The sequence below is a fragment of the Dama dama genome, chromosome 14 (assembly GCF_033118175.1).
Source record: "Dama dama isolate Ldn47 chromosome 14, ASM3311817v1, whole genome shotgun sequence".
NCBI lineage: Eukaryota > Metazoa > Chordata > Mammalia > Artiodactyla > Cervidae > Dama > Dama dama.
The window spans coordinates 75561659-75701481 of NC_083694.1; the positions used below are offsets into that span (position 1 = coordinate 75561659).

A 139823-nucleotide genomic window follows, 5' to 3' on the forward strand; every position below is an offset into this window, starting at 1 on the left:
CCGCGGTCAGAGGCTCCCCTGTCTCCGCCGTCGGGGCCCCGGGCGTGAAGCCCCTCCGCGGGAAGAAGAGCCCAGGCGCCTCGAACCGGCGCGCGGCCGGCCGGCGCCCCCTGGCGCCGGGGCGGGAGCTCGGGGCCGGCGGGCCGGTGCGCCCTCTGCGGCGCGGTGGCCCCAGCTGCCCTCACCCGGACTAGCTCGTCCGCGCTGCGGGGCCGCCCGCCGGCAGGGGGCGCTGTGGACGAGCTTTCACAGCCGCCCAGCTCCGGGGCTCGAAGGGCCCGGGTCCTGGCGCGGAGCCCCCTCGCCGAGGGCCAAGCTAGGAGCGCTACGCCGCCCCACCTGCAGGGCTGGCCGGACGGGGCTGGCTTCTTGGTCTTGGCGAGCCCCAGCCCCTGGGGACTCGGAGCTCTGAGGACCTCAGAGCGGGGGGCGAGGGGCCCGCCCGAGGGCACCGCACCCGGCGATGCGGCCTGGGGACGCGGGAGGAGGACCGCAGCACCTTCAGTGAGGCCGGCGCTGCAGCGCGGAGCTGCCGCTGGCCAGAGGCCTGGAGCTCTTGGTCCTGGGACAGCGGGTGCTTGGGCGCCCCCCCCCCCCACCAGAGGAGCTCCGCTTGTGGGAGACGCTCCTGGAACTGGGGGGTGGGGGGGGGGGCGGGACATCGAGCATCTGTGAGACTGTTCAGGAGGGCCCTGGGAAACAGTGTTTCCTGAGTGGGGGTCACACCAAGAACGGAGGCTGCGGAGGACAGCGGATTAAAAGCTGGACCTGGACTTCCTCGCCTGCCCCTCAGACTCCTGAGGGTGCTCGCGGGTCCCTGCTCAGCCTGACCTGAGCCCCAGCCACCTCTTCAGCCTCTCGGACCCCCCTCCCAGTCTCCTGTTCCTGACAACCCCTTCCCGGCTCTCTGAAGATGTGTTGTAGGTGTTAAGCTGTGGCCTGGGTTTTCTGCACCAGCGTGTGTTCTTATCCCGATGGAAAGTCAGTGAGGAGCCCCTAAAGTAGGACGAGGTGTCTGTGAGCAGAGGGAGGGGCCCGTCGCCGCTCACTGGCCAGGCAGCAGGCAGGACTGCTTAGACGTGGGCCTCAGGCCCCTGACACCCTGCTGTGGGCTGCGCCTGGGTCCTGGGGCGGGGAATGAGGCCTGGCCTCCCTCCCAGATGGGGTAGGAATTGGCTCCTACAGGCACCCAACCTGAGCCACTGGCATCTGGCGAGAAAGACACAGCTGCTCTGCGCCCGGCCCCTGCATGGGGGAAGGGGATGCTGCAGCCAGCGCTGGATCCACTGGACGCTGGTGAGTGGACACGCGCCTGCGGCACCTGCAGGACATCCGCATGTCCGCAGCCTGCTCTCTGGCCTGGGAGGCTGGACACGTGTGGAAGCACTGGAAGCCCAGGTGTGGGCTGTGGCTGCTGCTGGCGGCGTCCACCGCTTGCCCTGGGGCTGCCGTGATCTGGGGGTAGAAGCCTGAGCCGCCGGCCCTGTCCTGAGTCGGCACCTCACGTTGCCACCTGACCTCTCTTGCAGCCTCCTCTGACTCTGATGTGTGTCTAGCCCAGCAGGTGGGAGGAATCAGCCTCAATGCTCTGCTTATTCTTAGACGCCTGAGCATGGCTTTCCAGTTGGGAGGGTCTCCCACTTACCTTCTGGCCCCTTCTCCAGTTCAGCCCGACCCCTGCCCAAGGCCCCAAGACCCAGGGTACAGGCCGGCTGGGAGCCAGCAGCACGTGCTGCCCCTTCAGGGGGATTGTCCTGACACTGTCTCCTCCTGGGTGACCTGGGGACCTGGAGCACCCCCAGGCTTAGGTCTTCCTTAAACGGAGGGTGTTCTGTGTTAGTCATCAATTTGAATAACAGCTGTTTTTCTTTCTTTTTTGCTTTTCTTTTTTAAAATTTATTTTTGCCAATACACAGTAGACAACCTATCGGTCTCAGGCGCACAGCACAATGATCTGGTACGTGTGTGTATTGCCAGTAAGTGGGGTTCTGCCGGGCAGAGGCTGTCTCAATCTTTCAGCGTCCTTGCCTCCTTCCAAGGTAAAGCAGAGGCGCCTCCGCCCGCGGGGGGCCAGTGGAGGACTGGCCCCCACGAGTGTTCAGGGCCCTGGATCGGCCCAAAGGAGAGGCAAGCCACGCCACCTCGGGGCTCTGATTGCAGCTGCTGGGAGTGTGTCCCCCCTCCTGGCGACACCAGAGCGCAGTGGAGGCCAGGCCTGTGCCCTCCAGTCCGGCAGCGAGCCTTACCAGGGCTCCACCCGGTGCCTTGCTACCGTATGGGGTCCCAGAGCCAGGATCCCAAACAGTGAGCCCCTGAAATCATTATAAAGTGCCTGTGAGCCTCTTGGGCAAGAAGGCCCATAGCTTTTTATCTTCAAAGGGATCCCCACAGAGAAAGGAACTGTTAGGGGAAGCACAGTGACTGAAACTGCCCACCCTGGTCAGGCACCATAGTAACCATCTGCATGAGTTGTTTTATGACAGGAGGTCCTGGTAAGGAACATGGAACTAATAAGCCTCCACCAACTGGAAGAGTTTGGGAAAGGTCAAAAGGAGACACCACATGTCCGACCACTTCCCAGAATCCTCTCTGTCATCCGTCTTGGCTGAACAAGGCATGCACCACCGGGAAGGACTCTGAGTCAGAATGATTGCCTAAAGACAACCCGGAAACTAATCCCATCACCATAAAACCCGGGACTTTGAGCCGCGTGGCAGAGCAGTTCTGGGTTCCCTTCCCCTCCTGCTCTCCACCCGACGCCCTTTCCCAATAAATCTCTTGCTTTGTCAGCAGATGTGCCTCCTCAGACAATTCATTTCCGAGTGTTAGACAAGAGCCCAGTCCCCTTTCCTGCAACAGAACCACTGTTTGAGGGTCCAGCTGCCTGCGGTCTGAGAGATCAGTATGTTCTCAGCAAAAAGGCCCGACAGGAACTACAGGCTGGACCGGATGCCCTTCCGGCACAGCCCAGGGTCCAGGCGGCTTGAGAGGCTCTCACAGCGAGACAGGAGTGGCCCCAAGGTGGGTGTCTGGGGTGTGGGCCTGGGTCTTCCTGCTCTGATTTCCGGACACACTTCTAGACTCAGTGTGTGTGTGTGTGCCCACCACTGAGCGGCTGTGAGCCCTGCTTGATTGCCCCTGGGAGCGGTTTGCCGAGAGGATGGTGCCCAGCTGCCCCGAGACCCCCATGGTGCCCCCAGAGGAGCTGTCCATCAGGCGGCGGGTCTGGCCCCCAGCCTCCTCTGTCCCTGCAGGTCTGAGGGCAGAGGTCTGCTGGTCCCCGCTCGACAAGGCCCTCAACTTTACTGGTTTGTCTTAGTCTTACGCCCAGCTCCAGCCCAGGCCTGGGTCTTCCTTACCTGCACCCCTTTCCATTTTAGGGAACAGAGTCTCCCTGCTAGAGCTTTGACTTTCTACTTGAGAACCTTTTAACTTCCTGGCCCCTCTAGGACCCTCGGGGTAGAGGGGCAGTTAAGGTCCGAGAGGAAGCGGGGCGGTCACAGAAACCTGCCCAGCACCTCCTCAGGGATCTGGGTCTGTGTCCAGTGGGTCCGTCCAGCCTGCTCTGCTGGGATCTCACTGGGCACTGGCATCTGGCACTCTCTGCTCTCTTCCTGCCTGTGCCTTTTTCCTGCTGCTGCTGCTGCTAAGTCGCTTCAGTTGTGTCCGACTCTGTGCGACCCCATAGACGGCAGCCCACCAGGCTCCACCGTCCCTGGGATTCTCCAGGCAAGAACACTGGAGTGGGTTGCCATTTCCCTCTCCAATGCATGAAAGTGAAAAGTGAAATCGAAGTCGCTCAGTCGTGTCCGAATCTTCGCGACCCCATGGACTGCAGCCTACCAGGCTCCTCCGTCCATGGGATTTTCCAGGCAAGAGTACTGGGGTGGGGTGCCGTTGCCTTCTCCAGCTGCGTGCATGAATTCACACCTGTTAGCAGTTCTATTCGGAGCATCAGGGAGGGACCAGCCGTCACCACACAGGAGCCCAGCAGCCAGAAGGAGCCCGAGCCGAGCCCTCCTGCGCTTTGGTGCCAGACAGTGAGTCAGTCAGCGGTGGACAGAGCGAGCTGCGAGGCTCATCTGCACAAACTCACAGCCGCCACTTCCTCCCCTAGTGGTCCCAGAGTGGAGTAGAGTGAGCCAGGCTCTGTTCCTACCCCCCATCGTTTTTTTGTTTTTTTAAATAACCAGGGAGAATCTGTTAAACCTGTGCTGGGCCACCTCCAAGCCCCACATGGGCCAAGTCCTTTCCCAGGGAAAACCTTGCACAGGTTCCATTTATTTATTCCTGCTAACTCACTTAGCTGTGCCAGGTCGTAGGTGCAGAAAGAATGTTTCGATCTTTGATGTGGCAGGGGGCATCTTTAGTCGCCGCATGTGGGATCTAGTTCCCTCCCAGGGCCCCCTGCGTTGGGAGCTCAGAGTTTCAGCCACTGGACCACCAGGGAAGTCCCCCGGGTTCCCTTCAAACTACAGAGCCCTTGGTGGGGTGAGGACGGAAAGAGAAAGCGTTGCCTTGGGAGTTGTGTCCTGAGCCAGGGACACCTGCAGCCTGCCGCTGCTCTGCCCAGGGCACGACCTGAGCCGTCCCCGGCAGGCGGGGTCTGCGAAGCTGCTGCCGTGGGGCTGGAGCCACAGCAGAGTCTGAACTCATGGGACTTTCCCCCGTACGCCCCTCACCCTTCGTACCTGACCCGCCCTGGAGCCGTGTGGGAAGTCGGCTCCCTGCAGGCCTGGTGATTCGCCTGCCCGTGATCCAGGACAGGAGACAGGGCATTAGTCCTGGTGATGGGATGATGGGAAGGCGAGGGGCCCTGTGCGTGGAGGGCTGTGGCGGGGTGGGAGGCAGTGCCTGGTTCAGGCTCTCTCTGCCCGGAGTGGGCCCTGTGACGCTTTCAACAGTCTTCCTCCTCTGATGTGTCCCCCCATTCTGCCTGGAGAGAAGCTGCGACGGGTCAGCGCTGTGCCCGGGGCTTTCTGCCCACCATGGGACCCTCCCTGTTCCCTTCTCCCCTCCTTAAAGCTCCGTGGAGCTGGGGTGAGAAAGGTGCAGATGCGCGTGGAGGGTACAGGGGCCCCACCCGGCCGAGGGCAGGCTTCTGGGAGCCAGACGCTGGAGGTGGCGGGTGTTGGAGGCAGAGCCGGGGGTCGGCAAAGGTGTGGGCAACACGGGCGCGTTTCTGCTCAGGTGATGCTGAGTCCAGCCGACTACAGCTGAAACTGGAAGAGAGGGAGCTGGAGAAAAGAGTCAAGAGCTGGAAGACCTTGGCTGTGCACTTCTCTTTCAAATACTCCTCCAGCATTTCTGCGCGCCACGGATTATTCTAGACACTACAGGGAACCAGTGGGGAACAAAGGGCTTGAACTTCCTTCTGCATGAAGTGTTCATGTGCCCGCGCTCGGGGAGAGCCTGTCCCCCGAGCAGCGGCTGTCAGCCTGCAGTGACGCCGTGGGGCCTCCTGGGTTGTCGGGCTGGTGGGGACGGGCAGGTTCCGACACGTGGTGGGCAGAGGCCACGGTGCTGCTCGGCACCCTACCAAGCACAGGGTGCCTGTCTGTGGGCAGAGGAGGGCAGTGACCCCCGAGACCTCGAGTCTGGGGGTTACGGTTCAAGGGGAGGTCATAAAGGGCGATCACCCCTGTGTTCCTGATACCTCACCCCCCTCCTTGCAGTGCAGTCAGCTCGTCACCCCCGGGAAACGGAGCTGGTGACTTAACGCCTGCTCAGAAGGGCCTGGTGGGGCCCCCCAAAGAGCAGCGTGCCCCCCCATGCTCTCGCCCCACCACCCTTGGGAAGAAAGTCTGGTGAGCATGGCCCCGGGGAGGGGCTTCTCTCCTCTGTCCCCTCCTGTCTGTGAGCTGAGGGCACGTCTCCCTGGAGGAGGACGCAGGGACCAGGCTACGCGGGCACAGCTGAAGGGGGGCTGAATGAGGTTCTTTCAGGCAAGGTGGGGCAGCGGCGGCCTCTCCCAGGAGGGGCACGCGGGATTCCACGCGGCAGGAGGCGGCTGACCCCAGCCCATTCAGTCATCTCTTCTAGAGAGGAACCCAGCGGGGTCAGGGGTTAAGGCCCTGCAGAGGTGTGAGAGACCGTGTGGATGTCCAGCTGCATTATTCAGGGTTGAGAGCGCAGACTCTGAAGCCGGATTGGCCACATATGGGTCCCAGATTTGCTGCTTCAGCACTGAGTGCCCCGTCGAGTCACTGGGCCTGTTCCCGACTGTAACCTGAGCCGCAGGGCTTCCTCAGTCCGGAGGTTACGACCACTCCTTCCAGGGCAGAGGCTGCAGACTCAATTCCTGGTCGGGGAGCTGGGATCCCACGTGCCCTGCGGTCAAAACCCCAAAAGCATAAAACAGGAGCAATATTGTAACAATTCAATTAAGACTTAAAAATGGTCCACATCAAAAAATTAATTAACAAATTAATTAAAAAACAGATGGAAACAGTGGACCCACAACCAAGGGCTGAGATGAGGATTAAGTGCCCGGACTGGGTCCCGGGCGCGAGGCTGGCCTGTCAGCAGGGCCCCCCAGGGCCTGGTCGGAGCGCCTCCTTGCATCGCCTCCCTGTGCACAATGAGCCTCTGTGCCGACTCTGCGCTTCCCCGAGGCGCTTCCTTTCCCCCAAATCTAGGTCTTTTGAAGACACTTGTTCTAGATGGTTCATGATCCCAACTTCCCCAGCCAAGACCTCTCGCCACTCGTCCCGGTGTCTGGAGCCACGCGACGGTCCGCGAGAGCCCAGGCTTGGCTGCACACCCCACCCCGCCCCCCACACACAAAGCGCCCCTCAGGGCCTCCTGGCCATACCCTCATCCCACCTGAGCCCCCCGCAGCTTGGCGGTCCGTTGGAGGGGGCCCTTCCTCAGCCGCAGACAGGGCTCTGTCCTCGTTCCCAGCCAGGCAGCCGGCAGTGAGGCCCAGACGTTTTACTGCAGTGACGGGTGGGGCTGGCTCTTGGCGGCAGGGCCTCCAACCGGACGAGCAAAGTGTCAGTGACGGGCCCGTGGCCCTTGGCTCCGGCTGAGTGACCCCCGCAGGGTGTGGTGCCAGCAGCCACCCCACGGCTTGGCTCACGGCCCCCTAGGCAGGGTACTCGCCCCTGCCTTCCATAAGGTGGCTGGACACCCCCGCCTCTGCCAAGCCAGTGGTTCCCAGGGCCCCTCTCTCCAGCAGTGGGAGCCTTCATTCATAGAGGACCACTTCCAGAGGGTGAACAGAAGCCAGGGCCTGGAGGCACCCAGGCTTAAGGCCTGGATGTGTTAGGGGTTGAACCCCAGACCCGTGGCCAGGGGCCCCTAAGGCCCCGAGGTTATGGACCTACCAGCCCTGCAGGTCCCCATGCCCTCCTCCAAAGGCTCTGGGCCTGCCTCCAGTCCCACCGTCGCTATCTCAACACACAAGCTGAGAAAGAGCGGGGCTCACTCCTGGAAGCCAAGAAGGGGGTCCCTGCCTCGGACACAGCCTCACAGGAGCCCTGCGTGGGCGCGTGCCCCCTGCTGCCGCAGCGCCTCATGGAACTCGGGTCAGAGGTCCCGGCACCACCCCTGATCTTACAGGCCAGCGTGTGGGTGGAAAGGAGGCGGGCAGGCCCACTCTGAGCTCCAGGGACCCCGATGAGGCCCCCAGTGGGCTGGAAGGTGAACAGATGTATCGCGCTGACCGCCTACTGAAGCGTGTGACAGCCTGACACCTAGGCAGCGAGTCCCCTGCGGTCTCGGCTCTTTGGCGAGGTGAGGAAACTGATTTCCAGCCTGGACAGTCCCTGCTCCTGGGTTGGCGGGAGGGCCGGGAGAGCCGGGAGGTTGGCTGACAGGTTACCCCAAGCATGCCTAGAAGAGCCCAACCCTGAAGCCGAGGTGAGAGGGTAACAGACCGTGGTCTTCTGGGGTCACGAGAGCAGAGAGCAGACAGGACATGTGTGAGGAAGGGGAGAGGGAGGGGCGGCAGGCCAGCCCGGTGTCCAGGCAGGGGGTGGTGGGAACAGGGCATGGGCAGACGGTGCAGCGGGGACTTCAGGCTCAGTGAGGAGGGCCTGCCGTGGGCCCCGCGAGGCCTGGGGGACGAGGGCGCAGGGCACAGCCAGGCAGTTCCCGGGGCAGAAAGCGCAGTCCGGGGCCCTTGTGGCTCGGGGAGCACGTGGCGACGGGCGTGCCAGCCTGGTGGGCGGCAGGCAGAGCCAGCCAGAGTGGAGGTGGTGGGGAAGAGCCCCGGGGCGGTGGTGACACAAGGGAGGGGCTGCAGGCGGGAGTGCCCCGGGGACCTGCCGGTAGCAGGACCCAACGCGAGGGGCTCTTCCGAGTCCCGGGTCCTCACACACATGGACCCCACTCGCTTTCTCAGCGGCCCTGAGTGTCTGCATCCTACAGGAGAGACCACTTGGGACCCAGAGGTCGGACCCCCCAGTTCTCCTGCCCCCAGCGTGGAGGCCGCAGGGAGCCGACTGCCCTGTATCCTCAGGCTCGGGGTGATGACGGGGTGTCCGGGAAGTCCAGCCGGGTCCCAGAGCAGCCGGCCAGCAAGGGGAGGAGATGCCCCCTCTTCGCTGGCGGGAGCGCGGCCGTGGAGGCCTCCCGCCTTCCTGCGCTCCTTCCCCCTCTGACAGGTCTCTCCCCGGGACGGCCATGTGACGGCCCTGGACCCCGGGGACGCTGTCAGGCCAGGAGGCCTTGGGAGCCGCGGGGCCCTTGCTCACACGCTTCCCTCCGCTGCCGGCTGCCGCCCCTGGGCAGCCTCCCCCCAGCCCCTCCCGAGGCTCCCCAGCGCCTCTTGGGGAGTGACAGGGGCTGCCCGTGGCCTGACGTACAGCGGCCGGTCTGAGAGGCTGACCCGGGGCTGGGGGGCCGGCCAGGGTGAGGCGGGGGAAGCAGAGGCCCGCTGCTGGAGCAGTCTGACTGGAGGATGAGCCGGGCTGGGCAAAATCACTTTCAATGAGCAATTCCAGGGGATCCTGCTGTAAGCAGCTTATGGACCATTTTTCCAAGCCCCGTTTTAGGATTGTGAGTTTACGTAGGTAAGGTAACCATCGTCAGAAACAGACAAAAGCTGAAGAATTTTATCTCAGACACGCTGGGCTGAGGTGCCAGTTAAAGCCAGGTGGAGGGCGGCGTCCTCTGCTGGAGGAGGGACGTGGAGGCTCGGGCTGGAGACCCCCGAGGATGATGGACCTGGGCGGTGCCTGAACGTTCCCTCAGGTGTGGCTCTGACCCTGACTGAAAACGGAAGGAGGAGGTGGCAGAGAGCCCTGGAACTGTCCCCCGCTCAGGGCTGGCTGGAGAAACGGCGGCCGGGACAGAGACTGTGGTGAGTAGTCAGAGAGGTATGTGGAAAAGAGATCAGCTTCTGATTTACCGTGGAAAAGAAGGCTGACGGGGAGGCAGAAGGGGCCGGGGCGCCCGGCCCGCGCTGAGACCCCTCGAGTCTTGTTGGTTTTCCTTGACGTCTCCTTGTGCGCATTTCCTCGTTTTGCCTTGCTGGGTCTTCACTGCGGCGTGTGGGGTCCTTTTTCTGTGTTTCAGTAACAGTGTGTGAACTCTGCCGTGGCATGTGGGATCTGGCTCCCTGAGCGGGGACCGAGCCCGGGCCCCCCGCGCTGCGAGTGTGGCGTCTCAGCCACCGGACTGCCAGGGAAGCCCCCGTCTTGTTAGTGCTCACGGGCTTCCCCATCCTGACCCCGCCAGCTACCCCGCTGGGGTGCCTGGGGCGACCTCCCCGAGGCACCCACGGCCGCTTCCTCTGCTGCTCAGAAGCGCTCTGTGACCTGCTGCCGCCAGCGTACTCCAAACCCTCTCCCTGGCTCCTACAGCTTTAAGCAAGGAACTGCTCTGTTGAGACATCATTCACATACCCCCAAATTCACTCTTCTTCAAGTATACAATTCAGTGGTTCCCAGTGTGTTCACAGAGCGCAACCACTGCCACAGCCAGCTTCTCCTCACCTGCAGACACGAGTCCCTCTGGACTTGCTTACTGCGGGCATCTCACACAAGTGGAGCCGTAAGCCCTCTGGCCTTTGTGACTGGTTTCCTTGATGCCGCACAGTGTCTTAAAGGCTCCTGCGTGCGGCAGCCCGTGTCAGTGTTCCAGCCCTTCTCCTGGCTGAGTAGTTATCTCATCATACGATACACCGCGTCACTCACCCGTTCATCAGGGATGGACTTTTGGATTGTCTCCACATTTGGGTTATCACCATGTTGCCATGACCATTCATGTGAAAGCCCTTGTGTGGATGTAGGTTTTTATTTTCTTAAGTACATGCGGACCTAGGAGTGAAACTGCTGGATCATATGGTAACTCTAACATTTTGAGAATTGTTAAAACATTTTCCAAAGCGGCTGCCCCGTTTTACAACTCTGCTAAGCATGCATGTGCTATGGTGTTGGAGAAGACTCTTGAGAGTCCCTTGGGTGCAAGGAGATCAGCCTGTTAGTCCTGAAGGAGATCAGCCCTGAATACTCACTGGGAGGACTGATGCTGAAGCTGGAGCTCCAATACTTTGGCCACCTGATGCACAGAGCTGACTCATGTGAAAAGACCCTGATGCTGGGAAAGATTGAGGGCAGGAGGAGAAGGGGACGACAGAGGATGAGATGGCTGGATGGCATCACCGACTCGATGGACATGAGTTTGGGTGGACTCCAGGAGTTGGTGATGGACAGGGAGGCCCGGCGTGCTGCAGTGCTTGGGGCCGCAAAGAGTCAGACACGATTGAGCGACCGAACACCACCAATAGCACGTGTGAGGCTCCAGTCTCTCCACACCTCACCAACACGTATTTCCTGTTTTTTAAATAGCCATCCTGGTGGGCGTAAAGTGGCGTTTCAATGTGGTTTTGATTTGCATTTCCCTGATGACTAACCATGAGTGCCTTTTCACTTGCTTGCTGGCCATTTGTGTATCTTTTTCAGAGAAATGTCTATTCAAATCCTTTGCCCAATTTTAATTGTGTTATTTGTCTGTTTATTATTGTGTGTGAGCTTTATTTATATATTCTGGATATCGATCTCTCATCAGATATGATTTGCAGATGTTTCTTCCATTCTGTGGGTCATCTTATCACTACCTTGACAGTATCCCGTGAACTATAAAGTTTTTAATTTTGATAGAGTCCAATTTATTTGGGGCTTCCCTGGTAGCTCAGTTGGTAAAGAATTCACCTGCAATGCGGGAGACGTGGGTTCGATCCCTGGGTTGGGAACATCCCCTGGAAAAGGAAATGGCAACCCACTCCAGTGTTCTTGCCTGGGAAATCCCATGGGGAGAGGAGCCTGGCGGGCTACAATCCACGGGGTCCCAAGAGTCAGACACGATTTAATGACTAAACCACCAACCACGACCACCAATTTATTTATCCTTTGGTGAATTGTGCTTTTGGTGTCATATCTAAGAATCTATCGCCTAATCCAAGGTCACAATGATTTACACTTTTTCTTCTGTTTTCTTCTGAGTTCTTTAGTTTTTAGCTCTGGGTCTAGATCTATTCTGGGTTCATCTTTAATGTAATGTGAGGCAGGAGCCACAGCTCGCTCCCCGGCACGCGGACATGCAGCTGTCCCAGCACTGCATCCTTCGTGCCAGCACAGAGGCCACCCTTGCCCCTACTGAACTGCCCACGGCCTTCTGTGAGCTGGCTCTTTCTCAGTCCCGCTGCTGCAGCTTCTGCCTCACTCCTACTCCAGCGCACCCTCCACTTCCAGCCCCATTAAATGAGTGGTTTTCCCCAATGAGCCAAGCTCCTTCTCACTTCTGGCCCACTTCCCTACATGCTATTTCTTTTACTTGAAAATCTTCCTGAACCTTCCTCAACACCTGGCTTTCTTCTCTGAAAATCTGGTAGGTCAGGTTTAGATGTCATGACTTCCAGAAAGCCTTTCCTAAGCTCCGAATGAAGTTGGGGTCCTGTACTTCTTAAACCCAAGAGGAGCTCCTTTGGTCCCTGGAACATAGTAAAGTGAGCCTGCTAAGTCCCTTCAGTCATGTCCAACTCTGTGAGACCCCATGGACTGTAGCCCGCCAGGCTCCTCTCTCCGTGGGATTCTCCAGCCTAGAATACTGGGGCGGGTTGCCACGCCCTTCTCTAGGGGCTGTTCCTGACCCAGGGACTGAACCCGCAACCCGACTCTCATAGTCTCCTGCATTGGCAGGTGAGTTCTTTACCATCAGCGCCACCTGGGAAATATGGAACATAGTAGGGATTCAGTAATTCTGATGAATGGACGAATCCCAGGTGTCAAGAAGGAGACTTAAGTTGTCCTGTGTATTGCTGCAGAGAGTTAAGGAGAATGAGATCTGGAAACCCCTCTAGGTTTGACTATTTTTCTCGTTATGAACAGGGAGGAGTCTCAGCAGCGATGGGATGCAGAAGCTGGTGTGGGGGTGAGACATGAGCACCGAGGAGAAGGTGATGCTTTGGTGGCAAACTGTTCGTTCCGCAGTCGTTTGTGAGGGAAGGAAGGAACTGGGCTGGCGCCACAGAACAGCTTAGAAAGACGGGGTCAGGGGCTTCATTTCACTGCTGTGCATGTGTCTGTGAACTCCAGAGCCTCAGGGAGTTTGACTTCTCATGAGAAACCCTTTCTTAGCTTCTGCTGTGTGAATTCCAGGGCCCAGCCATGATTTCCCCTCCGGTTACCCCTCCCCTCCAGGTGGGAGAACACACACCATCACCCTGTCCTTGTGCTGACCTCAGCACTCCAGGAACAGAAAGGTTCTGGGAGCGACCAGGGCCTTGTCCCAAATTGGGCTAAGCTACATCTGAACCAGGAAAAGAGAGCCTGAAAGAGTCCCTTGTCTGGATAGAAAAAGGAAAGAGCAGGTGGAGCGTCTTGTTGGCACCAGAGTGTCTTCCCTCTCTGCCCCTCATTCCCTGGCACGCCCCGCCCCGCCCCCAGATCACTCAGGCTAGAATGACTGCAAGATTTTAATGTTTCATTGCCTTCCTGGTCTGTCCTCATCCCAAGTGGTCCGCGCCTCTGGCATGCTCCTCCCAGAGGTAAATGTGCCTGACGATGAGCCCGCCTGTCTGGTTGGCGTTCGCCAGCAGCCTCACGCAGCTCACCTGGTACCCCACGGACCTGGGCACGACCTCCTGATCCAGCTGCCCCTCCAGGAGGCGGCCCAGCAGGACGAAGCTGGAGCAGCGCTGCGGCATGCCCTCGGGCCCGTAGCCCAGCTCCACCTGCCCCTTCCCCAGAGCGTACTTGCCATCCACAATGGTGCCCGTCAGCACCTGCACCCTCCTCAGGTCGGCCGGCTGGTTCAGGATGACGGTCAGGTGGTTGCCGGCGCTCACACTGTGGGTCCAGAAGAAAGACTCGTCCAGAGTGTAGGCCTCCCAGGGGAAGTGGACCTCAAACACCTTCATGTCGGTGAAGGCGGCTGCCGGCGGGTTGTCAGGGGCGTACGGGCTCTTCCTGAGTGCGCCCGAGGCCTCCTGCCTGTCGTTCAGGGGGTAGTAGGTGGCCCTGTGGTAGAAGAGGAAGGGCGTGCACAGGATGGGGTCCTTCTGGGCCAGGAGGACGCGGAAGTGGGCGAGCAGCCTGTTGAGGGGCTTCTCCCGGTAGAAGAGGAGCAGGAAGTGAGCCAGCGTCTGCAGGTCGCCGTTGCGGAAGAGCTTGCCCAGGACGCCCAGGTTGGCGAACTCCAGGAAGACCCAGGGCTGAGACCGCAGCGTGTCCACCTTCCACTGTACGTGGCTGATGAAGTTGGGGGCGCAGAAGGCGTTGTCCTCCAGCAGCAGGAAGTACTCCGAGAGCTTCGAGGCAGAGCTCATGAGGAAGGCGTGATCCACGTTCTGCTCGGAGTAGGGCTCCCGGCCGGCGCCCGCGGGCGGGTAGGCGTCTGGAGGGGCGTGGATCAGCAGCAGCTGCCCCGCCAAGATCTGCGGGCTGAAGAGGCTGGAAATGCTCAGGACGGTCTCCCCGAGCCAGGCGGGGTCGGCGCCCGCCAGATGGACCAGCACCGTGAGGCGCTTCTGCTCCACCTTCGAGGTGGCGCGGAACAGCGAGAGCAGCGTGGAGAGGAGGCCGCTGGGCTCCGGCCCGGGCCGGGGCCGCGAGGAGACGCCCACCGTCAGCCACGCTGGGGAGGCAAGTGGCGGCGTCAGGGGCGGGGCGCCGGCTCGCGCACGCCCCCCTCCCCGCTCCCGTTTCCCACCCCCGAGTGGGGTGCAGGCCCTGGCTGTGGGGAGCGCGGCCCCCGCCTGGGCTCTGCGTTTGGACACCGTCACCGGGAGCCTGGTGTGCATGCCAAAGGGCCAGGGCGCTGCTCCCCGCAGCTCCGAGGCTTCCTGGAGCCCGGGTTTTGCTGCCTGTGGTTTAAGTGCTCAGTACACACATTAGCTACTTTTACATTTACTGTCATTCCTTCTGATTTCACCTAGCTCATCTTCACAAAGCTCTCCTTTAACGAAGGTCTCCTGGAAGGAGCTCCTCTCCTGGAAGCCAGGAGCCCGAGCCCTGCTTCAGCTCTGGATCTGCCGGCGTGGCTCCAGAGGTCCCCGCACCCCAGAGTTGCGATCTGGGCGAGTAGGGCTGTGCCGACCGAAGAGCCCCCTCCTCCCAGGTGCTTTCAGACTGTCTTCCAGGAGCAGCCACTTTATCTCCCCCTCCTTGCTCCTCATCCCTGAGACCAGGTGCCCTGACGGGGAAAGGACTCTCTGCCCAGCCCGCGGATGCCCGGCCACCCTGCCCTCTTGTCTCCCTGCCTCTTCTCTCTGAGTCCCCACCTTCTTCTTCTTTCCCTCTATTTTGGCCACACCACATGGCATTCAGGATCTTGGTGCCCTGGGCAGGGACAGAGCCCACGCCCCCTGCAGTGGACTCACAGAGTCCTCACCGCTGGACACCAGGGAGCCCCTCCCCTCCTCCTCTTGACTCTCTTACTCCCAGGGTACCCACTCCCCTCCTTGGAACTCACTCTTCTTTCTCTGCTGGAGTTTTTCCAGGTATTTGGAGGTGAGGTTCTGCCAGTCTTCTAGTGGCCCCAGGTCCTTCCTTCTCCTGTAGCTGTCCTCCTGGGGTACTGGCAGAGGCAACACGTGGTCCTCCTGACATAGAAAGCATGGGCTTTACGGATAGTGGTCTCCCCAGAGCTCCTCCAGGGAAAGAGTGGCTCACTGCCCCCAGAGCGAGCCCAGCACAGTATCAGGACGTCTGACCACTGGCCAGAGTATCCAGGGCTCACGCAGTACTTGCTGTCTTCCTTACCTTAACCAATATGGGGGTGGGGGGCGGGGAATCAGCTTCTCTATGGACTAGTGCATCCCGCCAGGTCCACACCCATCCCTTGGAGCCTCCTGCTCTCCCGTGAGAGGGATGAGCGCCGTCCACACCCCCCACCCACCCCGAACCTGCACAGCGAGGGCAAGACCGCTACTTGGACCTTGACAGCCATCCTGGCCTGGTCGTCTTCAACTCCCCTGGGGACGTCCAGCGTGAACAGGAGCCACAGGACCCCGAGGCCCACTGAGACGATGCAGCAGCGCCCGAGGGGGCAGTGCATGGCGGCTCCTGGGCGAGAGGGCGGCAGGCTGGCAGGGTGCTCCCCCGTCCACGCCTCACCGTCCCCCGCAGGCCCGCCCCTCCCCGCCCTCTGTCCACTGCTCGCTCACTCCCCACGCCTGCCCTCTGTCTGAGCCGGGCCCACCGGCCCCGGGCCCTCTGCCGCCCTCTCTCTGCAGTTCTGTCTGGAGATTCCAATTCTCCGAGTTTTCCCTGCTCCAGTGATCACGGTCTGCTGGGCCTTCATTGGTGAAGCCCGTTTATCTTAGAAAACAGATGGCTACCACCCACTCCTACTTTTTTAAACAAAAGTCAAACTATTTATTAAAATAGCTGAACTTGAAGTGTTGCTAAGTGCTAAGCAATTTGATGCCTTTCCTACTTTTTGTAAAGGACGTCCTTAATTTATTCCAACCCTTAATCTTATTCACAGACCTCGATTAGAACATAATTCTGTTAACTCAGAGTGAAAGAAAAATCCTTTCGGGAGTGATGGGCTGCAGGAATTCAGACTGGCTCAGCCTCCAGAGCACTCGTATGCTGCTTTTTCCCTGTCTGTGTCTTTCCTCCAGAGAGAATGTGCTTTTCTGATTGTTTCTAAATGATCAGAAGAAAGGCTTTAACATACCTTGTCTCCTACGCTTGATCGTTTCTCTGCAGTCAGTACACAAAAGAAAAGAAATCGTCATCAGTAATTATGATGCTCCCAAGGCTACAATATTCTCTAATTTCCCCCATTTTCATGGCTCCCTGCCACTTTAGTATTTTGGTAGAGGTTACCATGCTTTTCTCCCTTAACCATTTAGCTTTTTGATAAGAGTTATAAAAACAGTACTTACATACAGCAGGAAGGCTTAAACTTTTCTTACCTGGTTTTCTTAAGCCAGGACTTTTAGCCTGATGGGTAATTCAGATACAAATCAGTACATGTGATAGAAATAGGCTTCTTTTTCATAGACCATAAATACATGGATACATATATTGAATCAAAGGTTTTACAACGACAGCCGGAGGAATTCACCCTCAAGTGACCAGCGCTGTTCCCGCTGCCCCAGTGCGCAGGTTACCTGTCACTCCCCCTGTTACCTGTTACCTGTCACTCACTGGCCGCCCAGGGGGTCAGGGTGCGTGGGGCACAGCGCTCTTGCAGCCCTGAGCGGGTCAGGCTCCTGGACGAGCAGGAGAGAGAGGAGCTGGGGTACTGGAGGACCTGGCACCCGCAAACTAGGCCCCTCCCCCAGTGCTCCAGCCTGAGTTAGGCTCCCTCTGTGATGCTGCTCTGTGTCCCGGCCAGCTGCTACATCGTCAGGGGGACACCCGGCTGGGGCTCACCCGAGGACTGCGCTCGTCTGAGAGGCCCGGACGGGTCCCTCCTGCCCTGGGCGGCCGGCTCCCTGCTCTTGCCCCGTGAGGACGCTCTTTCCTCCTGCCATCTACCCACGCTTCTTGCCCTACTGGGCCATTCCTGTCACTGTCTAAAGGACGCCGACCGTCATCCGGTGGGTAAAACAGCAACCCCCCCCCCCCCGAAGAAATGTCCCTTCCAAGCCCTGCCCGCTCCCTCCGCGGCCGTGCTGGAAGCTCTGTGGCCCTGGATCAGCCGCTTCTTCTCACACTCCCCCTCCTCTCTCCTCAGCCTCCTCCTGCTCCATACGCTGCCCGGCTCAGCTCTTGCCACTGACTCTTCCCTCCCAGGCTCTGTCCTTGGCTTCTCCTCTTCCCCGCCAGCCCCGTCGTGTGCCCGTCGTGCGCCCCAGGGCTCTGACCCAGTCCCACACTTTACTATGTACACTACTCGTGAACATGTGTGTGCCCATGTGTGTGTATACATACACGTATGCGGTGTGTGTATATATCCATCATTTCATATATACATGTGTACATGCATACTGACAACTCCTAGAGCCAATCTGACCTCCAGCCCCAGCTTCTTTCCTGAGCTCTGAAGGACCTGACGATTCACCGTCTCCATTTGGATAAGAGGTGTCTTCATTTTAATGGAGTCAAAATAGAGGTACAGAGTCTTCCTACTTGCCAAATCTCTTTCTCCCCAAGTTCTCCCCATCTCAGTAAATAGCACCACTATTTTTCCAGCTCCTCATGGAAAAATCCTTGATACCCCTCTCCCCTTAACACTCCATAGTCCATCTACTTAGTGCTGTTACCTTCTCCTCCCCAAAAGCATCTGGAACACGCCCCTCTCTCCGTGTCTGCTGCTACATCACCTCCTGCCTGGACCTGCCACCACCTGACCGGCCCCCACCCCCACCCCCCCCTGTCCTCCTGCAGCCTTCCTTCCCCACGACACAGGGACCTTTTACACTGGAGATCAAACTCTAGACCGCAGCCTCCAGGGTCCTGCCTGACCTGGCCCTCTGCCTGCCTCTTTGACTCCATCTCCTGCCCCCACCCTGCGCCTCCTCCCCCAGCTGTTGGGGAGTGAGCATCCTTTGGACAAACTGTTTCTTTTTTTTTTCAAGCTGTTTCTTCAGTGCTGGCATTTGGTCTTCTTAGAACTTTCCTTCGGAGACTTTCCATGAGCCGACTCCTCCCAAAGTGCAGGTTCTTTATGAGGCCTCAGGTCAGCACAGTTAAAACACCTCTCACCCCCCTCCCGTCCTCCCATTGGCTACCACGTATTCTCTTCTCGCATTTACTTCCACCAGAAGCTATCTTACCTGTGTGCATTGCTGTCTGTCTCCAGTCTCTAGACTGAGGGCCAGGCCTTCGCTTTATTCCATGCTGCTTCCAGAGCACTTTGCACAGTGCTGGCCCAGAGTGCTAGCTCAGCAAATATGTGTTGAGTCACTAGCTACTGGGATTATGTGATATGATGAGTGGTCACCCATCTCTTCAACAAACACATGCTAGGTTCCAGGGACATTGCAGTGCCAGGAGAACCAGGCAGCTCACCGGAGAAGGGCACTACCTGGGTGATGGATAAGAGCTCAGAGTCTGGACTCAGACTCAGACCTGGGCCAGAATCCAGTTCTGCTAAACTTGTTGGCCACGTGACCTTGGCCAAGTGACTCAATCTCTCTGAAGCCCAGTTCCTCATCTAGAAACTAAAAGATAACGATGCTTACTCTCAGTGAAATCTTTATGAGGGTGAAAAGAAGTCATCCACAGAAAAATGTCTGCTTATAGCAAGCACTCAATAAATGTAGGCACTTTCGTGATACGGGACGATGACCGTTCTTCAACCATGGAACCCAGCACTGCCTTCCTCTCCACCACATCTGAAGGGTCTGTCTCCCTTTATTCCTGAGCCCCACCCAGATTTTACTTTCAGACTCTTAAACAGATGCACAGCACTTTGAGAACATTTCCACATCTTGACATCTAATTCCCACTTCTCTAAGCGCTTTAGAGGAGGCAAACAATAGTGAAAAAGGGGGAAAGACGCATTTTTAAACTGAAGTACAGTGGACTTTAAATGAAAATAAACATTGATCCCCAACAGGCTCCTCTGCAGCATGCAGGTGGGGATGACCACCTGGGGTGCAGTGCCTATTGTCACAGTGTGTCCTGGGTGTGGGCGCTGGGCTTTGCTGGAAGTCAGAGCTCTCCTTCCAGCCCAGAAGCATCAGCTCAGTCCCCAGCTGGGAGGAGGGGAGAGGGGTCCAGAGGACACCTTGTCCCTCTAACATCCCTGGCTGGGTGTCTCCGCTGGCGCTCCCTTGGTAACCATTGTTCTTCCTGAAGGTCAGCAAACTGATCACCCCCACCGCCAGCCTCTGCAGGGAGGGGGCTCCACCCAGAACACATTTGGACTGCAGGCTTGTCTGGTTGGCCCACACACTGTTTTTTTGAAATGAGATTGAACATTTTAAAATTAGGAGAGACTGTAAAAACACTTAAGACTTTTGTCTTTTCTTGAAAAATTGCAACTTGCTGTCACCCTGGCCTGAGCAGTGATGGCCCTGGTAAGCTGGAAGTGCATTCTCTTCTTCAGAATTTTTTCTGTCCCCTGTTAGGCATTTGAGTCTTTGGCTTCTGCTTTAGGTCAGGTCTTGGGAGAGTCAGAGACTATGCTAGGTCCTGGCTTTATACTGGGCACCTGTATGGGATGAGATGGGAAAAGATGGGGCAGGAAGTGATCCCTCTAGTTGAAGGGCTCTGGGCAGAGGTAGGAGAGGATGAACAGAGGATGGCAGACAAGTGAGGAATAAACAGTGAAAAGCAAACCAAAGGGTAAACAGTACAAATGGAGGCTGTATGTGAGCTGGACAGCCTGTGGAGGATGGAGAGGAGAGTGGGGGGAGAAGCAGTGGCCAAACCTTGAGGTGAGTGTGAAAAAACTTCATCTACCTCTTCTTGAAAGCTGCCAAACAGGAAAAACTAACCTGCTAGCAGCATGGTTCCAGTCAAAGGTCAGAATCAGTAACGGTTACAAAGCCTACTTCATGAGTCTCAACCGGCACTGTGTAAGGGTGAGTACTGTTGGTGAAACCATCAGAATGTAAGCAAAGGTACTATAGATGACAGTCCAGGGCACGTGAGACCATCCGGGCTTAAAGGGGAGAGAATGGACACGTGTTGGCAGCTGAAGGGCCAGCTGGTGGTCAGATCTGAGATGGGGTTTCCATGTCCTCACTCCTCACCGTGGTGTTTAGGGAAGATCACAGGATCCAGGGTTACCTTTCCAGCCTTAGTTCTGTTACCACCTGTGTGACTTTGGTTAATAAGTTTTTCTGAGTCTCAGTTTCTCCAAGAGATGGCTTTTTATTGTTTATTAATATCACCCATCAATTATACTTCAGCTTCCCTGGTGGCTCATTGGTAAAGAATTCACCTGCCAAGCAGGAGACCCAGGTTTGATCCCTGGGTTGAAACGATCCTCTGGAGAAGAAAATGGCAACCCACTCCAGTATTCGTGCCTGGGAAATCCCGAGGACAGAGAAGCCTGGTGGGCTACGGTCCGTGGGGTTGCAAAAGAGCCTTACACGACTTGGCAGCTAAACAACAACCCATCTACTTCACAGGCCTGGTGTGTCCAATAGACTATGGATCACTCCAGCCACCGGTCGATCTGGTTCCTGGTTCCGCAGTGTCTCCAGGTGCTCCCTGCCAGGGGAGGGGAGAAGGGCTGGCATCAGGATTGTCAGACCCTGTGCTGGACATGTGACAGGATCTGGTTGAGCTCTGGATTTCAAATGAGCGTGGTGGATTCAGGAGGGCTCCGGGAAGCTCTGACGTAAAGTTTTATTCCTGTTGCAAGACTTTCACCCCGGATTCAGAGGATTCCAAACACTCCGACCACCTGAGGGCCCCCAGTCCCTTTCTTAGGGTGACGGCAGCGGCCGTGGGGTGAACAGGGACCTGTGCTTTTCTCTCTGCCTCTTCAGCTTTTCCCAGCAGAGCCCAGAACCTCCAAAGCGGTCCAACCTGAATGGGAGGAAACAGCCTAGGAATGAGGACGCCGCGCCGCCCCGCCCCGCCCCGCCCCACGCCTCGGGATGGGGCGCCCTGGGGAGGGGCCCAGGCAGCCACGTGACTCCAAGTCCTGACCCCAGGCCCCTCCGGGCTGAAGGGGTCCCACGACCGGACAGGAAGAGGGAATGGGCAGGAGAGAAAGGTATTTAGTTATCAGGTGCCTCCCTAGGACCCAGACCCGCCTGTCACGGTGGGAGTGGACCCACAAGGACGGACCCGTGGCGGGGGGTGGGGCGGGACCTGGAGCGCACAAGTCCCACGCAAGAGACTTCCGGCGGCACCGAGGCGGGCAGCGGAGCAGGGGGAATGACCAGGGCTCAGCCCAGTAGGTGGGCTCTGTGGTGCGACATCTTCCTGCCTCCCCTGGGAGCCAGGTTCACCTCCTTGTCAGGTCCAAAACTCCATCCTCGGCCAGACGGAGCCACGGACCACCATAAAGGCCATTTCCCCTCCCCTTCTGCTAGGGGCTGGAGGCCTTGGCTCCCTCCCTCCCAGCGGTTTACAGTCCCCAGGGTGAGAGGGCAGGGACGGAGGTGGAAAAGGACAATCACCGAGTTAAAGGTGCAGGAACAGAGACACGTCGTGAGAGTACACAAAATAAAGTAAAACACGGAGGCCACCGAGGCGGCACCTCAGCCTGAGGTGTCGGGGTCTGTCTGTGGGTTTGCCTCCACGCGGGACATCCGACACCCAACATTCCAGGGCCCCCAAAGGAGTGGGGGATGACGACAGCGAACCACAGGGAGGAGCCGAGCTGGACTGTGAGCAGGTCGGGAAGAGGCCTGTGCATCGGGGAAATCAGGAAAGGAGGGCAGAGAGGAGGCCCACCAGGACTGGGGAGGGACGGGTGGAGTGGAAGGGACGCCGCGCCGAGGGCAGGCGCACCGCGCGCCCCGGAAGCCGGGGGAGGCAGCGGCGGGCAGGAGCGGCCCTCCACGTGCGCTACGTGCCGCGCCGGCCGCCCCAGCCCGGGAGCCGGCCTGCCCGCTCCCGGAGCCCAGCCGGGGGTGGGCGCGGGACCACGTCGTGCCCTGGGTTGCGAGTGTGCAGCGCGGCTTCCGAAAGGAACGCGGTGCGCCCCGACACCGGGCGGCCGGCCCGGGGCGTGGGCTACGGAGCCGGGGCGCGGGCCGGGCAGGGACCGGGCAGGCCGGGGTAGGCCCGCAGGCTGAGCGGGCGGAGGGAGGACAGAGACCCCAAGGCCGTGTGCTCGGCTCCAGGGAGGCACAGATGCCGCGGCCAGAGACTTGAGCCCCGCGGGGCGGGGTGTCGTCCCGGGTGAGGAGGGGTTACTGGAGACGTGGCACCCGGATGGGGCTCGGTTCCGCTCCGGCCGCCGGGGCTGCCCTTCGCCGACCCCGGCCCGGGACACAACGCCGGTCCGCCCCAGCCTCGGCGCCCTCGGCCCCGAGAGCCGGACCTCCGCCCAGGAGCGAGCACGGCCTCCAGGCACCCGGCGGCCCCGGAGCAGACAATGCGGCGCGCGCCCCGCCCCCGAGCGCCGCGCCGGCCGGCCAATCAGCGCCCGCGCCGGCCGGCCAATCAGCGTCCGCGGCCGGGCTCTTTAAAAAAAGAAGGGCCGGCGCGGCACGGCTGTCAGCTGGAGGGATCCCTCCGCGCATGTAAACACGCATCATAAAGGGCCGGGAGCGCCTCCGCGTCCCCGCGGGCCGAGCGGCCCCTCCCAGCTCCTTTCGAGGCCCCGCCGTCGACCCTCCCTCAGCTGCTGGGCGCGTCCGCGGGGAGGTGCAGCGGCTGACCCGTCTGCGGGCCACGGAATCCCGTGGCTCTGGGCTCTACCGGAAGTGGCGGACGCGGGGCAGGGAAGCCGCGGTGCGGGGGCGGCCCGGGGGTAGCTGGAGACGGGCGCGCTGTCCTGCTTCTCGGCCGTAATCCGTACGTGTCTGGAGTTCGCTTCAGAGTTTTGCCTACCTGGCGTGGAGGATGCCAGTGTTCAGTGTGATAATAGTCTTAACGCTGCTCCTGGGAGAGAGCACATGTCAGGAAATCCACCCCAGCAAAACCCTCTAGAAGGCAAAGAGCAAAAGGACTATTCTCCCCAACATTTAATTGTGAAAAATTTTCAAATATTCATCCAAGTTAAAACTTTCTGCAACAGATTCCTCTACACCCCCAGCTAGAGTCTGTGAACACATGAGCACATTCTAACCTGCAATCTCACGTCCTCTCTACACTGACGCCTCAATAGGGTGCCAGCCGCCCTTGGCTTCAGCCTCCGCTGCCCTGGCTTAACAAGATCCTTAAGCCCTAGACATCTAGGAAAGAATCTGCCTCATCCAAGGACCTTTGGGTTTACTTCAGAGCTTTCTGAAGAGGAGGCTTCTCCCCTCCGTGGCCTTTTAGACGACGATCCTCAAGGATAAGAGACTCTTCCTCAGGTGAATCTAACAGCAGGACGAGGACTCTGTTGACACCTACCTACCAAGGAGGCCCTGGCGAACAGTCCTTCGTGGGTTTGGCTCCTTTATAGAGGAAAGAGGTCTTTTTAGGGTTGAAGTTCTACTTTTTGAGTTCCTTCTCTTCCCTTCTCTGGGGCAGGACATTACCCTCCCCACCCCTCCAAATGTGTCAAAAATGTTCTTATCTCTTAAAGTTACTGAACTTCTTTGTGCCTTTATTGTCTGCTCTGCAAAGTGGTGACAGTAGCTGGGACTCTCGCGCGGGAAGAAGCGCAGATGCCAGCAGCTAACATACCACTGTCCACACCCGCCGTCTTGTTGCTCAAGGAGCTCTCTTCCCTGCAACACCTTACCTTCCGGTTAGGTGCTGTCTCCACCACTTGTTGGCCTATATGCAACTTGGGCAAATGGCCTGATCAACTTGAGCCTCTCTGGGTTTATGTTTAAATTGAAACGAGTACCTGCCTCGTAGGGTTGTTGTGTATATTAAAAATTCATCATGAAAGCACGTGCACAAGGCCTAGTACAAAGTGCTAGTTTCTTATCCTCCGGTTGTTTTCTCACCTCTAGGCTGTTGTGACGTTCGAGCTGTCCCCTCTACCTGGAAAAGCCTCCTCCGGCCCCGACACCCCACGCCCCCGGGGGTCTGACCAAATGTCCGCGGACTTCCACCAGGGCGCCTCCCACGAGGCAGGGCAGGGAGGGGCGGGACTGGGGGTCCACCCGTGAGCCCAGCCTCTCCCCCAGACCCGTAACTTCCTGAGGGAGGGAGGGGGCTCTGGCACGCAGTCAACGGTCAGTGGAGGCCGGCTGGGCTGGGCCGTAAGGCCGCGATCCGTTCCCGGGGGCCGCTCCACCCGGCCCGGGGGCGGGCGCTCGGCGCGGGCTGGGTGGGGGTGGGGGTGGGGTGGGACTCCTTTTCCTCGCCGTGGCGGCGGAGGCGCACGGCGTGGCTGTCGCGGCGCGGCGTCGGTCGGTGTCGGAGTCGGAGTCTGAGCAGCCGGATCTGAGGAGGAGGAGGAGGAGGAGGAGGAGGAAGGCCGAGGTGTCGGAGGAGGCAGAGGCCGGCCACCCAGCCGCGTCCGTGGCGCCGCGAGAATGGAGGCCCCCGGCCCGCGCCCCGTGCCGGCCCTAGGCGGCCCCGGCCCGCTGGGGGAGTTCCTGCCGCCGCCCGAGTGCCCGGTCTTCGAGCCCAGCTGGGAGGAGTTCGCCGACCCCTTCGCCTTCATCCACAAGATACGGCCCATAGCCGAGCAGACCGGGATCTGCAAGGTGCGGCCGCCGCCGGTGAGTCTCGAGCGGGGCGCGCGGCCGGCGGGGGGCCGGGAGGCCGGGCCCGGGCGCGGGGCGCGGGGGCGGCGGACGGAGCGCGGCCGGGCCGGGGTTCGGGTCCGGACGGAGAGGTGGGGGCACCGGCACCGGGGTCGCGGCCGTGCGCCGGAGCCGCGGGGGCCGAGGGCGGCCGGGCGGTCGGGCGCGGAGGCCCCCGGGGGCGGGGGCCGCGGGTGCGGGGCGCCGGGGGTGCGGGGTGCGCGCCCCGCGAGTTGTCGCGAGGAGGAAAGTTTTCAATATGGCGGCGGAGCCCCTGGTCCTTTGTGTGGAGGCGGCGGCGGTCCGGGCGGCCTCACCTGGCGCCCCACCCTCGGCCCCCGGCCCCCCGCCCCGCTCCGGACCCCCGGCAGGTCCCCGGGGACGGGGGCGAGGCGGGGTGGGGGCGCCGTGAGGGGGAACCGCGGGCCGGGCCGAGGGGGCGTGAGCGTGGGCCTCCGGGGGCGGCCGCCCCAAGGCTCTCCGCGACCCCCGCCCGGCCGGGCCCCCGGCCCGAGAGCCGTCCGCGGAGGGCGGTGTCAGCCCAGAGGGCCCAGGCCGGCCCGCGTCGCGACCCGGAGCGGAGGCCGCCGCGCAGCCCCCGACCCGGGCGGTCGTGAGGGGAGTGTTCCCGAGACCGTCCCCAACGGCCGCAACGGCCGCGGCCCCTCCCCCCCCGCCCCCAGCCGCCCGCTCCCGGACCCGGGGCTGCGCCCACCTTTGGGGCCCGCGGAGGCCGAGGCGGCCTGACGGCGGTTGGACGCCCCGGGACCGTTGGCCGGAGGTTTAACTGCCTCTGGACAGTTTGAGGAGCCGCTCCGCTCCCGCCCCCTCGGAGGAAGCCCCCCCTCCCTGGGGTCGCTCTTTGTGGTGACGTTGGAGTTGCGGGGTTCGCGCGTAGCCGCTGCGCCCGGAGGGTTGTGTCGGGGGAGACCCCGACGCCCCCGCCCCCCGGGTCGGAACGCGGACTGGATACACTGGAGTTTTTCTTGGACTAGTTAGAAACGGAGATGAAATTCCTATCTCCGAAAATAGCTGGTCCGCTAGTGTGGGGGAGATGTTTGGAAATCGATGCCTCTCTCTCCAGAAGTGGACACGGTTGCTTGCCGTTGCTGAGGGGAAGTGCGCGTCGGTTGGAGCCAGAGGCCTGCAGAAGTTGTGCGGGGATCGGGGCCCAGGGCTTAGTTCTGGAGGAGGAGGGCGGGCGCGGACTGGTACCGTGGAGCTTTGTGCCGTGCGTTAGGGACCCTGGATGTGAAGAGTGCGTTTGCCTCAGTGGGGATCTCTTCTGAAACTAGGCAACTTGAGTAAGTTCTCGGTAGCCCAAATGTGTGCCGTCGCTTCCTGGGAGTGAGTTGTCCTCCATGTTGGTATTGTGGTGCAACTAGGGCTGGGGTAAACCCTTTATCCACTCTCTCATCCCGTGCCTTTTGGAGGGCTCTTTTCCTAAATAGGTAGTGTTGCTCTGCTTAGGTTTGGCTACTCATTTCCTTATCTTGGTCAGAATATTAATTGTAAGTCCTACAAAACGTGTGATCTTTCTGTCTTTCCCCATTCTGAATGTCTGACAGACATGATGATGGCCACCATTTTGTATTGAGATGGTACATACCACAGCCCGAGAAAGGGTGTTAAAGAGGCACAAACACTCCACAAACATAACTAGTGCTGTGTTCTGGAGATCTCCTTTGTGTGGAGGAGGCTTGCTTCCTCCTTTGTTTAAGAAACTCCTGTGCCAATTGGAAAGAGTTTGGGAGTATTTATTGTTGATACAACCACAAAAGAGAAACCTTTCTAGAAGTTGTAGCTCTTGAAGGGTCTTGTTGGAACAAAGGGTTCTTAAGAGATGAGGATGTAAGCAATGGTTGTTTTAGAAACCGTTTTCTGTGAACAAGTGGTTTCATATAGTTGAAGTAAACCAACAACAAACGAAGAGATAGGAAATGTTTTCCATGGTGATAGCTGTATAATGCCTGTGTTTCTAGATGATTATGACCACTAAGTTTTTGGAATACAAGTGACTGTTAAAATGGGGATTGGGTTTATTGGTATTTTACTTTTCAAAGGGGAAGAATTACAAAGTATTTATTTCTTTTTGTCCTTAACCTTTGCATCTTTAATTAATGGTACTTAAGGTAGCTTCAGTTTATAGCTGCTTCTCAGTGATGGTCCTAAACTACCTGGCTATTGAAAACTTGAGGTTCACAGAAGTTTGTTTGAAATATAGTAAGATAAATGTGACAAAAGGTAATAAATCAAAAAGACGTTACTCAAATCCTGAGATACAGTTTAAAGATGGAAGTAAACCTTTTTTCAAATTACATCAAGTGTCTGGCTTCCTGGACTTTCTTCAATTTACAAGTAATCTGACTTTTGGTTTTATTACCCTTATAATGCGAATTTTCATTTCCTCCTTGATGTACTTAGGTTTCTTTTTAAGGAAAAATTGTGTTTTCCATGTCACTTTCTGGTATTTGGAGATGATTAATTTTAGGGGTGTAATTATTAGGCAAAAAATAGTTGGCTGGTCAGTGAATTTCTTAGTCTCCTGAGCTTGATTGGAAGATATTTGATGGCTTCAGTAAGCTACTCTGTTATTCTCAAACATACATCATTTGGCCATAGCTAGGCAGATTCCACAAATTTCTTCTCTGGTGGTATCCAGAAGTTAGAGATTTAAGTCAAACCCCAAATGGCACAGTAGACACATTTTTCAACTTTAACTTATTGTGGTCATTCGTTTGATCCCTTTGACATTATAGCCAGAGTGTAAAACTTTCAAGTGTTTCAATACAGTTAAAACTTTCAAGTGTTTCAATACAGTCGGCGTCTTTGAGCCTGTTGGTTCTGCCCTGAGGAACATGGAGGAACTTAAGTATACCTCTTTGTGTGGGGGAGGTTTGAGTGATAGGAGCTTTTCTACTCTCATTCCTGCCCATCATTCTCCCTAATGTTGGGTTTGCTTGATTTTGCCCTCATCCTCTTTGTTGTTTTCCCAGTTTCTTTGGTGTCCTGAGATTTTTCTCTCTGTTTCTTTGCCACCTTAAACCTTTTAACATTTGGGGGAAAAGCTTATCAATAGAAATATCCTTGAGCAAAGGAAGAATTTACAATTAAAAAAACCCACACAGTTTTGTTTATATATATATGCACACACACTATACAGTTCTTCAGTTCAAACTGCAATTCAGTAGTTTTTAGTATTTTTCATGGAGTTTTTATAACCTTCATCGGTTGTTAGAGCTTGTTCATCACCCCCCCTCCCAGAAGAAAGCCTGAACCAGATTGTAACCATTTTTTAAGACAGATTTAGAACTATACCTCTCTAAAGAAATTTTTTTTTCTCGCTTGATAGGAGGCTGGGTTAAGTATGTCCTACAGTTTTAGTTTGTGAATGTGTCTGCCTTAAAAGCAAACTTCATTTGTTGTAGTCTGTGGATGGGTGTTTAGCTAAATTTGACTTTGCCAGTGGTAAATTGGTCACACCCAGATCCTCAGATATCCATCTAACTCTTAACCAATCAACAAATTAATAGACTCATAGAATGGAATGTGAGTGATATTACAAACATATGAAGGAGCTACAGATTTATGTCCCTACTCCCAGTGGAAAAGTTTCCCTTCCTGTGGTTATAGGATTTGTTTTTAAACATTCAGTCTAAACCTTTTTTAAAGAGCAGAATGAAGAGAGAATTGCCTTTGAAGAGTGTTAATTGTTGCAATTTAAAACTAGAGGATTGAGTTCATTATTGAGAGACAGCTATAAGGAAAATTAGAGAAAATGATCAACTGTCAATTTCATTTTTTGTCTCTAAGGTACTTAATTTTCTTTATTTCTGGTTGATAGATCAGTAGTCAACTCATTTACTTGTTTAGTTTGGGAGACAGTAACAAAGTCCAGGATATTTAGGATACTTTAATGTAGGCATACAGTAATCTGCCAGTGAGAGAGTTTTCTTTTAGAAAGGCAAAAATAGCATTGTGAACTATTCAATTAAAAAAAAAAAAAAAAAGGAATCTGGTTTATGTGCTACAAAATAGGAGCTTTTTGTAGGCTTTTGTAGCCTCTCATTGTTGTTCTAATTGGACCACGTTAAAGTTTGGCTATAGAAAAGGATAGAGGGACAGCTCACGCCCCAAAATGAAAGTGCTAATTAATTAGGTTCCTGGATTTAGGTTCCACGAAGTCTACTTGTATATCTCTTGGCAGAGGCCATCTTTGGGTTTAAAAACCAGTAACCGAGAAAGACCTTGCTTTCCCCATTGTACAGTCCTTGCATTGAGCTGGTGGTCTGATTTTTTTCTTTCCAAGAGAATTATATATTCTTTGGGGATTATGCTGATATACCTGTTTCATGGGCTAGAAGACCATTGCAGCCTCCTTTTTTTTTTTTTTAAATTATGTGGACTACGTGTTGAGAACTAAAGGACTGACTGTACTTTCGTCCAAGTTTGGGCCCCTTGAGGAGGAGTCATTAGAAGCACACAGAAGCATAAGTTCCTTTGGAGTGGATCCTGCCATATCATTGGGCCACTCATTTACTTTAGATTACTTAGCGTTTGAGACACTAGTAACTGGATTTTAAAATCTGAGTTGCAAGAAACTTGTCTAAGACATGAGAATTGTATGCAGCTTAACAAGGACTTCCTGAGTACTTACTAACTGCTGTGTCCTAGTATGGGATTAACAAAGAGAAAAATGAGATAACACCTTTGTACACTTCAGAAAATTCTTCTAAAAATGCTCCTTTTTCTGTTATTAACTATTAGATGAGTTCAGTGATAACTTTGCTTTTTCAACCTCCAAGTTTATGAAGACTAGTAGGGTAAAGCCATCTCTGGGTCACTAGAACACTTAAGTTCCATAATTGTAAGATGGATGAATTTGACTAAATGTGTTCTTGTCTTTAAAAAAAAATTCAAATTTTTAATTATAGATCACTCCACTTAAAGCATCATTGCCGTACACCTTTAGATGTGGCCTAGAGTCATCCCATCCGTTCGTCTGTTTCATTGTTTTTAATCATTTAAGTTGTCTTTCTGGACTTAGGACTAGTTACTTTGCTCTGTCTGCTAGAGCCTTCATTTCCAGAGTATAGATGAAATTTTTTAAGTTATGAAAATAAGCATACACAACATAGTCCCTTTATGTGTTTTCCTGGGTGTAAGAGAGCAGAAGGCAGAGTAGCAGCGTTGGATTGAGAGCAAACTGGTGGCCTCAGGTGGAGAGAACAGCTTGGTTTAGCTCTTACTCTGGGCGAGTGGGACTCGGGCAGTTAGGAATGAGGTTGTTAGGGAGTGAGGGCCACTCTGCCTCATCAGGATGGGGATTGGACTTCCAGTCTCTCCAGCGGCTTGTTGCCTTGTGATGTGTTTATGCCGCGTCTGTGGGAGCTCCTGGTCACAGAGGCAGGGGCGGGAGGTGGCGCCCCGTGTTCCCTCGCCCAGTCTGGGTCCGTCTTCCCATCCGACAGATGTCATCTCAACAGAATGCAGCTGGGAGTTGAGAGTGACTGAGAAGCAGAACCAAGTCCCTTCTGGAAAATGAGTTTGAAGGAGATGAGAGGCAAGGGTCTAATGTGTTGCTGGTCAGGATGTCATTAGGTTTAGTTGCCTGTGAAGATGGTGCTTCCAGCTTCAATGGTGCAGTTACTGTTTCAGCAGAATTGCTGATGAGTGTTTAGGTGGCCTCAAATGTTTAAAAGGAGCCATTTAAAAGTCAGGCCATTGACAACTGCTTTCTATCAGTAACCCCTTAAAGTCTACATGCCCTACCCCCCCCCCCACCCCCAAATCATAACTTCGTTTTTCAGGCGCTAAATTAAACATCCCTAGGCAGAAGACATAATGAATGGCTTTTTCTTTTTTTTAAACTTGTTGATTCCATTTCACTTGGAGATCTGTTATTTTACAACAGATGTAGATTTTAAGAAATACTTTGCAGGGATAAAAATAAACTTTTATCAAGGAGAGTGTATGGGGTTTTTTTTTCTCCTGTTATATAAAAGAAGGAGTCAGTGTTTTTAGATTTTGTAAAAGAGTGAGTAGAACCTTGAATCTAATGCAATCATGACCTTGGACAAAGTCATTTTTCCCCAATGTATGCCTTCTTACCTGCTATAAGAAGATCTGACACTGACCTAGGGACGCTGTCCAGACTAATTAATTGATGATTTGCAAGGAGCTTAAATTCCAAAGCTTACGTTTGCTAACTGCTAAGCAGAGTCTGGGGACAGATTTACAGAGACAAGGGTTATTGCCAAATGCGTATCCCTTATTTCCCTTACAGCAAAGGGATTTTAAAAAGTGAAACTTGAAAAGTCAAAAGCCCAGCATCAAAACTAGAATATACAGAGTGTAATTCTTCTGTTGATTTAGGTGAAACTTTTCTGTACCTGAGTGTTCTTTAAAATTGAAGTTAAAAAAAAAAAAATTTTTTTTCCCCCCAAGTAGAGCTGTTAGAAAGTGTTTCAGAAAATTTGCAGTGCGTGTGTGTTATACAGGGAGGAGTTTGTATTTGGAAAGCTTTGTGTTGGGATGGCTCTGATGCTATGGAAGCCCTGTAGATGGAGAGCGTTTTATTTTATCTAACATAATTTAAATAGTCCCAGTGCTTTCCTGACAGGACGGTTAGTAGAACTGAGTCTTACTAGTGAAGTGGGGAGAAAGGTACAACAGGTGGGAGGGAAGGCTTATTTTGGTCCTCAGGACAGAGCCTGATTATGTTCTATTACTGATAAGTAGCAAACTTTTTAAAAATAAAGCTAATTAGAATTGCTATATAATCATACAAATCTGGATTTCTCACTTTTGTTGTTCAAATATATTATCAATACTGTTTTCTAAATGTCAGTCCACTGGTGTACATACCAACTTTTACAACCTTTGAATGTTGAGTATTTTAATTAAGAGCATGTAGTTAGGCTGAGCTCTGTCTCCCAGCTGTGTTCCTCGTGTGGCCTTAGGCAGACTTTTGTGCATTCTTACATTAGTTCTTGCCACCTCACAGCTTGATCAAATTGTAGTGTTAGAGAACTAAGTTTAAACCTGAATGTGTTTTCAGCACTTGGCTGGGGCTTTTGTCAGGCGTGTGTTCCTGTGAGGCACACAGGTATCTGAATGTGGCCATCTACTCCACTCCTCTAACTCCAGAGACAAAGAACAAATCCTATCAAAACCACATAATTACAAGGTCTTTAAGGCAAGATCCTCCCAATTTTCTGTGTGGTTGTACCAGCTCATCATTTGGTGATATTTAAAACAGATGGGAACGTCTCATCCTTGCCAGGCTTTAACTTGGACAAGGAGAGCAATGATCTCTTAGGATTTGTACTCTGATATCTTTTTATTTGCAGGAAGGGAGGTGAGGGCATGGAGATGAGCAAAGTCTGTAAAGAGAATTTTTGGAGTATAACCCCCTTAAAATTCCAGATATTCCAAGCTTTTTTCTTCTCCCAGAGAGGCTCTCATCCAATACTATGATGCATTTTGAACAAATTGAGAACAGCTACCAGATTTTCCAGTGGAAGGCTGGCTTCAGGGTTTTGTGTATGGTGTGGGTTTGGGGTTTTTAAAAGTTACACTAGAAGGCAGCCCATTCTTCTGAGTTCCTCTCTATAACTACTTTTTTTTTTTTTTAATAACTACTTTATTTTTAGTAACTACTGTTTTTTCTCTAATAACCTTGTGACTTTTCCTGTATTCCATATGTAAAATATATCTTTGACTTATGTATGCAATAGATAATTCAGTTCAGTTCAGTCGTGTCTGACTCTTTGCAGCCCCATGGATTGGCAGCACGCCAGGCTTCCCTGTCCATCACCAACTCCTGGAGCTTACCCAGACTCATGTCCACCGAGTCTGTGATGGCATCCAACCATTTCATCCTCTGTTGTCCCCTTCTCCTGTCTTCAATCTTTCCCAGCATCAGGGTCTTTTCCAGTGAGTCAATTATTTGCATCATGTGGCCAAAGTATTGGAGTTTCAGCTTCAGCATCAGTCCTTCCAATGAATATTCAGGATAATTGCTGATCAAAATTTTTTTTAGGGGAACAGGGTTTAAAATTTGGTTTAGGATCCAGGGTAATTTGTTTTTGAAGGTTGGTATTAGCTAGTTAGGAAGTGAAAACTTGCAGAGAATAGAGATTTTGTGAAAAGATCGTGGAGCAGGAATCCAAATTGACTTCAAATCCAATTTGACTTCTGGTATGTTTTCCATTATCTAGATGTTTTCCTTGAGATGTTTTCCTTGAGCTTCCTGCCTTGAGGGTCATGACTGTTTTCAAGGTTTTATTCCATTAACCTGACTTTAAAATGGGGATAATTCTGGCCTTAGTTTACATAATGAAGCATAAAGAGGGTAAGTAAACTTCTCGAGGTCACCTGACTACTAAGTAGAGAAGCCTAATGTGAGCCCACACAGTATTCTTAACCATTATCTATGTTGCCTATACCCACGTAAAATTAGGGTTACATAGGATGGTGGACAGAAAATTACGAATCTTGTTTTTTTTTTAATTGAAGTGCAGTTGATTTACACTAACAGTTAGTTTTGGGCTTCCCTGGTGGCTTAGACAATAAAGAACCTGCCTACAGTGTGGGAGACCTCGGTTCGATTCCTGGGTCAGGAAGATCCCTTGGAGAAGAGACTGCAGCCCCTTGCAGTGTCCTGCCAGGTAGCTAGTGCTGGCCCCAGGTGCACAGCAGGGTGGCTCAGTCACAGGTGTTCTTTCAGGTAGATAATTTCCTCCTGTAGCCTATTGTAAGATGCTGCATGTTGTGCAGTACATGTGTTTTATGTGTAGTAGTTTGTATCTGTTGATCCCACACTCCTAATGTATCCCTTTCTGGCCCTCCCTTTCCCCCTTGGTAACCATACGTTTTCTATGTCTGTGAATGTGTTTCTGTTTTATACATAGATTCATTTTCATTATCTTTTAGATTCTACATATAAAGAATATCATATGATACTTGTCTTTCTCTGTCTGATTTACTTCACTCAGTATGATAATCTTTAGGTCCATCCATATTGCTGCAAATGGCATCATTTCATTATTTTTTATAGCCGAGTAATATTCTGTTGTATATAGGTACCACATCTTCTTTATCCATTTATCTGTTGTTAGACATCTAAGTTCCTTCCATTTCCTGGCTATTGTAAATAATGCTGCTGTGGGGTGCGTGTATCTTTTTGAAGTTTCTTTTTCTCCAGATATCTACCCAGGAGTGGGATTGCTGGATCCTTGGTAACTCTGTTTTTAGTTTTTAAAGAACCTCTTCCATATTGTTCTCCAAAGTGCATCAGTTTATCAATACATTCCCACCAACAGTATATAAGGGTTCCCTTTTCCAATAGGTTCAGTAAAAAAACATTTCTGTTAACTTAGTTCTTGCTGCTAAGGTAGGACTTTTTTTTTTTTTCTTCCCGTCCCGTGCAACTTGTGGGATCTTAGGTTCCCAACCGGGGATTGAGCCCAGGCCCACGTTGAAAGCACACCACCGGACTGCCAGGGAATTCCGAGAGCAGTTAAAGGAGGGTGTGCTAAGAGAAGTGAAGTGACTTGTCTAAGGTGACACAGCTTTTAAAGGACTGATTGGGGAATTCCAAACTGGCTTTTTACCGCTGAGTTCAGTATTCTTCTAATGCACAGTGACCAGTGACTGCTTTCATGGATCCCAGAAATTAACTGGGCTTTTTGGGAAGGAGAGTGTGATCTTTTTTGGTTCCCTTTGGCTATCCTGACACACTGCAGGAAAATCATAATAGAAAGCTGTACTTAGAAGATACCAAAGTACAGTGCCGTTTTGTTTTGTCTGTTTTTTGTTGTTGTTCAGTCACTTAAGTCATGTCCAACTCTTTGCGACCCCATAGACTACAGCACTCCAGGCCTTCCCTGTCCTTCACTGTCTCCCAGAACTTGCTCAGATTCATGTTCATTGAGTCAGTGATGCTCTCTAACCATATCATCCTCTGCTGCTCTCTTTTCCTTTTGCCTTGAATCTTTCCCAGCATCAGGGTCTTTTCCAATGAGTTGGCTCTTCACATCACTTGGCCAAAGTATTGAGAGTTTCAGCATCAGTCCTTCCAATGAATTTTCAGGACTGATCTCCTTTGCAGTCCAAGGGACTTCCAAGAGTCTGCTCCAACACCACAGTTCAAAAGCATCAATTCTTCGGTGCTCAGCTTTCTTTATAGTCCAACTCTGACATCCATACATGACCACTGGAAAAACCATAGCCTTGATCAGATGGACTTTTGTTGGCAAAGTAATGTCTCTGCTTTTTAATATGCTGTCTAGGTTGGTCATAACTTTCCTTCCAAGGAGCAAGCGTCTTTTAATTTCATGGCTGCAGTCACCGTCTGCAGTGATTTTGGAGCCCAGAAAAATAACGTCAGCCACTGTTTCCACTCTTCCCCCATCTATTTGCCATGAAGTGATGGGACCAGATGATGAGGTTTAGGCAATGTTAATATAAAGGCTTTTCTTACCTGTTGGCTTTGAAGTAATAGGAATTCTCAGCTCTAGTATAGGAAAATAAGAAATCTTTTTTTGTCAGCTCTGATAAGTGAAGAAATGGATTGGGTCCTTGGGGTTGGCTCTAGGTTCCATTTAGTAGGCTTATTGATAATGTCAGTAAGTGCCAGGAATTGTTAAGGTTATACACTGTACAACTTTGACTTAAGGAAACGTGTACTCTACTGGTGAGAAAGATCAGCAACTAAATTATATAGTATGATGTGTGCAAGTAATGGAAATCATATATGGAATGCTTGAAGGTATTAGGGTTGGGCAGATATGGAGGTGGGTAGAGAGTATGGGGAGAGGGGGCTGCCTGGGGTATCTGGGAATACTGGGTTAGGGCAGGGTTAGGGAGGAATAGGAGTATAGAATGAGAGTGAGAATCATGCGAACCCCCAGAAACATCAACGTACAAGGAATGAAGAGGATCTAGATGGAGGTGGCAGGGAATGTGCTGAGAAGCCAAGGAGAGAAAAAAGCTGGTTTGTTGAGTCTATATTTCAGACTTACAGAACTTCCTGGCAGTGATTTTCTCAAGTTTCAACTCTAGACAGAGCTGTAAAATTCTCTATTTAAAATCTGGGAAAGTAGAAATAGAGGAGTTCTATAGTGCGTGTCCCATTGATACCAGGCAGCCCTTCAAATGAGGACCAGTTTTATCAGGCTGGAATTTCCTCATATTTTGGGGTCAGGTGCATCATAATCACATAATAATCAAATTTATTATTATGCCCACACTGCTCGGCCTGCTGGATCTTAGTTTCCTCGCCAGGGGTTGAACCTGGGTCACAGCGGTGGACGCACCTAGTGCTAACCACTGAACCTCCAGGAATTTCCAAATTGATTATTAAATGTGGCAGTACATGTGAAAGAAGTAAGATAGTGCTATCTGTACAACAGTAGCAGAGATACATCATAAGATAAATTTAAGATTTGGGGGCATAAGATCTGTATCTACTATCCTAAATTGAGCTTGCCTGTGTAGTATTACATCCTTTTATCTTTGACACAGAAGATCTAGCCTTGAAGCATGGTCAGAATTCGAGTATATTGAATAGACGGTCTGGTTGTTCTTCTGTAAATATTAGGTGATTGGCAGTGGGGTGAACAGAGCAGCTTCCTAACAATTCCAGTTCAGGTTCAAGCTTAGTCTTTTCCTTTGAATATGGCTGTTAGGGATCATATGTATTTGTTATTAGATTTATAGTTAATATATCTTAATTGCAGCAGGACCGAAAGGTGTTAAATATTTTACTTTAATTAAATGTACAGCTTACTATTTACGTTTCTTTTTTGTACAATTGCAAATGTGTCTTGAGATAGAACATCAAAACAAAGATTTATCCTTTAGTATCTTCTAGGCTCAGGCTGATTTTTTAGTGTCACTGCTGTCCCTTTCCTGACCTTGATTTTTGAATCCCCAAGAGAGCCCAATTTGTCAAGTACTGAAAGTGTAGTGTAGAGCAGGTGTTCACAGATCTAATAAGGCTTTAAAGTTAGGGTGTGGGCTGTTTAACTTTCCCTGCCCTTGTTGCCCAGGTTGGTTTGGGTGTTACCAAGTGCAGGTTGAGGGGGCAGAGTCCAACCTCATTCCTAAAGTCCTTTCCTTGACAGATCATTTTTGTAATCTTTCTGAAGTTTGTAATTTTTTCTTAACTTTAAATCAAAACTATTTATTAAATAATTTCAAAAACTGCAGTATTACTTCTGGATCATAATGTGGCTTGGTGTAGGCATACTGAAGTAATATTTTTACCAGTTACAATTGCTACAAGGGACAAGGATCTGAAATTTCTTGCAGACTCATTTAGTGACCATAAGATGTCTATGAATGACCTGAAATGAATAGTGCTTTCCTATTAAATTTTCATGACTGACCATCATATTGTCAGCCTGTTTAAGGGGAAGATAATTTGTTCTAGAGATTTAGCTTTCTTAGGATCTTTCTTTCAACACCCCTACAAGAGACTTACCCAGACTTGCCGGTGAGTGTCCAGGAGTCTCCAGCAGAGGCATGGATTGGCGTTGGCCAGCTGCAGGGTTGGGGCTCTGAGTTTGGCAGTGCACAGGACCTTTTGAAGGAGGTCACCATTATCTTCATCACCCCCTACCATAGTTTGGTCTCAGGTCAAACAACAGGGAGGGAACACAGCCCTGCCCATCAACAGAAAATTGGATTAAATATTTACTAAGCATGGCCCTGCCCATCAGAACAAGACCCAGTTTTTCCCACAATCGATCTCTCCCATCAGGAAACTTCCATAAGCTTCTTATCCTTAATGACAGAATGAAAAACCACAGTCACAGAAAACTAATCAAACTAATCACATGGACCACAGACTTGTCTAACTCAATGAAACCATGAGGCATGCCCCTAGGACCACCCAAGACAGATGGGTCATGGTAAAGAGTTCTGACAAAACGTGGTCCACTGGAGAAGGGAATGGCAAACCACGTCAGTATTCTTGCCTTGAGAACCCCATGAACAGTATGAAAAGGCAAAAAGATAGGACACTGAAAGATGAACTCCCCAAGTTGGTAGGTGACTAATATGCTGCTGGAGATAAGTGGAGAAATAAATATAGAAAGAATGAAGAGACTGAATCAAAGCAAAAACAACACCCGGTTGTGGATGTGACTGGTTATGAAAGTAAAGTCTGATGCTGTAAAGAGCAATATTGGATCAGAACCTGGAATGTTAGGTCCATGAATCAAGGTAAATTAGAAGTGGTCAAACAGGAGATGGCAAGAGTGAACCGTTGACATTCTAGGAATCAGTGAACTAAAATGGACCGGAATGGGTGAATTTAACTCAGATGATTGTTATATCTACTACTGTGGGCAGGAATCCCATTAAATAAGTGGAGTAACCACCATAGTCAGCAGAAGAGTCCAAAACGTAGTACTTGGGTGCAGTCTCAAAAACAACAAAATGATCTCTGTTCATTTCCAAGGCAAACCACTCAGTGTCACGGTAATCCAAGTCTATGTCCCCAACCAGTTCTATGAAGTACCTACAAGACCTTCTAAAACTAGCACCCGAAGAAGATGTCCTTTTCATCACAGGGGACTGGAATGCAAAAATAGGAAGTCAAGAGATAGCTGGAGGGGTAACAGGCAAGTTTGGCCTTAGAGTACAAAATGAAGCAGGGCAAAGGGTAACGGAGTTTTGTGAAGAGAATGCACTGGTCATAGCAAACAACACAAGAGGTTCCAACAACACAAGAGGTGACTTTACACGTGGTCATCACCAGATAGTCAATATCAAAATCAGATTGATTATATTCATTGCGGCCAAAGATGGAAAAACTCTATAGACAGTCAGCAAAAACAAGACCGGGAGCAGACTGTGGCTCACATCATCAACTCCTTATTGCCAAATTCAGACTTAAATTGAAGAAAGTAGGGAAAACCACTAGACCATTTCAGGTATGATCTAAATCCCTTATGATTATACAGTGGAAGTGACAAATAGATTCAAGGGCTGAGATCTGATAGAATGCCTGAAGTACTATGGACAGAGGTTCATGTCACTGTACAGGAGGCAGGGATCAAGACCATCCCCAAGAAAAAGAACTTCAAAAAGGCAAAATGTTTGTCTGAGGAGGCCTTACGAATAGCTGAGAGAAGAGAAGCTACACCTTTCCAAAGAATAGCAAGTAAAGATACGAAAGCTTTCCTCAGTGATCAATGCAAAGAAATAGAGGAAAACAATAGGATGGGAGAGATTAGAGATCTCTTCAGGAAAATTAGAGATACCAAGGGAACATTTCATGCAAAGATGGGAACAATAAAGGACAGAAATAGTATGGACCTAACAGAAGCTGAAGATATTAAGAAGAGATGACAAGAATACACAGAGTGTGTAGTCACTCAGTCGTGTCCGACTCTTTGCGGCCCTGTGGACTGTAACCCACCAGGCTCCTCTGTCCATGGGATTCTCCAAGCAAGAATACTGGAGTGGGTTGCCATTTTCTTCTCCAAGAATACACAGAAGAACTATACAAAAAAGATCTTCATGACCCAGATAACCATGATGGTGTGATCACTCACCTAGAGCCAGACATTCTGGAATGTGAAGTCAAGTGGGCCTTAGGAAGCATCACTATGAACAAAGCTAGTGGAGGTGATGGAATTCCAGCTGAGGTATTTCAAATCCTAAAACATAATACTGTGAAAGTACTTCACTCCATATGCCAGCAAATTTGGAAAACTCAACTGTGGCCACATTACTGGAAAAGGTTAGCTTTCATTCCAATCCCAAAGAAAGGCAATGTCAAGGAGTGTTCAAACTACTAGCACAATTGCACTCATCTCACACGCTAGCAAAGTAACGCTCAAAATTCTCCAAGCCAGGCTTCAGCAGTACTTGAGCCATGAACTTCGGGATGTTCAAGCTGGATTTAGAAAAGGCACAGGAGCCAGAGATCAAATTGCCAACATCCGCTGGATCATCAAACAAGCAAGAGAGTTCTAGAAAAACATTTACTTCCATTTTATTGACTATGCTAAAGCCTTTGACTGTGGATCACAACAAACTGTGGAAAATTTTTCAAGAGATGGGAATACCAGACCACCATATCTACCTCCTGAGAAATCTGTATGCAGGTCAAGAAGAAACAGTTAGAACCGGACATGGAACAACAGACTGGTCCAAATTGGGAGAGGAGTACGTCATGGCTGTATATTGTCACCCCGCTTATTTAACTTATATGCAGAGTACGTCATGCAAAATACTGGGCTGGATGTATCATAAGCTGTAATGTAGATTGCCGAGAGAAATATCAATAAACTCAGATACACAGGTAACACCACACTTAATGGCAGAAAGTGAAGGACTAAATAAGCTCTTGATGAAAGTGAAAGAGGAGAGTGGAAAAGTTGTCTTAAAACTCAACATTCAAGAAACTAAGATCATGGCATCCAGTCCCATCACTTCATGGCAAATAGATAGGGAAACAATGGAAACAGTGAGAGACTTTATTTTCTTGGGCTCCAAAATCACTGCAGACAGTGACTGCAACCATGAAATTAAAAGACGCTTGCTCCTTGGAAGAAAAGCTATGACGAAAATAAACAGCATATTAAAAAGCAGAGACATTACTTTGCTGACAAAGATCCATCTAGTCAAAGCTATGGTTTTTCCAGTAGTCATGTATGGATGGGAGAGTTGAACTGTAAAGAAAGCTGAGCACCGAAGAATTGATGCTTTTGAACTGTGGTGTTGGAGAAGATTCTTGAGAGTCCCTTGGACTTCAAGTTGATCCAAGCAGTCCATCCTAAAGGAAATCAGTCCTGAATATTCATTGGAAGGACTGATGCTGAAGTTGAAACTTCAATACTTTGGCCACCTGATGTGAGGAACTGACTCTTGGAAAAGACCCTGATGCTGGGAAAGATTGAAGGCAGGAGAAGGGGACAAGAGAGGATGAGATGGTTGGATGGCATCACCAATTCAATGGACATGAGTTTTGAGTAAGCTCATGGAGTTGGTGATGGACAGGGAAGTCTGGCGTGCTGCAGCCCATGGGGTCACAGTCAGACGTTGCAACTGAGTGACTGAACTGAGCTGAGGATCTTTCTTAGTGAATTTTAAAAAGGATGCTTCCATTATAGGCTTTATGAGACTTTTGGGACGTGCCAAAAATCTGTATGAATTGCTCCAGATAACTTGGTAGTTACCTATCAAGGGCGTTTTTGTACTTAGCTTGTTCCTACAGAGGGACCTGGGAGGAAACTGTCTTTGAAAAGCAGTATTAATGGGAGGATTGTTTTATATTTTCATAATGGCTTTAACAATAATAAATTTAAGGCATTAGAGGCCTTTGTAAATGCAGAGTATTATTTCCAAGTTTTATTAAAAGTGTTGAAAAAGGAACTTACTGAGACTAGTGCTTAATAACTAAATACCATATGTGTCTATTTTTTTTTCTGATGTATTTTCATTTACTAAGAGATGGTCCATAGAAACAGTGCTTTTCCTTCCAAATATTTTTTATTCAGAAATTAAAACATGTTATTTTAAGCAAGAAGTTGTGTAAAACTGAAAACTGGCTTTTTTACTAAGCCCTATCTATAGCAGTTGTAATTTTAACAGAAATTTTTATCTCTTGGTACTTATTTACTTAGTACAACTATTAAAAACCACATATATTAAAAAAACAACAACAACAACAACAACCATGTATATTTGCAAATGATTGCTTTGGTGTTTTCGGGATCTTTTTGGTGTTAGGACTTTAGGGGAGATGGGTTGCCATGTACCTTTTCTAAAAATACTGGCATTACACTGATAGGTCAAGAAATCGTTGTTAGTGGATGGAGAAGACACTTAAAGGACTGCTTTTAAAATCTGGACAGACTGAAGGGGGACCCCTCTAGGGGTCTGTTTGGGTGATTGTTTCCAAGGTTTGGACTGAGGACTCTTGGAGAGTTCACTGGACCTTTTCAGCAGGTTCAGGGGAACTTCTTTTCAACTAAATGAACTGTGGCCAGCTTTTTTTATATACGTTAACCGAAACAACATATACTACAACAGATTGATAGCATAAAATATGAAAATCCAGCTTACTTCTATTAAGGTAGGCATTAAAGAGATTGGCAAAAGAAAACTTCTCACCAGATTCTTTGCTTATTATTAAATGAATTTGTTTAAATATCTTAATTTCTGATGCAACAAAAATGAATAGAACCTATCTAAAATAAAACTCTTTGAGGTCCTCAATTTTTAAGAGTTTAAAGGGGTTGTTTTTGTTGTTCATTCACTCAGTTGTGTCCAACTCTGACCCCACAGACTGCAGCACATCAGGCTTCCCTGTCCTTCACCATCTCCCCGAGTTTACTCAAACTCATGTCCATTGAGTCTGGTGCCATCCAACCATCTCATCCTCTGTCACCCCCTCCTCCTCAGGCCCTTTTGTCTTTCCCAGCATCGGGGTCTCCAGGCATCAGGTGGCCAAAGTATTGGAGCTTCGACTTCAGCATCAGACTTTGCAATGAATATTCAGGGTTGATTTCCTTTAGGATTGACTAATTTGATCTCCTTGCTGTCCAAGGGACTCTCAAGAATCTTCTCCAGCACCACAGTTTGAAAGCATCAATTCTTTGGCGCTCAGCCTTCTTTGTGGGCCAGCTCTTACATTCTTACATGACTACTGGAAGGAACCACCATAACTTTGACTATCCAGACCTTTGTTGGCAAAGTGATGTCTCTGGTTTTTAATACACTTTGTAAGTTTGTCATAGCTTTCCTTCCAAGGAGCAAGTGTCTTTTAATTTCATGGCTGCAGTCATTGTCTGCAGTGATTTTGGACCCCACTTAAGGCCAAAAATTTGAGAGTTGCAGTGGTAAAAAAAAAGGAACTTACTTTTGCAAAGGCTTGACTCAATAGGAATAAATGTAGGGTCTATGCAGAAGTGGTTTCTCTTTGTGCTCAACCTTTGAAGAGGCAATTATAAAATCAGAGGGTTTGGAAAAAAATTTTAAATAAAGTGTTTTCAAAAGGCAAACAAAATTTAAACAAAAATTAAAAACAAAAAAAAAAAGGCAAACAATAGATTTTCTCACATAACTGGTAACAACTATTGAAGTGGGCCTGTTTGGTCTCATTTTGTCATTAAGTTTAAAATTCTTATATTAAAGATATGATTGTGTTTTGCTTTTTAACAGTTCTCTTTTGGAGTCAGGAGTTTGAAATATAAGATGAAAATTGATCCAAATTATTTCTTAATTGAATTTTTTAACTATTTTAAATTTACAGAAAAATTGAGAAGATAGGTCGTTTGAGAACCTCCTCACCTAGTTCCTTCCCCCTTTATCAACATTCTGTCAATGAACTGTTAGTATGACACATTTGTTAATATAAATCCATGAACAAACACAGGTGAACTTCGGTTTTATCTAATATCTTCTGTTCCAGAATTTCATCTGGGACATCACATCACATTTACTTGTCAGGTCTTTTTGGGCTCCTCTTAGCTGTGGCAGTTTTTCAGGTTTCTTGGTTTGGATGACCTTGACAATTTAGAGGAGGACTGACTGGATATATCAGCAACTTTTTTTTCTTTTCTTTTCAGGAGCCATTTATTCTCGCAGTCCTTCCTTTTGTCTGTGGAAATGTTAAACGCTAAATCTGTGGGAGTGTTTGCTCTCACCCTAACTAAAGTGAGCCCTCTGCTCCAGTGTGCACTTGACACCGTGCCCCTGTCTGAGTAAGGGGCATGATGTGTTTTACTGAAATATTGTTTTCAAATACTTGTCACCAAGTTTTCTTCATTGACAAGTTTTTAGCAGTGAGAAGTTTTTTTATCTTATATTTTTAATCTTATCTTTATAGAGACATTTAAAATTCATTTTCCTAATTAGACTTTACTTGTCAGTAACATTTATTGAATATCCACAGCACTGTTCTGTGAAGGTAGTTTTCATTTTAAATTCTTCCTTATTTTTATGCTTCTCTGTTACAGAACTCACTGTCATTCATAAAAAGTGGTCTCAGGCAGGCACTTGTGGTTCCTGTGATCACATTGATTTATTTTTTCCTGTACTCAGCAGTGTGTAAAATGTGATCCTTGAATGAAGCTGAAAGAAGCTTCCTAGAAGGTATAAATGTTTTGTTTATGATAATTAACATTGAAAAGTAAAGGAAATAACCTCAATGTCCAATACTAAGAAATTATTAAAGTGCCAGTATAATGAAATATTAATGTTGACAGTATAGTAATAAGTAAAATGAAATGTAATTTTTTGGGGGAGGGTTTGAAATTATGAAAATGAGCATCTTAGAAAAAACACTGGAAGGGTGTATACCAAAATGTAGCACATTTTTCTCTACAATTATGGCTGATTTTTTTCTTTATGTTTTTTTCTGAAATTTCAGTAATAAGTCTGAGTACTTTTGTATTAGGGGAAAAAGTATATTTTAAACCTATTGTATTCCTTAGCCTTTGTCCCAGAAGAGAATATGCAGTCAGGAAATTTTACATAGTGGTCATACAGAAAATGGCTTTGTCAGTATAAAAAAAATACTGATGTCACGCATGAAACCATAGGTAGACTTGCCCTCACGTGTTATTTTTTGCATTACAGAAGTTGAATTCATTCCATTGCCACCATAGCACCTCCTCTCTATAGACAGTTTTGTTAACTGCCTCTACACTTGAATTAATTTGCCTAAAACAGTCTGATAAGAAGCTCTGTTTTTTTTTTTTTTTTTGGTCATGTCACGCAGTATATGGGATCTTAGTTCCCTGACCAGGCATTGAACCTGGGCACAGAGTTGATTCCTGGACCGCCAGGGACCCTGGGAAGCTCTTTGAGCATGAAAGTCCTGCTTCAAAAACCAAGATGCATGTATCTCAGTGCTGGGGAAAGAATACAGGGGGGAAAAAAGATTAATGGACCTTGAGTAGTATGTATTAATGAATTCTTTATACAAATTTATAGTGAAGATTAGAGAATCACAGCCATTGTCTTAAACATAACCAATCAAAAAAAAAAGAGAGAGAGAGAAAAGATTGCATTAGGCTTCCTGAAAACAACAAAGCTTTGCAACATGAACATTTCCTAATTGTTAACATATTTTTTCCTACCATTTACTATGTAAATACCAGGTACCTCTCTAAAGGCTTTGCCCATATTATTTTACTTAAGCTTCCTCATTTCCTCTTTTTACGTCTACACAAGGCACAAGGAGATTAATCTAGTTCAAAGTCACACAGCAGAGTCAGGATTTGAACCTGGGCAGTCTGACTGAGGGCCTCCTCTCTCTAACATTTCCTCTACAGTATGGGGGAGGCATAAGACCCCACTGTGCCTTAGGACTCAGCATCGAGCAAGTCATACAGATGGGGGTCCTACAGAGCCCTTGCTTATTGTATTTAATTTTCAGTTCAGCTCAGTCGCTCAGTTGTGTCCAACTCTTTGCAACCCCATGGACTGCAGCATGTCAGGCTTCCCTGTCCATCAGCAGCTCCCGGAGCTTGCTCAAACTCATGTGTGTCATTGGTGATGCCATTTAATTTTATTTGTTTATTGTTTATTCTGACTTTATTGAGTTAAATGTATAAAATAGCAAAGTATATATACAGAGGGATTTAATAATTATGTATATATGTGTATTAGTCAGGATTCAAGTTAAAACAAGTTCTTTTCTATCCCAAATACACTGTTAACTTCTTTTTTTAATCTTTTTTATTTTTTAAGTTATGAAGGTATGATAACGCATTACAAGAGATTTGGAAAATATAGAACAGAGTTACATATATTTCCACTTATATATTGCTATTTTTTTTTCTAAGTAGGTAAATTAAGATTTTTAGTTGGGATTTCAGTGTCAAACTCAAAAATTAATAGAATGAATTATACAGAGAAGTAGAAGGATATAGTAGACTTGAAAAAAAGCACTGTGAACCAATTTAATTAACATAATTAAGACTTGTACAGTTTTCACACAGTACCAAAAGATATTTGAAAATAGCCCACATATTTTCAAGTACAGTGTGACATTTACCAAGAGAGATCTTTGACTTAGATATTGAAAGCCTCAATCAAGTCAGAAGACTGAAACACCACAGAGGGTGATTACAGAGAAGAAGGCATTTAAGTGAGAAATTAATATCAAAGATACTTTTAAACCCCCATGTGTTTGGAAATTAAATGTCCACTTTTAAATGATGGCTGTATCTAAGAAGCCAAAACAAGGAAAATTAGAAAATATTTGTAACAGAATAAAAATGAAAAGATAATTTTCCAGAATTGGTTGCATGCAGCTGAAGCTGCTCAATGCAACTAAATACAATGTGGAATCTTGAATAAAGAATTAAAAAGATAGTGTACCCTAGCATAAAATTTTGTGAAGTTTGAACAAAATCTGTATTTTAGTTAATAATACTGTATTACATTAATTTCCTGTTTTTTTTTTTAACAACATAGTATTTCCCTATATTCTCAGAAATGGATTAGAAGTTTCAAGCTTCATTCAAATTAAGAAAAAAAAAATCCCTAAAATAATTGTCTTTTTAGACTTTTAGCATGAATACTAAATGCCAAAATACATGGAACTATATCACAGTTTTTTTACTGAGTCAAACAAGTAGACTCCAAATGTCATAATTTTTTAAGCTAGGCAAAAACTCGGAAGTTTTCTAAACTATATTTTATATACTACTTGTATACATAATATGTGTATAAAAAGCTTTTCTACTTTGCTTGATGAAGGCTTGAGAAAGAAAAAAAGAGAGAGAGAAATTAGAGAACATAAACTAAATGAAATGGGAGCACTCGTCTTCTTCTGGGATCCCTATAATGCAAATGTTGGTGTGTTTAATGTCCTGGAGGTCTCTTAGAGACTGTCATTTTTTTCCCCCCATTTTTCTATATTCTATTCTACGGCAGTGATTTCCACCATTCTGTCTTCCAGGTCACTTATCCGTTCTCCTGCCTCAGTTTTTCTGCTGTTAGTTTTTTCCAGTTTATTGCTCATCTCTGTTCTTTAGTTTTTCCTATGTGTTAGCTCAGTTGTGTCCAGTTCTTTGCGACCCCATGGACTGTAGACCCCCAGGCTCCTCTGTCCATGGGATTTTCTAAGGCAAGAATACTGGAGTGGCTTGCCATGCCCTCCTCCAGGGGATCTTCCCACCCAGAGATCAGACCCGAGTCTGTCTTCTCCTGCACGGGCAGGGGCTTCCTTTCAGTGGTGGTGGTGGTTTAGTTGCTTCAGTTCAGGTCAGTCGCTCAGTTGTGTCCGACTCTTTGCGACCCCGTGAATCGCAGCACGCCAGGCCTCCCTGTCCATCACCAACTCCTGGAGTCTACCCAAACCCATGCCCATCGAGTCAATGATGCCTTGCAGCCATCTCATCCTCTGTCGTCCCCTTCTCCTCCTGCCCCCAATCCCTCCCAGCATCAGGGTCTTTTCCAATGAGTCAACTCTTTGCATGAGGTGGCCAGAGTATTGGAGTTTCAGCTTCAACATCAGTCCTTCCAATGAATACCCAGGACTGATTGATTTCCTTTAGGATGGACTGGTTGGATCTCCTTGCAGTCCAAGGGACTCTCAAGAGTCTTCTCCAACACCACAGTTCAAAAGCATCAATTCTTCGGTGCTCAGCTTTCTTCACAGTCCAACTCTCACATCCATACATGACCACTGGAAAAACCATAGCCTTGACCAGACAGGCCTTTGTTGGCAAAGTAATGTCTCTGCTTTTTAATATGCTATCTAGGTTGGTCATAACTTTCCTTCCAAGGAGTGTCTTTTAATTTCATGGCTGCAGTCACCATCTGCAGTGATTTTGGAGCCTAAAAAAATAAAAGTCTGACACTGTTTCCACTGTCTCCCTATCTGTTTCCCTTGAAGTGATGGAACCAGATGCCATGATCTTAGTTTTCTGAACGTTGAGCTTTAAGCCAACTTTTTCACTCTCATCTTTCACTTTCATCAAGAGGCTTTTTAGTTCCTCTTCACTTTCTGCTATAAGGGTGGTGTCATCTGCATATCTGAGGTGATTGATATTTCTCCCGGCAATCTTGATTCCAGCTTGTGCTTCATCCAGCCCAGCGTTTCTCATCATGTACTCTGCATATAAGTTAAATAAGCAGGGTTACAATATACAGTCTTGACATACTCCTCTTCCTATTTAGAACCAGTCTGTTGTTCCATGTCCAGTTCTAACTGTTGCTTCCTGACCTGCATACAGGTTTCTCAAGAGGCAGGTCAGGTGGTCTGATATTCTCATCTCCTTCAGAATTTTCCACAGTTTATTGTGATCCACACAGTCAAAGGCTTTGGCGTAGTCCATAAAGCAGAAATAGGTGTTTTTCTGGAACTCTCTTGCTTTTTCGATGATCCAGCGAATATTGGCAATTTGATCTCTGGTTCCTCTGCCTTTTCTAAAACCAGCTTGAACATCTGGAAGTTCATGGTTCACGTATTGCTTAAGCCTGGCTTGGAGAATTTGGAGCATTACTTTACTAGCGTGTGAGATGAGTGCAATTGTGCAGTAGTCGTGTCCAACTGTTGGACTGTAGACCACCAGGCTCCTCTTTCCATGGAATTCTCCAGGCAAGAAGACTGGAGTGGGTTGCCATTTCCTTCTCCAGGGGATCTTCCCGACCCAGGAATTGAACCTGGGTCTCCTGCCTTTCAGGCAGATTCTTTACCCACTGAGCTTTGAGGGAAGATCCTTCCTTTTGGTAAAATTTCTTATGAAGCTTTAATCCAGTTATCTGCTGATGGATGGCAGTTACCTTCCCTCCCTGTTAGTTGTTTGGCCTGAGGCGACCCCGCCTTGAGATCTATAGGCCCTGAAAGTGAAAGTGTTACTCCATCAATCTTTGCAAAACTCTTCAAGTCCAAGGGCTGCAGCCAGGCTCCTCTGTCCATGTTATTTTCCAGGCAAGCATACTGGAATGGGTGTTCATTTCCTTCTCAGGGAATTTTCATTAACCCTATCATATGCTATAGGCTCTATGGTAGGGCTAATGGCGACCTCCAAGAAGACTTAATGCCAAGGGACATCTTCCAGGGCTGCTGCTGCCAGTGCCCCCATCCCTGTGGCGAGCCCCTGCTGATCACACCTCCACAGGAGACCTTCCAACACTAGCAGGTAGGTCTGGTTCAGTCTCCTGAGGGTCAACTGCTCCTTTCCCCTGGGTCCTGGTGCACACAAGACGGCTCAGTTGATAAAGAATCCTGCAATGTGGGAGACGCAGGTTCAATCCCTGGGTGGGGAAGATCCCCTGGTGCAGGAAATGGCTCATCACTCCAATATTCTTGCCTGGAAAATCCCATGGACAAAGGAGCCTGGTGAGCTACAGTGTATCTCTGGGGTCGCAAAGAGTAGGACACGAGTTGGCAACTAAACCACCCCCTTCAAGAGTGGAGTCTATTTCCCCTAGTCCTGTGGAAGTCTTGTAACCAAATCCTATTGGCCTTCAAGGTCAGATTCCCTGGGGATCCCCAGTCCCTTTGCTGGCCCCCCAGGCTGGGAAGCCTAACTTGGGGGGCTCAGGACCTTCACAACAGTGGGAGAACTTCTGTGGTTTAGTTGTTCTCCAGTTTGTCTGTTGCCCACCCGGTGGGTATAGGATTTGATTTTATTGTGATTGTGCCCCTCCTCCTGTCTGGTTGCAGCTTCTCCTTTGTTTTTGGACGTGGGGTATATTTTTTTTGGTGGATTCCAACATTGTCCTGTCCATGGTTATTCAGCAGCTAGTTGGGATTTTGGTGTTCTCTCAGGAGGAGATAAGTGCACGTCCTTCTACTCTGCCATCTTGAACCAATCTTCACTATTACTTCTTTTTTTTTAAATTTTGCTCTCTTCTTTTTTAAAGGTTATACTCTGTTTATAGTTACTATAAAATATTTGCTTTATTTAAGGGAACTCTTTATTAACCTGTGTTGAAATTGCTGTGATAAAAAGTACTGGTTGGCAACTATGTGCCACCTAGAGTTAGGCTGAAAGGATGGGGCTGTTAAAGTTCTGAGGTCAGATGCTTCTTGAAAGTTGAGGTTGCATTGACTTTTTGCTAGAGGAAAATTACGTTTCAGCGGTCAGAACTCAGTGTGATGTAATGCTTTTTATTTTTGCTTTACAGTAAGCAACATTTACATTTGTAATTTCTGTTCTCAACATAGTCCTATTTTTCATACTTTCTTCAGGGAGAAGTTGAGATTGCTCAAGTGGTGGTAAAGAATGAGATGCAAACTCTAGTTTTCTGACTTTCAGTGCATTGCAGTTTTTTTTCGGTCCTATAGTATTTGCTGATGTTGTGAGGAACAGGTGTCTTTATTTATTATTATTATGCTTGGTTAAGTAAAAGGAGAAGGTACTGAAAGAAAGTGGGTTGGGGTAGTGAGATAAGAACTTGAAAGCACAAAATTTTTAAAGGAAAGCCAGACATACTCCCAGGACCTTTGTTTGGTTGCAGACCTATTTGAGACCCTGGTGAAAGCTATGAGCCTGCCCAGAAAAATCCACATACACTTAATTTTATTTACAATTTAAGTGCCTCATATTTAAGATACAAAAGTGTTCCATAGTCTGAAAAGAAAATCCTCAAAGTGTTTTTACTAGTGGCTCACTAAGGCCAGGCGATCTTAAATATACTTGAACAAATTGGTGGCTAATTAAAGTGCTTGGGGCCAGGTCTGCCCCGATGGGAGTAAGAAGCAAAGGAGAAGCAGCACCAGCGTGTATTTGCTTTGGGAAGACTCTGAATGAAGGCTTTGTCACAAAACTTTCCTGCTAGACACCTATCAATGTCATTGTGAGTGGCAGTGCGCCTGAGGGGTTCATCAGTAAGAAGTCTATTCTCACAATTTATAGTGATTGTGCTGTGCGGCACACTGCCTGTTGCATTTGTGCAGGTGTCTTAAGGCTATCTTACTGACAGACTATTTGATGGATGAGAAACTGTCTTTAATTGTATTTCATATATATGTTACTGAAATCTTCATTAAGGCTGATAAATCTTAAAACCTCAGCTCAACAGAAGGCTTTTCTAACTTGCCTTAAAATTCTAAGATAAGTTCTTTGTTTGGATCCTTAAAATTTGCACTGAGGTTCTGTGGTAATGTTGATAACATAGAAACTTAAGAACCTGCTTTTAGAACACTGAGTTTTAGCTCTGCTGGCATTGAATTCAAATCCTGTGAGTGCGTTTTTTCAGTGATGAGTGGGTTTGATAGAATATATGCAATTAGAAAAAAGCTTTGGTTCTTAATTCATGTTATTCTTTGTAAACTAATAAAATGTGCTTTTGATGCTGATTTTTAATTGGTTTTGTCTGCAGGAAATCGGAGAACTAACTTGTAGTAACCTCTGTAGAGTATAGTTTCTCATTTTGGTGATTGTTAGGTTTCAAATGATGTCAGTCTCTAGAAACATTAAAACAGCTTCTAGTATATTAAGTATGTGGCTGTTAATAGTGGATCATCTATGAAGTGAATTTTCATGGTGTTTTTGAAAAATCTTTAACATTCTATGGAAGTTATTTTCACACTGTTCATCATTTCAGGCATTTTTCTGAGTTAAATGTGCTGTAAGTTACTGTTGTTAGGTTAGTGCTGGGACTAAGGAGAGTGTTTACGTGGTGTTTCTCAGGCCTCTCTCAGGAGTTGGAAGCTTCAATTGTCCTACTTAACTGCCTTCCCAAGGAATATATTTTTTTAATGCTCAGGAAAATAATTGAGCTTTTAAATAATATAACTGTACTTTTATACCGAATAACATTTTAAAGTTTTTAAAGGAAATTAAAATGAATTTTGACAGGGAATTTATATGGAACTCCTTGCAATCTATACCTCGTTCATGTAGAAATTGCTTTTCTAATGTTAGAAAAAAGCATGATTTTATGAAACATTTTATTGGTAGAGGGTAAGATTTTGGTTGAATTTACATGATATATCTTTTAGATACTTCACTGTCAAACCAAGAATTATCACCATGTTTCTAAATGGAAATTTTCTTTGTTTGACATTTGAAGATTAGATTCCTGTTTGAAAATTTTCACTTAGAAGCTTTGTTATGGTCTCTTTCCTTCTCTGATGGCTTTTATTTTTAATTTTTTTAAAATTTGGGATTAGTTAATTCGCAGTGTTGTGTATCTGATGGCTTTTTTCCACATGTAAAGGTCATGGCTCAATGAGGCCAGACTTTGCCGAGGATATCTTTGTTCTAATATGACAGTGAGCATTGCACAGAGTATGCAGTTCTTTTATTGGAGTAGAACCTTGCCCCTGACAGTGGAAGACTCAAAACTGAATGACATTTATCCCATTTTATCTCATTTCTTGTAACCAGAGAAGGAGACAAAAGTTTGCAGTGATCTGAATTTAGTGAAGGAAACAGTTTTGGTTTTAAACATATTATACCCACTGTGTGAACTTCCTGAGGCAAACACATATTGTTTTCCCTTTGATGTGTGATTTTTAGGATTCATTTTACTCAAAAAATGTTGCAGGCTAAAACCAAGTGTAAATTAAATAAGATACATACATACAAAGACACTGCATACCTTAATTTAGAAAACTTTAATATGTAGACTTACAATGAAGTTAATTTCTGTATCATTGTGTTTTGGAAATAGAAGGCATATTTGATTCATTGGAGGGTATCATTATACATTACCCATAAATCTTAATCTATAAAAATTGCAGGTCATTTGGGCATTATGTTAATCATTTACTTACATATTTGACACATTATCTTTGATGTATTTTTGGTCTAACCTTGAGCTCATATCAATTCAATTCAGAAAGCCTACAGCTTTTATGAAGTAGTAGAGAGCAAAGCTCTGAGCAATATCAAGTCTTCTATTATACTGCTGCAGAATATTAAGAAGCAGTGTGATTTTCTTCTGCTACATTGTATTCATGTAATCACACGCATTGCTTTTCCTTATCTTTAGTTATCAAGGTAAACAAAAATCATTTTAATCTTTTTGACCCAGGATGGAATAGGTAGTATTTTTGTAAGTCTGTTAGCAATATAGTATATTTAACTAGCTTTTAAACATTAGCTGTGGTGTTTGTTGAAGGGGCTGTATGATAGCATTAGACACTTCAAGACCTGATGTGTAATTGACCTGTTAAACAGGACTGTCATTTTTTCCTTTCTCCTTCCTATTCTTTTTGGGATTGCAGTAAATAGCTTTGTACCAATGTGTAATCTACTTTATTTCCTTTTTTAAAACAATTGTAATATTTAATCTACTTTTTAACATAACGTTTAATCAGGCATTGCTGGTGAGCATTTTCACTTAAGTGTTTCTATCACAAAAGCTAAATCTTGTTTTAATTGTAAACTAAAAGCAGTCGATAGTGATAAATTCCAACAATATAAATTTGAAATAAAAATAATCTCTTCCCCCCTGTCTTTTATGATAGTCTTTAAAATTTACAAATGTTAAGACAAATTTGCACGTTTTAGTTTCTCCCTCACTCACTGCTGGCTGTCGTTGCTGGGTACTCTGCATCACAGCTGCTTAGTATTTTACTGTTACTCACAGGTGCAACCAGCATTTGTATTAACTTGTTCTCTTCATCTAAAATTAGTAGTAGTAGTAGGTATTACGTAATGTATTTAATATATTTCAGATTGTATTTAAAATAGGTAATTAAGCAAAAGAAAAATCTATCATCCTACCAAAGACAAACCACTGTTAACCTTTTTGCTCTTTCCATGTTTTATTTTTCTATTACACAGCCTGTTTTTCTTTCTTCCAAAAAAACATATGTAAGGAAAAATTTCAATGTCAATAAATAGAGCTATGGGTGTGTTTGTGACCCCATGGACTATAGCCTGCCAGGCTCCTTTTCCAAGGGTTCTTCCTGACTCAGGGATTGAACCTGGGTCTTCTGCATTGCAGGCAGATTCTTTGCCGTTTGAGCTACCAGGGAAGCCACTATTAGAGCTATACAACAGTATAATTTTTGTCTTAAAATTATGTTGAAATACTAAAATAGCACATAATATAAAATAAACCATTGTTAGGGTGCAGTTTGGTAACATTAAGTACATTGACAGTGTTCCATAACCGTCACCGCTGTCCGTCTCCAGAACCTTTTCATTGTTCCAGACTGATTCTGTACTTGTTAGTTAACTCAGGGTAATTCTTACACCTTTTAACTATTCTCTTACTGTGAACATTTAAGTTGTTTCCAGTTTCTTCCACTTGGAAACAGTTCATATACACTCTCCTTCTTGTCTGTTTTCTTCTAATAGCAGTTCTTCCAAGAACCCATATCAATACGTATGTTAAGGATGATTCTTAAAATTGGTTTTAGATGTCAGTCCTCCTTCCCCCAGGGAAGAATTTATCCTCAATTTTTTAATAAAAGTTAATGTTACTAGGTTACAGATATTAAAATACAGTTTGTATATAATTTGACATTAATATTATAGCTGTTTGGCAAGCCACTTCAGTACTCATGCCTGAAAAATTCCATGGACTGAGGAGCCTGGAAAGCTACAGTCCTGGGGGTCGCAAAGAGTTGGACACAACTGAGCGACTTCACTTCACTTCATAGCTGTTTTGTAAAGTGAGAGATCCTTATGGAAGAGAGGAGTGAGAGCCTCTTTTGCTTGAGTTGGTGATGTTTCAATGGCATCTGTCGATCCTGGTTGGAAGGGTGTGAAGAGGGGTCTGTGCAGGCTGTGTCATTTATTTGGAGAGGGTTATCATACATGTTTTGCTGTTCTGGTGGAAAAAGGTTAAGAAACTACTACTTTATATTTTGTTTGACTCATTAGAAATAACATGTACTTTACTTAACCAGAGATTTGACTTCGAAACTGTTTTCTTAAGTGTGAGAATTATAAAGTTTTCTAATGAAAGCCTTTGCTTCTCTTTTAGGATTGGCAGCCACCGTTTGCATGTGATGTTGACAAACTTCATTTTACCCCGCGTATCCAGAGGCTGAATGAACTGGAGGTAATGTCTTTATTATTCTGGTTGCCTGTATTCTAGTATTCTAGAGGGGCTCTTTTGAACTAGGCTTTGTTGCAAATCTAGTGGCTTCAGGGAAACTATAGCTAGTAATTGTTAATCATAGTAAAACAAATGGCAATAAACCTTTGCAGCAAACCCAATTTCATTAAAAAACAGATTTTTGTCAATAATTGCTAGCCTATTAATAAATGCATTTAAATCCTTGTAAATCTAGGTGACAACCAATAGAATTTAGGTTTGAAAGGCATTTGCTTTCAGAACTGTTTCATGGAAAAGATCCTCCAGCTCTGATGTTCTTCCATTCTTCTGCATGTCTTCACTTAGATTTAATAACACACTTTACTTCCCCAAGGAGGAATGAATAGCCTGGAATTCTCTAGAGAAGGGGGGAGTGTTTCTTCTTTAGTCCTGGGTGACTTGAGCCCTAGAGTGCTGGGCGAATAAAACTTGAGCGCCTCTCGCATAAAGGCACACTCTTCATATAAATGTTTTGCTAATCTGGTTTTCATACCGAACCGTGTTAAATGAAAAATACGTCCACTGGAACTCTGCGGGCATTGGCAATAGTAGCATCTAGTGTGTATGTTTTCAGGTATTTCACTGTGTTTTCACATTAAGCTTGAAAGATAGGAAGATGGGTGTTAACTTTGACATGGTTGGGAATATCTGAATATTGATCTCAATTTTGGTCTTATGCAAGATAAAACTCGTAGAACTGTCTGAATTTCACAATGAGGGGAAAGAAAAATGAGATAATTTTTAAAAAATGACTTGTAGGCTACAGTTGTAATCTGTTAAAAGGAGTAACATTTAAGAGTTTCTGTTTTTTTGGTAAGATATCAGGACTATTAAAATTGATGCAGAACTACTGTTGTAAATGTGCTTTTAGATTTGCATTTGAGCAAATAAGAAAATTTGTACTTGGAGAAAATAGGACTTTAAAATACTGAAATTGTAAAAAGACCAAAGGGGCATATAGAAGCTTATCTATGATACTCCTTAAATGAAGAACTTTTCAGATTGCCTGTTTATGTTATATAATGACTTCCTGAGGGTGTAACTTCTACTAACCTGGTACATGGTAGGGACTGAATTAAATTTTTGATTGTTTATGTGTAATTATTTAATCAGTTTTATTTTGTATAGTTTGGGACAGTTTCTCTCTTGAATTCGTAAGTGCTATTGCACTTAAAGATTCTAAGAATGAAAATATCACATGCTCAGGAAAGGAGCTTTATAATAAGCTAGGCAAGAGTAAAGCTCAGTTCTCTGTCATTTAGGCTCAAACGCGTGTAAAGTTAAATTTCCTGGACCAGATTGCAAAGTACTGGGAGCTACAGGGAAGTACTCTGAAAATTCCACACGTGGAGAGGAAGATCTTGGACTTGTTTCAGCTTAATAAGGTAAAAAAGCCTAATGACTGTCTTTCTCATTGAATAGTTTTTCTGACAGCATGAATTTGATCTTGCCTTAAAATAAGAACTGCTGTTTGAAATATGTAAGATGAAATTCATCATTCAGTTTTGTGATTAATTGGTCTCTGCTTTTCAGGTTTGAAAGCCTTAATCTTGTGAAGTATATTGCTACCACCTGTTTTTGGTCATGCTTAAACTTCACAATGGTCCTCTTCAATATTCCTGTCTCTTTTATTACAGATAAGACAACAGTGGCTTTCAGTGTCCAAAGTGACCAGTTTGAAAAGGCTGAGTTATAATTCTCTACCTTAAAGTTCATTTCAGTCCAAAGCCTGTGTTATTCCCACCTGACATGCTGCTCTTCTTCCTACTCATCAGTTTATGGAGATTTTAAAGGGTCACTGGGTTTGACCAATTACTTGAACTCTGTCTTTATCAGAGATTTCATTGCTAATTTAGTTCTTCCTCATGGAAAATCTTGACTGCTTTGGGGAACTGAGAAGTAGCTTTTGGAGGAGTCCAAAAAGTTAATGGATTATGCTGTCAAAAGCAGTGTTTTCAATTTGTAGTTTAAAATTAATAGTGTATATATATATGTTTGTGTGTGTATATATATATGTATGTATTTTTTTTTACTTTGAAAGTGTATTTTTTTAAAAAGATGATCACAGCCAAGAACATTTTATTTTTGGCGCCATACTTAGGCTTGAGGGAATTAGAACTGATTTCCCTATAAATGTTTCTAATTTCTTTTGCTGTTTTATTTAACAGTTAGTTGCAGAGGAAGGTGGATTTGCAGTTGTTTGCAAGGATAGAAAATGGACCAAAATTGCCACCAAGATGGGGTTTGCTCCTGGCAAAGCTGTGGGCTCTCATATCAGAGGACACTACGAGCGAATTCTGAACCCCTACAACTTATTTCTATCTGGAGACAGTTTGAGGGTGAGTGGGGCTAGCCTTAACCTGTTTTATTTCACTGCTTATTGGTACATGGTCTTTGGGAGGAATGAAAAGGCCTTGATTATGTATGGAATACTTCCTTAAAAGACTTGTTTTGTCCATTTTTCCTCTGATGTTTTTCTTCTGTTTTGAGAGTGAACATACTAAGAAGGTGGTTTTTGGAATGAATGAGGTTATGGAGGAAATAGTCTTTTGGTAAAACTGAAACCTGTATTAACTTTATATGTTCCTTTCCTACAATGAGCAGTTGGTTATTACCTACTTGTTAAAACTCATGCTTTAGCATTCACTTACTATTTAAAGTATATTCCTGGACTTCCCTGGTGGTCAGCAGTAAAGAATTCACCTACCAGTGCAGGGGACATGGGTTTGATCCCTGGTCCGGGAAGGTCCCACATGCTGTGGGGCAACTAAGCCCGTGTGCCGCAGCTATGAGCCCACATGCCCAGAGCCCCTGCTCGGCCGCAAGAGAACCCACCACAGCGAGAAGCTTGTGCACCGCAACTGGAGAGGAGCCCTCACTCGCCACAGCTGGAGAAAGCCTACGCACAGCAATGAAGACCCAGCACGGCCAAAAATAAATAATAAGCTAAAAAAATATGAGGCTTTTAAAAAATGTAATTCTGGCTGTCACATGAAAGTATAGCATGTGAAATATCTTGCTTGTGTGCTGTCTTGCCAGCTGAGATCTCCAAGGAGATTTTCAAATAGAAAGTTGATTTTGGTAGAGTTAGGGGACTTAGTAGGTCTTCCCAGGTGGTGCTAGTGGTGAAGAACCTGCCTGCCAGTGGAGGAGATCTGAGAGATGCAGGTTTGATCCCTGGGTCAGAACCTGACCCAGGAGGTTCATGACCCTGCCATTCCCTGGAGGAGGGCATGGCAGATTTCCCACTTTATTTTAGTCCCTGGTAGGAAGAAGAATGTCATAATTACCCTTTGAGATATTGTACACTAGAGCAGGGGCCCCTGTAGTTTTAGAAACTTATGTAGAGAAGTAGGAAGGTATCACTGTTTCAGAGGGTGAACCACTAATCAGAACTGTGTCCTGATACAAATATACCATCCATGATGCTTGCATCCTGTAGATTTTCATAGCATGTTTTTCTCTCTCTTGATTCCAGGTAGGCATTCTTTTTAGCCTCAAAGAATGTGACTATTCTAATATTCAGAAAGTTGTTTAAAGATACATGGATTGTGTGAGTGTTTAGTGAACCCATAGATGAAATAGTTAAGAATATTGTGTGTGGAACCTTTATGCCTCTGTTTCATAATCAGATCTACATATTGTTGCCCACAATAGATTTTCTCCTTTTAACCTTCTTGGTGCAGAAGTTAGATGAATACAGAGAAAGACTTTCTCCGCTTTATGAGTTGCAACATTTTAGAAATAGCTCAGTCTATACTTAGAGGCCCTATAGTTTCATAGTTGAAAAGTATGTAAGCATTGATACAATAATAGTCTGAAAGGAGTGGATATTTAAAGAACCCTTTACAAACATTGCATCTACAACATAGATAAATATTTGTTGAGGGGTCTACTGATATGTTCATTGTGGAAAGTCTAAAAGGGAAATAGGATGAAAATAAATCCCACCTAATCCTTTCATCTCTGTTTCCTTTTAAGGCTATTTTTATGCACATACATACAAATGGAGGTATATTCTTTATGTACAGAATTGATCTTACTTTTTTCCTGCTTAACATGTCACTGTATATTTTTGAAGATACAGGTTTTTAATGAATCTGTGGCATTCCCTTTTTTATACCCAGATCTCTCTTTTTTTTTTAAGTTATTTATTTTTGGTTGTGCTGGGTTTTCTTTGCTGTGTGTGGGCTTTTCTCCAGATGTGGTGAGTGAGGGCTACTCTCTGGTTGCAGTGTGTGGGCTTCCTGAGGGGTGTCTTGCTGTGGAGCATGAGCTCTGGGCTGCAGGCTCAGTCGTTGCAGCCTTTGGGCTTAGTTGTCCCGTGGCCTATGGGACCTTCCTGCATGGGGGTCAAACTCGTGTCCACTGCATTGACAGGGAGACTTTTAACCACTGGACACAGGGAAGTCCCAATACAGACCTTGATTTGATTTCTCATGTTGCATTCTTTGTGTGTAAATTTTGTGCCTATTTCTGATTTTTTAAAATAATCCTTAGAGGAAAGGAGAATCAAAATGCATATATTTTTAATGGAAAACAACAGGACGCCACTGTGCATTGTCAGAATGACCAGATCCAGAACACGACGCGCCCCGGTGCTGCTGAGGGTGTGGAGCAGCAGGAGCTTCTTTCCACTGCTGGTGGGGATACAGAACGGCACTGCTGCTTTGGAGGACAGTGCCGGACTTCTTAGAGAATGGAGCATGCTGTTTGATACATATAGCCCGGCAGTCACATGCCTTGGTATTTACCCAAAGAGTTGCAGCTTTATTGCCAAAAATTGGAAGCAACCAAGATGTCCTTTAGTAGGCGAATGGATAAACAAACTGTGAAGCACCCAGGCGATGGAGTATTACCAGCCCTAAAGCAATGAGCTGTCAAGCCGTGAGAAGACAAGAAGGAAGCTTACATGCGTTTCTTTACATGAAAGAAGCTAATGTGAAAAGACTGCGCATACTGTATGATTCTAACTCAGTGGTATTCTAGAAAAGACCAGACCATGGACACAGGGAAAAGATCAGTGATTGCATGGGGTCGGGGGCAGCGGAGGTAAGCATAGTAGGCAAGCACAGCAGACTGAGGGCAGCGGAAGCACTCCGAGTGACACCCCAGCTCTGTCCAAACCCAGAGCAGGTGCCTCACCAAGAGGGAGCTCTGCGGTGTGAGCTGTGGACTTTGGGTGATGTGTCAGTATGTTGAAGCCAATATTCTAACACTCTGGTGAGGATGTTGATAATGGGAGAGGCTGTGCATGTGCTGGGGGCAAGGGTTGTATGGTTAATCTCGGTACCTTCCTCTCAACTAGGCTGTAAACCTAAAAATTCTCTTAAAAGATAAACCCTTAATAAGGGCTGGGGGGAATGAGTGCTTTGTGAAGGAGCTGTTGCAATAGGGTAAACTCAAGCCTGAAGTAAGTTTTGGGGGAACTTGAGAGAGATTGAGTGGTGATGTGCTAGAATGGGGCAGAGCTTCAGTCTTGTGTCCCGTGTGTTATACATGTCTTACGGGATTGCTTTACCTCTATAGGTGATGTCATTACGGTGTGATGATACCAATTACCTCTGAGTCCCAGTTTCTCAAACAAAGGTTTGAGAGTTGGCATGTGATAGCATTAAATATAAAACAGACACATCAGATGTGTTTTGAATCGACTGAGCAACTAGCACTTTCACTTGAAACAAATTAATCTCTTCATATACGTTCTTAAAAGTTTCTGAGCTTGATTTTATCTTGATTCTTCAAAGCCCAAGCAGACCATATATTAGGGAACTATTTACACTAGTGGGAACTAAGAACCACACATACAATATTCTAATCTCTGACCATCCACTTAAAATGTCTATGAATCAGCCCAGTTTGTATGTCCGCAATCATATGTACTTTTAGGTTTCAATAGGAAGTTTACATAATACATGAAAGTGACTAATTTAGGTGGTGGACAGGTTTTATTCCCATCTACATGTTTTCACTGAACATACTCTTAACTACTTAATTACACAATGCCAGGTGATATTCTATTCTAACTGAATTGATGTTTCTAGATCAAATCTCTTAGAATAAGCAGAATATTTAATGTTTATAGGTTGTGCTCCCAGTGGTAGATTTGTTACTTGTTTAGAGTATCAAGCAATCTATAATAGTATTCGTTAACAGCACGTAATAGTCCGTGTTAGAAACAGATTGTGTTAGACGGTTGCTCTGTGGTGTCGGTGTGTCTCTGCTCCCCCTTTCTCTGGATCCTTTCTGCAGATGTCATGCGGGAGGAGCCAGCCGCGTTAGTGTGGCTGTGGCTGTGATGGTGCCCGCAGAGCGGGAGCTGTGGGAGGTCCTCACTTCAGTGTATCCTCCTCTGAGTGTGTGTGGATGGCCTAACAGCCCTTAGTGCTTACACTGCGGAAACTGCTCTTAAAAATGCTGCCTGTGACGTTTGTAGGGCCTCTTGAGTAGTATTTTCTTGAAATTTATATTAGATTCATTGGTAATATTTTGTTGTCACTGTTTTGTCGCATTGGCATTAAATAATCCTTTTACAGTGGGCTTAGAATCAAACCAAAAAGAAAAATCAGAGCAAAAAGAGACTCTTGTATGACCAGAACCCAAGTTACTGCTGTGGGCTCCCTGTTAACCTTTGCCTTGTGAGTGAGACTTTGTTAGGGGTATGTTGAAGAAAAGGAAAGCCTTAATATGGGAGAACAGTCTGGTGATCTGTTCTCTCAATTCAAATGATATCTTTTTGATAACAGAAGGTGGCTAGTTGTGTTTAAACCTATAGGATATCATAACATAATTTAGAAAACTTACTGAATTTCACATTTCGTTACTGTAAACTTTTTTTTTAATGAGATACTCCAATTATGGAAAGCTATTTTGGGAATGTATAGGGGCCTTTCTAGCAATTTGGACCTTCAGTTAATTGACAAGTTGTAAGCAGGGATAATTGCCACTGGCTCATGGGAGCTGCTTCAAGCCTGCTGCGGCCTGTTGTAACCTGATGAAATGACATCAGCAATTACATGAATTGAAGCAGCACTGTTCACCTCCTGGAAAAAAGTTCAAGCTGTTATAACTATATGTGTGTGTATATGGCTGGTAACTGCAGACTTGTCTTTGTGTTTATTTAGATGTTAAAAATTGCACACCTGTATTTCCATCAGTAATTGTAAAATATACTCTGCAAAAATCCAGTGAAATCTCTTAAGATTAAAATGGGAGAAATTCATCAGTACAGTTGTGTTTTATTTCCAGTGTCTGCAGAAGCCAAACCTGACCACAGACACAAAGGACAAGGAGTACAAACCCCATGATATTCCCCAGAGGCAGTCTGTGCAGCCCTCGGAAACCTGTCCCCCGGCCCGACGAGCGAAACGCATGAGAGCGGAGGTGAGAGCCGCGTGGGGTTGGCCAGACGGGCCTGGAGCCCAGTGCCGATGCCTCTCTGCCCCGAATCCTCTCATGCACGTGCTCTTCATAGGCTGAGCTTCCCTGACCTCACAGAGGCATGCTGTGTGTACTCTAGCTTTTGCACTTGGAGGAATTGCACTGTTAGAGGGGCGAGGAATTGAACTCTTTCTAGGTTTATGCTGTCTGGACAGTCTGCTGCTGAATGGTTAACAGTCGGAGACTTGGGAAGAATAGGCATTCATTGTGACCCTCATGTTGGGCAGAGTTTGTTGGGGGTTAAGGCTAGTAGGTGTGAAGTTGAAGATTTTTTGCTGAGAAGAATTTTTTTTTTTTTTTAACAAAGCGTTTAGGAAGAAGGTAGTGATGGTTGTTTCTGTCAGACTTCCTGAAGAGCATGTCTGTGGCAAACATTCATGCTGCAACAGCAAGGGGCAGGGAATTTAACACACAAGTAAAATGAAAGAGAAGCAGGAGGGAAGATCAGGAGTGAACGGCTAACAAGAACAGCTTGCTTTCAGATACTTCTCTGAGAGGTTTCTCCTAGAAAGGGAGCAGAGTGTTTTCCCAGTTACCTTTTTTTCCCACACAGAGGTGGGGAAGTTTGGGGTTCTTCCCTGGCTTGATGGACATGCATGAAGAATCAGTGATTAATATAGTAAGAACAATTTACAACTGGGAAGCCTCTTGGCATTAGTTGGGTTTCTAAATCAGTAGTTGCGTTATTTAGTAATTATTGGTGAGGATGAAAAAAATCATCCATTTTAGTTTCTGAGAAAATGGATAAATAAGAGAATTATTTTTTACCTAGGTGGGTTGGAGATAGGAAAAAGATTGACGACTCCATTTTTCTGAAGTGAGAGTGCCTCAGATTGGGTGAAGCCCACAGACAGGCTTCAGGTGTATTCGTCTTAAAGGGAGTTCTTGTTTGAGTACATCTTGATCTTGAAATGTGTAAGGCCTCCTAGTGCTATGAATGCCCAGGTCTGTCTGGACAGTACATCATGGTGATGGTAGCGGTGGACGTCCTAATTCCGTGTGAATGAGTGCAGGGCACAGTTTCACAACCTCAGCTTGTGTCCCAAACCAGCCAGGGCTTTGCTTATCAACCAGTGTGAGCGTGTTGGTGAACACTAGGGACCGTATTGGTGTGCATGCTCTTCCTGATGAGGGAGCCCATGACTCAGTGCTGTTAGGGGAGTGGTTATAGTGACGCTTCACTACAAGGATTAATAGGAAATTGCTGTGGAAGCCGAATCTTCCTTGAATGCAACCAGACTTTGGAAGAGCCAGCAAAGCTTACAGGCTGATGAAATTACGATATTTCTGTAACTGTTTAGGATTTGGCTTAATGATGACTGAACAAGGTGTAAGCTGTGAGTAGAGGAGAACTGAGGAGCTTTTAGGAGGAAATACATGCTGTCCCCAATTGGGATAGTAATGCTTTCCAACAGTCATTCCTGATTCCTTGCCTTTTCCCTAATTTTTTTTTTGACCTGTTAAAAGGGGAGAACACTCGTAACTTACAAGTTTCCTCATTCATTCCTTAAGTAGTAATAATAATAAAGGTGGGATCTCTCCTTTAAGGGCAAAGGGAGCTATGTTTTGAATATCCTATTAATAGAGATAATTTATAAGATTATGGGGATTTTGTGATTCCAATTGGATTTTAGAAGATTTCTTTCTTTTTAAAGAACATACTCATGTATATGACAAATTTTTTTAAGGCCATGAATATTAAAATAGAACCCGAAGAGACAACAGAAGCCAGAACTCATAACCTGAGACGTCGAATGGGATGTCCAGCTCCAAAGTGTGAGAATGGTAAGAAAGTTCGTCCATGAATAGGAAGGAAGAGCAGATAAATGAAAACAGTCATTCATCTGTTGGTTAAAATAGTGGAGCAGCTTTACATTACTAGTCACTGGGTTACATACTGGTCATCAGGTTGCACCTTGAGAAATAAAATCTTATTATATTCGTTCACATTTGAAGTGACCAGAAGGTAAAACTGTCTCAGCTGTCCCTAGTTGCTACTTTGAATTTTGATTTGGTAACATTAATTGTAAAGAAGTGATTTGTGAGAAGCATAGGTACCTTTGACTGAATATCTGATAGGTTTGCTTTCAGGCATGCTTTCTTAGTCTGAGTTTTAATTAACAGTTGCCTGCCTGGCCATTGCTTGATGTCAATCACAGAAAGGTAGGTTTGGCGCTCTCTTGAGAGAAGTTCTATATAGGCGGGCACTTAGTAATGAAGACGTTATTAAAGTTGACTTTCCTAGTGGTTGGTGTGTTAGTGTAAAGGCAGCACAAGGTAATAGAAAATAGATGGGATTTTAAAAACATAGATCTGAGTCTGATCCTGGCTTAACCACTAATTGGTTGTATGACCTTAGAGATGTTTCTTGTCTTCTGTGAATGTCAGTTTTCTTGTCTTTGAAACAGATTTGATGCAAAGCATTATGTGATAGATACAATAATGATAATTGATGGAAAGCATTTAGTACAAAACCTGCCATAGGATAGCCCATTAGTTAATAGCTAGTGTTTTTAAAAAGTCTGCATCTTTGAAACGTGAAAGTTAAGTTAGTAATCTTAGATCATGGAAGGATAATCTGTAATGTGGAGGAAGGCTTTGATGGTGAACTGTCAGTCTTATAGTCAAGAATAAGAGGAATTTACTTTCATCTGTATATGTTATGTCTTAGTCTTAAGAAGACCATATCTTTACCTCCCACATTAAAAGCATACAGACTTGAGCAACATCTCCAGAAGTGCTCATATCTTAGAATTTGAGTGATGGGAGAGTTTGCACTTCATCATAAAGTGATGAGCACAGAGCACGTGAGCACAGTCACTCAGGGTGCCCCTGCGCTGCAGTGAAAGCAGCAGGACACCCGTTCGTTGTGTACTTCGGGAGGAGGTGGTGAGGAGGGAGAAAGCTGAAGAAGGCAGAGCAGAGAAAGTGCTAACCTGGACTGCCTCTTACAGACAAAGACGTGAAAAGCAGCGTCAAGCAAGAACCTGTTGAAAAGAAAGAGTATGTTACAGAAAGTGAGAAGGAAAAACCCAAGAGTCGAGCTAAAAAAGCTACCAATGCTGTGAGTTGACATGTTTAAACTCTTCTATGGCCCAGGTTATAAATATTTAATGCCTTGCCTAGGACTGCTGGTTCAGTGTCTTAACAGTGAAGAGACCTGCGGAGGTGGTTTGTATTGTCAGCTCATAAACAGGGAACATGGACACATCATGAAGATGGTAGTCACTTCTGGGGACAAGGATAGCCATATTTCTGGAGGCCGTGCCTTTTAGCACTGAATAATGGTGAGCTCAGTCCTATGCAGTCGTTGCTAAGTGACTCACCTGGCTCCACGTGAGCTGCAGGTGGATCAGAAATCACGATGGTGTTTTCCAGCAAGGATGGAAAGGGGAAGGAGTGCGGGGCCCTGGGTAGCCAGGGCCTGGCAGGGCTGTTCACTCAGGGGGACAGAAAAAGCCAGGCTTCTTCCTCAGCCTCCTTCTGAGTGCGCCTGGGAGCAGCAGCTTAACAATAGTACTTTTGATCTTGGAATTTGATGTTATTCAGTTAAATGTTCTCTTCATAAATATCTGTCCCTGCCCCACCATGAAAACAAAGCCATCAGAACAGTGGTTTTATGAGCCAGTTCAGGTTTCTGTTGGCTACGACGAAGACATCTGCTCGGGCTGCCATAATGAGTATCACAGACCGGGTGGCTTCAGCAACAGAAACTGCTTTTCCCACAGTTCTGGAGGCTGCAAGTCCGAGATCAAGGTGTCTGCAGGCTTGGTTTATTCCAGAGACCTCTATCCTTGGCTTGTAGATGGTCCTCACGTGGTTTTCCTCTGCGTGTGTCTGTGTTTAAGTCTCCCCTTGTTATCAGGACACCAATCAGATTGGATTAAGGCCCATCCATAGGGCCTTTTGGGACTTCCCTGCTGGCTCAGCGGTAAATAATCCACCTGCAATGCTAGAAACTCAGGTTCAATCCCTAGGTTGGGAAGATCCCTTGGAGAAGGAAATAGCAACCTGCTCCAGTGTTCTTGCTTGGGAAATCCCGTGAACCGAGGAGCCTGGCAGGCATGGGATTGCAAAAGAGTCGCACACTTCTGAGCATCTAAACAAAAACAAATATGACCTTTTTAACGACCTCTTTAAGACCCTGTCTCCAAATGCAGTGGCATTCTGAGGTGTTGGGAGTCAAGACTCAACATGTGAATTTGGGGGAAACAGGATTCAACTTATAGCAGGTGATGACTGAGTAGTTCTGTCCTTGTGTATTTGAGAGAGCTTCTTAACTCACTCTTTAATTAGGATGTAAAGTGGTAATTTGATATGCTTAATTAACTTAAAACAGTTTCCTTTTAACAATAAACTTTTCCTTTGTAAGTTCTGTTTTTGGATAATTTATTGCCTAACATGTTATTCTTCTAGAAGACTTATCTTTCTGTAAGCTACTAAAAGCTGGATATTTAACAAGTAACTTTAATTAAAACACATAATTGAGAAGCCTTGAAGATTACTCTGTACAGTTGGGAATGCATGAGTATTGTGAAATACCTCTTAGAGAAGGTGAAGCATTTTTATTTAAAATATTCCTTACAGGTGAAACATTTTCATTTGCAGCAGGTTGAAGAGACTAGATTATGCTTTCAGATTCATCACATTCTTAGAATTTCTCAGAGTCATACTGTAGCTCATGCCTGTGTTCTGTGCCTGTTTTCACGCTGCAGGTCGACCTGTACGTCTGCCTCTTGTGTGGCAGCGGCAGCGACGAGGACCGGCTTCTCCTGTGCGATGGGTGTGACGACAGCTACCACACCTTCTGCCTGATCCCGCCACTCCATGATGTTCCCAAGGGAGACTGGAGGTGTCCTAAGTGTTTGGCTCAGGTCAGAAGTGATAGCAGAGGCAGCCATAAAGCGTTTCCTTCAAATGTGTTTTCTTTGCCTTTGGGTTTTAGATTTGGCAGTTGATAATGAAGCTCATGATAAAAACTGGGGTGGGCCTGAATAGAAAGGAGTCTTGGAAGTGACTGCACAGCTATGCAGTCAGCTAAGGGGCAGAAAAATGCTTTAATAACTATGCTTTAAAACTTCTCATTTTAAAAAAAGCATTGTATGCTCTTTGCAAAAATTCTTAGGAACTGAACAACCTAAAATATAGATAATTTCACAGTAGATAACCACTGTTAATATTTTCTAGACAAGTGGAATTACACTGCACGAGTAATTTTAATAAACATGTAAATATATGATTTCTCATATATACATATATGTGAACTATAAGTAAATATGAATATAAATAAATATTTTTCCTTTCTCTGTGTTTTTTGACAGGAATGCAGTAAGCCACAGGAAGCATTCGGCTTTGAGCAGGCGGCCAGGGACTATACTCTCCGTACTTTTGGCGAAATGGCAGATGCATTCAAATCTGATTACTTCAACATGCCAGTCCATGTATGTACATACGTGCTGCTCTGATTGAGGATTTTAATAACTTTGAGGGAAGGTGTATTTGAGGACATTTGAGTTGGTTCTTATCTCTGGTAGTCAATTCACGCACAATTAAACCTTTAATTTGTTGAGTACTATTAAAATTCCACAATACTTTTAAAATGCACTCTTAAGATTTCATTTGATTTCTCTAAAGATAGGCTTCTCGAGACAAATCATACAGCAACAGTAACAATACTAATTAAAGGAAGACACCAGCAGTCCTTTCAGCTCAACAAACACAGTTTAAAGAAAACATTAAATTTACTTACTGAAGGACTCCTGTGTGCCAGTCAATGTGCTGTGCCCTGGGGGCCTGTTTACTTATTCTTACGTTGTCATAAAGTAGCACTGTGAGCTTTACAATTTTAAATTATCCTTTATTCACTTAGAAGCATAAGCATGCTTCATTCGGTATTTATTATTCCAGCAAATGAGTACACCAAAATGAAAGGGTTCCTACCATAATTCTGGATACTTAAGCTGTGGGTTTTTTTTTTCCCCTCACTAGTAATAAAGTGCTATAGCAAATATTCTATGCATCTCTTTAGTTGGATTATTTTCTTAATATTTATTCATTTTCTCCCTGTCTACTAATAGCTGTATCATTTATGGGATCCTAGCAATGTATGCGTGAACCTGCTTCTCCTAACATCACTAACGTTAACTGTTACTTACAATGTCCCCTTATTTAACAGGCTTATAAATAAATTCAAGTTATATTCCCTTTAAATTTTCAGTTTTTTTTACCCCTCCTGTATTACATATTATCTCCCTGTATGTTTGCTAAAACAGTTCTGGTGCCTCTTCTGTCTGTGGTTGGCTTTTTATTTCACTGAAATGATGAGGACTTTAAGAGACTGACTGGCCTCATATCAGATTAACAGCAGACCCTAAGCATTCTTTTACATTCCTGGCGGCTCTTTACACGTGTGCTTGCAGCTGCAGAATGACGGCAGCCTGTCTTTACCTCGTGGCTGCCCACATCACTCTGCCACGTCAGGTGCAAAGAGTGAAAGTGTGGATTCAGGTGATGCCATCAGACGCAACTGAAAAGATACAGCTCATTCAAACACAGCTAACCATTGTTACCAAACAGTAGTCAGCACCTCCAATTCTTAAATCTCAGCATTTTGCTTTCCTTGACTCCTTTTATAGTAGTGGCCAGGTTGTTGATAGAGGAACATGAATTCTTAGTTCATAGTCCCTGGTTATAAAAGTGTTTTTAGAAGATAATGTTCACATCTGAGCTGCAGAGGGGCCAGTCGTGGCACGTTTGGGACATTGGCATGCGTGCCAAGTCTTGTCCAACTCTTGCGACCCCATGGACTGTAGCCTGCCCAGACTCCTCTGTCCATGGGATTCTCCAGGCAAGAGTGCTAGAGTGGGTTGCCGTTTCCTCCTCCAGGGGATTTCCTGACCCAGGGATTGAACCTGTGTCTCCTGCATCAGCAGGCATATGCTTTACCATTGACCCACCTGGGGAGCCCTTTGGGATGTTAGGAACCGTTTTTCCTCAGCCTACTACCCTGTGATACTTCGGTTGTTCACGGGCCATGAGTAGCTGAGGAAAGTCACTTTCTTCTGTTCCTCACTGTTTTGTTTATAGATGGTTCCCACAGAACTGGTAGAGAAGGAATTTTGGCGACTAGTGAGCACTATTGAAGAGGATGTCACCGTGGAATATGGAGCAGATATCGCCTCGAAGGAGTTCGGCAGTGGCTTCCCTGTCCGAGACGGGAAAGTCAAGCTCTCGCCCGAGGAGGAGGTAAGCCTAGCTGTGAGCACTGAGACTTGGAGGAGGAGGCAGATACCTTTAAAGCTGGTTGATTTCAATTAATGAAGAAAGAACCCACAGAAAAATAAGAATCCTAGTCCCAACTAGATGATACGGGAGAATCACTTAACCTCCCTTTGCCTTCAGATTCTATAATTTTGGTTTCTCCTTCTGAAGAAAATCTGAGGCATTGGGATCAGACGTGTGTGTGTGTACACACTCACGTAAGGCACAAAGCTGGACAGAAGTAATTTATGGGCATCCAGGAAGTAAGCACAATGGCCTCTCCTCTCTTCCCCCCAACCCCCCACCTCCCACCCCCCACCCCAGCCCATTCTCTTAATTTTGAAGACTATTTACAGCCAGTTTTTTTAAACCAGCAGAGTTCCAAATTGTTAGCATGTTAGAGCTAAACCTTTATACTTTTTTTATCTCCTTGTTTTTAGGAGTATCTTGATAGTGGCTGGAATCTGAACAACATGCCGGTGATGGAGCAGTCTGTTCTTGCTCACATCACTGCTGACATATGTGGCATGAAGCTTCCTTGGCTGTATGTGGGAATGTGCTTTTCTTCCTTCTGTTGGCACATTGAAGACCACTGGAGCTACTCAATTAACTACCTGCACTGGTGAGGTGTCCAGAGAGCCTGTGAAAAGCTTGCCAGCTGGGTTGGAATACTTTCCCACCTCTTAACTGTGACACACCCTTTAACTGTGTCTGAAGAGCAATGAGTTTTTTATTCCTTAAGATTTTTGTTAACTACTGTTGGAACAAGCAGCCTGACCTGTTGAGACAAAGACTCTTAAGAATCTATAGGACGTCCACGAAGCCCTGAACTTGTACATGAGTTTTTTGGTGGGAATAAGGCAGCTTGTCTCTGTCAGAGAAGGCTTTACTCATGAGAAGTCTAGAAAGCACCGTTCCCGTTGGGTGCAGTGGCAGCCTAGGCAGTCCCCTTGGGTGAGGGACAGGAGTGATGGCCTGTGGTTGCTCTAGGTTCTCGGGACCGCCCGCTTCTGAGGGCTGGCCAAGGACCGACTTCTGTGCATGGTGGAGTGGGCCACCTCGCGTGCCGGTGCGGGGGGATATAACTCCTCACAGAAGGACTTTGAGGATGTCCCATGAGAGAGGGAGTTGGCACTATATGGGCAGAGCATCAGTCCTGCTCCCCAAGCAATCACTTCCAGCTGTGAAGTGGCAATATTTACACTACCTCTTAGGTTGTTACACATTAATTTTTTGACAATTTACTGTGCTTTGAAGAATAAGAGCTCTTTAGAACTGCTGATTGCCTCCCTGGAGTTTGGTTTAACTCCTCCATCAGCACAGACAAGGGAAGGGAAGACTTGGAATGTTGCTGTCCCTTGATAGTTGGCTGTAGGAAATTGTGGTCATCATCTACCCTCTGGCTAACAGGATACCTTACATTCTCAGGAGTCCTCCATCCCTACATTTTCTGAAGGGTCAGGTAAAATGGGAGGAAAGAGAGGGGCCTCAGGTGGAATTTCCATGTTTAGACTTTATATTTGAAGTGGCAAAATGCATTACTATGTTCAGATCATATTTCTGGTGATACTTGGTGGTATTTCTTCAGTTTGAACATTGCCTTACAAAGCAAGATCTTAAAAATAGAAACTGGTGAACCATTTTGTTTGCATTGATACTTGCTGATTGATTTTTGTGAGAAGCTGCTGAAATACCATGTGTTTTTTGAGATTGCTCTGCTTTTACTGCTTTAGGGGTGAGCCAAAGACCTGGTACGGAGTTCCAGGGTATGCTGCTGAGCAGCTGGAGACTGTGATGAAGAAGCTGGCCCCAGAGCTCTTCATCTCCCAGCCCGACCTTCTCCACCAGCTTGTCACCATCATGAACCCCAACACCCTGATGACTCACGAAGTGCCTGTATGTTTGGGTCAATCCTCCTACTACCCAGACTTAACTCCCCATTTCTCTTTCTCCCTATTGCCCGTGATTTTATGCAGCTGATGTGGTTGTGTAGAAATAACTGTGTGGTGTAATTTCATACAATATTGCATTAAGCCAGTGGGACTGGATCCTCAAAACACCATGAAAAAAGCTTGTTTGTTGCAACTGATAACTGTCTTGCCGAGCAGCCTCACTTTGCCATAGTAAGTGCGAGGCTGTCTCCTCCCTTCCTCTTCAGTGTTCAGTTCATAGTATATTCCTAGGCTGTGCACCATCACCATGCCTGCTTTCTAAACTGTCACTTTAGTTTGTAACTTCAGCTCTTTAAAATAGCAAAGCAAAAACCTTAGAAAATAAGTCTTGTTAGTATAAATTAGTTACTATCCACTTCAGTATTCTTGAGCTTCCCTTGTAGCTCAGCTGGTAAAGAATCTGCCTGCAATGCGGGAGACCTGGGTTCAATCCCTGGGTTGGGAAGATCCCCTGGAGAAGGGAAAGGCTGCCCACTCCAGTATTCTAGCCTAGAGAACTCCATGGACTGTCCATAGGGTCACAAAGAGTCAGACATGACTGAGTGACTTTTCACTTTCACTGTGGAAATGGCTAGGTTCTGTTATAAATTAGATCTAAACTTGTGTGTCTGAATCCTTCATATGCTATTCCTACTTTAGAAAATAATTTATCAAATATACATGACCTTGATTTTGAATGATGAACTGAAATGGTGACTTCCTGGTGGATCTTAAACACTCTCACTACCACCCCTAATTAAGAGAAAATTTAAAGAACAACAACAAAAAAATTTAAAATTTATTTCAAGGTCTTGAGCTTGGATTTCAGGGTTCCCACTCTAGACTGAAAGGTGCTGTATGCTTTTTCCTCTGAGGTTTCTGTACAAAGTGACACTTTTGTTTACTGGCTTCCTTTCAGTGGAAACTCGGAAGACATTTTGGGAGGCCAGATTGAAATGTATCAAGTTGGAGAATCCATCTTAGTCAGCTCAAGCCAGTGTAAATGATACATTGCAGTGTTCAGTGGAGTTCTTGATCACATGATCTCCACTTTATGCTTCTGCGTTCACAAGCTAGTAATGGGGCGGATGGAGAAGGCTTTTCTTTGAAGGATCATCACATATTCACGGGCCAAAGCTTAGAAAACAAGGACCAGTAGCCATCGAAACACCACCATCACCTTATTGTTGGCATTTTCCGTGTTGATTTCCCCACCCCACAATGATGGACCTTTCTGATTTGTTTTGCAAAAAAAAAAAAAAAAAAGCAAAAGTTAGTCACTCAGTCATGTCCGACTCTTTGTGACTCCATGGACTGTAGCGCACCAGGCTCCTCTGTCAATGGAATTCTCCAGGCAAGAATGCTAGAGTGGGTTGTCGTTTCCTTCTCCAGGGGATCTTCCCAACCCAGGGATCAAACGCATGTCTCTCTCCTGCGTTGACAGGCAGATTTTTTACCACTCTGCCACCTGGGAAGCCCCTGATGTTATTATTACATAATAATTGATTCAGCGTGAGGATTTTGTGCCTAGAACAGTGTTGGTGTGTTTTGGGTGAGAACAGTTGGAAAAGAGGAATTGTTGGTGGGGGTTAAGTTTGAGGCCTGAATCGGAAAGAGTTCTGTATGGAACGAGATCCCTGAAATAGAGTGGAATTTCTTTAATGGGTGGTAGGAGATCCTCTGTTGGTATGATAGTATTTAGAAAAGTGTGTCCTGATCCTGTATATAGCCAAATTGTTGTGGTGTAAGCTGTTTTCTCTTGAGATATGTACACACCTGGAAGTATGAGTAACCACTCCATCTTGTGGCAGAAACAAGCATCTCTAGGTAATACCCGCCACACTTGTTTGCCTGCCATTTCTGGAAAATCATCTGATACTCTGTGTCCAGAGTGTCTTTCATGAGAATGTCACTGAAAACCTCCAATTTTTGTCTCCTTAGGTTTACCGAACTAATCAGTGTGCTGGGGAGTTTGTGATCACGTTTCCAAGAGCCTACCACAGCGGTTTCAATCAAGGTTTCAATTTTGCTGAGGCCGTTAACTTCTGCACTGTTGATTGGGTGTGTAATTATGACCTAGTGAGCCTTTTGACCTGTATTGTTTTTCCTGCAGAAGTGGTATATACTTTCTAGTTGCTTAAACCAGTTGCTGCTGAGACGGCAGGTCCACTGGTTGTGTACCTTCCAGCAGGAGAAGGCACTAGCCCACAGTGTGAACCCAGGACCTAGTGAAGAGTCTGTTGAGTTATGTTTTGGTTGAAGCTCATATCTCATTGCAAACTAACAACAAACATTTCCAGTCTGAAGACTGTACACTGACTTAAATTATCCAAACACAGTAATTTTTAATGACATTTGATTTTAGATAGTTGTAAATTGAATTTTTTTATATTAGTATTAATACTTTTCATTTACTTAAAAAGAGCTGTCTAGTTTTAAGTGGGTGTGGTGTTAAAGCTAATAAATTGTAACCTTGTTTCAGTACTTTTTAATAAAAACAATACTACTTCCTACACCTCTAATTATTTTCTGTACAGTAGTAATAGTTTTTAGAGCATTTTTGTTCCCTGAAGTAGGTTAACCACACCAGTTTCACACAGTTGCTTCAGGAAATGTGAAGATTCATATTTCTGATTAGATTCTACATTGCTATAGACAGTAATGCATCAGTAACATGTTGGGTTTTTAAACCCTGTTATAATTAAGGTCCCCAATAGCCAGATCTTTGAGATGCAAAGATTTTAAGAGGTCCGAGACTTCTTTGAGTCTAGTTGTAGGGTTGATGTATAATACGGGTGATAACCCGGGATGTGACATTTGTTCTTTTGGTAGTAAAGGTCAGGGTCTTTGGAAGCAGGGAGGTGTCTGCTTCCACGCGTCACGTGTTTCCCGTCTCTTGGCACAGCTGCCTTTAGGCCGACAGTGTGTGGAGCATTACCGCCTGCTCCACCGCTACTGTGTGTTTTCCCACGACGAGATGATTTGCAAGATGGCTTCCAAGGCGGATGTCCTAGACGTTGTAGTGGCCTCAACTGTTCAGAAAGACATGGCCATCATGATTGAGGACGAGAAGGCGCTCAGGGAAACTGTTCGCAAATTGGTAAGGTTTCTGGAGCTCCCAGCTGAATGTCATTGGGTGTTACTTAGTAAAGTCCTTACACACAGGACCATTCTGATAGATACATAATAATGCCTCCTCATGCTTTTAATTACCATTTCTCTCGTGGCCGATGATACAGGACCCTTTGTCTCGTTCACTGCCTGCATGCATGTCCCTTGGTGCAGCGTCTGCTCACTTTGTCTTGCTGTGCCCCTTTCTTATGGGTTTGTTATGAGATTTCTCTTTATTCTGATCAGATAAGTGTTCTGCAAATATTTTCTTGCTTAGTGATTTCTCTTTCCATTTTCTTAGCAGTGTCTTTCAAAGAACAGAAGTTTTTCATTTTGAGGAAATTCAGTTTATCATGTTTTTTTTGTTGTTTGTTTGATTTTAATGAATCTTTTTTGGTGTGTCCTTCCTAAGAAATCTTTGCCTAACCTAAGTCAGAAGCCTTTCCGAATGTGTAGACATCTAGAATTGCTAGTTTTAGGTTTTACATTTAAGTCTTTAATCCTCTTAAGTAATTTTTGTTTATGACGAGTTGTGGTTGAGATCATTGTTTTTGCATATGACTAATTGTTCTAGCACCATTTCTTGAAAAGACTCTCCTTTTCCCATGACTTGCCCTGGCACCTTTGTGGAAAATTGACAGGTGTGGAGGTACTTCTGCACTCTGTTCTAGTCTGTTAGCTGTGCTTTTATCCTCTTGCCAATGCCTTAAGGTCTTGATTACTATACTTTTCTATTAAGTCTTGAAGTAATCTGAATCCTCCAGCTTTGCTCCTTTTAAACATTGTTTGGCCTGTTTCAGTTCCTTTGCTTTTCCATATAAAGTTTAGAGAATCAGCCTACTGATTCTGCCAGAATGCCTGTTGGCATTTAGATTGGAACTGCATTAAATTCATGGAGAGTTTGGGTGAGAATTGATCTTTTAACAATACTGAGTCTTCTAATCCATGGACATAGTATATCCCCTCATTTATTTAGGTCTTCTTTTTTTTCTTGGCTATGCTAGAAAGGCTGGGCATGTGGGATCCTATTTCCCTGACCAGGAATCATCCCTGTGCCCCTTGCAGTGAAACTGGGGAGTCTTACCCACTGGACCACCGGGGAAGGTCCCTACTGAGGTCTTCTTGATTTCTTTCATTCGTATTTTGTAGCTTATAGCACACAGATTTTACATGTATTTTCTTGGGTCTGTAATTAGGTACTTCATGTTCTGGGCACTGTTATAAATAATACTTCAGAGTTTTTTCCAATTGTTTATTGCTGGTATTTTAAAATACAGTTGATTTTCAAATATTCTATCCTGACTGCTTGCCGGACTCAATAGTTCTTACAGCTTTTTTGCAGATTCTTTGGGGACAGCCATATCCACAAATAGTCACGTTGATTTATTTTTTAATGCGCCTCTTTAGCGTGTGGGCTCCCTGAGCCCACTGTGAATCAACAGCCGCTCGCTCGGAAGCAGTGCCCAGAGGGTTTAAGTGTCTTACCAAGGTCTTCCATCAATAGTGGTAGCTTGTTTTTGCAACTTGGAGAACTCATAATTTTTTTTCCAGATGTGGAAATTTACAAATTAAAATTGAGTGGACTAATATGATTTATTCTCAAGCAGAATTCATAGAGTTGATCCTTAATCTTACTTTAAACAAAAATTTTACGACATATCCATAACAAAGTCCTTTTTAACGATCGATTTCAGGTTAGATCCAAAATTCATTTATTAGGTTTTTCCTGACTTTTCTGATGAGCAGGATGTGAAATGGTCCAGAGATTGAAATACAGAATGAAAGACTAAAACAAAGGAGCTGGCTGGTTTATAAACATGACTTGATCAGACTCTGCATTGTCAGGCTTAGGTTGGACACAGTTCCAGATAAGGAGAAAAAGTGGTACAAGTTCAATTTTTCCAGAACAAAAGATACATCCTAGGAGGGCTTGTCGTCAGGTGGTACACATTACAGTAGAGACATACTGGCTCAAGACCTCATTTTTCTTGACACTTAGTTATGAGATGCTTTATTTTGCCTTCAGTCTCTGTGTCACAGATTGTTGAATCTTTTCCAAGAGCCAAACAGACCACTCATTGGCTTCCCATCCACAATTCCTGAATGATAGTCTTCTCTACTAGCCCCATCATCTTTCCTTTTATTTATGTTTGTTATTTTTATGGATTCTCTGAAGCCCTGTATGGCGTTTCCTCTGCAGTAGAATGTATTTACATTTCTTTGCTCTTACATATACCCAAAATATGGGCAAGGCCAATTTTGAGTAGAAGAAGCAGCTAATCTCAGTAGTTTTATAAGCCTGTGAATAGCTGTTCTCATATTCAGATCAATATAGCCAAACATAAGGACCTACCGTGTCCAGAAGAGAATGTCCCACACAAGTGAAGTAGGTTAACTTGCCCACACTTACTGGGTCCACACATTTTTAATCATGCACTCTCTGTTTTGGTAAGGTTCTCTCTCTCTCGTTTTTTTAAAGCTCAACTACTGCATGTTTCTCTTGGGAGCTGGTGGGTTGTATTATCCTTTGGCGATCTCTAAAGTACACTTTATTTTAGGGAGTAATTGATTCAGAAAGAATGGATTTTGAACTGTTGCCAGATGATGAGCGTCAGTGTGTAAAATGCAAAACCACATGCTTCATGTCTGCCATCTCCTGCTGTTGTAAACCTGGCCTGCTTGTTTGCCTGCATCACGTAAAGGAATTATGTTCCTGTCCTCCTTACAAATATAAACTGAGGTGAGTAGGAAGAATGATTTTTCTCTCTGTGGAAAACAGTGAGTGTCTAATTTAGGCTTTGTGACATTGACTATGACATCTGATTTCCCTCAGACCCACATATCTCAAAGCTAAGCCTGCTCTTCTGTTTCCAGGTATAGATACACTCTGGATGATCTCTACCCCATGATGAATGCACTGAAGCTTCGAGCAGAATCTTACAACGAATGGGCCTTGAATGTGAATGAAGCTTTGGAGGCTAAGATTAATAAGAAGAAAAGTATGTGGTGTATAGGAAGTGTGATTTGGTGATTGACACATTGGGATTAATTGTAATACAGTCATCAAGAAGCGATCCGCGAACATTACTTGAAGCAGCCTGATTTAGCTCATCTGTCCAGCCAGGCTTAGAGCAGCTTTAGGAGAGGTTTTAAAGCCAAGAGTGAATGAGGCAAATGTCCATACATTGAAGTGAAGTCTTAATATAGGAATTCTGCAAGATTGTATTTTTAACAAAGACAATATTATTACAAAACATAGTAACTCTTACACGTCTGTCTCAGAAACAAAAGTATTTCACATTTTATATGGAACCTTAGTAAAGGTTTCTGTTTGTCTTTTTTTTTTAAACTAGAGTTCATGACACAAACAGCATATCCTTAAGAGTCACTAAAGTGTTTATTACTTTTTAGCTCTAGTCAAAGTCTCTGTCCTCGTTATTTCCTTTGAAAATCAGTGCTTCCCTTCGCATCTCTTCTCTCAGAGTGGTTTCATTTGCTTTCCTTTCTGTAGCTCAGCAGGTGACTCTGCCCTCTCCTGTACCAGGGCGCATGCAAGTTCAGTCTATAAGCCTCTGGTTCCCTGCCAGCTACAGAGTTAAATAGACGCAGGAGGAAAATGTGGTTCCAGCCACAGGAAGATGTGCATGTGCTCTGTTTTGACAAGTCAGGTGTTCTTTGTTTCTTAAACTTTTCCACATTAAAGGGGAGCTCTAGGCACTTTATAGAGCCCGCCGATCTCAGGGCATTTCCCCACCCCTGCCAAAAAGAAAAAAAAAAAATCAGCAAATTTATTAAAGAGGGAGAGCATTGCAAATATCCATAGATAACAACTGATAAAATCAAACCTCCCCTTCTGTATTTCATACCAGAACTTTATATATATTGATGACAGAAAAGGTGATCTTTTCTTTATTTCTAGGCCTTGTCAGCTTTAAGGCTTTGATTGAAGAATCTGAGATGAAGAAATTTCCAGACAATGATCTTCTACGTCACCTCCGCTTAGTCACGCAGGACGCGGAGAAGTGCGCCTCTGTCGCCCAGCAGCTGCTTAATGGCAAGAGGCAGACGAGGTGGGCTCTGTGCACACCCGGTCTGGGTGTGGACTCCTGGGGAGTCTGCTGTGGCTGGAGTCTGGGGTGCTGGCACCCCTGTCCTCATGCCACCTCCGTGGGCCTTTGTCTCTCTAGGTACCGATCTGGCGGAGGGAAATCCCACAACCAGCTGACGGTGACTGAGCTCCGGCAGTTTGTGGCCCAGCTGCACGCGCTCCCCTGCGTCCTCAGTCAGACGCCGCTGCTGAAGGTGCCCGGAAGGGGGTTGCCCCCTCCTGTCTGTGGTCATCCTGTAGTTTGTGAATAAGCTCAGTTGATATGATGAAGTCCTGTTCTTGAGTGGTTAATTTGTACATCTATTTGCAAATGTGTTTAATAGCAGCTTGAGTGGTACATGTTTATAAAGAGATTATAACAGGCCTGCAGTGGAGAGACAGTTGGAAATTTTTACCTTGAAAGTGACCACCAGCTACTCCTCACAGCTGCCATAAGTCTGTCTTAGAGTCACTTGTTTTAACTGTCAGTTGGCTTATGCATTGTCATGTTTATGTGTATTGTTGTTAGAATCAAGTGAGGTGGCAGAGGGTCATGTTGAATATGCATTGAAGATTCTAAGTTTGCAAGAAGCCAGTTGCTGAAATTAGTGTTTTGATGCAACAACCTGTGTTTTTTTAGGATCTCTTGAATCGTGTAGAAGATTTCCAACAGCATAGCCAGAAACTGCTCTCTGAGGAGATGCCCAGCGCTGCTGAGCTGCAGGACTTGCTGGATGTCAGCTTTGAATTTGATGTTGAGCTCCCCCAGCTTGCTGAGATGCGTGTCCGGCTGGAGCAGGCCCATTGGCTGGAAGAGGTGCAGCAGGCTTGCCTGGACCCTAGCTCCCTCACCTTAGATGATATGAGACGTCTCATAGACCTGGGGGTGGGCCTGGCCCCATATCCAGCCGTGGAGAAGGCTATGGCGCGGCTTCAGGAACTGCTCACAGTATCAGAGCACTGGGATGACAAAGCCAAGAGTCTCCTCAAGGCCAGGTAAATGAGCACGCCCACGCCTCCCCCTGGGGAGGGCTTGTGCTTAGTCCATCCTGGAGCCCAGGGCACAGGCATTAGGATGTGATCCAGGCACAGCAGCTGAGCTGTGCGTGTAGAAGTTTAGTTGAGATGTTTGGAACTGCTTTGGAACTTGGGCAGAAGGAGATTAATTTTTTTTTCTTGATTTACTGATTGTGAAATGAATGGTTCAAGTGGACATGCATTTTCTAGAATTGGTTTAATGAAATTTCCCTGGATCTCGATGGGAACATCTTTGAGGGAAAAAAACATTTATAAATAAGTGGAACTGTTTAAACCCACAGTTAATGAAAGAGATCCCAAGGAGTCTTAGAGAAACCTCTGAACATCGCGGTGTGCGATGTCTTTAAAACGATGACGGTGCTGTAATTCCCACCATTAGTGCTGTTGCCTCGTGACCTTGTCTGAACTTGAGGACGTGTTGGACTCGGGCTGACCATCTGAGGGGAGAAGATGGTTCCTCTTCGTCTTGCTTTCTGTCTAACAGATCTTTACTGTTGGAACTGACAGCATAAAGTACAAGGGATAGCTAGGTTCTGGACATTATTGTTTAATCCTGAAATATTGTTCAATCCTGGTCATTGAGCAGAGGACACAAAAGATTTGGGTTCTGTGCTTTGTTGTGTTGATATCCTGGAGATTTTTACTTATCTCAGTGGAGCTGTATGAGTCTTGATAGTGTTTCTAGTTTAACATGGAATAAATTATCCCTAAGCTACCTTCTGCAAACAGAAGTTTATGGTTATTCCATTGTCAAATCAGAACTGAATAGAACTGAGTTATTTGCCTTACTTAGTCTTATGTAGATAATTTGGTATCTTGTAGTTACTTGCCATTTCAAAAAGTTTATTTGCAATTGTGAATTTCCTTTGAAGTGGTTTTTCTAACTTCTCTGATAAGTAAGCCATGAGTTGCACAGAGGCTGAGTACTGTTTCTCTGCTCTCTAGGCCTCGGCATTCACTGAGCAGCCTCGCTGCTGTGGTGAAGGAGATCGAGGAGATCCCCGCACACCTGCCCAACGGCGCGGCGCTGAAAGACTCTGTGCAGAGAGCCAGAGACTGGCTTCAGGAGGTGGAGGCCCTGCAGGTAGGTTTCCAGAGTCCACGTGTCAGTGCCTCTGTGAGGAGCGGGGATGGGACGCCGGCAGAGGGGCGTGTGCTGGGTTTCACTGCCTGGGGCCTGTGTTTGGGTTGACCGAGTGACTGATTCTCTTTAGCCCTGTATAGATGCACTTGCCCACCCCGCCTGTTGTCCTCACTAGTTGGCTTAATATGTAAGGCTTAGGTAATTTCACTGACCTTTTCTGGGAGCTTGGGAGCCTCCCATAATAGTCTTAAGTAATTGGTTGGGGTTGAAGAGTAAGGGCTAAAAATGAAGTTGTGGGAGAAATACAGTTGCTAATCTTTGACCAGTATGGCTGTCTTCTCGATGGCTTACCAATTGCTTGGAGTCTCGATAATGAAGGGTAGGCGATTGAGTGAGTAGTGAAATGTGATTCCATGGCCAAACTGGGCAGTGAGGTCCGGGACTTCTACCGTACAAGTAGTGACTTAAAAGTGCTTCTCCGTTCCTGCAGAGGAAGTGAGGCTTAGCATATTCTGGAGTGACTCTCCAGAGAATCAGCGCAGAGTATCTGTGGCTCTGTGCTAGATGGTGTACTTACTGAGACTTCACCTATAAGTTAAAATAGGATATTAAATTTCGTGTGTAGCATTATTAAGGTATAGACGGAATATACCTTAATAATGTACCTTAATCTGGTGTGCTGCAGTCCATGGGATCACAAAGAGTCAGACAGGACCGAGGGACTGAACAACAACAGTAAAGACAAAATGCCTTCTCTGTTTTTCTCTGTTTTCAGTTGGGTGACTTCATGTGAAAAGTGGTTGCTGGGGGTGTTTTCCTTTTTCTCTGTTATCATCATAAAGCAGCAGGTTTTGTGGTCCTACTGAGAAAAAAAAGATCTTTGAATTACTTCATGGGCTAGGTTTTTAAATTTTTATATCGTTGAGTCTCAAGTTCTGTTTTGTTGAAGCCATCAAACTCTAGGAACAAAATATCATCTGGTTTTCTGTAGTGGTGATAATGAGAAATGCCAAATAGGACAGCTTAGCCAGGTGTTTTCAATGAAACGTCTAGACATCTATTCTGAGTAATAGAGAAGAAAAGATACATTGTTTGATAAATATTACATAAGGAGTGACTCCAGCCAGCCAGAGAAAAAAACATGGGAAGTGTTTGCTGTGTACATAAGCTTCCCCAGTGAGATTATTGATGCAGGTTCTTGTCTGTCATTGTTGGAACCATCGTGATTGTAGCGTTGGTCCCTGCTTTCACTCGTGGTTGCTAGCAGCCAGAAAAGGAGGTGGTGGCAGTAGGCAGGAGAGGTGAGCGTATGAAATCAGAGGAAAGGACACGTTTCTAGGTGGGTTTGGTTCCCTTCCCATGTTTTAATGTATGTGCTACTTAGTACTGTGTTTGCAACAAAGTCTGTCGATAAGGACAAAAAGCAAGTTTTGCTCCATTCCTGAAATAATAGCTTGGCCTTGAATCATGTATTTAAGGATTAGCAGAGAGATGTCACCAACAACAGGGGGACCTCTGTGTTTAGTGGATTGTTTATTTTAAAATGTCACCCAGTTGTCTGCTTTACACACAGGGAGTGCTCTGTATGTTTCAGAGTGTGGTCCCAGTACAGCCACAGCAGCACCTGGGAAGTTTTAGGAATGCAAATTCACATGGACCCTTCCCTAATGAACTGAATCAGAAATCTGGGGGTGGGGCCCAGGAAGTTTTTAAAACAAGCTTCTCAGATGGTTCTTAATAATAAAATTCGAGAGCCAGTGTTCTTTCTCAACTCATTTTAGTTTTCCTGAATAATCTATTAATTCATTTTTGGTGAATGGAGTAAAACAGTGTTGGACTGCTTTTCGTTCTCTAAGTCAGTATGGAAGTCCTTTGAGTTACTACAGATTTACATTTCTGTTGAATTTTTCTCAAACCAATCAAAGGAACCAAAATGATAGATGAGAGGGTATAAACAGTCTGAACAAAAGGATGGCAGCGTATGCCAAGTCCACAGTTGTGTCTGTGGCTCCAGCACGAACCAGGCTCTTGTTGACTGAGTGGGATCCCCCAGGGGCCTCACGGTCACCACCACCAGCTAGCCGGCAGGTTTGGTTGGCATCACTCATGAGTTTAGTATGTTCAGATCATGGCGGGGGCTACTTTTCCCACTTCCACAGAAGTGTTCTTTTTCCTTTGATTTTCTAGGCTGGAGGACGCGTGCCCGTGTTGGATGCGCTGGTGGAGCTCGTCACTCGGGGCCGGTGTATCCCCGTGCATCTACACTCGCTGCCGAGACTAGAGTCCCTCGTAGCTGAGGTTCACGTTTGGAAAGAATGTGCTGCTAATACATTCCTGACTAAGAACTCGTCCTATTCTCTCCTAGAGGTAAGTTTGCACTCAGCCCACCTTGGGGCCTTAAACACACAGCCCTTTCCTTAAGCGGGGGGCAACACTGACTGATCTATGCTCTAGGAGTTATTTTCTCAGGGGAGCCAGGGAGATTCTTCTGAATTTCACTGGAAACTTAGAAAAATCTTTGAATGTTTTCTGCATATGTTTGGGGATAGCATTCACTAAGGAAGAAATATTCCTCTTTGAAGTTCCTTGGTCTGTTAAAATTGAACATTTAACCTTGGCCATGCTTCACCACTTGGATTTGCCAAGCTTCATAAAAGATCTCCACCTCTCAACATGCTTATAGTTAACACTTTTGTAGTTTCCTTAAGCTGTTGCGGGTCACACGTTATGACTGGAATCATTGCATTTTACTTTTCTTCTTTTTACTTACTATTTGATTGAATCTGAATCAAAAGTCTGTCTTTTTGTAAGATTTCCTTCACCCTTGCTTCCTTCCTTTGTAGAGTAGGATTTCTGGGATCAGGGTGGCATGTTATGCAGAAAATATAAAGAAATTCACGTCCTTCCCACTGCTTAGACTTTTATTTGGGAACTTCATAATGCTTTATCTTAGCCCAGATAAATCACAATGGTTGTGCTTCGTTCCACATCAGGTGCTGTGTCCTCGATGTGATATTGGCCTTTTGGGATTAAAGAGGAAGCAGAGAAAGTTAAAGGAGCCCTTGCCAAGTGGCAAGAAGAAGAGTCCCCGTGTAGAGAGTCTGAGCGACCTGGAGAGAACGCTGATGGAGAGCAGAGAGACTGCTTCAGCTGTGCGTGCTGCAGCTCCTCTTTTCTCAGGGGGGAGGGCCATTTCTAGCTCTTCCTTCTTTACTGGGTATATTGGGAAGGCAAGTAGGAGAATAACTTCCAGAGTGTTCTGTTTTACCAAAGCGACTTTAGGAAAACTGTCATTTGTAAAAGTTTTGAATGGAAGGTGCCTGCGAGGCCTACCAGACTCAGAAACACCTCCCAAGCCTGTAGCTTGGTCCAGGGCTAACAGGTGACCTGCAATGCCAGCTTACTGTTAAGTTTATAACAGGACATACACTGGAAAGGGTACTGGGTACTCCTGTGTCTGATCTCCTCTTAGCGTAAGCACTATGGATCCAAAGATGGTGTCATCTTCAAGGAGATGAAGCAGTGTTGAGCTAATGTTCGGTGAGCACAGGATCAGATCAAAGGAAGAGAGCTATGGGATCTGGATGCTTGAGAAATTTTCCAAGTTGGTGTAATTGACCTGTAGTATTGGTCTCAGGTGTGCGGGTCAGTGATTCAGGATATGTATATATTACCCAGTGATCCCTGTGAGTCTAGTTAATAGCCATCACCACACAGGTTTGTTTTTTTTTCTTGTGATGAGAACTTTTAACATCTACTCTCGTAGCAACTTTCAAAACTGTAACACAGTATTAATGACTATCTGGAGTAGAAAATGGCAACACACTGCAGTATTCTTGCCTGGAAAATTCCATGGACAGAGGAGTCTGGCCAGCTATAATCCATGATGTTGCAAAGAGCTGGACACGACTGATACATTCCCCAGAGAAGAGAGCACAGTTTCTTTTTGTATTAATGACTATAGTCACCATGCTGTATGTCACATCTCCAGGATTTATTTTTACCTTTTGATCTCCTGCACCCATCTCCCGGACCAGTTACCTCTGGGAACTGCCCATCAGTTCTCTCTGTCTGTCAGTCCAGTTAAGTCGCTTAGTCGTGTCCCATTCTTTGCAACCCCATGGACTGTAGCACACCAGGCCTCCCTGTCCATCACCAACTCCCAGAGCTTGCTCAAACTCATGTCCATTGAGTCGTGTCCATCCAAGCATCTCATCCTCTGTCGTCCCCTTCTCCTCCCGCCTTCAATCTTTCCCAGCATCAGGGTCTTTTCCAGTGAGTCAGCTCTTCGCATCAGGTGGCCAAAGTATTGTCACTTCAGCTTTAGCATCAGTCCTTCCAATGACTATTTAGGACCAATTTCCTTTAGAATTGACTGGTTGGATCTCCTTGCTGTCCAAGGGACTCTGAAGAGTCTTCTTCAACACCATAGTTCAGAAGCATCAATTTTTCCTTGCTCAGCTTTCTTTATAGTCCAACTCTCAGATCCATACATCACTACTGGAAAAACCATAGCATTAACGAGACGGACCTTTGTCGGCAGAGTAATGTCTCTGCTTTTTTAATATGCTGTCTAGGTTGGTCGTAGGTTTTCTTCCAAGAAGCAAGCATCTTAATTTCATGGCTGCAGTTACCATCTGCAGTGATTTTGGAGCCAAAGAAAATAAATTGTCTCACTGTTTCCATTGTTCCTCATCTATTTGCCATGAAGTGATGGGACCAGATGCCATGATCTTAGTTTTCTGAATGTTGAGTTTTTAAGCCAACTTTTTCACTCTCCTCTTTCACTTTCATCAAGAGGCTCTTTAGTTCCTCTTCACTTTCTGCCATAGGATGGTGTCATCTGCATATCTGAGGTTATTGATATTTCTCCTGGCAATCTTGATTCCAGCTTGTGCTTCATCCAGCCCCGCATTTTGCATGATGTACTCTGCATATAAGTTAAATAAGCAGGGTGACAATATACAGCCTTGACGTACTCCTTTGCCTATTTGCAACCAGTCTGTTCTTCCATGTACAATTCTAACTGTTGCTTCGTGACCTGCATACAGATTTCTCAGGAGGCAGGTCAGGTGGTCTGGTATTGCCATCTCTAAGAATTTTCCACAGTTTGTTGTGATCCACACAGTCTTCTGTGGGGTGTCTTTTGGGGGTTTTGTTTTGTTTTGTTTTAGATTTCACATGTAAGTGAGATCATATAGTACTTGTTTTTCTCTGACTTATTTCTCTTTTTCTGACTTATTTCACTTTGGCATAATGCTAAGAATCCGTGTTCTTCCCAAATGGCAGAATTCTTTTCTTTTTCTGTGGTTGATAATATCCCATTGTTTATACACAACCACATTTTCTGTTATCCATTCACCCACTAGTGGGTGCACTTAGGTTGTGTCCATGTCTTAGCTGTTGTGAGTAATGCTGCCTTGGACGTGGGAGTACAGATAATCCTTTCAAGTCAGTATTTCTGTTTCCTTTAGATGTACACTCAGAAATGGAATTGCTAGGTCCTGTGGTAGTTCTATTTTTAGTTTTTTGACCCTTCATATTGGTTTCCACAGCGGCTGCAACAATTCACATTCCCACTCCTAGTGTAGAAGGGGGGGTTCCCTTTTCTCCACATCCTCGCTGACACCTGTTATTTCTGGCCTTTTCGATGATAGTCATTTTAACATAGGTATGAGGCAGTGTGGTTTTGATCTGCATTTCCCTGATGGTCAGTGGTGGTAGGCATCTCTTCATGTACCTATTAGCCATCTGTTCGTCATCTTCTGCACATTTTAATTGGATTTTTGTTTTTGGTAGGGATGATGGTGTTTTTGATGTTGAATTATATGAGTTCTTCATTGATTTGGGGTATTAATCCCCCTGATCAGGTTACAAGTTGCCAATACTTCTCCCATTCTGTAAGTTGTTTTTTCATCTTGTTGATGATTTCCTTCCATGTGCAGAAGTCTTACAGGTTGATGAAATCCCTTTTAGGATGGTTTTGAAGGCACAAAGAAAGCATTGTCCTTCCCAGAGCAGGAGCATACCTGCTGCTGGACCTGAGCTGAGTGGACTCATCCTCGGGCCAGGACGCCTTTCCCATCTGACCCTTCCTCACTGCCTGACTGCTCTTTGACATGGGATTTTGCCCTGAGTATCTGTGTTTTGACATGGACTGTCTTTGGCGTGTTTGTCCCTTCCTTCAGATTGTAGTCAGGTGTGGCTGCGTGAGCATCATTCTGGTGCTTCCAGGGTGCTGCTTTCCCCTGTTAATGGCTGGGTTTTGTAATGGCACTGTCTGTCTGGAGCTTCGCTTGCCTAGTCTTGCTGATCTGGTCTGTGGACCTCTGCACATTCCCTGTTGATATCTTGGTTCCCACATAACCCACATGTACTGCCTGCACATGGTTTCCATCTACAGAAATGAGAGATTTTCTAAATACAGCAAGCATTTGTTAGGTGGTTTATTCTAAATCTTTTTGTTTCTTACCTAAACCATCATTTGTGCATTTTCTCCTCTAATCCAGAAACAGTGGAGCATCAGTCCAGCCTTAGGACTCAGGCTCCTCATCTGGTGACTGGGGGTGGATCCGATCATCGGGAATGGATTAGCTATGACACATTAACATTTTAAGGACTTGGAAATAGAGTTGGGAAAGAAATGGTTCTTGTAGCTTTTAGTTTTTGCTTCTGGTGGGGAATGCTACTTTTAAAAATCTATGCTTCCTCTGTATTTCTCTTCAGTGAAGTATCAGGACTTGTGTTGTCCAGCCATTTGCTGTGAAAGGTCAGAGTGTGTTACATACCAAGGGAGTAGTGACTTACTCTTACATAGCTAGTGATTTGAATTGGTCCCCCTTAAAGCAGTTCTGCTTCATGGTGATGGGTGAATAAATCTGTATAGCCTGGATTGACTCACGTAGAGGTCTCATGTATGGACAGCTTGTACATACTGCTCAGAAACATGTTCAGTGTCACTTCAGCTTTTTACTCTGAAGCTAATTATGCTTGTGTTGTCAAGTTGCTTTATACAGATTACCTGATCTCGGAAGTGAGACATTGGCTCTTGTTTTAATAGAGAAGAGAATATAGCAAGTATACATGCCACTTCCTGCAGAAAAGCAGCTTGCTTTTGTCTCTGCCCTGATGATCTCATAGCATGTCCCTGTGCATGTGGGTGTGTAAGGGAAGTCTGCTGAAGTGTTTCTGATTAACTTCTTCACGAGCGATCCACTTTCATTATGTACGGTTCATGTGTCTGGTACACCTGTAAGGCCTGTTGTTAAAGGCAGCAAGAGATACAGGTTACTGTGGCATCTTAGAGACTTTCTCATCTAAAGTACCTTTCTAGAAGATCACAAAAGTTAGTGGAGCTGAAGACAAACCTCAGAAATTTGTACACAGTGAAAAACCTGTATCTTACAAGGGAGGTATATTTCCTAAGAGAGAGATGTGCAAAGAAGTTGGGCTTGGAAGAATGGTGCGTGTCAGTTTACTGCTGACAGTGGTTTGCTGAGTGGCAGCCAGAGCGTCTGGTCACATGGCCATGGGGTCGTCGCGGCAGCCCTGTGAGGCGGGCACTGTTCCCGACTCTAGTTTATACCTGTGGACGTCCCACCACAGTGAGTGGAATGTTGTCATCCAAGGTGCCCCCACGGCTTAGTGAGGCAGAACCAGCATCAAACCCAGAGCCTGCTCTGGGGCCCAGTGTTCTTCACCATCACGACCCTTGAGTTTTAGAAGACGGCTGAGGTCTCTGTGCCGTCATCCTTTATTGTCCTCTCCTTTCTAGATGGCTGCCCTCGGGGAAGCGCGCGCACGGGAAATGGAAGCCTTGCAGTCTCTCCGACAGGCCAACGAGGGGAAGTTGCTGTCGCCTGTGCAGGATGTGGAGATGAAAGTCTGCGTGTGTCAGCAGGCCCCCGCGGCCCCCATGATCCAGTGTGAACTCTGCAGGGATGCTTTCCACACCAGCTGTGTGGCGGCCCCCAGCATTCCACAGGGCCCCCGAGTCTGGCTGTGTCCCAGCTGTCGGAGGTCAGAGAAGCCTCCGCTCGAGAAGATTCTGCCCCTGCTGGCCTCCCTCCAGCGCATCCGCGTCCGCCTGCCTGAGGGAGACGCGCTGCGGTATATGATCGAGCGGACCGTGAGCTGGCAGCACAGGGCCCGGCAGCTGCTCTCGTCAGGGCACCTCAAGGCCTTGCAGGGCCGTGCGGGCTCAGGACTGTTGTGTGGCCGGTGGCAGGCCACAGCAGGACAGGTGCCAGAGGCCAGCAAGGTGAGCCGGGACCTTCCTTGCTGGTTTTTAGACCGTGCTCACCTCCATGTCTTCTGTGGCTCTGTGGCGCCACCGTTGGCAGCACCCACTGTCCTGTGAGGGCTCTGCATCCCTGCCGCGTCGTTTGTTTCCTCTGCTCCCGTAGTCGGTCTGTGGAGCAGATTTCACCTGTTCATATATACATATGATTTCCCCATTTGTATGTATGAACCTAGATATTTTTAATAGGTATACTTAAGTTTATTTATTTTCGCTTAACTTTTTTTTCCCCCTGCTTTCTATCATCCAAGTCACTGAGCAGAAAGGGAAAGTGCCTCCTGAGTCTTGTTGCTTTTTGAGGAAAAATTAAGTTTTGAAGCATCTTATGTATTATGTTGCTTCAGAGGGGAGGCAGTAGGTTTCATACTATCTGTAGTCTTGCTGCCAAAAGCCTGATTCTTGTAACCATCACTTTGGTGGCAGGGGTGGGGTTCTGTCTCCTTCCATAGAAGATAAAAAAGTACAGTCAGGAATTCAGGGTTTAGTCTTCTTATAAGGTCCACCTGATGACTTCCAAATGTCGTAGACTCTATAACAGAATCACTGTGCCTCCCTGGTGCTGTACCAGCAGAGGCCTGTGATTTGCAAGGGCCGAGTGAGATGCAGGTCAGACATATGGACAGAGGGTCAGTTCTGCTGTATTTGTTATGTTTCTTTTTTTTTCATTTATTTCCAGCTTCTGAAATATAGTGCCTGGCACTTAGCAAATTGTGTGTTTTTGCCTCATAGTTGAGTTGTGGCTATTCGGACAAGCTAGTGTACATTGGAGACAGTTGTGTTCCTTACACATGATGTGCTGGGAGTTTCCTTGTGTTAATAAAGAGGAAAGATACAACTGCTATTTGCTCATTTGTGGTCCAAGGACTGTTTGTTCTAGCCCCTTTGATAAGCTCTGAAGAAGGTAGGGACATGAATGTGAGTGCTGTCCATCAGCTCCTCAGTTGGTTTACCCAAAGGGGTACATGTCTGTGTCAGGCAGGTTAAAATCTGCCCCAGGAATTCAAGAGACTGTGTGATCTGTTTCCATGCAGAGAAAGTGACTTATTGCCCAGTATTGCTCTTCACCTCTAAAGTCAGTCCAGGCACAGCCAGGAAGGCCAAAGGCTTGGTGAACAGGAGTTGGCTTGGCCAGATGCCAGAGGCTTTCAGTTTGGGAAAATCAACTCCTCTGCTATATGCTGCCTGATAACCCAAGCTACTTCTGTTAGGCTGGTGGTGGTCTTAGTCCTGGAAGAGCCTTACTGTGAGATGTTTTCCTTCCGTCAGATATCTCAGCCTCCTGGCCCCACGTCCTTCTCCCTGCCTGACGACTGGGACAACAGAACCTCCTATTTACATTCTCCTTTCTCCACTGGTCGGAGCTGTATCCCCCTCCATGGTCTGTATTGATTATCATCATCATGATCATTGTTGTTATTTTGAGGGCTTGAATAGTAACAAGTGATATTGCAGTAGTTTTTTGTTGTAGATAATCCAGAACCGTTAAAAAATGACTTTATTCTTACATGTGGGATATGTGTTACTGTGTACTTGAAAGATGGGAGGAGAATCCTATTTAGAGGCTTGTAAGTGCAAAAGAAACAGAACGGAAAGGTTTACATCCACTGCTCGCAGGGAGGACTGGGTTCATCCCATGTCAGCTGTTCGTGAAACAGCAGGTGACGTGGTTAGATGCTCAGTCACAGGTTCATTTGTTGCTTCATTACTTAGGAGACTCGAGGGGGCTCTTCGAGACCCTGCTTCTCTTCTGTCCCACCTGAGGGCGACTCTTCCCCAGGACTTCTGCCTGGAGCCCTGGCCCATGCAGAAAGCCCAGCCCTGTGATAGCTGTCCAGGCAGAGGTGTCTCTCCTGCCTCAGCAGTAGACTCAGTCTCACTTGGGCCTGTTAGGCTGTGGCTCTGGGCACATGAAGTGGCTTCACTTGATGTGGGGAGGGTGGCAGTCGGGTGGGCGGTCCTCCTCTGCTCCCGTCACAAGGACTGTCCCCAGTGGTCCGCTCTGGTCTTGACAGGTATCAGCCCAGAAGTGAATGAGTTGCTGATGGAGGCCCAGCTGCTCCAGGTGTCCCTTCCTGAAATTCAGGAGCTCTACCAGACGCTACTCGCCAAGCCGAGCCCTGTGCAGCAGGCTGACCACAGCCCTCCAGTGAGGCCCGGCAGTGAGAAGGTGGGCATTGGGGTCTGGTGTCTCCCCTGCTCAGCAGCACAGGGACGAGACGCTGTCTTTGATCCAGGAAAGGATGCAGACCATCTACCCCACAGCCTTGTTCTGACAGCTGGGCTCACAACCTGGATGCTGATACTGGTTTTTAAACCACTGTGTGAAAAGTTTTTCTTTTTCATAAGGTGCTTCTCATCTTTCCATGTGGTAATAGCTAGAAACAGGATTATTCTTGTGTAAGAGAAATCCTGTTAGATGAAAATGTAATTATAGCGGGAAAGGCTGTCATTCTTGAAGTCAGCATGTAACAGATGCTTTCATTTTTCTAACTGATTCTGACAGCTGCTATTAGAACCAGGTGACTAGACCGAGAGGGCCCGCCTCTGTTGTATTTCTTTCTTTGTGGCTACACCACAGGATCTTAACCCCCTGACCAGGATTCAGACCTGTGCCCCCTTAAGTAGAAGTGGGGGGTCCTAACCACTGGCGCTCCAGGGAAGTCCCAAGGGTGCCTGTGTCAAGTGCTAACTTACTTAAAAGTACTAAGGTCCTGTTTCCCAGCAGCATAAGATGCTGCTGCTTCTACATCTTGTTAACAAAATCGCTGACCCCTGAAGATATAGTCCGAGGAGGAAGACAGCATAAGGGTAGACACTGGCATTTAGGATTGATTTTTATCGTTGCAATGCCAAATAGTGTAGCACATTACCAACTGTTTTCAGTTAAAAGAGCCTTTTTTCTCTAAAGGGCGGAGATGCCCTTTACAAAGGACGGTATTGGCCTGGTTTCTTAGCCATCTGTGGGTCACCACCTCCCAAGAAGCTCTATGGACGTCAGGCACTTGCTCGTGTGTTTGGCATCTCCCCCCTCCTGGCACTGCTGGGCTGATGTGAGACAGTTCACGTTGGTGACATTTTTGTTCTCCAGTATTTGATAGGCTGAACGGTGAAGTCCGGTGGTCCTGTAGCGGGGCCAGGGCCAGGGAGCGGGGACAGCCTGTCCGGGTTTCAGTGAGGCACGCCTGTTTCTCGTGCCTGTGGGTGTTGACACGGCAGCTTTAGTGAGAGGCAAACTGTGCTAAACTGGGCTTGCCGTCTTCCACCCAGAGCGACGGCTGCCGAGGGAAGCGAGATGGAGCCAGCGGCCTCGAGAGCAAGCTGAAAAGACGCCTGGAAAAAGAAGGCCTCTCCAGTGAGCGGTGGGATCGAATCACCAAAATGCGGGCCCCCAAAAAGAAGAGAATCAAGCTGAGCCACCCCAAGGACACGGACAGTCTCAAGTTAGAGAGAGAGTGTAGCTATGAGTCGGCCCCCTCTGCCGACATGCAGTCCCTGCCCTCAGACTCGTCCTCCTCGGAGCAGGAGGACTCTGAGGACGAGGACGCCATCTGCCCGGCCGTGAGCTGCCTGCAGCCAGAAGGAGACGAGGTCAGTGAGGTTTGGGCCGTGGAGGACGTGCGTTCCCTTAACTCAGAGCCCTGTGAGCGCCAGCTCGCCCGGCCGGGTCTCTCTCCTGCTTACCTGCCTTGAGCCCGCCCGAGTGGATTGCTCAGCCTGCCCATGGGGTCTCCGCTCTCTCAGCGCGCCTGGGTCTCCTCCCTTTTCCTGAAGAAGCTCTTCTCTGCCCTTTTCTTTCTGCTCCTCCGGCTCTCGCCGCCCGGCGCTCAGAAGGTGGGGGGGTGCTGCCGTCGTGCCCTTTGCTTACTGGTCACGGGGCGGCCTGCCCTCGCCCCGCACAGCCACCGCGTGGAGAACAGCTCAGACTGCTCGCCTGGGCTGCCGTGCCGGAGGTCCCGTGAGGGGCAGTGGCTGCCCCGGCCGCCGGGCCGGTTCTCCCCTGAAAACCCCGTCTCCCTGCTCTCTGTAACCAGGTGGACTGGGTCCAGTGTGATGGCAGCTGCAGTCGGTGGTTCCATCAGGTCTGTGTTGGTGTCTCTCCCGAGACGGCCGAGGAGGAGGACTACGTGTGTGCGCGCTGTGCGGAGACGGACGCGCCGGGCCGGAGATAAAACCCGCAGAGCCCCCTCAGTCAGGACTTGGCCCGGGGACTCCCAGTTTCTCAGCAAAGCTGCAGGACTGGCGTTCAAACCAGCCTGTAAACGGTGCTATTTCTATTCCTTACGGGATCATTTTTCCAGAACTCTTTGAAAAAAAGAAAAAAAAAAAGACAAAAATTTTTTGACACTTTTTGTATTTTTTTCCTTAAGAGCTGTTTGTGGTTGTTGAGGTTTGAAACGCTGACTGTTTTTGCAGGGGTTCCCACCAGTTTGGAAGGATTGGCGCTTGCACCTTTTCATGTACAGCATTAAAATCTTACCTCTTCCTGGGGTTTACCGGCTGAGTCCAACTCGGTTTCAGTGCCCAGAAGGGCCCAGTAAATCCTCATTTGAGGAATTTCTCTCTCGTTTACTCTGTTACCATATTGGGGAGCTTAAGTTTTTCACTTTTGAGGTTTTTGTTTTCTTTATCCACTTTTGTTTTTCCTGGTAGACTAGGTTTATTTATCTAAGCAATAACTTCCATGTTGGTTTCAGTGGCTGGAATTAAAACCAAACAAACTTGCAAACAGTGTGTTGGTGCTTTAGCATCTGGCGGATGTCAGAACACAGACGTCTGGCTTCTGGTGTCACTGGTGAACTGGTGACAGAGAAGAGGCTGCCCCCTAAGCACCTGTCACAGCTGTTGTGGCTCCCCACCCCCCACCCCCCGCCTGTTCATCTGGAAGCTTGTATCAAGTGTTGCGGTTTATATTGTGGAATAAATCCTTGGTCCTGACGTCGCCCTACCTGCTGGTTATTCAGAGCCATCAGCCTACAGCTGCTTCTGCCCCTACCTGTGGGCTGTGAAGAACCTGAGGGGGGCTTGCTTTGGCCTCTGCCCAGCCAGGCTACAGCAGCAGCCGGCGGTGGCCTGCGAGTGTTAGGGAAGTCTCCTGTATCCTGCTCTGTCTGGTGGGCCACATGCCTCCAGTCTCCACTGGCAAAGACCCCTCTTTCCTCCCGTCTTCACGCACCAGAACCTGTCTTGAAAGCCATGCTGTTTTTAAATAAGCTTTCTCAGAATGTTGGCAAATCATTCCAGTCCTCAGATGAGCCCTCCTTGGGAGAATGATGTCTTCATTATATTTGAATTGACAGGAAGTTGGTTTCGGGTTAGGACCTCAGAAGGCAGAGTCAGGAGAGTGCATCCTCATGGAGGCCCAGGAGAAGGTGGGTTCGGGGAGCACTCGTGAGCAGCCAGGCTCCCCTCCCACTTGCCTTCCTGTCTCTGACTCGCTGCTGTTCCCAATCGTAGGTGGCTCCCAACGTTTGCACACCTTTTCTTCTCAGAGGACCCTGTTCTGCAGTGGAGAAGACATTCTGGTGAACAGACTATGGCTTGCTTTTCCTGTCCGGTTACTAATACCTGCTTTCCCTACATTCTATAGCCATAAACCCAAAGATGGGTAGAAACAGCGGTCTTTAATCAAACAACAAAAACAGCAACAGCAGTCTGTGATGTAGCCGAGATTTACATGTGTACTACTCCCTTTTATGCAATTCAGATAATTAAATCTCTTTAAGAATGACTCTGAAGCGTCTGCAGTTTTCCCAGAGTTGTCGTCATATTTCTCCTTATCTTATGGGTTTGTGGGGCCAGTGGAGGAGACTGTCCAGAGTATGGCCTGGAGTTAGTAGTTTAGGCCTTTTTTTTTTTAATTCACATGTAGTTGATTTACAGTGTTGGGCCAGTCTGCTGGCCTTGGCCTTTTTAAGCGTCTAGATCCTTAGAGCCTCTGGTGTCGGGGCAGGATGCTGACTGCCCCAGTTCCACAGAGAGAGGAAGCTGAAAGGCTGCTCTGCTCCTGGGACAGAGCCTTGTCTGTGAGGAGCTGCTCTGCCCCTCAGGGATGGGGGAGGCTGGAGTGTATGTGAACCACCCCTCTCCAGGTGAGACCACTGACCTCTTATATACGATGGTACTGAAGTTGAGGGGCATGTCGGGTACAGCTGTCCGCTGCTGGTGAAGAACCGGGCCTGCTGTCTCTCTCGCTGTCCTCACACTGCCTCCTGCCTGCATGGCGGTGTGATGTGAAAACAGAGACCTCCCGGTGCAACCGCGACACTGGCGGTCGTGTGTGAGCTCTGAGGCTACAAAGGCGGTCTCGGGTCTACAGCCACATGAGGAAGGGAAGGGCCAAGTGAGACTGGCGTCTCAGCCAGGAGGGCCTGTGGTCGGAGAACCTCGTGCGCCACCTCATCTGCGACCGTTTCTGTTTGTCCTTACAGCGTACGCTGGGGTTGCTCACTGCGCACGGTGGGCGTGCCTGTGTGTGGACCATCCTGGAGGAAGGCAGGGATTTGGGCGCTCTGTGATGAAGGTCCACCTCATTCCAGCTCCCTGGGAGTAGGGACTTGTTCACCCTCAGAGTGAAGCCAAAGCCAGAGATGCCACCTGTGCTTGGGGTTGATAGAAGCCTGCTTCTTTGTGCCTGTGAGCGCTCGTAACAGGAGGCAGAGGCGTTGGTGAGATTTGGGGGGTTTTGGCAGAAGTGTGATGTGTGATGCACTTAGTTTGCTATCACATCCACCAGAAAAAGGACCACGACCTTTGGGTGCCTGGACGGGGGTAAGCCTGTGAACAGAGTGGGTGCCTCCTGGAGGGGGTGAAGCCTGGCTTCTCTCTACCTCTGGTTGAACTCTTGTCACAGGCTCCTGCCTCTCCTTTGTCTCGCTGTGATCTTGATGGATAAGCCGGCATTCTACTGACACCCACTTGCGGCTTGAATCCGCCTTGGTTGGAGCTTAGTGCCCATGGGTGGTGGTCCAGGCTGAGTCCTTCCTGGGTTCCCCAGAAGTGGGCCTCAGGTACTCTGTGCTGTGACAGGAGCCAGAGCGCACAGCAAGGGTTCTAAGTCCGTGCCCGTTGATGTTGAGTCACTGTGCCAGGCTGCGGCGGGCACTGGCCCGTGTTAGAGCGGCCTGTCCCCAGTGTAAAGATGGAGACAGCAGTCCCTTCCGCTGGACTCGACCTGTTGGGAAGAAGAGCTGAGGAGCCCAGAGCCTCGCCCTGAGCACCAGGGGGATGGCTCCCACTTTGTACCCTCCCATCCAGCATGTGGCTCCTGAGAGCCCCTCTCTGCTTCTCAGGGCAGTGCCTGAGAAGCGGCCTGGACAAGACCTCGTGTGAAGTGACACCACCATAAATCCAGTTCCAAAACAGATGAGTCCATGTGTAATGTGTACATTTCACTTCTTCCAAACTGATGTGTACTCTGCCATGCTTCAAGACTGCTTACACAGGTCCCTCTTCACCTTCCTACCGGTTGGGGGGGAACCTTCGGATGGTGACCCAGCCCCCTCTCCTGTCTCGGGCTACTTGTACTAGGAGGAAGGGCGGCCCCGTGCTCTTATTTTCAGGAGGACTCACCAAGCCGGATGGAGGAATGGGATTGCAAGGTCGAGGGCCTGGTTCAGGTGAGTAGAGGCCAGAGGACTAGTCTGTTTTCCTCAAAGTGGAACACGGGAAAGTTAAGAGTGGCTTTTCCCAGGGAACATGGTTACTTGCTCTATGGAAAATAAATGCCCAAGACACCGTCTGCCTAGAAGAAAATGTAGTCGAGTGTTGGGAACGTGGTGGGGCTTCAGGCGGTGGCTCCTCCTGCCCGTGATCCCAGCAGGAACACAAAGGAGGAGGCCCCTCGTGCATAGGCCAAGGATGGGGGTTGGATAGTTTATCAGAAAGTCAGCGGGTGAAACCTAAGCCTTGTGTTCATCCACTTAAGAGACTGAAACAGGAAATCACAGCTTGGGGGCAAGGGCTTTTCTCCACAGTGATCGCCATGCATTACCTACAATTTTCAGTTTGGGCTTCCATGAAAATGGATAAAGAATTTAGACGTGTGAAGGAATTTGACTTTCAAAATTCAAATACTTATTTCTCCAATCTTCTGTTAAGTTTCACCCATACCAAATTTAACAGCAACTTTATAAGCAGTTCTGTCTAGTTTTTATAAAAGCAACTCTTTACACTCATTGGTTTATATAATTAAAACATAATGACAGACTTTCCTGGTGGTACAGTGGATAAGAATCTTCCTGCCAGTGAGGGCACGTGAGTTAAGTCCCGGGACTGGGAACATTCCAGGTGCCTCAGAGCAACTAAACCTGTGTGCCTCAACTACGGAGCCCCACACCCAGAGCTGTGGCCACAGCCAAGAGTACCCCGCTGACTACAAGGAGACGAGGTCTGCGCACAGTAAGCAGGGCCCAGCACAGCCAGAAATGCACATCGTCTAAAAATCGTGACTACAGCAGACTCAGGGACAGCCAGGAACAGGCGAGACCAGAGAGGGCCCACCGCAGGCCCGAAGAGTCAGGGCTGGAGAGCCTGCGTGGCGAGCTGCGTGCTCTGCCCTGGTCAGCCTGTGTGAGACTAGGCTGCCGGGACCCGCCAGTGGCCGAGGCTTGTGTTCTCAGAGCAGGTGGTGGGCGTCCCGGCTCGTGTGAGAGAGCCACCACCAGCTTCAGGTGGGGTGGGCCTCCTGGGCCTGTGCCTGCTCTAAGCGAGAGCTCTGAGCACGGGCCTCGGGCTGGGCAGCCCACTGCGTCCCTCTGCCCCCCGCCCCAGTGGCAGGGTGGGGGTGTGAGATGACCTCGCTCCCAGCATTGATGGGACACGTGCCCTGTGGCCCTGGTGGTGCGGGGCTCCACATGCCTCTGCGGGTGCCCGCAAGGCCAGGGTCTGCTGGGCACAGACCTCCCAGCTTTGTCACGCTCGAGACGGTCTAGTTGACCTTGCGGTGGACACAGGTGGCGGGACTGTTTCCTGTGCCCTAAATTTCCACCCCCCCACCCCCAGCTTCCAAGAAACTTGAAGGAGCAGGAGTGAGCAACTCTGAGGGGTCTTCTTCCTGCATCAAGGAGGGGCAGGGTCCAGAAAGCAAAGCACAGGCCGCTTGGCAGGAACGAGGCGGCGCGCCTGGGAACCGAGCGCTGGGCCAGCAAGGCCCTGGCCGCTGCCCGAGATGCCCAACCCTGCACGGCCTGCGCCCGGTGCTGGTGGGGCTGGCCCGGAGAAAGACCAGTAAGAGCTTCGTCAGTTTTTGGGATTCTTAGATGTTACCGAGGCTCCCACACCCGCTTCCCCAGCTTCAGTCTTTGGAAGATGGGAAGAGCAGGATTAGGGATCAAGGCCTCCAGCAGAGGTCTGCACTGCTGACGGGGACCCTCCCCGCAGCTTTTTCCCCCGGAGCCCCTCCTAGACTGCCCCCTGGAAGCAGCGTTGGAGTCTGCCTTGCTCAGGAGCCAGACCCAAGCCCGTGTCCTGGAGACGCAGCCAGGCCCTCCTGCTGTGCTGGCCCACGCAGTGCTCCGCGGCCACCGGGCGCTGTTCCTGGGCTTCTCTGGCCCCAGAAGCTGTCTCTGTGGGTGTGGGGCCTTCACCCTTAGCTTCAGAGCTTGAAATTGGAAGCAGGCAGGTGTCAGTCGCGGGGGGAGCCTGCAGGTTCCTGCGAAGACTGTGCCCCCAGCCTGGCCCTGTCCCGGGTGACCGCAGCCTGGCGGCTGATGTGGTCGCTGAGCCTGCAGGGCTGTTGGTGGGCGGCAGGGGGCATCAGGGGGCTGGCGCTGGGCCACATTCCTGCCAGGTCCCCGAGCCCGGCCTCCCCGACGCCGCGCGCCTGCAGCCTGGGGCCCCTTAGGGATTCCGCTCCGTTCAGGGCAGACTCAGCCATGGACTTAAGGTGGGGCACTCAGGCCTTCTACCCACGCTGCCGGTGACCCTGATTCTGGGCTCTGTGCAAGGCTAGTAGGTTTGGGGCGTACAGAACTCGGACACAGCCCCCGAGAAGCTGAGTCCAGGGCAGAGGGGCCTGTGGAAACAGGTCTCTGGGACTCTTTGGTCTCGTGGGCTTCACAACTGGTGGAGTCAGGAGAGCCGCCCTTGGATTCTGTCACCCCACACTGACTGTGACTGCTGAGGGGGAGGCCGGGCCCACTCACCTCCCCCAGCACCCCCCCCACCCCCGGCCCCTACCTCAGAGCCCTGACTGCAAGTTGTCCTGGGGCGGGGCTCCTCTGAGCAGGGACAGGCCTTGCCTCCAAGGGGGACCCTCAGGTACAGACCCTGCTGTGAGTGGAGGAGACATCTTCGAGGACCCTCAGCATGACCAGAAGGAGATGTATGTGGGGGGGGGGGGAGCGGCAAGCAATGATGAGAAACAGAAGCCAACACAGTCCTTAATACGTGGAGGGTGCTCTCTGAAAGCTGAGCCTGAATTCACCCCCTCTCCAAAGCCTCTTGTGCGGCCAGCACCACTGTCTCCCAGAGGACAGGCAGCCACTAGGACCAAGGCTCTCCAGCAGGTGCCGAGGGGCCAGGCGGGGCTCACGCCCTGTCAGGTTCCCCAGTCTGGACCCATACACCAAGGTGACGGGCCTCTATGTACTCTTCCCGCCAGGTTCCCCAGTCTGGACCCATACACCAAGGTGACAGGCCTCTGTGTACTCTTAAGCCTAGCCTTTGGGGGGTGTGGCTCCCCAAGGCAAGGAGGAATTCCTAAACACTCCCCTACAAAGCCTATGCAGCTCAGAGAGGCCTTAGAGAACTGACGGGACATTGTTTTTCTCCTAAACTGGTTTGCTTAATTCAGACAGCTGGGAAGTGCACTTCAGCTGTCTTATTAAGGTCCAGGTATCTGCGACTTCAGGGTGCCAGGGACCCTGCCGATGGGGGACACGTCCCCTGTGGCACTCTGTCCTCACCCCGTACCTCCTCCCATGGTTGGCAACGGGATGTCACTTGGCACAGGCCAGGCATATCCATTGAGATCCTAGCGAGTGAGCAGGAGAAAACAAGACCTTTAGTGGCGGGAGGGCGGCACGTCCAGGTGACGGGCCCGGCCTGAAGCAAGGCTCTGTGGTGGCCGTCTTCTCTGGGCAGAAGCCCCATCAATGCCCACAACCCAGAAAGGACCCAGCCCGCGGTGTTGCTCACGGACCTAGCTGCACACACACAGCGATCTCTCAGACCGGAGGCAAAGCAGACACGCAAAGCCCTGCTACAAAGACGAGACTTGGGCTCAGGGTCCTCTCCTTCCTGAATCTTGCCGTGGGTGGGTCACAGGCTGAGTGACGAAGCTTCCAGGCTCACTGCGTGTCCTTGGGAACATCTGTCTGCCCCTCTGGGGCATGTGAGGACAGCCGTCGTGAACCTTGCTGGCCAGAGGTAGCGGTGACAAACCCTGGCTCCAGCGCAGCCCCTTTGTGGGTCCCCCCGCCACAGTCCCCGGAAGTGAGCTCACCGCTTCGGACCCAAGCCTGCGGGCAGCGAGCTGAGCCCAGCTCGAGACTGAACCCAGGCAGCTGGGCACCAGAAGCCACAAGGGCCGGTTCCACCTGCAGGCCCCCTCAGGCAGTCAGCAGGGGAGAGGGCCAGTGTGGGCCTCCAACCACCTGGCGTGAGCAGGTTGACCAGGCTCCTGTGTGTAGACTCCTTCAGCGGTCTCTGCTCACTGGTGAAGAGAGCCTGAACGGCTTGTCTGAGCCCACCTGCCGTGGTCGAGCCCTCGCCCCGACCTTGCATGACCCCCACCCCGGCACAGTGGCCCCGCGCGGCGATCTTCCTGTCGCTGAAGCCTTGTGGCCGCCTGTTGTCAAGGCCCATCCCAGGGTCCCCACGCGCCCACCCCGAGCTGCAGCACCTCAGCAGGTGCTGAGGTCTCCATCCCACGGAGAAACAAGTCACCCTGCGGCCACCCTGACCTCCTGCTGCCCTCTGGAGGCTCTAAGAGGCCACCTGGGTCAGTCTCTCCAGGACTCCCCCGGGGAGTCAGGGGTCTCAGGTGCCACAAACCCTGGGGGGTTTGTGCAAGTGTCAGCCTCTGTGCTCCCAGCCGCCGGCGGGTGCCGGACAGACAGCGTCCCTGCTGGGGGCAGGGTGAGGGCACGCGGGTGAGGCTGCAGGCGAGGGTGTCTGGCTCGCTGCAGACGTGCAGAGGCCCAGGGAAGGGGGGCCTGGGACACCACAGCCGGCCGAGCGTCCGTCGAGGCCTCTTCCCCTCACAGCCTCTGCAAAGCCGGCCACTCAGAGACTCAGCCTCAACGCATGGACGCTTCGTGGACTCGGGGATGTAAAGGGCCCCGGGGGAGTTACTCACGAAGGGTCCCAGCTGGTTTGCCTCTCACCCCTGACGGCAGGCGTCCTGTGTCCTGAGAGCCGTGCTCGCCCTCGGTAAAGAAGTCCTCCGCGTGGTGTGGTCCCAGCTCGCAGCACTCAGCAGCACACAGCCCCTTCCGTGCTTTTCTGGATTCAGGGAAGACAGCGGCTGTCTGCGGAAGGAGCGGGGTAGCTCAGGAGAAGCTGCCTCTCGACCGGGGCGTCGGGGCCTCCGCTCAGAGGCATGCATTTACCTGGGACGCCAGACTGGTGGGTGCTTCGCTGAGGAAGGAGGAATATAAAGATAAAACTAAGTGTTTATTACTATTACTCCCTTTGAAAAGAAAAATCATGTTTGCTTCCATAAAAGTTAGATCAAATAATGTAAAAAGAGGAAGTCCCCATGATATTCACGAGGTCCTGTGATCTGATCAAATCTGAGATCATCATCTTGGGGATTTATTTCACTTCCTCTCTGCCAGGTGTGGTCCTGAGAATCTTAAGATGTGACTTTTCTAGCAGTATAAAATTAGAGATAAGTCCTCCCCCACATTCCCCATTCTGTGGTATTTGAGTTTTATTGGACTCAGTTTTTAAAATTTCATTGTTTTTGTTCATTGCATAGGGAATAATAAATAGTTCAGTTCAGTCGCTCAGTCGTCTCTGACTCTTTGAGACCCCCCATGGACTGCAGCACGCCAGGCCTCCCTGTCCATCACCCATTCCTGGAGCTTGCTTTCACGTCCATCAAGTCGGTGATGCCATCCAACCGTTTCATCCTCTGTTGTCCCCTTCTCCTGCCTCCAATCTTTCCCAGCAATCAGGGTCTTTTCCAATGAGTCAGTTCTTCCCATCAGGTGGCCAAAGTATTGGAGCTTCAGCTTCAGCATCAATCCTTCCAATGAACATTTAGGACTGATTTCCTTTAGGATGGACTGGTTTGATCTCCTTGCAGTCCAAGGGACTCTCAAGAGTCTTCTCCAACACCACACTTCAAAAGCATCAATTCTTCGGCACTCAGCTTTCTTTACGGTCCAACTCTCACATCCATACATGACTACTTAAAAAACCATAGCTTGGACTAGACAGACCTTTGCTGGCAAAGTAATGTCTCTGCTTTTTAATATGCTGTCTAGGTAGATCATAGTTATTCTTCCAAGGAGCAAACGTCTTTTAATTTCATGGCTGCAGTCACCATCTGCAGTGATTTTGGAGCCCCCCAAAATAAAGTCTGTCATTGTTTCCATTGTTTCTCCATCTATTTGTCATGAAGTGATGGGACCAGATGCCAAGATCTTCGTATTTTGAATGTTGAATTTTAAGCCAACTTCTTCACTCTTCTCTTTCACTTTCATCAAGGGGCTCTTTAGTTCTTTGTTTTCTGCCGTAAGCATGGTATCATCTGCATATCGGAGGTTATTGATATTTCTCCTGGCAATCTTAATTCCAGCTTGTGCTTCATCCAGTCCAGTATTTCTCATGATGTACTCTGCATATACGTTAAATAAGCAAAGTGACAATATACAGGCTTGATGTACTCCTTTCCCGGTTTGGAATCAGTCTGTTGTTCCATGTCTGGTTCTAACTGTTGCTTCTTGACCTACATACAGATTTCTCAGGAGGCAGGTCAGGTGGTCTGATATTCCCATCTCTTAAAGAACTTTCCACAGTTTTTTGTGATCCACACTGTCAAAGGCTTTGGCATAGTCAATAAAGCAGAAGTAGATGTTTGTCTGGAACTCTCTTGCTTTTTCAATGATCCAATGGATGTTGGCAATTTGATCTCTGGTTCCTCTGCCTTTTCTAAATCCAGCTTGAACATCTGGAAGTTCACGGTTCACAGACTGTTGAAGCCTAGCTTGGAGAATTTTTTTTTTTTTTTCAGCTTGGAGAATTTCGAGCATTACTTTGCTAGCGTGTGAGATGAGTGCAATCATGCAGTAGTTTGAACATTCTTTGGCATTGCCTTTCTTTGGGATTGGAATGAAAACTGACCTTTTCCAATCCTGTGGCCACTGCTGAGTTTTCCATATTTGCTGGCATATTGAGTGCAGCACTTTCACAGCATCATCTTTTAGGATTTGAAAGGGCTCTGCTGGAATTCCATCACCTCTAATAGCTTTGTTCCTAGTGATGCTTCCTAAAGCCCACTTAATTTCACATTCCAGGATGTCTGGCTCTAGGTAAGTGATCACACCATCGTGGTTATCTGAGTCATGAAGATCTTTTTTGTACATTCTTCTGTGTATTCTTGTCACCCCCTCTTAATATCTTCTGCTTCTGTTAAGTCCATACCGTTTCTATTTATTGTGCCATCTTTGCATGAAATGTCCCCTTGGTATCTCTAATTTTCTTGAAGAAATGTCAAGTCTTTCCCATTCTATTGTTTTCTTTCCTCTATTTCTTTGCACTGATCACTGAGGAAGGCTTTCTTATCTCTCCTTGCTATTCTTTGGAACTCTGCCTTCAAATGGGTATATCTTTCCTTTTCTCCTTTGCATTTTGCTTTCTTTTCTCAGCTATTTGTAAGGCCTCCTCAGACAGCCATTCTGCCTTTTTGCATTTCTTCTTCTTGGGGACGGTTTTGATCACCACCTCCTGTACAGTGTCACGAACCTCTGTCCATGGTTCTTCAGGCTCTCTGTCTATCAGATCTGACCCCTTGAATCTATTTGTCACTTCCACTGTATAATTGTAACGGATTTGATTTAGGTCATACCTCAACGGTCTAGTGGTTTATCCTACTTCAATTTAAGTCTGAATTTTGCTATAAGGAGTTCATGATCTGAGCCATAGTTAGCTCCGGGTCTTGTTTTTGCTGACTGTATAGACCTTTTCCATCTTCAGCTGCAAAAAATATAATCAGTCTGATTTGGTATTGACCATCTGGTGATGTCCATGTGTAAAGTCGTCTTTTGTGTTTGTTCATCACATGGGGAATAAATAATTATAGTTCACTTAGCTAGCTTCCTGGAGGAGTTGGCCTTCACTGACTGTTTAGAGACTGTTTTCTTTTTTTAATTAAAATTTAAGATATTATGTGAATTGTGTGATACTTAACTTTATCTGTGTTTCATTTTTTGCCCCATCTAATGAATTAATATCTTTGGTATTAAAAGCATTTTTATGCAATAGCTAAGAAATTAAGTGGAGTTGAGTATGAAATATATTAGTGTAAGTAAAATTAAAATACCTTTAAACCTGATTTATCTACAAATCGGGTTAGATGAAGGACACTAAGCCCTCAGTGGCAGGAATTGCACAGAAGTTTTAAAACCCTTTGCTCTCTTACAAGCAGGGAGGCAGGTGCCTCAGTGGAAGCTTCACCAAGGCTTGCTGAATTGACAGAAGCAATGCAAACTGCTCCCGAGACTGACAGGGTATATGGGGCATTGGGGGGGGGGGGCAGCTCTGGGGGCACATCTGTGTTGGGAGGGGTGTGAGGAGAAAGCAGGAGCCGGGAGCTGCGGGGGCCTGCTCTGTCTGCTCTAAGGACAACAGGAGGACCTGGAAGATTCCTGAGGCAGAGACATCCCCAGAACATAGCGGGGGTGCAATCCAGGTGCCAGCAGACCTGTGAGAGACGAAGGTGGGCGCAAGCAGCTGAGTGGCCAATGGGTGGGTGAGGGTGCAGGGGGGCTGGGTCCCCAGGGAGAGCAGTGATGGGGGAGATACCACCTGCCTCTGGCCTGCCTCCGGCTTGAGACAATTAGAAATGAAACAGCAGGAAGTTATGTTCAGCAGAAAGTGGTGAAGCCGTGTAACCGGGGGATCGCAGGCTTGTTCTCCCTGGAGAACCCTTAAAACTAGGCAGCCCTCTCCTGCCTTCATGGGTTCAAATGGTATTGCACAGAGACAGAGGGATTGCCTTGATGGCCTAGTTGAGCAGCAGTTCAGCATCTAGGGTGACCACAGGCTTTTCTTTCAAAGGACGAACTGTTGGAAAGCAAAGTATCTAGTAACGCGGGTGGGTGGTGGGCATCCCTCCCACCCTTCTCTCAGCTCCAGAGTCTGGGGAATGGGTGCCAGGGGTGCTGAGCTCCCAGTCAGGCTTGTAGCCGACACCACTGGTCCTGATGGATTAATGCGGAGGCCGTGGCCAGGAACATCACATTTTTCATTTAACCAAACTGACTACAGCCTAGACTCTAAATAGTCTGGGAGGCAAGCCAGCTCCCTCTGCCCTGAGTTCTGGGATCATTTAGGAGGAGCCCTGCCAGTAGGTGACACAGGTTTTGACTGTGGTAGGCAGTGAGGCGGCCCAGTCGGCTTGGCCGGGTTCTGTGCCAGGCTGCAGCCCTCTCTTTGGCCTGCGTCCTGCAGATGCATCACCAGCTGGGGAGCAGGAAGGACGACCGGAGCCCTCCAGCCAGGCAGAAAGTCCTAGCACGCCGGCTGGGGTGAGCAGCCTGAAGGTGTCAGCTCAGATGCCTCTCGTGGTCTGGATTCAGATTCCACTGCCCCTTGCCCTGTGTGGGGGGGTGACCTCCAGGCCTCTTCAAGGACCCTGCAGGCCTCCCATCCCCTTGAGGGAAGCTGGCTGCGACGGCCTCCATGAGTGATATGCAAAAGCCCTGCTCCTCTCCCCGCCCCCTCCCTCAAAGTTTACTTTCCTTTTGCACCCCCTCCGTATTCCCCCTCACTCAGGAAGTGTTACTGAGAACTGAGGTCAGGTCAGGCGCATTCTGGCGGGAACCCCTCTGCCATCTCTGGGAGAGGCAGATACTGCCGTTTGATGATCAAGTTGACTCCAAGAGAGCTCGTGAAGATTCAGATATTCCAGATGCTGCAGGAGGTCTAGGTGCGGAGCTGCTCCTCCAGGCACTGGAAGGGGGAGCAGCATCTGGTGCTTCCCACCCCGCCCCTTCCAAGCCTCCACTGTCTGCAGCTACTTGGCCATAGGACCATTTGGGGGCTGTTTGCTCCCTGCAAACCACCGCAAACCACTCCAAACCCACCTCAGCTCTGAAGCCAGCCCGTGTGGAAAGCCCTGTCCTGTGATAATCGGTCCTCCTCCGCTCTGTCCCTCCCACCTCCCGGTGCTTGTACGCCACCCACGCTGTTCTCTGACCCGCTCCAGGCAACTTTAACACCTCCCAAGTGTCCTCCTCTTCCTCACCGAAGCTCGAGGCTCAGACACCCCTCCCTCCAGGTGACAACTGCAGGTGGAGATGACCTGAGGAGGAGGACGGCGAGGAGAGGGGCTCAGAGACCCCAAGCGGCTACCGGGGCTCCTGCGGCCAGTGATGGCGCCTCGACCTGCAGTGGGTTTGGGACGTTGAGGGGGAGCTCGCCCGAGAGAGACAGCCCCTCTCGGGTGAGGACCGCGAGGCCCGGCTCCCGGTCCGACCCTTCCTGACCTTGAGCAGGAGTCAGGGGTGGGCTCTGAGAGTCCAGAGATGCTGCGCGTAGGGCACCCGGGTCTGCCCGGGACAGGCCCGCCCCCGGCCCTCCCCCTGCACGCCCCCGCCCCGCCCCTCCTCCAACTCCCGCCCCTCCTGGTCCCCTCCCCCTCCCCGGACTCCACCCCTCCTGGCAGGTTCCCACCTCCAGCCGGTCTCCGCGCCCTCCCCGGGCCCCGCCCACAGGTTCCCGCCCCCACTTCCTCCCGCCCCTCCTAGGACTCCGCCCCTTTCTGACAGGTTCCCACCTCCTGTCGGGCTCCGCCCCTCCAAGGCCCCGCCCACCCGAGTCCCGCCCTCCTCCTGGCTCCGCCCCCACTTCCTCCCGCCCCCGCCGGGCCCCGCCCCATGCCCCGCCCTCACCACCTCCCCACACTGCCGCGCGTTCGACCGGTGGTGCGCCTCCCATGCCTCCTGCGGGTCTCCGCCCGGCCCCGCCCTCCTCCGGGCCCCGCCCTCTGCCCCGCCCCGGGCTACTCTTCCTCCGGGCTCCTACCCGACTTCCTCCCGCCCCTCCTCCGGGCTCCGCCCCCACTTCCTCCCGCCCCCCCTCCGGGCTCCGCCCCCACTTCCTCCCGCCCCTTCTCCGGGCCCCGCCCATCCACCGGGCCCCCCGCCCAGGCCCCGCCCCGGCCCCGCCCCCACCACCTCCCCGCACTGCAGCGCGCTCGGCGGGTCGCGCGCCTCCCTGCCTCCTGCCGGTCCCCGCCCCGGCTCCGCCCTACTTCCTCCTGGCCCCGCCCCTGTCCCGCCCCCATCACCTCCCCGCACTGCAGCGCGCTCGGCGGGTCGCGCGCCTCCCTCGCCGCGGCGCAGGCTGCAAGCTCAGCAAGTCTTGCGGCAAAGACACTCCGGCCGAGTTGGGGCCGGGGCGCCGCGGGACTCCGGGCCGAGCGGACGCCCCCTCGGCCGTCGCCGGCAACCCGCCGGCCCTCACTTCGGGGACACAGGTTCCTCCTGGCCGGCCACCCCGGTGAGTCGTACCGCCGCAGTGAGGGGCGCCGACCGCCTCCTCAAAAGTTTCCGCTCCTCACCGAGGGGCCGCGGGTGGGGTCCGCTCCCGGGGGCGGGAGGTCGCGGAGCTCTGAGGCCGGGGGTCCCGGGCGCCCGCACCGTCCTTTGGGGGAGTTTGCGCGCGTCCAGATGAGGCGTCTGGGGAGCCGGACCCGAGAGGCGGGGAGCCGCTGCTCTGCGGGTTTGGGGCGGGAGGAGGGGGCAGCTTCCACCCTGGGTCCCCCGGGACAAGCTGCAGAGCAGAGAGCCGGGCCGACTCCGCTGCGCCCCCGGGCTCTGCGCCCCCGGGCTCTGCGCCCCCGGCCCTCTTCCCGCGCCTCGGGGACGTCCCCGCTCCCGTCTCGCCCACCGCTGCGCGCCTGAGAGGTCTCCAGCCGAGGTTCTCTTTGCCTCCACCTCAAGCTTCGGGGACCCCCGGCCCCGCCGTCGTGGGGGGGAGCAGGGAGGGTCCTGAGCTCCAGGAGGTAGAGACCCTAGATCGGGGAGACGGCGCGGAGACAAGCCACGGGTGTGGTCTGCAATCGAGGGTCCGGAGGAGCTGGGGCAGGGATGCCAGGGGGTGCAGGCGCCCCTCACCTCTTCCAAATCTCATGACTCAGCAGACCTAGGACGTCCCGTCGCGCTGCAGCCCTCCCCCGCGCTGGGCAGCACTCCCGCCACCCGCAGCTCTCCCCGCACTGTGCAGCCCAGCCCTCCTCCCTGCTGGGTACCCAGGCCCTGGAAGCACAGATGCCTCTCCCCCTCTCTAGACCCCTATCATTTACCCCCACCTCCGCCTCTGTTCCTGCCTCAAATCTGGGCACAGAGTGGTTATTTTTTTAACTCCAGAGACATGGCTTATCCCTTCTCCTTCCCCATTTTCATCCCCACACGCCACAGGTGCGGCCAGGACACCCCCCGGCCCACGGTGTGGGGGGCACCAAAACCTGGTTTCTCCCTCTGCAGCACACCCCCCTCCCCCGTCAGGGAGAGGAGAGCTGCTTTCCCTGGTGGTGGCAGAGATACAGGAGCGCAAGGACAAGGAGGCGCTGACCCAGGAGGGGGCACTGCAGTGAGGAGAGAGGGCTCCCCACCTGGAGTGAGGTGGGCTGGGGGACAGGAGGACCTTAGGATCTGGGGACACTCAGAGAGAGGAAGGTGGGCTAGGGTCTGATGGGGAGCTGGAGGGCGTCCTCCCCAGCCCCGCTGCCCCCCTGAGGGGAGGCTCCCATGTGTAACAGCGTGTCCTCTTTCCACGGAACTGGCCCCCAGGAACCTGGGTACTTCATCAGAGGGTGTGACCGTTAAGAGCAGGGCACCCTTAACCCTCCCAAGTCATCTCCCCCTGCTTAGGGCCACGTCTGACCTCCAGGCTGCATCTCTGTTACCCCTAGAGAAGCCAGAGGGAAGAGTTGTCCCCAGGGCCCCTAAGGCCCAGCCCGGGGGCCAGTGGGAGGGGCAGGGCAGCTCTGATGCAGTGGGACGTGCCTGGTGTCCTGGTGAGCCGCAGCCTGGCAGGCCTTGCAAGCTGCAGCATGGGTCTGGGCACCCAGGTGAGTCAGCGCCAGGGGTCCTGGCCAGGCACACGGCAGCCGCCCAGAGAGCTCGGCCCGGGCCCCTGCTCTCCACGACCCTGGGGAGTGACCAGAGCTGCGGGGTCCTCTCCCTGGGCTCCTCTCCTCCGGGGACTAGCCTCTGCCAGGTTGGCTCTCAGGCAGATGCCCCAGGGGGGCTTAGCTTTTTCTGGCACCTGTTAGGCTTAAGGTTCGCATGCTCCCCTTCTCCAAGAAGGAGCTGGGAGCTTCTGGAAAGCTGAAGCAGGAGAAAGAGATAAGTGTTCCACATCTAGCCTCATGTGGACCTGGCCCCCGTCCCCGGGAGGAGGAGCCCGACTACTCTGCTGAGAGTTTCGTCCAGCAGTCCAGGGCTTTTTCTTAAGGCAACAGCTTTTAGGTTGAGGGGGCGGGTTATGCAAATACAACTTTCAGTGTTTCAGCTTCGGGGTCTGCTGCCCACAGATCAGGACCGGGAAAGAGAAAGGTGCTGGTGTTTCCCCACAGAAGAGCTCGCAGCTGGCTTCATCTGAGTGCTGCTGGCTCTATCCCCGGGCACAGCGCGTACCTCGTTGCGCACCTGTGGGGGCAGAGAGACCCTTTCTGGAGCTGGGGCCAGACGCCCTGACCTTACACTGTGGCCTTCCGCCCTCAGGCGGCTTCAGGCAGATGCCACAGGGCTGTCCCTGGCGTGGCAGAGACCTGCAGGAGCCCCCACCCTGTCCTCTCTAGGCCCGCACACCCCACCCCAGGCACGCCTGACTTCTCATGCCCCTTCATGCTCTCCCTGGGCTCTGACGTCTCTCAGCTGGGACCCCTCAGAGGAAGCAGGCGGAGGAGCAGCAGGCCGGCTGGGAGTTCGGGGGGGATGGTTAGGATGGTGGGAAGGAGGCTGGGGCTCTGGGGCCGGGAGAGTGGCTCATCGACGCCTCCCCGGCAGAGCGCCCCCTCCCTGGGCAGAATGTCCTCGTAGGTGGTTGAAGGCTGTGGGAAAGGAGGAACTGTTTCACCTGGCGTTGCAGCTGGGTCGTTGGACGTTCCCAACGTCAGGTCCAGCTACAGCTGGGCTTGCTTTTCATGAGCCAGACAACTCAGGGGTCAGGGTGATGTGGATATGCTTTCTGAACCGAAACGGCAGCCACAGGGAACAGCCGTGGGTGTTTACTCGGTACAGGGCGGTGTTAACATAGGAAGCAGGCGTGCATGCATGCCAAGTCACTACAGTCATGTCCGACTCTTTGCGACCCTATAGACTTGTAGCCCGCCAGGCTCCTCTGTCCATGGGATTCTCCAGGCAAGGATACTGGAGAGGGTTGCCACGCCCTCCTCCAGGGGATCTTCTTGACCCAGGGATCGAACTCGACTCTCTTACGTGTCCTGCATTATCAGGCATGTTCTTTACCATTAGCGACACCTGGGAAGCCCAGAGGCTGGGAGCCCTACAGACCTGGGTTCAGATCTCCAGGCCATGAATTACAGAGCATGACTTTATTAATTCAGCCAGTGCTTATTGGCGAGGACTGCCCTGTGCCCGGCTCTGTTCCGCTCACTGTGGACACTGGTGTGAACACAGCACACGTTCCCCGGCCAGCTTGGACTTTGTGTTCCAGGGGCCGAGGCACGTTCCTCAGCCTCTCTGCGCAGCAGTTTCTGTGTCATTCCGCCTTTAGTTTTTGAGGGTCTGTTCTGTGCTTGGCGCTGGCAACAAAACAGACCTGGTTGCTGCCTTCATGGCACTTACAGGCCAGCGAGTAACTCAGTTAGACAGATTATTACATGGGTGATTAACCACAACCATGACAGGTGTTAGGTGAGCACACAGGTTGCTTGGAGAGCATATAATGGGGTGACCTGACCCGCCCTGGTGGGTCTCATCTGTAAAACACAGCTGATGACACTTGGCCACAGGGTAGGTAAGCTCTCAGTACGTGGCGACTGTTAACACGTCCCACCGGACAGAGAGAATCCTGAATTCCCTCCGTGAACCGTCATCGCACAGACACGCAGCTGGCACTGCTCCTCCACCGGTCGGGGAAGCTGGGCTCCAGGCCCACATCCCCTGAGCAGGAAGCCTGTGGGCTCCTTGGAGGAGAGTCCCGTCGCAGGTGTCGGTCTGAGGCACTCACGCTGGCCGTGGGCGACTCAGTCAAACTCTGCCCTCAGTTGCCCCGTCTGCTGAATGGAGATAAAGCTCACGTGGGTGACACCGGCTCTGGGGAGGATTAAACAAGCTAATTCCTGTAGTGTGTTTGGAACAGTGTGGAGTGTGGCGGAGCCAGCTCAGCGCCTTGTCGTTATCAAGTTGCTTCTGCACACAGACCAGACTCTTTCTGGGTTCCCCAACTGAGGGGAGCCCACCCCTCACCCCCGGCTTTTCTTCAAAACTCAAGAGAAGGAGGGGCAGCTGTCACTTCCTCAGGGGCCATTCCAGCATCTCACCCCTCCAGCTTTCAGCCTTCCCAGCTGTGTCTTACCAGAACTTAATTTCTGGGAACGGCTTGTCCCAGAATCCTTCATTTTCACCCCTGCACTGATGGCTCAGGGGGTGGCCAGAGTGATGGGTAAATTTGGGTCCTTGGTCAGTCACTGTGAGTCTGAACTGCTGGAGGGAGCCCCTGGCTGCCAGCCCCTGCCCTGAAGACGTCTGAGCTTCAGCCAGGTGTCCAAAGCTACCCACCAAGAAGGACCCCCAAATACAAGGGCCACAGAGGGGTCCCAAGAGCTCCCTCCTTAGAGCGCCTCCACTGTTGCCCCCTGTCTGGCCCGGAGATCATCTGACCAGACACCAGGCAGGGGCCAGCCCTGACTGCTTAGGAATGTGGGGCATCAGTTGCTGGGGCCAATATAATGGCCACTGAACCTCAGGGGTTTGCTGCCACTAGGCAGCCCCAGACTGGGGGCCTGGCTGCGGTTGTAAAGTCAGGGCAGGTTGTCTCTGGCTGCCGGTGGGTCGGACCTCGGAGCTCAGCGTTCCCTGCAGGGGACACGGAGCTGGGTGCCCATCTGCTGCTTTCGGTTCCCCCTCCCTGAGTCCACCCCCACGGTGAACAGCATGCAGCTCCGTCCCTGTGGCCCTCAGGGTGGCCTCCGCAGCCCTGTTTCACAGTGAGAGGACAGACGCCCAGAGAAATTCTGTGACTTGCTCAGGATCTCAGAGCACCTGCTCCGGGGTGGGGCGCGGCTCTGGGCCCTCAGATCACTCAGAACTTTCCTCCCGTCAGCCGCCCCTCCCCATCTTCCCGCCGCTCCACCTGCATGGGTCCTCAGGGAGGGGAAGAAGGAAATCAGGCATCAGACGCCTGATGGAATTGCTGGAATTGAATCGGCCTTCTCCCCTGCTGCGGGGATTTCGTGGGACTGGCTGTGGGGCTTTGGCAGCCTCAGGAGCGCCTGAGCTGAAGGGGCGGTGGGGGGAGGCGTGGTGGGTGCACCAGAGGGGTGCTGGGGCCTGGCCTCAGCAGCCTTTTCTGACGGCCTTGGCACCAGAAGCCTTCACAAGGTCGTGATTCGGTAATTACAGGCTTCTTCTGACAGCCAGGATATAGGTCTTCGTGCACGTGTGTGTGTATATACATGTGTGTGTATACACGTGTATGCTTGCACACCTGGCACTCATGCATATTGGGGCTCTGGGGACCGAGAGGGAGCTGGGGTCTGGTTAGTGTCTGACTTCCCCTCTGTCCCATACAGGTCCGAGAAGCTGGGATGCTCATGGGACTCACAGCCCCGCTCCCAGGCTGGCGGGGGTGGGGTGGGGGGAGGGGGTATGGACCCCTCACCGGTCCCACTGTGCCCCTTCCTTCCTCTCCCAGTGTGGACAGACTGAAAGGGCCCAATGGTGCTGGGAGGCTGGGCCATACCACGCCCTCTCCAGCAGCCTGGGGGTGCCCACAGGGCGGGGGGCGGTGCTGGGCCCCGAGATGCTCCCTGCCCAGGACAGCTGCCCGCCAGAACCAGGTTCCCTCAGGGTGGGCAGCCCTCCATCCCCTCCACAAGAAGCCAGGAAGCCTGAGCCCCTCACCCAGCCCTCTGGGACCAGGGTAGGACTGTGGCTGGGTGGGGGGCAGCTCCCCTCAGGTGTTTGTGGGGAGGACACCTCTGCATGGGACGGGGCCCCCTCTGGACACAGAGAGCCCTCACAAGGCTTCCAGAACTGGGCTGAAGCAGTGTCCCTGGCGAGTCAGCAGTTAGGGAATATTGCAATTAGCGTGTAACTCCCCCATTCCATGCATTTGTATGGAGTGTAGCGGCTGCAACTGTGAGCCTGGCCCTGGGGAGGCACTCAGCCCTCCCGCTCCCCGCCCCCCGCAGGCCGTGCATGAGGCCCATAGGCCCCCAGGTATCCCAGGCGTCCTGCTTGCCTTGGCGCAGGTGGGCACGGGGCAGGCTGCCCAGCGGTCAGCTGTGGACGGAGCACAGAGTCATAGCCGACAGGCGCGGGGAGGGAAGGAGTGAGCAGGCAGCCCCTCCTGATGACTTTGCTCTGAACTAATGGCCGCGGGTTGGGCGCCTCCTCCCTTTGGAAGCTGACCGGGGAAGCTGCTTTCCTGCTGCTGCAGGGAGGAAGCCCTCTGTGAGCTCCCCTCAGCATCAGCCATGTCCCCTGACCCGCCTGTCTCAGGCTGGGGGCCGGGCCCACAGGTTCCCTCTTCCCACCTGGAGGGGCGGGTCGTGCCTGAGGGATGAGGGGCTGGGGGCTCGGACCCTGGAAGGAGGCTGGGGACCTGACACCCAGCCTCCCGCCGGGAGCCCAGGAAGGTGCAGGTGTGGCGGTCCACGCGGACGGGAAGCAGGGTGAGGTGCCGGGCACAGGCCTGCTCTCCCAGTTTGCTTCTCCCCCGGGGAGGAGAGGCACTGCTTTAATGAGGCTGCCCTCGTTCTGAATCAGGCCTGGCCTTGCAGGAGACGGAGGGGAGGCATGGTGGGAAGCTGGGTTCGCTCACTGGTGCTGGGCACTGGGCTGCTGGGGGCCAGGGGCAGGGCAGCCACCCCAGGTCTGCGCTTCCCGGGGATACCCCGCCCGGGGGGCACAGGCAGTGAGAGCAGCCAGTCCACTCCTGCAGACCCCGGGAGGCGCCCCGGCTCCCCATGGGGTGTGGAGGGGGCGAGAAGGCCCCCCAGTCTGTGCCCCACGGTTGCCTGTCCTGCGGCTGAGATCTCTTGTGCAACTGGAGTGGATGGCCCACGTAGGGACCAGGCTCTCATTGCGAAGTGGAGACTGACAGGCAGGGTATGGCCTGGGGCACCAGTCCATGAACTCCTGGGATAGTAGTTCTCAGCATGGTGCACCGATCCGGGGGGCCCCGGGCCTCGGGGCTGAGATGCAGAGTCAGTGCTCTAGCCCTGGCAGTGACAGAGCTTGGCCTGGCACTCCTGCGAGGCCGAGGGCCCACTCCTCTCTGCGCCATGAGCCAGGTGCAGGCGGACCCGCGATGGGCCCTGCATCTGCACAGCTGCGGCTGCAACTCAGCGCCCTGGGCTCCAAGGCAGGAAGGAGGGGAAGTCTTGCCTTCTGTTCCGTGGCTTTCGCACCTCTGGCTCTGAGAGGCTGCGGTCAGATCACCCTGGGAAGATGAGTGGAGCGTGGGGCCAGGAGGCCTAGAGCCACTAGAAGGGTGGCCTCTGGGTGAGAGTGAGCGCTGGACCAGAGGCCCAACGTCCTGTTCCTTGTGGTCACGTGGGGTGAGGGACCACCCTGGCACGTGGCTGCTTCCTGGTCAGCCGTCCTGGGCTGCCCACCAGAGTCCAGGAGTAGGGGGAGACCGAGACGGGAAAAGACAACCCCTCCTGTGAGAGGGATCAGTGGAGCAGTGTGTCCTTTGCTGGGGGTGGGTGTTCAGACCTGGACATGCTCCACAGGATTTTCCAGCTGCAGCGGGAATTCTTTGCTCTCTCAGCTCTGCCCCATTCAGCTCATCCTCCCCGTGCCCCTGAGATGACTGGAGGTGGCCCTGGGCTGGACCAGTGGGCAGAGAACTCAGGAGTGATTGGAGCCTCTCTAGGGTCACTTGGGACCCCCAGGGCTTGAGTTCTGCGGCCCTGAACTCTGGCCTTCCGAAAGATCCGCGGTGCCCCTCGCAGCCCACGCGGCCTGGCTTCCCTCTCAGAGAGCGTTTCCCTCTTGTCTGGGTTTGGGACACCTCTAGGCGTGTGGCTCAGAGTGGGCAAGATCCACAGTGCCACAGACAGCGCGTCACTCCTGCTGCAGTGTGGGCAGCCTGCCCGTGGGCCCTGGTCCCTCTCGCTGCCGTTCCTTGGAGGTCGAGGATGAACGTGACCCTGAGGCTGTACCTTCAGGCCGCAGCTCCTCCTGCAGTTCATCCGGGGCTGCGGGGCTGAGAGGCAGGGGCTGGCGGGAGGCGGTGGGACAGTGCGTCCGGGTCAGGACTTGGGCCTGCCCTGGTGACACGTGCTTGGGAAAGGAGGAGGGGAAAGGCACGCATGGAAGTGTGTGGACTCATGCAGTCCTTTGAGCAGCAGGCTGGGCTCGCCTGGAGCAGGGGCCTCTCAAATCACCGCTCAGCCTCAGGAATCCCTTCTGTGTCCCAGGCCTCGGGGGCGGGGGGGAGCATCCTGACACTGGCAGGCCCCCGGCCTGCAGCCCCGCACCCGTGTGCCCCCAGCCAGCCCCAGGCCTGCACTCATTCACACCCCAGGAGCGTCCTGGCACCCTGCCAGGACCGAGCGGGCCAGCCCTGCCCTCAGAGCCCTCAGGTCTGAGGGAACTGGGCAGTAAACAAAAGAGGGTCACTTTGTTACGATTATGGTAATTGGTGTGGAGGAAAAGCTGCCCAGTGTCCCGAGGGTTTACGACAGGGGCGCCCAGCACGTGGGGTCCTGGGGCCCACCCTGACGCATGGCCGTGGAGGGGCCTTCTCCACAGACGGGGTCCCGCGGGCACCGGCATGGTGTGCTCTGCCTGTGCGGCAGCGTGCGGCCTGCAGGGTGGTCGAGGGGGTCTCTGCGTTGGGGGCAGCCTCTGGGGCTAGAGGGGCTGGGTGTCACCTCTGCGTGGTTCCCAGGTGGCCTCCGGCACTCACTTTCCCTCTTTGTCACTGCTCCTTCCTCTGTAAAATGAGGAGGTTGGGTGAGGAAATCTTGCTGGCCCTCCTCAGAGCCCCAGGAAAGTGTCTGTGGTTTGCAGAGGCCAGACTGCCTTTCGTCCCCTGAGGCTGGAACAGGGATTCGGGACGAGGAAGACTCCATGACCCTCGCTGCGGAGAGCAGGGGATGGAGGCCAGGCTGAGTGCCCGGGGTTTCCCAGGAGGCCAGCATCAGAGGTGGAGACAGACAGGGCCAGCCCACGGGACTCAGGGTGGACATCAGGCAGGTGATCAGACGGGTGAAGTGAGGGCGTTGGACAGACGCTCCAGAGAAGCAGAGAAAGAGCCTCTCAGGGAGAGTGTTTGTGTAGAGGCGGCGTGGTGGATGACCTTCCAAGGTCTCCCCCTCAGACAAGTCTGTGGCTCCCTCCTCGCCTTGCCACTGATGTCAGCGCCGTCTGGGTGTCTCTTGGAAATGAGTTTTTGGGCATAAACTGTCCCCAGTTCACGTCCCTTGATGACACATGTGGCTAACTGTGAGTTGTCACACTCCATCACATCGAGCCCAATTACACCTTTGCTCTCTTGTCCTGCTGTAATAGAAATATGGCTTCTGAGAAGTGTATTAGTTGCTGGTGGTGTGATTGCTGGGGAGGCTGGGCTTGGGGGTGAACGGAGGCCAGGGCATTTGATGCTTCAGACCCAGAAACGAGGGCAGGAGACAGACTCCCCGGGGAGCCCTGGGACAGTGCTGTCCCTGGAAACGGGGGCGATCAAACGCCTGCTCCAGGGGCCTGTGTGTCCTTGGGCTTTCTTGTTGCCATTGCCCGTGGCCACAGGTTCCCCATGTGTATGTGGGTGGGGGTGGCAGTCCGGTGAACCCCCAGTCCACTTCCAATGAGGGAGACTCTCCATGTCTTTAAAAATGATTCATGAGGTCAGAGAGGCCATAGGATTAACCTGACATGTGAAGTATTTCAAGTGGATGCAGAGGGCGTTTCTGAAGAGAAATGTGGTTGGACGTTGTGACAGAAGACCGAGCAGGTGGTGAGAAGGCCTTCCAAGAGGAGGGGCTGGGCCGGGCTAGGTCTGGAGAGGGTAGGCTGACCAGCGGGACTGCCATGGTCCCAGGGTCTCTGCGGGTGGGGTGGCCGTGTGGGGGCAGCCTAGTGCAGGCGGGTCACTGCGTTCAGTGAGGGGGAGGGCGATGCGGGGTGGAGGGGCTTAACAGGGCGATCAGCGCCGGGTGTGGTCTTGGGGTAAGGGAGTGTGTGTGAGAGTCAGGCCTGCAGGAGGCCTGCAGGCAAGTGCCCCTTCCACCCATTCTGCTCATTTAAACCCAGGAGGCTGGCGTCTCCTGCTGAAGTAGCTCTCTTTTGGGTGTGGTCCATTCACAATTGCAGAAAGTTTGCCCTGCACAAGCCACCCTCACTCCACCTTAGGGCTGAAGGGAGTCGAGAGCCGGGTCCCTGAGGAATATGGCTTCTCCATCTTTCAGCAGGGACTCCAGTCTGGGGTTCTGGATAGACTCAGCCCCCTTCTTTTCAACACAACCCTGATATTTTTCCAAATGTTCCCAGTGAATCTCAGGGTTTATGCTAGAAACACATAAACCTAATCTGAAGTTACTGTGCCACTAACAGAGGACGGATGCTCAGTGCTGTAATGTTTTGACCCCTTCCCTCACTGGACTTCAAGAACCCACAGGAGGGTCATAGTCCTTGGACCCTTGGTTCTGGACTTTGGACGTGTGACCTTGAAAGATCCTGACACCTGACCTCCAGCCTCTTGACAGGACCCTTCTGAATCACCCCACATCCTTGAAATGCCCTCCTGTTACCCACATAGCCTCCACATTTCCCTTGTGAATTCCTCCCCCTGAGGCTAACCGGGTCAGTCCTGTCTTCTCGCTTTTAGCTGCTCTGAAAGGATCTCCGCCTCTCAGATCAGGTGGCCATGCCCAGTTCAGGCGATGAGCAGGTTGGGAGGGTGCACTTCCCCGTCTCCGTGGTCCAGGACAACTTTCTGTTCATTGTTGTTTTAAATCTATTTTTTTTTTAATTGGAGGATAATTGCTTTATAGTATTGTATTGGTTTTTGCCATATATCACCATGAATCAGCCATAGGTATACGTACGTCCCCTCCCTCTTGAACCTCCCTCCGCTTTAGAAATAATTATTTATTTTTAATTGGGGGATAATGATAGAAGGATGGAACCCCCCAAGGCACCTCCTGAAATGCCAAGGCCTCAGGGTGCTGAGAACACGGGCCGCGGTGTGTGGCGGTTCAGCACCATGGACAGAGCCCCGCGTTGCTCCCTGGAAGGATGGTCTGGCTGGCCGCGTCCTAACCATCTGGGGAGACAGGGGCAGGGTGAGGGGAAACCTGGTGCGGTGGGCACTGTTCCCGCCCCCTTCTCCCCCGGGTCCTTCTGTTTACAACAGAACGGGGCGATGGGCTCCAAGCACTGCACAGTGAGCCCCAGTGTCTGCATCGCCTTCACCACGAGGCCTTTAACAGCAGCATGGCAGGCGTGGCCCGGGTTGGTGGGCAGTTGGCTTGCAGGTGTTGGGAATACACGACCTCAGGTGCTGCAGCCTGGCTGTGGTCTCCCAGCGTCAGTGACTTGTTGATTGTCTTTGTTCTGATGCCTCATCACCCATTCCTCTCGTGCAGCGTCCAGCCTGGGGTGGTGGGAGGTGCCAGCTTTTGTGGTGGGTGTTGTCCCGTGGGGGTTACCCAGGGCCCCTGCCCTGAAGTGAGGCTGGAATAGGGAGAGGGCTGCGTAGGGATTCGAGATCGGTGGGTGGGAGCAGGTGATGGAGCTGCAGGGTGGAGGCAGCTGTAGCTGGGAGGAGGTGTGGGTGGGCAGGATGCGATGGGACCCAGTGCCAGGGAAGGTGGGCAGGGACTGGCATTGCTCAGGACTCAGAGGGCCCTGGAGCAGGGCGGCACTGCTTTCCAGCCTCTCGATGCACCTGGACAGGGTTGTTCCTCTGCTTCCAGAGCTCAGGACACCCTTGGGTGGAGGAAGCCTCTCCTGCCTCTGTCCCTTCCCCTCCACCCTCCCACCCACAGTGCCTCCTGGACCACTGTATGCCCTCCAAAACTGATCATCCACACCCTCTCGGCTTCCTGTCCAAGGCACATGGCTGGGCCGAAGGTCTAACGTTCATCCCTCGAGTTATGAGAGACAGCTCAGCTGCCACCCTCCTCAAGGGGCCACTAGGACCCTCCAGGATTTACCTAGCAAAAGCAAGAACCCAGGCCGCACTCAGGCCACCTGCTGTCTCCCCTTGGGTGCCCCTCCCCTCACACTGCACTCAGAGATGCCAGGGGCCTGCTTGGGGTCCCTGCCACCCAGGCCTCCCCTCCCTGGCCCCTCCCCCAGACCGTGTCAGGCAGAGCTTCCCTGTTCCATTCACACCAGGTGGTCCACTGCCTTCCTCCCCGATGGGCAGGACCAGATCCAAGAGTGGAGTGTGCACGTCTTGGCAGACAAGACCGGTGTCCATGTGTGGACAGTTCTTGTGGCAGAAAAGGAGGCCTGGGGCTTCCCTCTGGCACCGGGAGAGCTTGTTGCTCAGGTCCAGTCTGGAAAACCAGTGCCAAACAGGGAGGTGGTTCTGGGGAATGTGGCCAGGCTGGGGGAGCAAGCTGGGGCCTCTGCCTCACTGTGGGAGCTCCAGGCTCTGCCCTAAACCTGTTCCCCATCTCATCCCCTCCGGGCCCCCGTGAACAACAGTGAATCCATGAAGCCTGACTGCAGCCCACTCTCAGGAAGACAGGTCGGCAAGGACTTGGGCTTGTTGGGTGTAAACCAGCATCCTGTTTGGCACTGGTCCCTGGAAGATGCTGAATGACTGTTGACCGGATGAATATTGGGCTGGGGGCCCTGTCTGCGGGCACTCAGCTGCATGCTTTTGGAGGGACCCTGGTACCCGGCAGGCTGGGTCCTGAGGGCCTGTCCTCTTTGTCTGCAAGAATCCGGGGTTCTGTGACCTCTCCTTGGGGAAGGCACCTTCAGGAAGAGGCTGGGGCTGCATTGGCAGTGGCATCTTTCTGGGGACACGGAGCCTGGGACCTTCTGCCCAGACGCGTCTGCCACCAGACATGCCTGTCGACCTTGGTAGAGAGCAGGTCTGTGAGCTTCTCGATTCTTGGAAATCCTTGTCAGGAGGCTCCCGAGTGCTGGCCTCAGCGTGGCCAGTGCCTTGCTGGCCATCTGTTCAGCAGGGTGACAGCCATCTGGATACTGTGTCACTTTGCAGAGTGGGCGTCCATGGGACCCCGGGGGGGAGAGACGACTGACTGCCGTTAGGGGGACGGGAGGTGGGGTGGCTGTGGGTCCCCGCTCCAGCTGCTCCCATGCTGTGTGCCTGGCTCTGGCCCTGACGGGGATGAATAATTGATGGTGACTAATGGATCATCGCTGCTGCATGAGATACTCCACGGGGACCAAGCAGGCTTGTGTAATCAGATGCTCTGCTGCCCTCCCAGTGGGTGTGGGTCTCCCGGCTTCCCTTGACTCTCAGAACCCTGGGGTGGAGGGTGCTTCCCAGAGCGAAGGGGGCCTCTTTCTCAGGGTGAACTTTCTGGGGGAGGGGCAGGGCCCTCAGTCCTTAATTCTGGGGTTTGGGCTTGCCTGTTTTGCGGGGTGTCTCTACTGCCCGACATTCGGAATGCTGGTGAACTTCCAGGGGAGGCAGCAGGCAGCCCCGGGGTGTCCAAGAGGCAGTGGGACAGTGATGGTGGACAGGGGGACACATGCCTGCCCCCTGATTCTTAGACCAGTCCTGGAGGGTGGACTCATCTCACCGACGAGGAAGGACTCTCGGAGGAGTGAGGTGATGTGCCTGAGGTCCTGGGTCTCGTGGATGGTAAATGATGTCACCGGGACCCCAGGCTAGAATTACAGCCACAGCAGCTGTGCGCTGAGAAGGCTGGCTGGCCCCCCTGGGGGATGGGAGGATGGGAGTGTGTGTGCGTGTGTGTGTCGGCGTGTGTCTGCCGGCTCATCCCTGCATGTGTGATGAGGGGTCTGCACTAGTCTTTCCCGCCATCACCAGCCCCAGCCTCCCTGACCTCTGCAGGGTGGGAGTGCTCAGGGAGGCCGGGGACGGGATTCACTTGGGGGACTGGCTCCCAGGTGGGGATGGAGGGGTAGCTGCCCCGCCACCCCCGGCTTGGGTGGTGCCTGCCCCCTTGGAGCCGCTCCCGGGAGCGTTTATCCCTCCACGGACTTGCCGGCCACAACCAGAGCCTGCACATCCCGAGTCCCGTGTGATCCTCCCTCTGCCACCCTGCCCGGGGCTCCATCACCTCCAGAGGTGGGCGAGGGGCTGCCTGAGGACCTGCTTCAGGCGCAGGCCACTGGCCCGCACTCACAAGTTCTGCAAGACCCTGGGAGATGGGCTGGTTCCTCCGACTGTTTCCACGTCTTGCAAACTCCTTCCAGGGTCGGGAAGGGTTCCAGCCCCAGGCCCCCTGCCACCACCACCTGATCAGTCTGCACGTTTTCCCTGCAAGTTCTCCTGTAACACCAGGGGTAGGGGGGCCACACATGGTGCTTGCTTAACAGAGTGGAAAATGGGATTCAGGATTTGGGTGAAGTGCCAGGTGCCTTGGTAGCTCTCTCCAGGGGGCAGCAGAAGGTTCCCCCAGGAGTGGCCCCTGCTCATGCCTGTGTCCTCTGTGAGAGTCCTCTGTGAGAGTGTCCTCTGTGAGTGTCCTCTGTGAGAGTCCTCTGTGAGAGTCCTCTGTGAGAGTGTCCTCTGTGAGAGAGTCCTCTGTGAGTGTCCTCTATGAGGAGAGTCCTCTGTGAGAGTCCTCTGTGAGTGTCCTCTGTGAGAGTGTCCTCTGTGAGGAGAGTCCTCTGTGAGAGTGTCCTCTGTGAGTGTCCTCTGTGAGAGTCCTCTGTGAGTGTCCTCTGTGAGAGTCCTCTGTGAGTGTCCTCTGTGAGAGTCCTCTGTGGGAGTGTCCTCTGTGAGGAGAGTCCTCTGTGAGAGTGTCCTCTGTGAGAGTCCTCTGTGAGTGTCCTCTGTGAGAGTCCTCTGTGAGAGTGTCCTCTGTGAGGAGAGTCCTCTGTGAGAGTGTCCTCTGTGAGAGTGTCCTCTGTGAGCGTCCTCTGTAAGAGTGTCCTCTGTGAGGAGAGTCCTCTGTGAGAGTTCTCTGTGAGAGTGTCCTCTGTGAGTGTCCTCTGTGAGAGAGTCCTCTGTGAGTGTCCTCTATGAGGAGAGTCCTCTGTGAGAGTCCTCTGTGAGTGTCCTCTGTGAGCGTCCTCTGTGAGAGTGTCCTCTGTGAGGAGAGTCCTCTGTGAGAGTTCTCTGTGAGAGTGTCCTCTGTGAGAGAGTCCTCTGTGAGTGTCCTCTATGAGGAGAGTCCTCTGTGAGAGTCCTCTGTGAGTGTCCTCTGTGAGAGTGTCCTCTGTGAGGAGAGTCCTCTGTGAGAGTCCTCTGTGAGAGTGTCCTCTGTGAGGAGAGTCCTCTGTGAGAGTGTCCTCTGTGAGAGAGTCCTCTGTGAGTGTCCTCTGTGAGGAGAGTCCTCTGTGAGAGTCCTCTGTGAGAGTCCTCTGTGAGAGTGTCCTCTGTGAGGAGAGTCCTCTGTGAGAGTCCTCTGTGAGAGTGTCCTCTGTGAGGAGAGTCCTCTGTGAGAGTCCTCTGTGAGAGTGTCCTCTGTGAGCGTCCTCTGTGAGAGTGTCCTCTGTGAGAGTTCTCTGTGAGAGTGTCCTCTGTGAGTGTCCTCTGTGAGAGAGTCCTCTGTGAGTGTCCTCTATGAGGAGAGTCCTCTGTGAGAGTCCTCTGTGAGTGTCCTCTGTGAGAGTGTCCTCTGTGAGGAGAGTCCTCTGTGAGAGTCCTCTGTGAGAGTGTCCTCTGTGAGGAGAGTCCTCTGTGAGAGTCCTCTGTGAGAGTGTCCTCTGTGAGTGTCCTCTGTGAGGAGAGTCCTCTGTGAGAGTGTCCTCTGTGAGGAGAGTCCTCTGTGAGAGAGTCCTCTGTGAGTGTCCTCTGTGAGGAGAGTCCTCTGTGAGAGTGTCCTCTGTGAGTGTCCCCTGTGAGGAGAGTCCTCTGTGAGAGTGTCCTCTGTGAGTGTCCCCTGTGAGGAGAGTCCTCTGTGAGAGTGTCCTCTGTGAGGAGAGTCATCTGTGAGTGTCCTCTGTGAGAGAGTCCTCTGTGAGAGTGTCCTCCATGTGAATGTCCTCTGTGAATGTTATAATAACAGGGCCATCCTCGCTGGTGCCAGGCCCGGAGGAGGAAGGTGCAGGCCGTGCAGGAGCCCACTTTACAGATGGGGAGACCGAGGCTCACGGCAGCGTGCCTGAGTTCACGTTGCAGGCGGCGGCGGGGGTGGGGATGCACCTTGGTGTCCAGCCCAAGTCCAGGCCCCGGGTCTGGGGGCCACAGTCAGGAGCTCATCCCACGACGGTCCTCTGTCTGCCAGCCTCTGCTGCAGAGGAGGGGCGCTGCCCTCCATGAACATCCCCTCAGCCTTCTTCCAATTTCAGCTTCAGTTCCAGGTTCTCTGCAGAGGACTCGCCATATAGGCAGGCACGGGGTGGGGGATGGGGAAAAAAGGACCCCAAAGGGAAAGGCTAATCGCGTGGAAAAGATCTGTCCTTTAAAAACAGCCCTTCCTGTCTGAGCAGCCGAGCCAGAGAGTCACACCCTCCGCTCGCCCCAGCGTCCAGTTGGGCAGCCCCCGCAGACCCTTCTCTGCCCAGCAATCCCTCAGCCCCCAGCCCGGCTGACGGTCCCCTGGGGATAGGCTCTGGGCTCCTCTCAGGCGGGAGGCGGGAGGGTGCAGCACCCCCATGGGGGCTGTTGGGGTTGGGGCCACCTGCAGGACGCAGCTGCGGGGCCTTGCGAGCTTCACTCACTCACTCTCTGGCTGCCGTGTTGTGGGGGGCCGGGTGCAGATGCTCATAGCCGGGCCCCGCCCTCCACCAGCTCATGGAGGGTGTGCTGGGATAGACTCGAGGGTCCTCCAGAGGGGGTCGTCAGGAGGGTGTGCTCCGGATAGACAGAGGGACCAGGGAGTCTCGGGTGAAGACTCAGGGGGCCGGGGGGCTGTGGGGAGCAGAAGGACAGGGGTGTGAGGGGCCGTGTGCAGGTGAGGAGCTGGCCCCCGGCCATGTGGGGCTCCCCCCCAATGCCGGGGTGTGGAGAGTGGTGGGGTGTGGGGACAGAGAGCTCAGGCTGGCAGAGAGCGGGCGGTGGCCCTCGAGGTGATGGGGGGCTCTGTCTGCCCCCCAGCAGAGTGTTCGAAGTGGGTTTCGGGACAGCTTGCCCTCGGCTCCCTGGGGGACCTGGGCGTGGGGAGCCCCCGCCCCAGACTGCCACCCCCTTCTCTCGGGCTGTTGGAGACCAAGGCAGCAAGCCTTCACCCTCCCAGAGGGAGAAGGTGTCTGTTAGCCCAGACCCTGTCCTTGGAGGTTAGGACTGGAGGTGGGGTCACAAGGATGAGCTCCGAGTCTGAACTACTGAACCACCAGGACGGTCCCTGCCACCCGCTTTTTTAACTTATGTGTTCCAGCCCTGACGCTGACCCCAACCTCTCTTTTTGGTCAGGTTTTTGCTTCTTATTTAGTATGTGTTTACTTGTTTGGCTCCGCTGGGTCTTGTTGCAGCACGTGGGCCTTTTGATTTGAATCTTTGGCATGCGGGATCTTCAGTTATGGCACGTGAACTCATAGTTGTGACAGTGGGCTCTAGTTCCGCAAGCAGGGATCCAGCCCGGGCCCCCTGCATGGAAGCGCCGAGCCTTGCCCCTGAACCACCAGGGAAGTCCTATCGCCATCGACTTCTCTCCCAGACAGAGCGGCACCTTGCCCTTTCTGGAGGTTTGTTAAAGTGCTCAGGGACCCAGGCCCACCGCCTGCCCCGGGAGGACCCTTACATGTGGCGCCCTTTGTTTCTGGCTGCAGGTTTTCCTTCTCCTCTTGACTCCATCCACCCTACCCGTGGGCCCGGGCCAGCCACACCTGGACGTCAGGAGGCTGCTGCTGCCCTCCGACTCTGCGCCCGGTTGCCTGGTCTCCATTGTTCTCGTTTTCTGCAGTTTCTGTCTGCTACGTCTAGATGCACATTTACTATTTCTGCTTGGGATTTGCTGGGTTCTTGAATCTGTGGGTTGATGTCTTTTCTCAGCCCTAAATATCCTTTTCCGTCTTTCTGTCCGTTTTTCCTTGCTGTGACTCCAGCCCAGGCCTTGTCTTCTTCTCGTTTTTTGCCCTTTCTTCTGCATGTGTGAGTGCTCAGCTGGGCCCCCTCTCCTGCTCTGTCTCCGGGTCCCTTCATTTCCTCCTTGGCTGCGTCACCCACAGTGGGGTCTGTCCCCTGGTCTTATCATGTTTATCAGCGACAGGCTTCACGTTCACACCAGCCCTGCAGATTCTCATCCTGCACCCCGTGGGTCTCCTGCCCCCTGCCCTCCCTGGTCGTGCACACTCACAGCATCTTGTTTCCTTCTGGCCCAAGCTTTAGTTTCGGGCCAAGCATCAAGTGTGACATGCCCTGGGCTTTCTCCCCCCAGAGACGATTTGCATTTGCTCCGGCAGGCACTCCGGGCATTCCTCGAGCAGGTGACTTCATTGAAGTTCAAGGCTTGGGTTTCCGTCACCAGAGCTGAAAGGTAAGGCCAGAAGTCCATCCAGCCCATGCTGAAATGCACGTCCATGATGGGACCAGGGTTTAGAACAACAGGTAGTTTCTATCAAAGTCTCTTCCAGGTGGGCCCCACCGCAGGGGGCCGCTCAGCTCTTCCTCCCACGGTGTGGATGCCCTCAGGACAAACAAGCCTACCCTGGACTCCCGCCGCCAGACCGCGGCCCAGTGTCTCCTTCCTGGGTTTCAGACGCTTTAAGGTGACCACTGGGGGGCATGGCGCTTTCCCCACCGTCTTCTAGGGGGCTGGTCTGAGCTGCCTGGTTTCCCTTTTCTGACAGGGCGTCTCCCTGTCTCGTCTGTGCACATGTGGCTGCCTCGGCCTGATGCCTGCCCTGGCTCTGGTCGAGGGCTCGGACGGACGGCGTGGGGATGGGGCACAGGGGAATTGAGGGTGAGGCCCCGGGCTGGGCCGCTCTGACTGCTCCTCCAGACCAGGCCGTGGCCATGGACGTGACTGGTCACTGGCCCTGACTGGACTCGCCCGGGGCGCCCTGCCTGCGTGGCAGCCTTGGGTGGTGCGCGTGGGCTCAGGCGGGGTGGGGAAGAGCGTGACTGAGCCAGCCTCCATGCCCCACGTTGCACTGTGGCTGCGTGACCTGTCGAGGGCCTGTGTTGACCAGAGACACGGGCGCTGGACAACTGGGATGAAAGTTAATACAGATCTGAGACTCAGGGCACCAGCATGCCCCCCTTCACCTGCTTCCTCAGCACTGCCTCAGACGGAGCGGAGAGGGGTTAAGGCACCTGGCGTGTCCCCCCGCCCCTGTGTTGTTCAAGCCAGACGTGCCCTTTTGGATGTTGGAAGTGCTTCGGTCTGGGAGTGTGGTAATTAGTCCTGGTGGGAGCTTCATTAATCTTGATTTGGTGGCTAGTGTAGCCACGCCACCTCCTGTATGGAAGTGACTCGGGAAGCTCATCCTTCTCGGTGATGGCAGTGGGGGTTGGGAGGCTTGGGTTCTCCCCTGCAGGGTTTCAGGAGCCTCCCCCGCCAGGTGCCGCCAGAGGCTCCCTGGTGTCAGTGGAATTGGGCCCAAGAGCATCTCTGTCTCCTGCGACCTGCCCGTCTGGGTCCAGGGGTAATGGCACCCCGGACCCCTTCATCTGCCCCAGGGTCATGAGGCTGCATCCTAAGTCCCCACTGTGACCCCAGCTCCCTCCTCCCAGCGCGGGGCCCTCACTGGTGATTGTGGGCAGCCAGGGGCTTGAGGTGGAGGACAGGGGTGACCGCTGACCACAGTCTTCCTTTTGGGTGAAGAGTGTTCTGAAGTTAGCTGGTGGTGCTGTCTGCACACCTCTGACCTGGGGCTGCGCCGGGCGACTGGTGCTGTCCTTCTGCCTTCTCGTGGGTCGGGGCACCTCTACACCCTGTGACCCTGAGACCCCCTCCCCTCACGCCCAGGCCGCCCCTACTCCCACCCAGGGAGCTTAGACCAGAGAGATTCGCTTACACCCCGGGCACCGTCTCTGCACTTGTGTGAGACACACCCTGAATTTATCAACCACTTCCACAGATGTTATCAGCCTGCTTACCCCCGCACCACAGCTGCGAGTTTTAGATCACATTAAGAGAAAGTTTTACAGCCTCTTAGGAGTTTCAGCCACACTGTGTGTGTGTCAGAGTGTGCAGTGCACGTGTGTCAGGAGGAGAGTGTGCAGGTGTTTACTTACACGTGTTTGTGGATACGTGTGCACTGTTGCTGGCCCTGAGGACCCTGGAACCCCTGTCCCAGGGACCCCGGACCTGGCTCTGTGCTGCTCGTGCCGGGCTGTCCACCTGTCCACAGGGGCGGGACCCTGGCAGCGTGCGAGGGGCTACCGTGTACTCAGGGCACCCCGAGGGGCTTCTTGAGAAAATGTGAGCTAAAGTGTCGGCGCCTGTCTCTGGCCAGACCCGTGTTCACACACACACGCTCACCGTGCCAGTCTCCTGCTGCTTTCAGACCCACTCCACGCCTGCCCTCTGCTCGGCTCCGCAGGCTGAGAACTCCATCTCCCGGCCCCTTTACCAGCTGAGATCTGGGCAGGTTCAGCCCCAAGGCAGGCACTGGCGAGACTGGAGGCCTGTCTCCCTTTGTCCAGGAGGCTGCTCTTGCAGCCCCGTGTGTCTTCCGTAGCTCTGCTTCCTAACAGGCTCAGACTCTGGTCCTCAGGGACACCCCGCCCCCCACCCTTCTGCCAGCCCAGGGAGCTGTGGTTTCCTGCTAGCACCCCTCTGCCCCGGGAGCCCTCCCCTGTTTGGCCCCTGCCCTCACACAGTCCCGCCTCCTGGTATTAGGTGTGAGACAGAAGGAAGGTGCAGATGCCAGGGAGGCCTGGGCCATCGGCTTGCTCCGCGGGCCTGTCTGCCCTAGTTTCCTCGGTGGGAAATTTTCTGGTGGAGAGAATTTTACCATTTCCCCAGCAGATTGGACTAGATTCTGCTGAAACGGGCAGTCGAGCTGTCGGACCACTGGGGAGACTCAAGTTAAATGAGCTGTTTGGCATCCTGAGGATGAGGGATCATGTAACCTTTTTTCCTATTGAGAGCTGCTGACTAAATGACTTATTTTAGTGAGCTCTTTAAAGAAACAAACCGTGCCCCATTTATCTGCTTCTTAATTTAGGAATTGTGATCAAAAAAGTCGATTGAGTAAGCACAACAAATAATAAAAATATAAACTTGGACTAATGACCAGTTAATGTGGAAAGACAGGACAAGGGATGGGGTGAAGGGCGTGAAGATGAAGGGAAGGGGAACAGCAGGGGCGGGGATGTCTGGGGGCTCAGAGAGCCTGGCTGGACTGTTTCTCTCACCCCCACAGAAGGGGGCTCTCCCTGGCCTGTGGGTTTCTGCTGCTGCTGATCACTGACCATCCACCGAGCACCCAACCTGAGGATGGTTCTATCACTCGTCACTGCTGTGTCAGCCAGCGCTGCTGCTGCTGAGTCACGTCAGCTCTGTGAATGCTGACTAAATACTTGCTCTGTGCCAGGCCCTGGGTTAGGAGGAGGACTAGAGTCAGCCGGCGGCTCAGGGGCTTCCAGCCCAGGTGGGATGGGGGCCACATACAAGGGCAGAGGTAAGTGAGGAGCCTGGAGGCACAGCAGGAGATGCACCAACCCAGGTGAGGCTTTCTGAGCCGAATCCCGAAAGTGCATCCCACCTAGGAGAGCAGGGGGAGGGTTCCAGGCAAAGGAGATGGCAGGTGCAAAGGCCCAGAGGTGAGCAAGAGAGCCTGTGTCTGAAGCGTTATAAGACGTTGAGGAAGCGACAGTGTAGAGGGGACACAGCTGTGGCTGGGCCGGTGGTGCTGGGAAGGAGAGTTGGGGTGAACAGGAGATGAGCGGGTCATGGTAGAAATCAAAACTGTGTCCAATGAAGCCTCAAGATTCAGCCATCAGTTTATAAGAACTACACAACAAAGCTACAGTAATCAAAACAGTATGAAACAGGCATTAAAACAAACACACAGACACACAGATCAATGATGCAGAACAGAGAGTGAACCCAGATATAAAGTCACACATCTTTGGTCAATTGATTTATGACAAAGGAGCCAAGAGTATACAAAAGGGAAGGGATAGTCTCTTCAACAAATGGTGCTAGAAAAACTGAGTGCTTATCTTGCACCATATACTGAAGTCAATTCAAAATAGATTTGAACATAACACCTGAATCCTAGACAAAAACATTAGAGAATACAAGGGCAAAGCTTGAGATAATGAGGGAAGTTTGAATGTGGAAATATTACCAGGTGTGGTATGGCCAGCTAGTCATATACAGTTTTAAAATTTTATTTTATACTGGAATATAGCTGATTAGCAATACTGTGTTTCAGGTGTATAGTAAAATGATCCAGTTATACATGTACATGTAATTATTCTTTTTCAAGTTCTTTCCCCACTTGGTTATTACAGATCATTGAGCAGAGTTCCCTGTGCTGCACAGTGGGTCCTTGCTGGTTATCTGCTTCATATAGAGCAGCGTGTACATGTCCATCCCTGACTCCCAGTCTATCCCTCCCCCCACACTGTCCCCCTGGTGACCATAAGTTCATTGATCTATCTATCTATCTATCTATATATATATATTTAAAAGACGTTTTAGTTAGAGGCCTTCTCTTATACTGAAGTATTTATGGGGAAAATGACATGTTATCTGGACTCACTTCAAAATGCTCCTGCCCCCAACAAAGGAGAGCATGAGGGATCTAGGCAAACAGGACTGCAAACTGTTCGTAAATGTTGGGGCCAGGGCCCAAGCACAGGAGGCCCTTCTTTCTGCTTTTTCATGGGTTTGGTAATACCCACAGTGGAACGTGTCTGTAAGAAGTTGACCCTGTTTTGAAGTGGAGCCAACAGAAGCCCACGGTGCTGTGAGCAGGCTCAGGGGTCCCGGGGAGGATCCATTTGGAGGCAGAGCTGGGGCGCTCACTGGGAAGAATTGTGTTTCCTGCCAAAGCTGATGCCCCTCGTCCTGGGGCAGAGGCTGCCTGCGCTCTGTCTCTCGGTGACCATGTGAATGAGCTGAGGAGGACCATCCATCTCTCCAGATAGCTCCTTCTCCTGGCCAGCTGGGGCAGCCTTGGTGGCCCCTTCCTGCCACCTCCTGGACGGGGTGGGTGGAGGCTGCCAGCCTGAACCTGCCCTTGGGGTTTGGAGCTGAGGGTTCCCAAGGGCTTATGGCCCCCTAGGGCCATCACTTCCTTGGCCTTTTTCTGACAAGGGGGGCTTTGCACACACCAACCTTGGCACCTAGCACTTTGCCTGGTAGAGAGTAGTCTTGCAGAAGTACTGAATGAGTGAATGAATGAGCAAGTGAACGGAATGAATGAGTTAATGAATGAGTGGGTAAACGAATGAGTGACTGAATGAGTGAGTGAATGAATGAGGGAGGGAATGAGGGAGTGAACAAATGAGTGAGGGAATGAGGGAGGGAATGAATAAGTGATGAGTGAATGAGTTAATGAATGAGTGAGTGAACAAATGAATGAGTGAATAAGCAAATGAAGGAATGAGTGAATGAAGGAGTTAATGAATGAGGGAGTGAACGAGTGAGTGAATGAACAAGTGAGTGAGGGAGGGAACAAGTGAGTGAGGGAGGGAACGAGTGAATGAGTGAATGAATGAATAAGGGAGGAAATGAATGAATGAGGGGGTGAAAGTGTGAGTGGGTGAGTGAATGAATGAGGGAGGGAATGAATGAAGGAGTGAGTGAATGAATGAATGAGGGTGTGAATGAATGAGGGGTGAACAAGTGGGTGAATGAATGAATGAGGGTGGGAATGAATGAATGAAGGGGTGAACGTGTGAGTGGGTGAGTGAATGAGGGAGGGAATGAATGAAGGAGTGAATGAATGAATGAGGGAGGGAATGAGGGAATGAATGAATGAGGGTAGGAATGAATGAATGAGTGAGTGAATGAATGAATGAGGGCAGGAATGAATGAGGGGGTGAACTAGTGAGTGAGCTGATGAGTCAGTCGATAAAGGATTACATGGTCCCCAGGGTGAGGGTTTTGTTTGGCTCATCGCCTGACAGACCCCCCAGAAGGTGTCTGGGGCCGAGTGGGGGCTAGTGACCTGAGGACCGAGGGTGGGAAGGGGTGAGCCGCGGCGGGAAGTCCTGCTCTGGAGTGCTTGTGGCAGAGAGGGGTGAGGCTGCAGTGGGACTGGGCGCTGAGCACCGGGCCCACCCACACGCTGCGGCCCACAGGCACGGGGCCCCCTCTGCTTCTCAGGATGCGGTGAGCCCCGGGGTGCCTGAACTGAACCTACTGACCCGGAGTCTCTGGGGCTGGCCCTGGGGCTCTGCACCCTACAGCACTTCCAGGAGAGACTTCATGCACTTAGGATCCGGGAGGCGTTTGGCCGAGGCTGTGGGTGGGGGCTCCCGGCAGTTGCGGTGAACAGACTCTAGGCTGGGGCCCCTTGCTGCAGCCTGTGAGCTGTGGCCCATGGCCTCCCATTCCTGGTGAGGAGACAGGCCCGAGGTTGGTGCAGACGCCCTGGGACCCCAGCCGGAAGGCGGCAGAGTTGGGACCACGGCCTGGACTCAGCATTACCCTGCCTACAGGGTTCCCTCCGCCTCCCGGTGGGTGTCCCCCTGACCACTGACCTGACCCCCTTCCTGCCCTGAGCTCAGGCGGAGAGTGGTCCCTGCGTCCACAGCCTGTGCCCCAGTGGAAACGCCGTGTGCAGGGTGGTATCTCCCAGGCTGAGGGCTGGCTTATTTTCATCTAAAGGCCTCCTGCCACTTGGGCCTGGGGACCCCTCCCGCCGGGCCTGGAGCCTGGTGGCAGTAGGGGGGCCCTGACCTCCTAGCCTCGAGTGCCACATCACCGGCTGTCACCTGCACGCAGATGGCAGACTGGCAGCCTGTTCCCCGGGCTGGGCCAGCCTGACCCTGCTCTGTCCTGGCTGCCCCCGAGCTAGAGCCACCTGTGCCCGAGAGACCGGCTGCAGAGTGGAGAGCGGGCAGGACGCTGCCGTCCCTCCAGTGAGGGCGCGGACCTGGGGGTACTGGTGGCCACCTGCGCCGGCCAGGACCTTTCCTCTGCTGGCCTTGGGCTCACTGCCCTGGGGAGAAGGTGTGGTCTCCAGCGGCCTGGGTCAGGCTTTCTTTCCCTAGCTGATTGAGTTCGTCCCTTTCTAATTGGAAAGGCAGAGTTAGAGCAAAAAGTTCCCTGGAAATGAGACCCAAGAACAGAAGGGCACCAAGGCAGAGTGTGTGGAATTAGTGCGTCACCCAGTGGGCAAGGGGAGGGGTCCCTTCCCCCGGAGACCCCTGCAGCAGCATCTGATGCAGCAAAGGGGGACACTGTCATCTACTCTCCCCCAAAGAAGCTCCTTCAGAGAGAGGAGGGTGGGTGAAGTTGAGCCCCTTGGGTCTCATTCCTACCCTCCAGAGGCGTCTCTTCTTGGCGATGGAGACTCAGCCAGAGGCTTGGGGTCGGGGTCGGCACTGAGCGGTGCTCCAGCCACGGATGCTGAGGTGCCCCCCCAGGCTGCACCCCAGGACTGGAGCCGAGGGCAGGGCTGCTCAGGGGCGGGAGGAGGGCCGGCTGCCAGGTCCCTGAATCAGAAGGGTGGACGTCCCAGGCCGCCTGGCTGCCCCTTTCTAGAAGCATTTGGCTGCGCTTTTCCCTGGGAAATGCGGACTTATAGGAAAAAAAAACTAACAAAAACCCCAGCACTGCATTGCAGAGCCGCTGCGCTGTGCCGGCGCTCCCGCAGTCAGGCCGTAGGCACGTCTGCCCTGGGGCTGGAGGCGGGGAGCAGGGGGCCGGCCCCACGCCAGGGCCGGGGAAGGACCTGAGGGGCAGGGGCGTCTCCACCGCCTCCACTTCCTGCCCGGGTGTGTCCATCCTCGAGGGCGCGGTTACCTGATACCTGCCCCTTTACCCGAGTCTCCATCCTCATCATTTCCCCTCCTTCTCCCTCAAAAGGGACCGGCATCCTCAACTGTTCACCCACTGCCAGCCCCCCAGGTCCCGAGGACAACTGGAGCTGAAGGGGTCACGTAGTCACCCAGACCCCACTTATCAGACCAGCAGGGCCCCCAGGCCCCTGGCAGAGACATGACCCGCCCAGCCAGTCCGGGAGGGGCGCCGAGCAGGTCTGGGGCAGAGCCGGGCTGGGCTGGCTGCTGCAGGCGGCTGCGGGGAGGGGCAGCCGGACCCCAGCGCCACATGTGGGGTCAGCCAGACAGCCCCCTCCCTAGCTTTCTCAGAGCCCTGTGCCCCCCACCCTACAGAGGGGAAGCCCTCCCCCAGCCACTGGCTGGCCCAGAGCCCAGACTGTGTGAGGGCTGTCCTCTGCTCCTCGTCTGGGGCACCTCCCCCACACTGGGAGCCAGCGCTGGGCAGCTCCAACTGGGGTGGGCCCTCCAGGGTTCCTGCATCCTGGCGTCGGCTGCCTGCTCCCCTCCCCAACCCCTCCCAGGGTCCGTGGTCACCTGGCCCCCGGCGGGAGGGCAGCCCTGGGAAGCAGGCTCCGGCTCGCCTGCAGGGAGTCATGGGGGCAGAAAGATGCCCCCTGATCCTGGGCGTCTCTGCTGGAGTCTGCCTCTGGGACCCTCTCAAGGTCACCGGGGGGTCGGGACGAGCTCTCCTTGAGTTGGGCCTGCTGCGCCAGTGGCCACGAAGAGCTGGCCCTGCTCCAGCTCACCCCCGGAGTCAGGGCGAGGCGGCTCACGTTCAGGGCGAGTCGTACATCTCTGGACATCCTGTTTCTAGAAGGACACAGACCGACTGGCCTTGCCTAGAAGAGTGGCAGGGGTGGCAGAGGCGGTGGAAGACCCTGGGACAGGAGTGGACCGGCTGGGACCCAGGCATCGCCAGAGGCTCGCGGCTGCTCTCAGGGAGGGAGAGGGCTGGGCTCCTGGAGGCTGGATGCTCACTGCCAGAGGAAGCCTGGGGAGAAGGAGCCTCGTTAGGACAGGAACCCGCTCTGACTGCTCTTAACAGGGTGTGGACACGGAGAAGCCGGCAGCTGGCTGCCGTGGTGTGAGCAGAGGCAGGTCCTTCAGGAGGCAAGTCGGGGTCCCGTGTGGAGGTGGCAGCCAGGTCTCACCTCCTCCCTCCGAGCATGGGCCCCGGACATGAGAAGGGACCTGGGCATGGCGTCCGGCTTTGGAGACACGGGTGGGAAGGTCCACCTCCCGAGGGCTGAGAGGGTCGTGGAAAGACAGCACTCAGTGGGCGGGAGCCCCCTCGGACCTCAGCTGCCGGCTGCCGGAGCCTGCCGGCAAACGAACTGGTCAAGAACGCAATTACCAGAGTACCTAGGAAAAATAAGACTCAGAAAGAAGACTCAGAAAGAGAAAGATGGGGTTGAGAGGGACGGAGTCCGCTTGCGTCTGACTCCGCCAACTTTATTGAAGAATACCACGCCTATGTATACGCTAACAGGAGTTACTAAGAATAGATCGAGGGTTTTGCATACGTGCAGAGCTACAGATGTTTTAAATTCCCACACTTAAGATCAGTAAAGCATTAATTACCCTAGCGCCCAACATGATTAAGATCATTAGAACAGTAGATAGAAAACAGGCTTCATCAATAGAACATTAGATGAAAACAGGCTTCATCAATAGAACATTAGATGGAAAATAGGTTTCAGGCATGATGAGCTTATCAGCACCAGAAAAACAGGCAAAAAGGTCACCGGTGTGTTTTTTCCCTGAAGGAGACAAATGCCAGTCTATACTTTAACAAGAAGGGGTGGCAGGACAAAGAGAGACCTTTTGATCTCTCTTAGAGCCGTAAGGGGCCTATACATTCAGGCCGGCTCCCTGCACCGGCGATGTTCCCCATCACCGATGGCTCGTGGGCACTTGACCAGCTGTTGGTTTAGTAACAGATAAAGGAAACTGGGCACCCGTGTGAGTCTCAGATGGAGGAGCTGACCAGGACGGCCTCAGGAAGTGGGGTGCACGCCCGTTTAGGAGGGCCAGCATGCGGGGGTCCAGGGCTCTTCTCACCCGAATGCCAGCCCTCAGCCTCAGCCCCTCCTCTGAGTGGACGCCGCGCACGCCTTCAGCCTGGGCTCCTCTGAGGCCGCCCGTGCCCCCTGCACGTCTCCTCGATGCCCCGCAGGTGACTCGACACCCAGCTTCTGCTCACACCCACCTGCCCGCACCTGGGCTGGCTCTAGGGCTCCCTGCCCCCCCATCAGTGCCCCCGCAGCCCCACATCCACCCTCCACCTGCCTCTGTCCTCCCAGCACACGCCAGCGCTGGTCGCCTCTTTCCCGGGCTGTGCAGGAGCTGCTCACTCTGCCTGCTGATTGTGCAGCTTCAGGCCCCCACTCAGGCGCTGCTTCCTCCAGGAAGCCGCCCTTGATCTTCCTGCCGAGTCCCTCTGGTGGGCCTAGAGCACCCTCCCTCCCCATTCAAAGTTCCGAGTGTATCACACACCATATGTGTGTGGTTGTACAGGGTCAGGGGTGTGTGTGTGTGTGTGTGTGTGGTTGTACACTGTCAGGTCCCTAGGTGGACTGACACTGTGAGGACTCAGCCTTATCCGCTCTCCCTCATCAGGGACCCCCGCCCCCGCCAAGCTCCGAGTCGGACGCGTGAAGTAGGCCATCCACAGAGGCCGTGGGGGTGAGTGAGCAGGCAGGGGTGAGGGGTTTACGTGAGGAAAGGCTGGGGGGAGACGCCCTGGCCCCTCTGAGGTCGAGGGTTGGGCTCAGTGCAGGTCACGCAGGTGCAGGCGCCTGTCAGGCTTGGCAGAAACCTGGCCCATCGTGGGGCACGGCTGGCCGGCGCGGGGCCTTGTTGGGGGAGTGCGCCTTCCAGGGTCCTGTGCCTGCCGCTGCCGGGCCTGGAGCGATTAGTTATGTTAATTGGCTCATCCATTTGAGCAGCGGCTAAGGCAGTGGGGCCTGAAGACTGGGGAAAGACATTCAATTATTTGCAACGCGTCACCCTAATTTCCTCAAGAAGCTTGGCCAAGGAAGAGGTCTGAAAGCCCAATTAATCCCCCGTTGGGGCCTGGGGCGAGAGCGGGCAGAGTGGGCCCTCGGGGTCTCGAGCCTGGGCACCACTGGAGACGACGCAGCCCCTCCCTGCCCCTCCATTAAGGACGTGGATTTGGGGGGCTCTGAGGTGTCACCCCAGAAAGAATAACTCGGCCGACGTCCAGCAAGTCAGCTCTGGGACAGCCCGCCTCTGTCCCCCCAGCGTCCGGCCCAGCCACTGTTGCCTCTTTCCCGGGTCGTGCAGAAGCTGCTCGCTCTGCCTGGCTGGTTTCTCTGCAGCCCCGGAAGCCAGGTGGAGGGCACAGGGTGGGTTGCGTGGCGGGAGCGCCCTCCCCACAGACAACCCTGCATCAGCATCAGCTGCGCCTGCTTAACTGAGGGGACTGCCCTCCCGGCTGATGGTCGGCGGGAGTGGGCGTCACTTCAGGCTCCACAGTCAGCTTGTGTGGCTTAGGAAAGCTTGCCAATGCCTCAACTTGCCAATTCTGCAAAATGGGTAGATCATATTGGCTAGAAACACACCTGAGACCTTTAGGAAAGAGAAGAGAAACAGTTTGGGAGCATTTCACAACTGCTCAAACCCTAGGTAGGAGCTGTTAGGAATGCACTGAGGTGGCAAGGAGGATGAGCCTGGGTCCACGTCTGGGAGCAAAGCCAGTCGTGGCCACTTGTCAGGTGGTTAACATCTGCAGAGCAAGTGCTTCTTTGCCATCTATGAATCAGTGTCTTCCGGAGGCACGTCCCCGTCAACCCCTCTCTGAGCTCCAGGCCAAGTTTCAGGTGCGTTCTGGACATTTCCCCTGATTCTGGCGCAGGCTCCCCGGACCCCCTCCCCGACCCGGGCCCATGCTCCTGCTCATAAAGGGGAAGCTCACCCCTCTTCCAGTCACCTGCCCGACCCAGGAGCCGTCCGACCCCGTGTCCCCAGCTCAGGGTCTTCCTCCTAGAGTGCACACACACCCCACCCTCCCCCTTAGCCTGGCCAGACTCATTTCCCCTGACCCAGCAGCTCCGCTGCCCACTGTGTGGGGCCACATGAGCTGTTCTGTCTCCCAGTGCCCATAGTTATGTTTACACTGTGCTGTGTGATGGCAGTATGTCTAAAATCACAGCATGCATACCTTAATTTAAAATACCTTGTCTATAAAAATGCTAACCTTGATTGGAGCCCTCAGCCAGTCCTCGTAGTGACAGCAGAGATCACTGTCCACCGATCACCACCGAACACTAACGAAAACATTGAATTGTTGGGAGAATTACCAAATGCGACACAGGGACATGAAGTGAACGTAGGCTGTTGGAAAGAGTGCCGGGGACCTGCTCGACACAGGGCTGCCCCCAGCCTTCTGTTAGTGCAAACACAGTGTCTGCAAATTCAGTAAAGCTGTGTGTGGACCCCCGGCTCTGCCCGCCTCTGCTCGGGGACCCCTTGTCTGAACTCTGCCCTGTCCCTCCCATTCTCAGCCCTGCCCCAGTCAGGCGCCCTCCGCCCAGGGCCAGGGTTCCCCGAGCCCACACGCCTTGCTCCCTCCGGCTGTGCAGGGCTCGTATCCCAGCCATCTGGAGCTGGCCAGCAGAGCTGACGCACGTCCAGGGGCTGCGGGACAGGGGGATCCTTGCCAGCGTCTCCTTCCCCGAGGCTGGCCTCCCTTGAGGACACACATCCTGCGCCTCAGCTGTGCTCCCTGCCCAGCAGGTGGCTCACGCCCTGAACACGGGCCTCAGGCTGCTCTTGACGCGGTCACAGGGGGGCTTCCTGAATTCTCGGGGAAGAGCCTCCTTGCTCAGACCCAATTCCTTTCCTCTTCGCGGCCTCTGCCAAACTCCGCTCTTCTCGGGGCCTGCGTCTCTGGCCCGAGTCTGGAGAGAAGCCCGTGTGGGAGACCGGGAGGCCTGGGCAGGGAGCGCTGGCCCTGGCCCCTCGCTGCCGAGTGAACTTGGGCAAGTCATTTGCATTGTGGAGCCTCGGTTTTCTCCGCCGTGAGCTGGGCACAAACACCCGTTTCTTAGCGTAACTTAAGGACTGGGCGACACCCAGCAGTCCACAGCCTGTCCAGCTTATGGGGAGGAGCATGGACCTGGCCTTGATCGGTGAGGTGGGGGCAGAGGGGGTGGGGCAGGGCCCAGAGGAGACCCTGCACCCTCCTCCCCCGCTGTGAGCGTGGGCAGGTCACTGCACCCTCTCTGTCCCTGTGAAACGGGCACAGGAGCACTCCTCTCGCGGGGTTTTGTATGTGTGGGGTGAGTAGAGTCTGGTCCACGGAGAGTACTGTCCTCACTGTCGTCATCTCAGACCCTGACCCCCACCTGCTCCTTTAGGAAACCCCCCAGCCGGCCTCACGCCCCCACCACCTGCAGGAAACCTGTCCCCCCAAGCTGGCCTCATCCCCCCCACCTGCTCCTGCAGGAAACCTCCTCCCCCCGAGAGCCTCCACAGCTGCCCTGCCAGGTGCCTCCTGGTTGCGTGCCCCCTGGGAGAATGAGAACCCTCAGGGGTGAAGTGCCCATCTGAGGGGTTTCCCGGCAGGTGGTGGGGGCCCTGACCTGCTGCCCAGGTCCCTGGGTCAGAGGGGGTCCGGTGTCGGCCACCTTCCCCCACTCGGAGGGTCCCTCCCTCTGACTCTCAAGCCCTGCTGTGCGGTCCGGCTCGCCTGTCAGCTACATTCTTTGTTTTAGACAACTTCTTTATCAAAACCTCCAAATCTAACGGCTGCCAGGCCTGCTGCTCCCGCCCCCCCCACCGGACAGCTGTGGATGCGGCGTGTCCCCGGGGCAGCTCTCCAGCCCCGCCTGACGGAGGGACGCAAACGCTGGGACAAGGGGACGGGGCGGGGGGGGGGGGGGGGGGGGGAGGGGAGGTGGGCGTCAGCCGCGGCCCGCAGGCCTCGCACGTGGCACACGAGCCACTGCTCTGGGAGAGGCTCGGGGTGAGCAGGTGCCGGTTCCCGCATCGGCGCCTGCAGAGAGCGGGCATCGAGCTGATGACTCTGGGCCCCGTCATGGCCCAGACGCCCTTCCACATTTCTGCGTGTTTTTACTTACGCCGTCTTCGCAATGATTGGATGAGGTGCAAACCATTGTGCCCCCATTTGACAGAGGAGGCACAGAGAGGCTACGTAACCTGCCCAAGGTTCTGCAGCCACTAGAGGGCACAGCCGCGATCCTCTCCCCACAGGCCTCTGGTTTCAGAGCCTGTGTCTCAACCCCAGAGTCTGCCAGCCATGAGGGTCCCATCCTTCCAAGTCTGTGGCCCCAGAGTGCTGCTCAGGTTGTCCAGCGAAGCCAGGGGCGGAGCGAGGGGGGAGGGGGAAGGGGGACGGGGGAGGGGGGATGGGATGGGGAGGGGAGAGGGGGAGGGGGAGGGGTGGGGGGAAGGGGGACGGCGGAGGGGGGATGGGATGGGGAGGGGAGGGGGGAGGGGGAGGGGTGGGGGGAAGGGGGACGGCGGAGGGGGGATGGGATGGGGAGGGGAGGTGGGGAGGGCCGCCAGGGGCGCCG

The 139823-nt window shown here is 50.7% G+C and overlaps 3 protein-coding genes and 1 long non-coding RNA gene across 5 annotated transcripts in view; 1 reads left to right on the forward strand and 3 right to left on the reverse strand.

The window, feature by feature from the left end:
- Positions 1-12938: 12938 nt before the first annotated feature.
- Positions 12939-16936, reverse strand: LOC133068902 (alpha-1,3-mannosyl-glycoprotein 4-beta-N-acetylglucosaminyltransferase-like protein MGAT4E). The gene is made up of 5 exons (XM_061159817.1): positions 16836-16936; positions 16608-16672; positions 15379-15512; positions 14920-15049; positions 12939-14082 (listed from the first exon to the last, which is right to left on the reverse strand). The coding sequence occupies exons 1-5, from the start codon at positions 16934-16936 to the stop codon at positions 12953-12955; spliced, it is 1560 nt and encodes a 519-aa protein (XP_061015800.1). The 3' UTR covers positions 12939-12952.
- A 3314-nt stretch (positions 16937-20250) lies between these two features.
- On the reverse strand, positions 20251-24187 carry LOC133069702 (uncharacterized). The gene is made up of 3 exons (XR_009695933.1): positions 22872-24187; positions 21491-21721; positions 20251-20891 (listed from the first exon to the last, which is right to left on the reverse strand). It is a non-coding gene; the product is annotated as an uncharacterized LOC133069702 (long non-coding RNA).
- Positions 24188-24418: 231 nt separating this feature from the next.
- Positions 24419-94639, forward strand: KDM5B (lysine demethylase 5B). 2 transcript variants are annotated; one of them, XR_009695885.1, is made up of 28 exons: positions 24419-24646; positions 54548-54625; positions 55924-56046; positions 56830-57000; positions 61910-62044; positions 63790-63886; positions 65056-65165; positions 66817-66975; positions 67423-67542; positions 69188-69346; positions 69802-69983; positions 71095-71257; positions 73234-73353; positions 74198-74392; positions 76962-77143; positions 77278-77402; positions 78323-78473; positions 78591-78705; positions 79131-79486; positions 80474-80612; positions 82800-82979; positions 83606-83764; positions 88387-88872; positions 90178-90289; positions 90924-91078; positions 92179-92499; positions 92943-94280; positions 94366-94639. XR_009695885.1 is itself a non-coding variant. In XM_061161124.1 (27 exons), the coding sequence occupies exons 1-27, from the start codon at positions 24458-24460 to the stop codon at positions 93078-93080; spliced, it is 4620 nt and encodes a 1539-aa protein (XP_061017107.1). In that variant the 5' UTR covers positions 24419-24457; the 3' UTR covers positions 93081-94639. The 2 variants fall into 2 exon arrangements, 1 of the variants encoding a protein (XP_061017107.1); XM_061161124.1 differs by having other exon boundaries at positions 92943-94639.
- Positions 94640-138026: 43387 nt separating this feature from the next.
- The window catches only part of LOC133068903 (collagen alpha-1(I) chain-like), a 7429-nt gene continuing 5632 nt past the window's right edge, over positions 138027-139823 (reverse strand). Inside the window, exons 7-10 of the mRNA XM_061159818.1 lie at positions 139217-139282; positions 139067-139135; positions 138721-138884; positions 138027-138185 (exon numbers count right to left, since the gene is read on the reverse strand). Coding sequence (XP_061015801.1) covers positions 138027-138185; positions 138721-138884; positions 139067-139135; positions 139217-139282 — 458 coding nt within the window. The remainder of the gene's footprint in view (positions 138186-138720; positions 138885-139066; positions 139136-139216; positions 139283-139823) is intronic.

What these genes read in the sequence shown, in the direction of transcription:
- LOC133068902 (XM_061159817.1), bottom strand. Translation starts at nt 16,936, where the DNA reads ATGGCAGGAGGAAAGAGCGTCCTCACGGGGCAAGAGCAGGGAGCCGGC. An exon ending in CAGACGAGCGCAGTCCTCGG is followed by an intron (nt 16,673 to 16,835) that starts GTGAGCCCCAGC and finishes CTGCTCGTCCAG; the next exon opens with GAGCCTGACCCGCTCAGGGC. An exon ending in ACTCCAGCAGAGAAAGAAGA is followed by an intron (nt 14,083 to 14,919) that starts GTGAGTTCCAAG and finishes TTGCCTCCCCAG; the next exon opens with CGTGGCTGACGGTGGGCGTC.
- KDM5B (XM_061161124.1), top strand. Translation starts at nt 24,458, where the DNA reads ATGGAGGCCCCCGGCCCGCGCCCCGTGCCGGCCCTAGGCGGCCCCGGC. An exon ending in GTCCTAAGTGTTTGGCTCAG is followed by an intron (nt 66,976 to 67,422) that starts GTCAGAAGTGAT and finishes GTTTTTTGACAG; the next exon opens with GAATGCAGTAAGCCACAGGA. An exon ending in AATGGCAAGAGGCAGACGAG is followed by an intron (nt 78,474 to 78,590) that starts GTGGGCTCTGTG and finishes TTGTCTCTCTAG; the next exon opens with GTACCGATCTGGCGGAGGGA.